We start from the raw sequence: 111358 nt of genomic DNA on the forward strand, positions 1-111358 counted from the left end.
AGAGGCTGGCACAGACGCCACAGCCCTCGGGGACAGCACGAGCCACCGTTGACCTGCCTGCGGGCTCCTTCCCATCAGCGGCAGAACCCCGCTCCTCCCAGGTGCGAGATCCCCGCTGCGACCCTACAAAGCCCGTAATCACGAGCGCTCGGATAACCCCAGCCAGCTGAGAAAAAAAAAAAAAAAAAACAACCAAAAAAACGACTTAATGTGCACTGAAGTGCTTTGCTGGAGGATCAGCCCCGGGGTCTGCTCCTCGCGGGTCCCCTCTGCCCTGCCAGAGCTGCCTGCACCGAAGGAGAAGGGATTTAATCTTTCTTTAATGAAGGCGACAGGGTTACGATGAGACGCCGTAAGCCATTCTCCTCCTCGCTGTGCATTTATTTACGAGGCAGCCTGGGAACACACAGGAAGGGTCCTGTACGTGTCCAGAGTCTTTGTTGTTAGGTGGATTACAGGGGAAACTGGCAGGAAAGGGTGCCTGGGTGCCGGTCCTGTTGGGAAAGAGGTCTCAGGCTGCTTGGGGCAGACAATTATTTTCCCAGAAAAGGGTTAAACGGTGAGGTTTGGGGAACTCTTTTGCATTTTGGATGTTTTCATTGCTATTGCTGCTCGCTTTCACCTAAACCCATTTGTGTTCAGGTTAAAAACTCAGACGTGCGGGGGGGACACGATGCTGCGAGGAGCACCGCACACATGCAGCCTCTCCTCTGGCCTCCAGCTCTAGGACTGCACCCCAAAACAGTGGCCGTGAGCACTTAATGACACGGCTGAGGCCACTGCTCTCCCCACCGCTGTACCAGAGCCGGGGGCCGGGGGGACGAGGACCGGGAAAGGCAGTGAAAGGAGCGAGTGTTGGGAAGCACGGCAAGAGCCAGCGCGGCCCAGAAGCAGCGACAAAGGGGCTGTGAAAGGAAGGCAGAGCGAAAGGGAAATGCCTGGAATAATAAGTGACGGACGGATGCCTTTGAAGGGGACTCGGATATCTTGGGTCTCCCGCCTGACCTACTTAAAACTGGCGTAATCTGATGAAGGAGCATCCTCCGGCTCTAAATATAAACTTTGCTCCTCTTTATTTAAATTCCTTCCCTTTGCCACCCAGGGGTAGGACCGTGGTCGACAGCTGGGTGCAAGGAACCGTATGTATCCCGTAGGTCCCAAAGTCCTGCAGAAGGATCCCCTCACCCACCCGGGGTGGCCTGGGGACCCCAGGGAGGCTGCTGGGATCTTTTCCCATGAGAACGGGCCCATTCCCATAGGAACAGCAGCAGGGACACTAGCACAGAGCCCAGAGGGACAGTGCTGGCATCACACGGTTTTTCTAGCAGCCTATTTATGACCAGGAGCAAAAACTGCAGCCGGCGGGGCATCGCCTACAGGGGAATCGCGGGATGCACTGCTGTTCCCAGAGCAAGCTGCGGAAAACCGCACCTCAGGAGCCAAAAGCCAGGGGTCTCCCATTAACTCCTCGCACCTGCGCGATTTGGAGTCAGAGATTTTCAACGGACCGCAAACCTGGTGCGCAACAGAGTCCTGAGGCATCTGGACAATTGGCAAATTTAGGCACAATTTGGCAATTAGTTTAAGCAAGAAGGAAAAAACAAACAAAACCACAATCCAAGCAAAAACAGCTGCAATCAAAGCGCTTTTTTTTTTTTTTCCAACCTCTTTTGAAATGAAATGTTTTGCTTAAGAATGCCAAAACGTTTCATCGATCTATTTTCTAAATTAAATGCTTCAAGTTTTTCCACTTCAGCACACCATTGTTCATTTAAAACTCGACCCTCTTTAAATAAAAAGGGGTAGAAAAAGAACCCACTGTTTTGGTTTGAACAACACAGTGAGATGACAAGATGAATTTTTTTCATTTTTCCTGTTTCGCTGGAAAGGCATATTAAAAAAAAAAAAAGAAAAGATGTTTAGATTCAATCTCAACCAAATTTAATCCATTCCTCACTCTGCTCCGGAGCAATTTCCATATCTGCAGTTTGTATTCTCCGGAGAGCCGCTCTCGCTGCGGCCCCAGCCCCGCCGGCACGAAGGGGATGTTCAAGCATCGCTCGACCACTTTTGCTCAAGCATCTCAGCAGGGATCAGGTATCCGGCCCAGGGCCGGCTTTGCGAGAGAAATAGTGACTGCCGGTGGTAAAAACCCAGCAAAAATTAAGTGGGATAGCCAAGGGTAGAGCGGGGGGAGCAGAGAGCCTGCCCCTATTCTTGCGGGAAGCCCAGCAGCGGCACATCCCTGGCTGAGATGGGGACACCGCACTGTCCCCCAGCCTAAGCAGCTGCCACCACCTCAGACAACTGGGCTATAACCAGGGACGCCACATCTCTGCTCTCATCCTTCCTGCAAGAACTACAAAGCCAGGACCTTCCAGGGGCTTCTGGAGCTCCGGGTCTTCCCATTGCCACGTGGGTTTAGTGAGAATTCCCAGCAGATCAGAGTAAGACTCATAATATTGTTTTATCAAAGGCTTTCGTCAAGCCCTTACAGCTCCCAGCTCCCTAAAGGATAAAAAATTTCCAGCTCATAGACTCCGGGACTGTATGAGCTATTTAGGAACCTTCGTACGCTTTATTCAACTTCCTTGCTTTGGCGGCAAAAACGTACGTGGAATTAGAAAGACAATTAAATTAAAAAAACAAGCCATTACAGAAAGCGAGCAAGCTGCACGTCTCTCAGTGCCACCATCGGAATTAGATGAGTTCGTTCCCTTTGTGGAGATAGGCCCCGTTAATTTTCTTGGCAGGATCTCCCACGTTAAAGCAACAAGGCAAATGCTTGCTTTGCCCTTTCCACAGCGTTTGTGAACCCTGGGAAGCTTGGGGAAATAATAAAATGAAATAAATAATTTAAAAGAAAAAAAAAAAAGAGACATAAATTCCCTCAATCTGAAATGCTGTACACGTTAATTTTTGCAAAGCTCAAATTTAGGGTCAAACCGGAACTGACAGAGTCTCCTTGAAGGAGGAGGAGGGGCAGAAGATAATATTTGGTAAGAAGAAGAGAAAGATGAGACAGGCAAAGTGGATTTTTTAATATTTTTTTTTTTTAAGCTCGCGGGGAGATACTAAGCTCAATAATCAGACAAGAAAGGCAACGAGCAGCTATCAAAGCAGCAGCCGTTTTAAGAGCTGTACTCCTCTGAAAGCGACTTCTCGTTCTTGTGAAAACTGCCGCCTTAACAGCTGTCCCAATTAGAGCCAGCCGGAAATTTCCCAATAAACGAAGGTTGGGGTTTTTTTGTGGTTTTTTTTGTTTTGTTTTTTTTTTGTCAGAAGAGAATTCGCTGAGTCTGAAATGCTCTGAGTTGGCTGAACTTCTGTTGAATGGAAAAAGCGGGGCTCCGACTGGGTCCGGCGCTCAGCTGCCGGGTTCTTGCTACTGAGCGGCAGCGCCGACGGAAAAGTCAATTTTGCTGAGCAGCTGCAGGCGCCAGGAAGCGCCTGGTTCCCCTAATTTATGTTTGGGGTTTGGTTTGAGTTGGGGGGGAGAGGGGGAATATAAAAAGGGAACGGAGTTCCTTATAAATCTGAACTTGAGCCAGCCGAATTTTGCTCGTGCCATGACCCCATATGCCTGACCCGTTTTAGGATCTGGCGGCTGGATCTGCAAAGGGGGGGCGGGGGGGAAAAACCCCAAACCAAAACCCAACCCCAAAGTGCTGCGGAGAGGCCAATGCTGGAAGTGGCTCCTGCCCGGAGGGACGGCGCATGGCCGTGCCATCGTCTGCGCGTCCCCGGGGCCAGCAGGTCTCCCAGGGTCTCTCCTTCCCCGGGGTGGCCCTAGCAGAGACATCCTCATGCCACCTTCCTTCTCTTTTATTTCAATTTTTAAGTATAGCAAAAGCAACGACTACAGTTCTTAGGCGTTTTTTTTTTTTCAGCTACTTCTTTGAAAACTGATGCGCTACCGGCAGTTCGTTCCAGCTGCCTCACCGCATCACAAACTTATCAAAAGAAGGAAAAAGTCAACAAGACTTAGTCCAGGAGACCCCCTGCAAAACTTTGCATGAGCATGGAGAGATTTTTAGCTGGCTGTATTTAAATTCTATTTTTAAAAAAAAAAAAAAAAGTCACCATGCAGGGAAACCCAGACTCCCCCCAACCACCCTCCAAGGGTCCGCCAGGCTCCGAGGCAGCTGCCGGGGCCAGAGGGATCCCTGGGCCAAACCGGAGCCGTGTTTGCAGGGGACAAAAAGCCGTTAATGCTCCGTGCAACTCTTGACCAGCAGGGAAAAACCTTTCTGTGAGCGGCGATGATTAATTACTAACGATAATTAACCTACAACAACAGTGGCACTCAGAAACTAGAGCAGGGACACATGTCCCATCGCATGCAGCTCTGAATGAAAACAGAGCCCCTGCCCCAAAGGGATTTCTGTTTAAGAACGCCTAGACGGGATGACTGATGGAACTGGAGCTTTTCCCCACGCGAGCGCTCCCCAGGGCCGGCGTGCAGAGCCCGCTTGTAGGTAGCGGTCCCCTTCCCACGCTGCCGGCTGTCGCTCATAGAAGGGCTCTGCCGCTTCTCCAGGTGGCTCCGAGGGCGTCCCTGTGGGTCTCTGGTGCACCAAGCCTCCCTGCACCCCAGGGAGAGGTGCTTCATCAAAGCCCTGCTGTCTCCCCACCACCGGTCGCACCCGGTGCCCATCACTCGCCAGCCCCGTCACCACACGGGCACGGTACCAACGCTGCCCATCCTGCTGCCGCTTACACCGACAGAAACCTAGGGGTATGGGGCTGGAGCTTGAAATCATCGCCTTTCGCTCCATTAAAACAATACTAAGGGCTTCTTGCTAAGGGCCCTCTGAAGCGAGGAGGGGAGAGAGAGGGGAAGAAGGAAAAAAAAAAAAAAAAAAAAAAAAAAGCATCTGCCACATTCTCCATTTCATTTTGCAAGCTGTGAGATCCCACCCCTCTCGCTGCCTATCCCTGCTGACAGCCGTGCTTCCTACAGAGCAAATGGGCTTGAAACTCCGCGATCAAAGTCATTTGCATTGATTTCCATGGCCTGGTTTCTCTGCCTGGATTCTTCCCGTCCCTGTAGCCTCCCTGCCCCTCCGGAGCGGGAGCACCAGTGTCTTGCCTGTTTGGGGTTTTGCTGTATCCCTGTTCCCCTCCCAGAGGAAGAAAACAAAACGTTGGTGCTGGAGGCCAGTATTTCCCTGCAGGTTTGGCAGCGCACACACTGAGCTGCTTTTGCTTGACCCGGGACCGAGGTGGATATTTCCCCCCACACCCTTTTCCCAGCGGCTTCCCCATCTCTGCTCCCTCGCGGGTCACGCCGGCAGCTCGTCTGTCCCCAGGCTCTCTGTTTCCTATCGGAGCAGCCCGCTCGGCAGCCCCCATTCGTGCCCCCCAACACCTCTCAGACAAAGCATTCAGCCCCCAATGGGCTTTGCTGTAAGGCCAGGTGCCCCACTGGGTGGCGGCTGGTGTCCCCAAGCCCAGTCACTGCGGAAAGGGCTCCTTCTGCTTTCTGTCCTGCTCCGAAAAGGACCGTTACGGCATCCCTCGCTGTGGGAGAAAAGAGGGTCTCCATGGCAGCTAGGAACATCCCTAGCACGACAGTAAGACTGTGCAAGAAACTTGGTGCTTCTTTTTTTTTTTTTTTTTCTTAGAGAAAATGCTTCTATTTTTGACAAAAGGCCTTTTTGAGGTATGAAGCCTCTTACGAAACTTCTTCCACATCAGCGCTTTACATAAACTATTTCGCTGTAGTCGTGTTATTCATTGCACACATTTTACGCCGGCGTGAACTAGTTTATCTCCAGAGAACAGAAACCGGAGCCTGGCTGTGGGGCAGAGCACCCTGCAAGCCGCATCCTCTGCGGGTCATCTCAACCAAGCCATGCCTTTCACAAACAACAGGCTCCAGCCTGGTGCGACTCCTCCGCACGGGCCAGAGCCGCACCATGGAGCGAGAAAAGGGTCTCACCAGCACGAACATCACCTTTAGAGTGTAAATGGGCCAGGAAACACCTCGTAGATGCACCCTCAGTCACAGCTTCTGCTGGTGGGAGCTGCAAAGGTGAACGGCATCACACCGACGTGCTCCTGAAGAGCCCGTGGCCCTAGAGCGTGCGGGGAAGATGCCCAGCTCCATCCTCCCATGGATCAACAGGGTGAATAGTCCACTCATTGCATTAGTATCACAGCCTTATTTATTTTTTCCTCTGAGCCCGAGATGTCAGGGCTGATAGCAGATAGTTTGTTTCACAGCGAATGTACAGCGATAGGTCAGGGGAACAAGCGAAAATGCCACCTTTGAGGGGAATTAGATCATTAAAATGTCACAGTGGTACCTTGGGAAGCCAACCAGAGATTCCAGCTGCAGTTTCCTGCTCCCTCTGCTAAGAAAAATAAATAACACCTGCCAAGCGAGACCAGGCCTTTCTTTTCTAAAGAGATTACTATTTTTTTATTATTTTTTTTTTATACCACCATTGTTTCACACCACCCTGCCAGCAAGAGAGTCGTGATCTCATTTTCCATTGCCACAAAGTCTGCTTTTGAGGGAGTGAAAGCTTTCCTCCGAGCCTGGACTAAAGGATAAAGGGAGTGCTCTGGGGACAGTAGCACAGAAGGGAAACGTATACGCCACCCAACCTCCCATCGCGTCTGACAAACATTAAACTAACGGCAGCGCTCTGCTAGGGTTATTCCCTTTTCTAATTCTTCACCCTCAGTGCATTTTTTTCCAGCAGCGATTTGGCCCTGTGGGTCTTTGTTTCTGCTCTCCCCCCCACCATCCACGCAGCTATTGCTCGCCATTTAACTGCCCTGGGGATTGCCAGACCCTCCTCCCATCCCGTGAAGAAGCATCGTCCCTTGAAAAGCATCACGGTCTAGGGCTCTCTGCAGCTCTGAAGCTGTCTTGGTTGGAGCCTGCAGGGGATCTCTCGGTGCTCAGCTCCCCAGCTGTGTAATGGAAGAAATAATCCTTATCTTTAGCACGTGCCCTTAGCACTGAGGAGCAACTGCGCCGCTATCATCGACCGCTGTCCTTCTTAGACATTTTCTGCCCAAGTACACATGGAAAGAGACCTGCACAGTAATAGCACATTTTAGCAGAGGGCACAGTAGGTAAAGCCAAGTCCTCGCTGTGCCTCTTGTCCCAGAGTGGCTGCCCGGAGGAGATGCTAAGGAAAGGGGCAGGTATACGCACGGTTCTTCCCTTTCCAGAAGGACCCTCCACTTCTCAGCACATCGTCTCTCATGGGTTGCCACTGTCCTGTTGTCTCCTTGCTTTCCCAGGCTCTCGCTTCCCCCTCTCCCTTGGCAGGGCTGGGAATCGCTTCCCACACCAGCTCAGGATGGAGAAGCGGAGCCAAAAGAGACTTTGACTGCTGTCAGGCTCCCTTATCTAGGTCACAGGACAGCTGATGGCAGCAGCTGCCACCACTCCTGGCTTTTCTCTGCATTTCTCTCTTTCTGCTTCCCCTCCAGAGGACCAGCTCCGCAGCCAGCCCAAACCTTCCCAAAACTCCAAGCGCTCAAGCCCTCGAAGTGGTGACCCCTTTGCGCTCCTCCTGCGCCGTGCCTCAGTGACTAGTTGTTCTAATAGTTTTTCAAAGACTCCATTCACCTCCTGCCATAATTCACGTCTTTGTGCCATGCCGTGGTGTGGAAGGAATAAAGCAGAGTGAGGACAATGAAAAAAAAAAAAAAAAAAAATCAGACATGGAGGGGCAGATGACTTCTTCCCTTTGACCACGCACACGAGGAAAATCAAAGCTACCTGGGTTTTTGTTTGTCAACACCAATCTGGTCCGGGCGAGATAATAACCGCAAATGCACAGGGCTGGGGTGCAGAGAATGGGGAGGGAGCGGGCGATTGTGGCTGGCTGAATGGTTCAACTGCTGGCAAAGCAAAGCCTTTTGTCCACTGATATTTTTTATTTTTTTTTCCCCTTGCAGATTACTTTATGGGTTATCTTTTGTGTTCCCCCCTCTCTCTTTCTTCCCAAGCACCTTATTACTCCCTTTGGAGGATGTTTCCAGAAGTTTAGGGGTGGCCGTGACTGTAATTCAAAGCAAGGGCTTCGCTCACCCGAAGCCCCACTTCTAAAGGGGACATTAACTCTGCACAGGACTCTGGCTGGATTCACCCTGGCAAATTTTTAGCTCTTTGCCCTCTTTGACGAGCCATTTGCAACCCGTCGGGCACAGATTAACCGTTGGGTTCATCCGTCTGCAGGGCCGGCCAACAAAGCCCCAGCTCTTCCCTTCCTGTCTTTGCTTAGATGAGGGGATGATTTTTTTTAAAAAAATCAGAATAATCACAGATGGCAAATAAATGAAAGATTTCCAAAAAAAAAACACCCCCAAATTAATATTTATTTATACTAAAATTCACTGCCCCTTTTGTTTGCAACATCGGGGGGGGGAAAAACCCCAAATTAATATTTATTTATGCTAAGATTCACGGCCCCTTTTGTCTGCGACATAGCCGTGCGTCAGGGGGATCGGGATTGTTTTGGAATTCTCTGACCAGCTCTAGCCCTGAGCACGGGAAGTAAGCTAGGGAGATTTGGAGATAAGCTAGGAAGGTTTGGAGTCGTGCCACGCAGGCAGGTTCAAGGCAGGGAGATACCCAAGAACAAGAACATATTCACAACTGAGGCTTTGATTCTCCAGTCCTCCTGGTGTTTACGAGGAGGAGGGGTGGGGGGGAGAGAGAGCAATTGTTTAAGTTCAAAACTCCAAAATGGCCTTGGTGTCCACAAAGGTTTTAAAGAGTGCTTGCAACACAGCAGGAGGGAGGGATTAAGCTCTAAATCCATGTTTTGTCCCTGAAAAGCTGCTCTGATCACTCATAAAAGTGAACCCGCGCTCTCAAGAAATATTTATCTACATCATTAAACCTCCCTGCTATTGTCGGGCACGACTGGCAGCCAGGAGCAAAACCGTAGGAGCCCTTCAGCCTGAGCTGGAAGCGCCCCTGCTGAGCAGAGCGAAGGCGGAGAGAGGGTGGGAATGGCCGGGGGGTGCCGGTGGGGACGGAGGTGCCTCCTCGGGACCGTGGCAGCACCATTAGCATCCCCCGCCAGAAGAGCGGGGAAGCCGGGGTGAGGGCAGCGGGAGGCAGCATCTCCGCTGCCCCCACGTAGCTCTCGTTTGTGCCCCCTTTACAAAAGCCTCGTTTACCTCAAGTGCTGCAAACCGAGGAAAGACCTGCAGCGTGACGGTGCTCACTCCATCTGCTCCTACAAAAACGCAGCACTCCGCGAAACAGGCTCTGCTCCTCCGCAGCTCCTTCCAGGAGGCGGGGAGCCCTCAGGTGCCACAGGTTGTGACTCCGCAGCCTGTAAGACCTCTGGGGGGTGGTCACCTCTTCCCCATGGGGAGGGCTACGGTCAAATCCCACTACTGACATTTTGGCTGGGAAGCCACTTTGCACCAGCAGCGCGAATATCGCTACCTGGGGCAAGACTGTTAGGGAGCTGCAGCCCTTTCAGGCAGTGGGAAAGCAATGGAGTAAGGGAACCGAGCCTGTGTGCCACGTGAGAAGTCCTAGCATATTGTGGGGTTTCCCAGGATGATGTGAACGCATTTTGGGGGAATTCTGTCCTAGAAGCTGTCCTCTGGTGTGTGGCTGCAGGAGCACCGCACATCCCACTGGCTGCAGGGAGATCCTGGCACAAGGGCCCAGGAACCTGGGGGCTCTGCTGGGAGGAAGCATCACCAAAGGCACTCCAAAAAAAGCCACGCACAGACCAGCAGACCCACAGCTGAGTAGCGCTGGGCTGGTACCATGTTAAACCGGCCTCTGTGGGCATTGGCCACAGGTACACCATGCTGCAGCTCCCCAGCGCTCAGCTTTTGCTCAGCGGCTGCTGTGCTGGGAGGCATAGGCAGAAAGAAACACACTGCACCTTTGCCTGCCATGGTCAGCACAGCTTGTCCCAGCCAGATCACTGGCTACGCAGACCCCTTGGCTCCCTCAGCCCCCAGGAGCCACGACTGAGATACTTAAGATGGGATGTAGTCCATAAAGTTCAAGTGTGTAATTGTGTGAGGCAGGCAGAGGATGGATGGAGATCAAGAGTTCATCTTCTCTTCTAATGGAAGCATGCAGAGACATCAAATGGAAAGGGGGAAAAAAAAAAAAATCAGTCCCCAAACCTAAATGGTTCTTTATAGCACAATTAAACCAGGAAACTCCTTTCTGCAGGATGTCGTGGAAACGGTTGATATGAGTTCAAGGAGGAGCTGGACCAGCTCACTGAACAACAACAATCCATCAGGAGTTATTAAAATAGAATATTTTCAGTTGGAAGGCACCTACAATAATTATCTAGTCCAACTGCCTGACCACTCCAGGGTTGACTGAAAGTTAAAGCAAATTAAGTGCATTGTCCGAATGCCTCTTAAGCGCTGATGGACTTGGGGCATCGACCACCTCTCCAGGAAGCCTGTGCCAGTGTTTGACCACCCTCTCAGTAAAGAAATGCTTCCTAATTTCCAGTCTGAACCTCCCTCAGCGCTGCTTATGAACCATCCCTGTTCAGCCTACGACTGGATGCCAGGGAGAAGAGCTCAGCACCTCCCTCTCCGCTTCCCCTCCTCAGGGAGCTGCAGAAAGCAATGAGGTCAGCCCTCAGTTTCCTTAACATAAGGATAACATAATTAAACATAAGGATGTGGCTTTTACAGGCAAGTCCTTGAGCCACAGATTGCTGGAGGCTGGGAGAGTACTCTGGTGAAGCTCTGCAAGATGCATGAGAGCGAAAGAGAGCCTAAGATTATAGGAAGCATCTGCTCTTTGACTGCTATCAGGAATTGGACACTGTTCAGACAGGGCTTTGGGCTCTCCCAGTATAGCAGCTCTTCCGTACCTGCAGATTGTGAGCCCCGCAAACACTTACACTATTATGGGGTTAGTTTTAGTAATAGCTGCCTTCTCCCCTGCACATAGCTGGGCAATATTTTGTTCAACAAACGACTTGTTTGCTTTAAGTAAATGCAATTTCTAAGGATCCGAAGTGATGCAAAAATTCAGGTCAAATTCCCTGAATAGCTTCCGCCACCAAAAAAAGCAACAAACGCTCTGAAGGGTTGAGCAAATCACATGGAGAAGGGTTGGAGTCCTTCAGAAACACTCCCTTTTTCACTATTTCCAAAAAGCTTCTATTTCAGGCACTTCCCATATACACCAGGGACAGGCTCCTTGCGAGCCCAAGAAGCACAGACCCAATTTGCTGCTCTCCCCTGGGGTTACATCCCACCCCCTCCCCAAGCTTCCTCCTCACCACCACGGTCCATCCTGCCATGGGAACCTGCTCCCACCCTGCCAGGGCTGGTGCCATTCACAGGAGCTGCTTTGAACACCCCTCAGGCTGGAGCAGGACCCTGAAGATGCACAAGACAGTTCCAGCTCTGCCATGATCCCTGCACCAGCCGCAGTCCTTTCCAGACACCCCTTTGCTTGAGCTGTGTCCAAAAGAGTCTCCACATGGTTCCTCTGCTTCCTGCAGCAGCTGTGGGGCTCAACAAGGGCACCTGGGCAGTTGATTCCTACAGGTCCACCTGGGTTTCATCTCATTATCCCCCTCCCTCCCCAAACCACCAGCTTCAGCTGAGCTGAACCAGTTTCCTTTCCCATGGGCCTTGCAGAAAAGGACATTTTCTATGCAAGAGTTCAAGGACCAAGGGGTTCTTTCAGCTTTGGAGGAAAGTTCCCCCAAATGGCCGCCCTATTCCAGGCAAAGCAAGAGACACAGAGTTTCAGGTGGGTGAAGTTATGCTGAAGAGGGTTTGGATAAGAGCTGCAACCCAGATCCTGGTAACAGCAACAGTCTGACCAACCAACTTCACTCACAGATCCTTGGATTTGCCCCCTTGGGAAATATTTAGGGGGCTACAGAATCAAAGACCCCCTGATCAAAGTTTTGGCTGGATCCAGATGCCAAACATTGACTTTTGGGGCACACCTTTGGGTTCAGGCCGACTTTCACTTCGAAAGGAAGTCAGCGCTACACAGCTTTTGCTGATTTTACACCGCATCTCCAAATTGGGAATCTATCTTCAGAAGCCCAGGGCTTTCCAGGTGGAAATGTCTCCCTCTACAATCCCAGTTCAGACTGACTCCTATCCAGAGGGGCTAACATCATCCTCGTTTGATTTTCAGAGGAGCCACAAGCATTCGCAATCAGGTCTCCGAATAGGCACGTAGATATCCAGCTCTGAGTGAATATCTCAGCTTCCAGAGTGTTTTGACTAATGTAGTACACATTGACCCAAATTTTGGGAACAGAGAGGCTCATTGACTCAGACTGGGTAAAACACAACACACTTGGGGGGGGGGGTGGGATGGACACATTTGAGACTAATTAAAGATTGCTCCCATCAGACCTGCTTCTGTCCCTCTTCACACCCCCCAGCACAGAAGTCTCTTTACTGGGCCAGCCCTGAGGGCCATTGGACTATCTCCCCTTGCAGGGAAAGGATCTTTTCCCTCCAGAGCTGCATTTTGGGGGGGGAAAAAAAAAAAAGCAGCATTAGCGCATCCTGATTGTGTTTAACTCCCATTATTTCATAGAGTGCTTCATGAAACCTTAGTTTTTCTAGAAGTATTTTCTCCAACTGAATTCCACTCCATTTTCTTCAGGCAATAAATGAATTCTGTTTACAAAGTACTTCAACAAGACTTGAAATTTCATTTATGGAAAATGGGCCTCAGACTTCCAAGGCGTTTGAAACCATGCTGAAATATGGCAATTTCAAGCACTTACCTGTCTCTTTCCCGCAAGTCTCCGAATCAAAGGTTACCATGACAACGAAGCCCACTCTCGGTCCAGCAAAATGAGTTGTTTTTACGTGACGTCATTATTAGCCAGGACCCAACAAAATTACGCAAATGAGATCCCCAGACAGCAGGACTGCAGAAAGCCCAAACAAGCAGCATAACAATTACACTCTAAACTTAGCAAAGGAAGGAAAATGTCACCCAACTCCCCAGCAATAATTCTTTAAAAAACATACCAAAAAGGCTAACCTCCTCCCAGTACCCCTGCGGGGCTACAGAAGTAGACCAGCTCTGCCCTCTTACAAGTTGGACTTGATTTCCACCCTGCACGGTTGCCTGCAGGTCCCAGCAGACAAGCGCTTGTGCTCCCGGTGGGGATGCTGACTCCCAGCACGCTCCCAGGAAGCCGGTTTGCATGATGCTGTCTACATGGAAACCCAGAGAGGGAGAGGAGTTGCTGCCTTGGGTGAAACACAGCTCCCCACCACCTTGAGATCCCCATGGCCATTGCATGGTGCACCATGGGCTCCTTCCCCCCAGCACATGGAGCATCCTCATCCCAAAGTAAGGAACTCCGCACATCTCTGCTCCTTACCCAGGACATCACAACACCACCACATGATGACAGACACTCCCCCCAGGGCTTCCCCTGCCCAGGACCACCTGCAGATCAACCTCCACATCTCCTCTGGGCCTAAGCCCCTCACAAGCCAGTTCCTTAGAGATGCTTCCCTTTATAACCATGACCAGGTGAACCCAGTCGTCTCCTCCCAGTGAGGGTGTGAGTGCAGTCCTCGAATCCTAGTTGATTGAGGGTTTACACTTGAAAACGAGTGTGTTCTGGCAGCAGCTGTTCTCCAGAGGAGGGGGAGGGAGTCACTCAGCAATGAGTTGCTATAGATGGTCATTCAGGCATAATAAATCCTCCTTATCAACCCTGTCTCGCTACCCCTCATAATTTAAGCTGGGTGTAATAAGGCAGTATGAAGGCAAAGGCGAGCTTTACGGTCAAACTGGGGATTACAGTCTGGCACGGATATTTAAAGATTCACAATAGCAAAGAGAAATTGTAAGAGGAGCCTAAACAGCTTCCCTCGGATGCCGGGAGATGGGCTGATGAGTTATAGGCATTTCCAGCACAGGTCTGGGCTGATGTATAGCTAAGCTGCGGTCAGACTGGAGACTTACTGCTCCCAGGCTTCTTGAGCAAGTATAAAACATGCGTGTGCTGAAAAAATAGTGCATTGGCTTTAAAGAAGGTTTCTGTCTGTACTATATGCATTTTTATCTCTCTCTCTCTTTTTCTTTTTTTTTTTTAATCCAGATCACTGCATGCTTTTCTTTCTTTCTCTGAATAAACTCAGCAATGCTATTTTGTCTCCTATTCTCGTCCGTTCTTCACAAAAGCCCGAGAACCTCTCCCCGTATAAGCACCTTGCCACTCCGCATAGGAGCCGGGAGCCTTTGCTTTCTGATTGCCTCATTAATGAATCTAGCCCAGACCGGTCCTTCCCAGCCCTAAACCTGAAGTTTACGGCACCACATCTGAAGGACAGTTTGTAGGCCTGAAAGCTTGGCTTTTTTTTCCGCAGCTGCGCTATCTGTGTAATAAAAAATATTGCTTTTTCCTACCAGCCTTGCCTCACTTATGTCCTTAGACTATCAGGGCCGCAATACCACCTTTGATGAAACCACTGCTGTCAATTCCCAGATTGCTATTTGTCGGGGATCCCAAAGTGCTTTTATGAAACGCCTAATGCCCAGCTAGCTCCTACGTCTCTCCCCTTCTGAAGAAAATCACCCGATGCTGGGTTTTGGAGACATTTTCTCTCTGCTGGCCAAAAGGGTGGCTGTGGGGAGGGGGGCGGTGCAGCCCTGTTCAGCCCAGGGTCCCTGCTGTCCCCAGGCTGGATGATTCCCCTCTCCCACCCGCGTCCTACAGCTGTGTCTTCCACACGCCCCACTGTAAAACACCCATCGGAGCCCTGGGTGTAGGGAGAGACCTGAATCCCACCTGCGGTACTCCTCCACCGGAGCAGGGACCACGGCAGTACACGGGGTAGACAACCACTGCAGGGTTGTCCGAGAATGAGACCCAAGGAGCCCCACAGTTCCCACACCAGAGATGTCCCCCCTGCCCTGGGGTCAGAGCAGGGCTGGAGCAGGCTCCTTCTCCTCGTCCCCCTGACCTGGGGGCTCAGGGAGGCGTCCCTGCTGCTGTGGGGTGGAGGAGCTTTGCTGTGGTTGACACCTACACCCACCTCTCCAGGCACATTGCCCAGTTCCCTCCACAGCCCATGGCTTGCTGCCCACTTAGGGGTGGAGGAGAGGGGGACAACTCCATCCCCATGGAGCATGCTGAGGATCCACAGAAGGAGCTGAGCGCTTCCATGCTGGGAAGCAGCCCCCCTTGCTGCTCCGGCTGCTGTTAACACATCACCCGTCCGCCAAGCGTGAAAAGGGAAGGTGGTGGGGGCAGGAGGAAAGTCACAGCCACTTTTTCCCACCTCCGATTGCAGTGAGCGTGTGCTTGTGGTGGCAAAACCTGGGATCTCCCACAGCAGCCTGCCAACGTGTGAAAGCGTATGGGAGAATGAATCCCAGCAAGCCACAAATCTGCCAAGCGAGGGTGTTCTTCATGGAGTGGGGCGACCGCAAAGTCTCAAACCATGTTCCTGCTGACAAGCCGCTGATGGATGAGTTCGTTCAGGAGGAACTGCACTTCCTTCGCAGAAGGAAGCACTGTTTGCTTGCAAGGCAACCAGCCCAGAGATGGTCCTGGGAAGAGCCCTGTGAATGGGAATCATGCAGCATTGGACCTACTCGTCTTACAGGGTGACGGAACCAGAGAAGAGAGTTTCTTCCACAGAGGAACCGTACCTTGATGCTGGGGTTTTTCATCATACCACCCAAATGCATGAAGGCTCGTTTAGAACTGGTTTTTGGGGCACTCACTCCACCTCGTGAGGAGGTGGTTTGCAGAAGAGGTTTCTGGAACAGCCACCCTTTGAAGGCAGAAGATGACCGCTGAGCCCCAGGGGACACTTTCCTTCATGGGGCTGTGGGGTTGAGCCGTCCCCACCGGCCACGTTGCAGCCTGGCATAGCGGACAGGTTTATCTGCTCCCCAACATCTGGCACCTCAGGAGTCACGCATCAGTGGTTCCCCCCGCCCCGAGCACTGCTGTGGTATAAGCATCTAATAATAAAACCCAGCTATTGCGTTCCTAAGACACCTGTCAGCCTGAGCGCTAAGTGCTGGGGTAATAAATACTTGCTCAGCTATGCCTCTTCGCCGCCAATTCTCCTGGCTCTGCCTGTTTTCATTAGTATTTCTTTTCTGTGGACACTGCAATTACACTCTGTTCCTCTTCAGGGCCCTTGTTCCAGGTTCAAATAGAGAAGTGATAATGCAGGGAAGCTTTTCACATCGCTGTTTATTTTTGTCTTCTGAGTCAGGAAGATCTTTTCAGGCTGGGACCAACCCTGCGCGGTTTTGATTGAGGAAGGACTCGGGCGGGAGGGGTGGCGGGGAAAGGGGTGAAAAACTTCGGCTTCCAGCTTTTATGGTTTAAAACAGTGGTGGGGTCCTTCCTTGCCTTCTCTTGCCGAGGTCACAAGCTCTGCTCCTTCCTCGGGAAGACGTAAGTATGCAGCCTGTACGGCTAAGACCCGTGGTAACTATCCATCTGCCACAGCAGCTGTGAGCCCTGGCCTCTTCTGTCATCCGAATCTCTGAGCAAGGAGGAGGATTCAGCTGAATGCAGCAAATTCAAATGCGTAACTTTCTCGTTCAAGGTTGCAATATGTTTGGAGATATTGTCCCGCCAGCAAGTCCCCGGTGCAGCATCCAGATGGTGCTCAGGGAACCCGGGGAAGTGGTGGGGGGAGGGCGTTTCGTTCCTTCTTCAGGCGTGGAAAACAACTGACGATGTGACTGGAGTTATTTGCTTCTCTTGCTGTTTCCCAGTGGTAATTGAGGAGGGAATTGAATATGTGGGATTCGGGTAAATCATCGATATTTTTAACTAAAAAGTAGCCAAAAATGCAGAAAAAAAAAATCACAGGGGAACAGAGGGTGTTTCAAATTTAGTGCAATAGGAAGAACTTCAGCATTTCTTGCAGGTGATTTTTCTTCTGCCTTTGCATTTGAAGATATTTACTTCATTTCGGATCTTCCTACCCAGTGAGAAAAATCCTTCTTTCGATTAGTTGCTAAATATAACTTCTCACGCATCCAAGGAGATGCAATGAAGTGTCCAAATGAAGCCCCTACACCTTAAATTTCCTTGCCAGCAGACCACACAGTCATCTGGACATATGTCATAATGTCCGAGTGATGTGGCATGGCCAAATACGTGCTATTAAATCTCCAAAACCACGGTAGCCACAATCAAGACTCCCTGCAGCAAAGGTCTCTGGGCCATGGTAAAGCCCAAGTCACGCATGGAAGCTGTTTGGGTGGACCAAAGTGACAGTGGAGGTTGTTGTAACGGCTGAACACCACAGCAGGGTGGAACTGCCCACAGCCTTTCCTTGGCACACATTTGATTTCCCACATGGCCAAAGACATTTGGGGTAAGGACCTCCATGTCCTTCTCCCCACCGGAGTCTCTTTAAGGCATGATTCAGCTGGAGAGGTGTATGTGGTGGGTTGGATAAACCAGTGTCTTGGCCACAGCCTCTTCTGGTTGCCCTTAGAGCAGCAGGAAACTCTATTCATGTTGGACATAGAGAAATGTCAAAGAGCTCTTCTGGAAAAGCAAAGTCTAAGCATGGGCCACAGATTGCGGGGAAAGAGCCCACGTTAGGGTCTCTTTCTTGCCCCTCCATCACACCACCACCATCCCGTCTTTGAGTTGGTTCCCAAACTCCCCAGCCATTCTGCCGTGAACATACCTTGTGTCCTCCACTCCCCTGCCATTGGAAGGGAAAGTATTTTAAACGTGACATGATGGGAACCACGGAATATTTTCAAGCTCTTTTATTTTCCACTGGAATATTGATTTTTTCATGGGTAGCTTGTCTGCTCGTCACTGGGACAAATTTCCCAGATGTGCAGGTAGGCTTGAAGCCCAGAGGACTGGCTCCCCGGGCTCTCCGTCCCTTTGTATGCCAACATCATCTGGTTTTGAGAAACAGACCATGGGAAAAACAATGACACAGATTTTTTTTTTAAAATATGAATTTTTATTTGTTTTGATCGGAGCTCGAGAGAGTGGGTAGAGTGGAAAAGCGGAGTGATTTAATTCAGTGAAGAGGTCTAGTCCCGCCTTGTGTGTTAGATCAGGAGGTTAGTAGGTGGTTAGAAGAGTCCTCCTCCTCCACTCAGCTTGCTGATCTTATTCATGTAGTTCTCATTTCTGATGTTTTCTAATCTCTCTTCAGAACTTCACTGCAATTTTTGGAGACATTTTTCTGTTGCTTTAACTTATTGAAAAAGCTAAAAGCTGAAAAAAATCGCAGGACTCAAAATCCTGCCAATTAGAATGGGCAATTTTTTAAATTTTTTTTTTTTTCCGGCAAAGGTTGAAAAATACGATTCAAAAATACAAACAGGCATTGAACATTGCACCAAAAAGCATTTGAAACACAAATCTTGGAAAGAGAAAGAAAGTGAGAGAGAGAGAAACAGAGAGAAGAAAGGTCACAGTTTCCGTGAGAAATCCCTTAAGAAAGTGGCTACCAGCTAGTCAATAGAGAAAATAAAGTCAACAAAAAATTTTAAAAAACGCATTTTTTTTCTAGTTGTTAATTATTTACAGCTGTAATAACAGGATTGTCATGCATTAAACTGCTGCCGGCTAGATTCTTTCTCATAGCGGAGTAAAGAGAGTCTCACAACATGGAAAACACAGCAGAAGACATACCGGGGCTCAGACTGAACCTGAGGCAGTGAAAATGGGCAGATTCTCTGGCGATTTGTTGCGGTGTGCTCCTTCCCACGATGGGCTGCCCTAGCGTGATGCGAACGCAGCCCTCCCCCACCCTGGGCACCACGGCTGCAGCTAAAGAAGCAGCAGGTGCCCTCACCTTCAGATAGGACATTCACCTGTGGCTATCCCCAAGTCCGTTGACAGTGAAAATCTAGTTGATGACGGGATACTTGTGGCCACCTGACTAGATCTGGTGGGCTGAGAAGCTCCCTCGTGACAACCAAGAGGAGCCCTTCAACTCTAAATACAGCCTGGCAAAGGCAACGTGGCAATGACTCAGGTTTCCCAACCCTGCCCCTACTTTTTTGTGGTTGCAAAAATCAAATTGTTCGATCTATGATTGACATTATGTTTGATGGGTGCCCTGCAAAAAGACGGGAGGAATCAGACTTTTCAGGAGAAAGAGAGCGCTGCTAGCAGCGCAACAGGAGCCAATGGACTTATCAAGTTGACAGGACCTTCAAGCAGGACTGAAGAGAAGAGCCAAGAGCCTTCAAAGACTGTGGGAGCATCCTGGCTCACGTAGCAAACCTGGGACCAGGCTTCCCTCTCTAGGAAGATGGGATGGCTAAAGCTGTGTACAGAAGAGATCTGCACTGGTGGGGACTGGGACAGTGGAGAACAGGAAAGGGTAACTAGAACATCATCTTCTGTCCTAGAGCTTCATGAGCTCCCACTTGTGGTGGAGGATGACAGGTCAAATATTAGGACTAATCCAAGCCCAAGGCTCTCTGCTGTTTAAAGCAGCACAGATTCCCATGGTGGGAAGCAGGAATAAAGCCAGAAAGAGAGCTGGCTTTGTTTGCTTATGGGTGGCGACGTCCTTCTTTCTCATGGCTGGGACACCACAAGACACAGGTGGTGATCGCCGCTGACCACGAGAGCCTTTCTCCAGCAGCAGAGAAGGGAATACAGGCGCTACGAGTGCAGTTGCAGGATCACCACCTAAACGTTTCTGCTAAGACAGCGAGACAAAAGGGGTGACAGTAAGGGGCTGCACATCACTCACTCGCCGTGGCCCCACTGCTCATGGGCTGCCCGGCATCTGTCTTCGGTCCTGCTTGTGCTGAGGTGAGGTCAGGTGCGGGTCCAGGACACAGCAGCAGCAAAGGCCTACGCTTTTGCTGACCCCTCCCACAAATTAGCACATGGTCACGTATCAGCACATCCCACCTGGACGAGCAGCAAGCAGTGGCCAAGCGCCAGCATTTCCCTTTCATTCGCAGAAGAACCCAAGCTGAAGTGCAGCTCCTACCTGTGGTGTTCCTCTGCCCAGGGACAGCTGGAATGGATCCCACCAGGTTTTGTGCTCCCTCCTGAAGCAGGCTCAGGTTGGAGACCTCACATCCCTTTGCAATGCTCAGCTACACGTTCCCTGGCTGTGCTACGGGGTGAGGACTAATTGCTTACGGCATTCAGCTGTTGAAAAGCCATGCTGCCTTCCTGGGAACACCCTACTGTCCGGGGCAGGAGAAGGGCTGTGTTAGAAAAGTTGTGATATTTGGAACTATGTTTTCCTGAAAGCAGTGACCTTGGTCCAGGCAGCAAGCCTGCGCCGAGACCCCGGCGCGGAGAGAGGCTCTTCTCCCCTGCTCCCTTTGTTCCCTGTGCCTCCCAAAGCCATCCGAGCACCAGCGGAGAGGGATGCACCTCCTTCCAGATGATTTAGCAAAGACAAGGAGAGGGAAGTAAAATAATTGAAAGTGGCCATTTTCTGTTTCAAAGAGAAGGAGGTTTGACTTTTAGATTGAAAGAGTTTGTGAGCATAAATATATACATGCATATATATATGTAAAAACCTTTGGCTGACTGAACAATAACAAGGTCAAACAGTAAATATTTATACCTGGAAGCCATCAATCTCATCTGTGCTGTGGCCTCTCGCCAAAAACGCCTTCAGGAGTAGTTTAGCTTGATATGGAGAGAGGATTGGTGAATTGTTTGGGGTTTTTTTCTCCCTACTTCGACATTAATAGAGCATTTATATTTTCATGAACGTGCCCCTCACCCTGGCTGAGCCCTCCCCACCCCCAACGGCCACCAAGGAGCCAGGGCAATGTTGTTTCTCTCCAGTCTGCAAAATCCACAGAGATATTTGGTGGTGTGGGTTAAAGTGTGGTCCCAGAGAGGCATACAATTTGGGGAGCAGGGCCTGGAGTGAGGAGGGCTGGCCTGATGCTGCGTGCTGTGATGGTCCAGTCCCACAGCCCCACGCTGGCTCTCCACCACCCCCAGGACCAAGCACGTGGAAGAGGGGCACTAGCACATCCCTGCCAAACCACTCCCCAGGTGAGGCCGTTGGGAGCTGCATGGTCCTCTCCTGCTCATGGCTTGCCCTGGCAACCTGGGAGAGCGCGGTACCTCTCCTCAACAGCCGCTTGCCTTTGACTGCGATCCTTCGTTTAACAGCAATGGGTGTTTAACTGCTCTGTTCCTCCAGCTACTGCACGGAGCACTGCAAAGAGGCCGTTTCTACAGCACCCTTCAGGAGAGGCAACAGCTCCAGGTTTCTGAAGGTCTGAGAGAGGTTCTTAGCAGAACACAGGGTCTTCCCATGCGAGGTGATCTGCAGCAAGAGAAACCCCTTCCTGGTATGTGATGCAGCCCTACAATCCTCCCCAAGGGACGGCTGAAAGGAAGCCTAGATATGGACAGAAGAAACCAAGGCAGCAGATGAGAAATGAATGCACCTTGTGTCCATAGGATAGGCTTGCAGAAATAGGCTGCTCGTGACCGTGTTTGCATGCGTGGCTTGTGTCTGGGAACAGCAAGCATGGGGGCTGCTTGCACAGGGGATGTCCTACAGCAAAGGAACTAGAACCCTGCCAGTGCCACCGAGCTGGCACGGACGAGGACAGGGGTGAGCTGTGTTGGCCACAGCACTTGTCTGTAAAACCTAGGGGGTGGTGAAGCCAGCTTTGCTTATGTTGAGCTCCGTGCACAGATGAGAACCAGGAAGCTCTGTCTCGGGTGTCACAGTCCTGCTCGGTGATGTCCAAGAAGCTTTCGAGACGTTGTATGGGGGTAACTCCACCAGCCCTTTAGAAGAACGGGTACCACTGAGGGACCACTTCTCCTCCACCCCTCTCACGTCACCCGGCAGAGATGGCACAGCACTAACACAGTGCTTGCAGCCACCACGGCTGCCTGCCCTGCCCGCGTGCAGGACCTCAGCCGAACCATCCCCCGTCTCCCCGGGGTGCGGAGCTCCCGAAAGCTGCGCTGCTTTTGCCCTGTGTGCGGTTTCAGAGGAGGGAAGAGACAAGCTGCCAGCGCCAAAACTTCCCTCTGACCTTTTCAGAGGGAACGCGACTGCAGGCTTGGACCGCACTCTGCGCGTCCCAGGTGGTGCAAGGTACAAAACAGGAGTGCAGTGTGAACAGGTCATTTGTATCACCCTCAAAGACTTCTCATTCCTGCCCGGGAGACTCTCATCAAGTCAAAGCCTCAAGGAGGCTTTGGGCCTTGCCAGAAGAAAAGAAATATGGGCGTACTGAGGGTCACAGCGAAATGAAGTGCCTGCTCTGTGCACAACTGTGGATGAGACTATCAATGGCCACGTACAGACACAGGACCAGTTATAAAAACGGAGCCCTTAGATACTATCACAGCAAACCCCAGAACTGACGCTAGGTTAGCTCTGGCCCAGCGCGCCCTTAGACGGAGCCCCCATCAGCAGCCTCACGTTAGCTGGGAAGGAAACGTCCCAATTTGAGCCGCTGACAGATTTTAAAAAAAAGAACATTATCTTCTCTGTGATGTCTGCTGGCAGGAGATGTTAAACCACTTATTTATAACTATCTTCCCGAAATGCTTCCTTGCTTGGAAGCCAAACTACAAATCCTGTTTGGTTTGTTGTCTTTAACCAAAGGATGCCGGTATTTCTGCTTCCAGCTGGCAAAAAGACTCGGAGCCAGTGCCAGGCTTTGGTAGGAATAGACTTGGCTTTCAAGGCGTGCGAACGCTGATCCAGGAAGGCAGCCTTTTATCAGGCAGAGAGAAAAATTTTTGGAGTCAGGAAGAGCAAAAGATGAGCCAGCAGACGGATGTCACCGGCAAGCCAGCTCGGTGGGCTGTGTCCGGGGGAGGGACGAGAGTCTCAGCGTCCCAGGGAGGGAAGGACTGGGGGAAGAGACAGGCGGGAGATTCACCCCGACAGTTCGGCGAGAGAGACGGGATCACCCGCAGGAAGGGAGGAGGCCCGGGGGCTGCCCCGATGCTGTGCCCGGCACCGCAGAGAGGTCCAGCCCCAGCACCTCGAGCATCACCCTGTCGCCCTGAGCCTGCGTGGCCCCGCGTGGGCAGCAGAGGCAGCGCCCGCGGGTGCTCGGGCTGCTGAGACGCCGACGGCAAGACCTGACAATTTACAGAGAGCTCTACGAAGCAGGCACCAACAGACACAGGAACACATAGGAAGGCGACGCGCAGTAGGACGTGGCCCTCGGGTTAGAGAAGATTTTTGGGGAATGCCCAGGCTAGCGGACACCACCCCCGTGCCAGGGCCAGCTCAAGTCAGCTAAGTCACCAGATCCCGTATTTAAACTTGCCTTTGATGTAATTCCGTTAGTAAACACAATATACTCTTTGTTACCATTTTATTGTGTTTGTTTTGCTTTTTATAGGGTTTCTGTTCCATTCACTTAGGCCTGAGTATTATAGTGACATGAATGTTTGATGAGATACACTTCATCTAGCTTATTTAAGAAAATGACATCCAAGTAGTTTCCAAAACAAACAGCCTCATGGCTGGTTAGCGTAGCACGTCCCGCTGGAAAGCCCGGGGAGCAGAAGGGTGGCAGCAATGGCACTCGCTGCTGGAGGGGACGGTGCTGGCGTGGAGGGAGCGCAGGGGGTCTCGGTGGGGAGGGGACGGTGCCGCGGTGGGGCAGCGCTGGGGCGGTATGGCTGTCGGAGCCGGGTGGCGGCAGCAGCAGTGCCAGCATGTCCCCCCCCTCCCTGTCCGGCAGAAGGGCTGGGGACGGTGCACCCTCCCTCTGCTCCTCCAACACGATGCTGGGTGCAAAGCGGGAAAGCTCCCGGGCTTTCCCCTCCTCGCCACCCAGCGGGGAGCCCTCGGGGATGAAAGGCACTGCAGAAATGTCACGGGCGGTTTGGGGTGAGGATGCCGGGGGGGTGCGGGGGGGAGGATGGGGAGAGAGCTGGTTTCCTTAGCATCAGCTCAGGGGGAGGTTGCCACCTCTTGCCCGATGCTGCCTGCTGGTGTGGATGTGCCTGTGGACCAAACGCACTCGGGGCTGAGCCAAAGATCTCCGAGCTCCTCTCCTCACCGCAGCTGTAGGCAGGGGGAGCGACTGCACCGCTGTTGAGCCAGCAAGATTGGTGAGGGACGGGCAGGACACGCACCAATGCCACCCACGCTGCAGGACTAAATGCCCCGGTCTTCACCGCTCCGTCCTGCCGTCCCCATGGATATTCCAGGTGGGGCAAATCCTGCGCCTTGTGCTCAGCCCCGTCCCTGCACAGGCAGGGGGAAGATAAGCATGGCACAGTGGCTCAAAGCGATGCTGAAGACATCACCTTGGGGGTGCTGGGGCCTCAGCCTGGCTGCATGCACCCGAAAGGTGCCAGGGGCAGCTCGGGATGGGGGCAGCCGGAGGGTCAGAGGGAGACCCAGGAAAGAGGGGGTGCCTCCTGCCCTGGGAGCAGGGCTGCTGGCAGGATCAGTGCTGCCCACAGGCTGGGGACAAGAACTCACCAGGCACAGGATGTCCTTCCTTGTAGCAGGACAGTGTGTCCATGGGCCTGGGCACCAGGGAGGTGGGGACAGATGGCTTTGGATGCCACCGTCTTGTGCTGCTGCTGGGAAGGGGATAACCACTGGTTTGGGTCCTTGACTGTGGTGGCCAGGAAGGGAGAAAGCGCCTCTCTCCAAGGCACTGGAGGGCATTCCTTGGAAGAGCATGCAGGAGTTAGAGTTGGGTCTTATCTCAATGGCTTTGTGGGATGGCAGCTGGCTTACATAGTTCTCTGGGACAGCAGTATCACCCTGCTGTTTCAAAGAGCCCTTTCTGCTGTTCTCCCATGGTGCTGAGGATGTTCAGCTGCATCTGATCACCAGGGGGAGGGAGATACTTGGGGACTGACTGTCCCCAACTCATCCCCACAGGTGGCAGAGTGTCCCCTGGTGTGTCCCACAGGAAACAGCCTGCACCAACATCCCTGCTGCTCTGGTGCACCAGCGCAGGGATGTGCCGTGAGCTGGATTTCCCCGGGCTGTGCTCCTCCCCATCAGTGTGGCTCACCTGAAAGGTAGGGGCTTCTCTGCCTAAACCCACCCACCAGCAGTGAGATAGTACTGAGGGCTGCTGAGCAGCCCAAGCAAGATGAATGGGGAGCTGGAAGAAGGTGCTGGGACAGAGAAGAGTAAGGGGATGGGGCTAAGAGAAAGTGATAAACCACCCATCTGAACACGAACTCTATGGCTTCCAGTCCTGATGCTGAATGCATGCGGCCCCACAGCTACTATTCTCCTCCAAGGCATTATAAAGCTCCTGTCTTGACTTCCTGGCTAACCCTGAGAAAAATTATTTCTCTGGTAGGAACCACCCCATCTTCTACCATTAGCTGCCCCAAGAGTGCAGGACGGCAGACAGACAAGACCTTTCTCACCTGTTATTGTCTAGGGAGAGGTGGAGGAAACCAGTAGCTGGGTTTGGTGAAGACAGAGAGGAAGAAGCCCTGTAGATACCCATAAGAAGCTGCCACCCTGTTCCACCCCTGCAATGGCTCCATTGGTCACAGCAGTGGTGGGTTTGCCCCCAGCAGGCATTGGGCTACAAGCTGGCCCATGCCACACTGCTCCCTCAATGGACCAGCTCACCTGCACCCACAGCCCGGGGAGCACCACCTCGCACAAAGCGCCAGGCACTGAAGAGCAGCCTGGCTGACTGACTGACTGACCGACTCGGGAGACCTCCACATCCTTGAGCCCAGGCCACCAGGAGCATCCACCATGCTAGGGCAGCCCATCGCAGAAGAGGAGGAGGGGGGGCGGACTGCAGCAGCAGCCCCCAGCAGAGCGGAGCGTGGAATGGCAGTAGCATGCAGACCGTGGGAACGGCAGGAGGTGGAGGAGGAGAGATGGAAGCACAGGGTGACTCGGACAGATGGTGGACATCAGACTCACGATGTTAGAGGCACAACTTGTTATGATCCTTCTTTTTTTTCTTTTCCTTTCATCATCAGAGACAAAGTAAAATAAAACTAAAGTATACGGGATTAAATTAAAATCACAGTTTTGTTTACATTATAAAATAACAATCTAATAGTAAGAATAGTAATATCAAATGAACAGTAATAATCAAACAAAACGGGAAAGAAGAAAGCCCTGGAGAATTCCTGCCTGGATGGTGCTCACTGATGGAAGGTTTGTGTGACCGGTTTTATTGTTTGGGGATCATTCCCTTGATAGCTGACTCCCGGTTTACGTATGTGGCCCAGTAGACTAAGTTGAAAATGGCAAAGAGGACTGGAAAGACGATGCGGGACATCTTGTCTACCTTGCTGACGCTGTTGTATGTCTTCTTACTCTCTGGGAGCTTCTCCTCTATGCGGGGCATCTTGGGGGGTACGTTGGTGGCAGTAGCAGTGGCAGCAGCACTCTTGGAGATGGTGGGCAGGCCAGGGTCCTTGGCAATGTTGAGGGCATATGTGGTGCCAACAATGTTGTAGGTGTTGTTGGTTTTCTTCGCTAGTGCCACTGGCTCTTTTTTCTAGGGAAGGTGGAAGAAAAAAACATAATAGAGATGAAGCGATTGTAGAATTGCATGGAGAACATTTTGCTCTCCGAGTTTACCTGCTTGCCCGGATGAGAAGATGGAAAAGGGTGTGAGGAGCAAGAGACCAAGAAGAAGACATTGTGGACGGGAAGGAAGATGTGGTGAGAAGATGGCCAGAACCCATGACATCTGCCACTTGAGGGGCTGCTGGAGCATTAAGGACGTGCTGGACTAGGGTGGATCAGCTACTTGGTGTAAGCCTGGCATGCAGCACGTGGCACAAAGAGGTCCTGGCAGCTAGGTCCTGCTGCAAGTAAAACAACTGAAGCCACATAGCTGGGTTTGTAGCCTCCTTGCAGCCCCTTAGATCACAGCAGTGGTATAAAAAGGTGTGTGCAGCTGCACTCGAGCAGTAGCTGCCCCAGACAGCCGACTCCTTGACTGGCCGAGTGCTGCCAGGTCTATCTTGCGTATTGCCAGGTCAGTATAAGTGAATGCAGGCTCAAACTATACAGACTCCTTGATTTCTCTCTCAACTGGGCAGTGTCCTCTCTTGCACGTGAGGTTCAGCCATGGAGAGATGATGCAGGAATGTAGTCTTTAGAAAAGAAGGACACCCTTTGTGGTCATCCTGGGGGAGGAACTTGATTTTCTGCTTTGCTGGCCTGCTTCCTGGGTCAGGTGAGAGGAGGAGACATCACAGAGGATTATAGTTCTTTTCTTTTTGTAGCAGAAAGCCAGTGGCTTTAAGAATGTGGGTGACAGCATCGCAATGTTTTTGCGCCATACTACGAGACCATATCACCCACTGCCTCAGTCCGCTGAATACTTCACAGGAACGCCTCGCAATTTAACATCATGATGTCCAAAATGCCTCTGGGACCCTTTCGAGCACCTCGTGACTGACCCAGGTAAGAAACAGAATAGATAGGAGGCATTTGCACTAACCCTGGATTTCAGGATTCCTCAACATGGCACTATAGGGCAGAGGGAAGCCTTTCCTCTTGCCTTCATATCTACGGGTCGCTGCAAATCAAGGGAGATAAGTGCATCTCTCCCACGAGGCTCCAGGGACAGCCACGCTGTCCTTGGTTGAAAGGAGGAGAGCTTGCATAGCAAATGGAAAAAGAGGCACTTATGTGTCAGACATGATGTACTGAAGGATGATGGAAGATGCCGAAGACACACGGTTCAGACGTTAATGAAGATGAGTGGACAGGAAAACAGAGCTAGGAAGTCATGGCAGGTGTTGGCCCCACTCTGGGGATCTTCTGTTGCTGTCAGGGACCTGAGGCCAGCTGCACTGTAGACCATATCGTATAAAGCAATCCGGGTCTACCAGGAGAAGCCAACTGAATGAAATCTATCCATATGCAGACATCAGGCACCCTACACATCCCAGCGCTCAGGTACTCCATGTGGTGTCCGCTGTAATTACACCAAGAGGCAGCACTAGACCCAGCGATGACTCATGGTGGGAATCTGATATCTAAACTCAGAACAAGTTGTGACTTTTCTATTCAAAAGCAACTGCAACACAAGGTAAGGCTCATCCAGGCATTTCCCAGGGGTTCTTGGCACAGTCTTGGACGTACGTGTGAGGGAACATGTACAAAGTGGCCGTCAGGAGAAGGGGAGAGCATGCAGCCAGCAGGACCTGTTCGTCTCCCCACACTAGCCTGGGAATGGATAGCAGACACCATCACTGGGCAGCACTGGAAGCTGGAAAGGCCAGATTCGCCCAGTCTGCTCTTCAGAGATACTCCAAGGGCTTTAGCTTTCGTGCTGTACTTCCATTTTAAATGTATCCACAATTACCATGGATATTTCTGGTTACCTTAGGAAATGAATTTTCCACAGTGATTTTTCAGAGGGACACTAAAAGCAGGCTTCTGTGCCGTCTTTAAACCCCGCTCCAATAACATCATAACCAGGCCCGCAGCTTCGTAATAATGCCAGCAATTACAGAAATTAACTTGCTATTAGAAGGAGGTTTAAATGTCTTCAGACTCCCCATCAGACCAAACCACCGATCAGACCATATTCATAGTCTTTTATGGGCGAGAGTGTTCTGTTCTTTAATGATTAACTGAGCAGCTGATTTCTGCAATCATTAGAGCCATGTTAACTTGTACCCCCTGCACAGGAGGTGAACTTTTCCTGCTAAAGAGCTGACAAGAAGCAAATAAAGGACTAAAGACGTTTCACCTTTTAAAACATTTAAATATGCTTAAGTATGATTACTTATTAACACAGCTACAGGAGGTAATACAATAATTAATAATCAGTAATGAAATGAAAAACAGATTGTTGTTCGCAGAATGTAATTTGAAGTGCCCTGTGATTATTTTAGTCTTAATCAGCCACGTGATTTGTAACAGGGATAAGATGACTACAAGTGACAGGACGCTTTCAGCCTGGCTACCTTTTCTGCCCCCAGAGCTTGGAAAGTGGACCCGAGATGATGCCTGGCCAAAGGCACCTGAAACCAGCAGGCTGAAACGGAGGAAAGTCGGGTAAATGTGGACGCTGTGGGTGGTGATAGCAAGCTGCTGCTCTTATTAGTGTGGGCCAGAGCCCCCAGGCATCAACTTGGGCTTCTCTGGACCTCAGATCAGGCTGTTCAGGTAGGGCAGAGGCTGGGGAGCCTTTTCCCAGCTGCCTATGGAGTCTTCTGCCCTGGTCACAGCTGGGAGCCTGGGTAGCCTTTGGGAAGCGCCCAGAGCACACGCTGCCTACGCCGAGGCACGTGCCCTGGGTGTGCTCTGCTCCTGAGACGTCAGAAAAAAAACGTTCAGCCTGAAGTTTACCGGGCTGTGCTTTACCCCTAAGTGTTTCAGGCGAGATTTTGACAACCAACCAAAGCAAAAACGTGCTCATTGCTGTCAGCTGCAAAGTAGCCCCCAGCCTTCCCCCTGCACCTTTATCTGCGAGGAGTCCTACTGAAACAGAAGAGAAGAGTGGAAAAACAGGAGGAAACCCCACATTCGCTTTGAAAACTTGTCCGATTTAAAACATCTACAATTATAGCCCTCTTTGGGCACAGGGAGGCTGAACCACTGCAGAAAGCTGTCTCTGTGCCGCTCTCCTGAGGGAAAAGCTGTGAAAGCTAGTCTAGAGATAAATATGTTCCCTGGATATTGCAGTCTGACAAGTTCTTCCACCACACACATACTGGAAAATAATAGCGTTTTTGTTAAATTTTCTTGTCTTCAAGCCTCTCTGTTGAGAAACTAATGGCTGAACCTCTAAATTATGGAAACTACTGGTTCTGCCTATAATCTGCTGGAAATTTAGTTCTCTGCACCTGCTCCTTGGCTAGAAATTTGGGTTGGACGCAGTATCCCTCTGAGAGGCCACTCTGAAGGTCACCATCATCAATATCTGCAGCACTTGAGAAATGCAAGGTATCTGCCACTTGCCATTCTAGAGAAAAGTCGCTTTAATGACCTCCAAGCAGCTCTAGTCCCTGACATACTTGTATCCTAGAATTCAAAGCCCAGCAACTGCAGTTCCTGTTCCAGCAAACGTCACTCCTTCCTCATGCCAGCCAAAGTTCCCCTCTGCAGTGTGCCAGAGACTTGATCCTATCAGAGAATAGAAGCAAAGTGTTTTACACTGGGACGCCTGTACCCTGAGCAGAGCCAAAGGCTCCAAACAAAGCAATCTTGCATTAACAAGCAGGCTACGGCAATGCCAGGTTCTTGTCAGCTGCTGGTGTAACCTTTGGCATCACTCATCCCTCCCATAGAATTGTAGAACTGTTAGGGTTGGAAGGGACCTTAAAGACAAAACACCTCCCACTAGAACAGGTTGCTCAGAGCCCCATCCAGCCTGGCCTTAAAAACTTCCAGGGATGGGGCTTCCACCACTTCTCCACCACAGGGCAACCTGTTCCAGTGTCTCACCACCCTCATGGTGAAGAACTTCTTCCTAACATCCAGTCTGAATCGACCCATCTCTAGTTTTAATCCATTCCCTCTAGTCCTACCATTACCCAACATCCTAAAAAGTCCCTCACCAGCTTTCTTGTAGGCCCCCTTAAGATACTGGTAGGCCACTATAAGGTCTCCTCGGAGCCTTCTTTTCTCCAGGCTGAACAACCCCAACTCTCTCACTCTGTCCTCACAGGAGAGGTGCTCCAGCCCTCTGATCATCCTCATGGCCCTTCTCTGGACACGTTCCAGCACGTCCATATCTTGCTTGTAGTATCTCTTCATTCAGATTATGTGGGACAGGGCCCAATGGTCTTATGCTCCCTGGATCACCAGGTAAAGACTCAGAAGTTGGATGGAGTCAATAATCAGCCCAACACACCACGCAGCATTGACAGAAAGAGGGTGAAATGTTGTCAAAGAATGATACATGGACTCTAGTGAAGATGCTGAGAACATAAATCACCTGCAGTGCTATGGAGAGCTACAGGGGATTGCAAGTGCTGTAGGACGGAGGACACATGGGCTGCAGAGCAAGGGAAAGTCCCAACAAAAACATATTTACAATAGTGAGGCAGAAAAAAAAAGAGATGGGTCTGAACCACGCTGTGAGTGTGTAAGACTTCAAACTGGTTGAAAATGGTGGCCTGCCAAGGTTGGTTCTAGTTCCTCTCTGTCGGCAAGGAGGGGATTGAAACAAAGATGCCACAAATGGAAAGAAACAAAGGAGAGGGAGGAATGATTCCTAAGTGACCTGGATCAAGGGGAAAACTTCAGAGTTGGTGAAGAGCAGGTCGGACAAAAAGCTGGGCTTTAGCCGGTCAGGGGAAAAGGCACCTAGTGTGAATGGTGAGCACGTCCATCACTTCCAAACTACAAGACAGAAAACCATGATGATCATATCAACAGAGGGATTGGAGGATGCTTTTTGATCCCTTTTTCTAAGTGTAAAGACATGTGAAAAGTACATAAAGAGCCTGGACCTAACCTTCTCACCACTACGGGATCCTGTCTTAAGGATGAGAAGGATAAAGATCCAGGACTCCTCCTCCATACAAAGTGTGTTCTTTGTTCTCATGTGTCTGACTGCAGCTGCTTGTTTGTGTTGCGTCTTCTTGCCACTCAGGATTGGAGGGCAATGTCATGCAAGCACAGATACGAGCTAAGTCAGATTTTATGCATAGACATTGTGTTGCAGGTGGAAGTGGGTTTAAGTAAGTGTCTTCCAAAACACCTTCCATCCTGAGGAACAGACAACACTTTTTTGCAGGTAACTCCCCAGTAAATGTCATCCTTGCAGAGTTCATGAGTTTCCCAGTGGCGAAGTCACCATTAATGGTTGTCTCTCCGTATCCTCACTGTAACAGCCGCTCAGGAAGCGACCTTGTTGGCTCCAGAGGTGGCCATCCCTATGGTTGGGATGAATGGGATGCAATGGATCTCACTTTGTTCAGACACAGCCCTTCCTGTCCTGAAGTGGATCCTTTTAACAAGATATTTTGAGTATCTTGAAGACAGGGAGCTTTGCTGGCTACCGAAACCACTCATCTTTCAATCTCTTTGGCCTCTCACTCCTCCCCAACTACAGCCATTTCCCACCTTCCTCCTGATGATGGTTTTTTTTTTTAAATCATCTTTACTAACAAGTTTTCCATATTGGATCCAGACACTTCTCTCCAATTCGATCTGCACCTCTAGGTTGGTTGCAGCCACTCTGCCATACAAAAAGAGAGGAAATCCTTCATCCACAATTAGTGATTACTGGTGGCAGGCAGGAAAGGCTTGGAAAAAATTTGGGTCCGAGGAGCATTAGTCAAATCTTACCAGAGTGCACGCTAAAGGGAGTTTTTGGTGACATCTAGGGGGATATCTGCCTGCCTTTCACTAGAGGAGAACTGCAGAGCAGCTTCCAGCTAGGACCAGAACCCAATTGTGGCTATAGCCAGAACATCATCATGATCATTTATGATGCAGACATCAGCGATTCACCAAGATCAGCCCATCAAGTTAGATTCTACCTGAAAAAATGCTCTTTTCCCGTCTAAACCGTTGGGTTGGCTGAAGGGGAGAAACAAAGAATGGAACCAGCCCTGAGAGAGTGAACACGCTGGGAGTGCCTGTCAGCAACCAGCAGCTTTCGCATGGTAGTGATTTCTTTCAAATGCGATGGGAAGCATTGCTGCTGCCTACATTTGAGGTGAGGGAAGGGCTGATGCATATTGATTTATTTTTTTTCATGTTCATGCAAGGAAACAATCAAACCTGGAGTGAGGATCCTTTCCATCACATCAATAAAGAGCATTCTTTTTGGCTGGGGGGAAGGCTCTCCAGAGAGCAGGGCTCAGCCTGGGCTTGTCACTGGTAGTTTCACTCCTGGTACAAATACTTTAAAATGCCAATAGTTATTCTTCTGCCTCCTGCTTCTTTTGTGGTTTCAACCACCTGCCTTGTCAATTGTTTCAAGAAGAGCTAATTAAAGGCTGAAACTGAGCCAACGAGGCACCTTCATTGCGTAGCAAATTCACTGCTTGGAAATATTCAATGGAATAAAGACAAAAGGCAAATATGGTGACACATCATATTCCCAAGCTCCCTGAAAGCCCATCAGTCTTCAGGGAGCTCTCTGAGCTGCAGGGACCAGGAAGGGGTTAGCCTTCTAAAATAAAGATCAGGCTTGGCTTGAAAAAACATCCACAAATTTGGAGTCTTTCCTGATTCTCCAGCCTAATACCAATTTGCAGCAAACTCACAAGGAGAGTGAAACATTCCTGGTCCTGCTTTGTTTTCTTGTTTGATTGCCACGTGCGCAAACACTCTGTGTGCTCTGACCCTATTGTTTCAGCACTGTTAGTCTTGCAGTGCTGGGTCAATGAATAAATTAAGGAGCACGCTGCTTCTACGATGAAGTGAAGCTTTTGAGCCTTTGCTGCTTTTTTCGCTGTGCCCAGTTCACATAATTGCCCAAGGCCGTGTGAATCCTGACTTTGTGCTGATTTGCCCATCCCTGAAAGGGACACGGTTGCTTTGAGGACCTGTTCTGATCCTTTGCTCAAGCCAATGACCCAGGAAAGGCTTCTCTCATCTCTGGAGGCCAGATTAGCATTATTGTTCACGATGGAAGTGGAAGACCATCAACTGGCCTCCTCGGGAGCCTTTCTGCCATGAGTCTGTTGCTCAGACCACAGCTGCAAAAGCAAACAGATAGAGAGAGTCCAAGAAACACAAGAGAGGCATTCAACGCTCAGTGACGGCTGCGATTCTCCATAAGGTCTCTGGTCTCCTGCTTTGACCTCCATACCAGAGAGATGACTGGCCGTTATCTTTCCAAAAGTTACGGCAAGTCTGCCAGGTATTTGCATATAGACCCACAACAATTTTAAACAACACATTAAAATGCAAAGGAGTAAAAAAGCTCCAGAACCAAGAACAAGGACAAAGCTGATTTTCAAATTGATTCAATAAATATAAACAAGGAGCGGCAGGCTACAGTAAGCGATTTCTCCGCGCAACCGAGATTAAATCAGTCGGGAGGGAGGGGACACGAGCAGGGGTAGCGGTGGCTGTCAGGAAGGAAGCTGCCGGAGAGGCTGATCCCAAGCGAGAAGGGAAAACGTGGGTAATGCCAGGCACTAATTTACTGCCAGTTGCCGTTTCTGATTGCTTGCTTCCCACCCACCCTCTTGGCCCGAACTCACAAAGCAGGAGCTGCCGGCAGCTGTGGACCTCCCCATCGCTGCACCATGCTTGCCCATGCCGGGGCAGACCTACAGTCAGGGATACCAGCCGCAGGGGACACAGCAGAGAGGGACCATCTGCCTTGGCCACGCTGGCATCCGTGGCATATCTGGGTTTGCGTGCCATGCTAGCAACATGGAGCGGGGCATTTACGGGTTGGAGGGAGAAGAAAGGAGAGAGGAGACCACCAGCGGAACAAGACCAAAACATGCACACATTCACGTTTCTACCGGCAAATGGTCGTGCAGAAGGACAGAGGGAAAAGTGAATGGTCATGCCTGGGTGTTTTTCTCCAGCTAAGCACAACAACCAGCCCTCCAAGCCCTTCCTCCCTCCACCCTCAAGAACTGCTCCAGTTGAGACCTGAGCTGGGGACCCCAGTAAGTAGCATCCAGCCTCCCGAAGTGCTGTGGAGCTGCATGTTACCCACTCCTGGCCCCAGCGCAGCTCTCTCGTGCAGCATTTCTTCACCGCCCCCTCCTCCCTGGCCTTGGCCACAGGGCTGACCTTCATCTCTTGGGCCTCCAGCACCTTCTTGCCATCCCAAGCCCAGCTGCGCTTGGTGAAGTAGTTGACAGTGGCAAATTCGATCAGCGCAGAAAACACAAAGGCATAACAGACGGCTATGAACCAGTCCATGGCCGTCGCGTACGCCACTTTAGGTAACGAGTTTCTTGCGCTGATGCTTAGTGTAGTCATGGTGAGGACGGTGGTGACACCTGTGGAAACACAGCAGGAGACGACGACGGTGTGAGACCATACACTCGTACCCGCCCAATTACTCCTCAAACCCCACAGCTGGCATTTCCATCGTGTAACTTTGGGAGCCATCCTCTAAGCCATGTGGCCCACATTCCCATTGGAATTAAGGAAGTCTTACCCAGCACAAATCCATGGTGCAATTCATAGAATAATGGAACAGTCCAGGTTGAAAGTGAAGTCAGCTTGTCCAACCCCTGCTTGAATCGGGGCCAACTTCAGGTTGCTCAGGGACTTCTCTGGTTCAGTTTTGAATATCTCCAATTCATATAACCAATGGCAAACATCTGCATTAGGATGAGATTAATCTTCCCCAAACTCCACCGACTAGATCTCTGCTCACTATAAAAGAGTCCTAGCTCACAGGTAGGCACCCGCATTCAATTCCTCATCTGCTCGCAGGGTAAGTTGTGTGATGATAGACCCAGCTCCCTCATGTAAAATATGCCATGGAGAAGCTTCTGGTTGCTTTTGCAATAAAGTAAAAATAATAAAACAACAGTAAAAAGGACAGCTAGAGGGTTGAGACCTTCATGGAGGACCAGAAACTGGCCACTCATCCAATGTGGTTCTGTCAACATTTTGGAAATGGTTTCTTGTGACCTGCATGGGTGGACACTTGGGATCCTGGGTCCTGCTGGCATGGCCAGGCACCCATCAGTGGCCCAGGCTGCCAGAATGAGTGTCACTGTGATTTAGTTTCAAAAAATGATCTGTTGCAAAATGCCTTTTAAAGCTTTTTTCATTAAAGCAAGCAACCATTGCTATCCATTTCCCCCAATAATGTGCTTTTCAATTAAAAATGCATTAAAAGCATTATAAAAATATTGACTAATTTTCACTTCCCTTAAGCCATACTCCTGGTAATTGAAGAGTTTTAATAATATTGTTGACAATACTTTCTGAGGGGCAAAAAAAGGGAATAAACAATTTAAACAATTGGAGTTCTCATTATTTTCTTAATAGGAAAGCAAGGCAATTTGGGAGCAAAGACATTTTTCACAAAAGTAGGTTTTAATTTTTCAGCCAGCCCTTTCCTGCTCAATCTGAGCTGCTACTCGAGGAAACTTGTCTAATTGCAAATCTCAGGATAACCATAGGAGGGAATCAAGCATCCTCAGAGAATGGCTTGTCCCCAGTGCCAGGGGCGCAGAGACACTCCAGAACGGATGCAGATGGAAGAGCCCACCTGGGCCATGGACAGATATGGGGTCCAGGTGTGCACTCTGTGGGGTTTACTTGTAAATGATTTACAGATGAGTGAGGAAAGCTCATCGATGGCTCTCTCTATGCCTGAGATGGTCCTATTTTCCACATGATTTCTGTCTGAGCTCCCCCTTTTCCATTCTGCTGGATGAAAACACCACTAAGGGGCTGTATTCCCTCTTCTTCACTGTTATCACTGTTCAACACAGCTCTTGCAGCCTGGATTGCACAAACCAGTTTGCTCATACTAACTGCCCAGTTCCCCACAGTTGCACTCGACCCTGGGGATTGCTGTGGGATCTGCATCACCGGAGAAGGGAGGGCAACATGGTGCTAAGGGGGAGAAGCTGGGGTCGACTGTAAATTTTAAAGCGTGTTCACAACCTACGTTTCACAAGCCCCAGTGAACACAAACCCCATAACGATCCCCTTCCAGTTCGTTTAGGAGGGTGCAGAACCACCCGTGACCCTCCCTGCATCCCCTTCCAGTCCACAGCACGGGAACAAGGTCCGGGCCTGTGGAAAGGGTCCAGAACGGAGGACATCAGCCTTGCTGGGTTTGTGGGAGTATTTCTATCATGATTCTTGCTAAAGGGAAAATGCTTCATGATCTTTGAAACCACACTGCGCTCTGTCTTGCTCAAAAACACGAGCAGGTGGTACCTTACATCCCCTCTCTGCGTGGTGACTTTTGTCCAATACACTCTCTGTTAAGCGGTGTCCGCTGGGCACTGTCGTTTCCAGGAAATACAATCCTGCAGCATCACACCTGGTCTGTGAGGGTGTGCGTGTAGATCCTGAATGAAAGGTCTTGGCAGGAAAGCACAAAGCCGTTCTGTTATTAAATGTTTGTAAAAGCTCTTAATACATGAGCCGTGCCAGCCTGACCCTTTGCCTTGGAGAGAGGATCTGAAACCAGGTGAAGAAAATAATAACAATATATTTACCGTGCAGTTATACTGCCTCAGCCCAGGAACTTGCTATGTGGAGCTCTAACCAGGGGGACGTTAGCAATTTCAAAGGCAGAGCTTTAAATGCTTCCCCATGTACCTATCCTCTCCTCAACTCAAAAGCCAATATAGATAAGCAGACACAGCCAAATGCATATAATTAGATGATCAATACCTTGATTACTGTTAATATTTATGGCTTGGCTTGTAGCAGAAATACGGACAGAAGAATTTTTGCAGTGATTCAGTGGAAGCAGGGGCACTGGGAAGACACTGAGAACTACTCTGGGAAACGGCCAGCAGCTTCACTGATGCCAGTCAAGGCCTGGAGAAGACCAGCTCTGATGCTCCATCTATTTCCCATCATTTACGGTGCTTTTCTCCCCCGACCTGAGAGCATTCCCTCATGCTCGCAGACTCACCAAAAACCGTTCGGGCAGGAACAGACTCCCTGTTAAGCCAGAAGGAGACCTGGGACAGGATGACCGTCATAATGCAGGGTAGGTAGGTCTGGATCACAAAGTACCCGATCTTCCTCTTGAGGTGGAAGTGTGTGGTCATGACGACATACTCTCCTGCAGAGACAGCCGGTTGGAGATGCTGAGCTGCCAGTGCTTTCCAGGATGGGGCTGGCTGACCACCAATCCATCTCTAGACCACTATAGATCTGTCCTGAACAAACTTTCAAGTTCTTAGCTGAAATTGCAGCGTATGTGTCATACTGTGGCTGGCTGGCATGCCCTGGTATCTGGCAGTAGGGCAGACCTCCCCAGCGGCCATGCGATGGAGGAATGGGTGCTGCAGTGCGCTGCCGGCACCGACTTTGCACGTCCTGCATGTGCACACACAACTGCACGCCCCAGTGTAGCCTGGGTGACCTCCACACAGCATTTGTCAAAACGCTTCTCTGGAAACTTCCTTAATTCACTACAAAATGGTTGTGGGACAAAGGCAAATCAATGCCAATAAACAACGAGGCAATAGGGCTTTCCCTGTTCCACCCCAGGCACAAGAGAGCTCTGGGGGGGGGTCTCTTCCAACCCAGCTCCCATCCCTTTTCTGCTCCAGACCAGGGAGCCATATTGTGGGTAAAATCCCTTAATCCTCACAGTAATCCTAATCCAGACCCTAACCATAGGATTTCAGGACAAAGGATTTTATTTTCTCTGACAATCCTGAAAATATCCCACCTTTCCTCACTGTAACCGTCTCAATAATCAGGGTAAATTCTGTCGTTAAAGGTCTAGGCTGTAAACCAAAGAAACAGCTGTCCCTATTTTCCCTCAATGCCCTATTCCTCCACTCAAAGCTCTGGATATTTTGTTGGATCATTGTGCCTTTTTGTTGTGAGCGTGGCTCTGCTAAATCATTATACGCAGGAGCCTTTAGCAGCTTTCTTGCCACTTCAGGTTATTCATCTGTACATTTTACTACAACTTAAGTAGAGAGATGGGCCAGATATTATGACATTTAGTTCCCTGGACTCCCCACATCTCCCCAAGGGAGGTGATATGAGTTGTTACAGACAGACACTATTAAAATCAAGTGCACCAGAGAGGAAATATCCTCAAATGAGAGAACTACTGGTGCATACAGAAGAAAAAAAGAAAAAAAAAAAAGGGAAAAGAAAAAAAGAAAGATGAGACACACATGAGATAACAGAAGCTATCAGTACCTGGATTCAGAGGGGAAGGGAGGAGCGGCAGATGGGAGAGAAAGATGATTAATATTGGTCATTAATCAGAGGAAACATTTGTTTGGGATAATCTTCTATTAGCTATGATAATATTTGTGTAAGCAGATGCAGTGAAAATCACACTAAACATTATGTTGCGTTCGCCTCCCCTGCCCGCAATGTTCTCCTGAGGGACCGGAGAGGGATCCAAGACAAATAAACCCACAGTACCAAGAACTAGCTGGGCAAGGTGGGGCAAATTTTCTACACAACAGATCATTTTTAGATGCTTAAAATCAGTTTTCTAGAGGGGGTGGGCAATTAAGGCCCTTTCGGTGGAAACCGTTAAAAGCTAAACCCCTTACTGCCTCTTGTTGACTGCTCCAGATGTCCCCAGCAGCACATGGCTTGGGAAGCACTGCGACGCTCACTGCCCACAGGTACTGCCTCTATAGTTATGCCAAATCGTGACATTCAAAGCCCATGGGTCCCTCTCGTCTGCCAGCGTGCTCAGCCCACGCATTGCACCGTGGTCCCACAAGTACCTGTGCTGGATCGAACCATCTCTGTCCCAACAACGTGGCCCAGCAGGTCATACTGGTTCAGGCGAGAACCACCCTTCGCGACTTCCACTGATTTATCCTTCCCCAGTGTCCAGGTGTAGATCACCTCCGTCTTAGTGTAGGCATCTGCAGAGGAGAAAGAAGAATGAGGTTTACGCTTCTGCCTGACCTAAAATACACCAAAATTAGCCCGTAGACAAATTAATCTCTGCTGCGCATTCCTCAGAGCCACATGGCTGAGCACAGCCAAGCATGGCCAGAGACCAAGGCAGTTCAGCAACTGTTAAATCAAATGAGCAAAAGGGAGCTGGGGAAGGAAGCTGGAAGAGGGGGCAGAGCACTGTCGTTGAGAGACACGCCGTCCCCTTGACGTGCTGACTCTGCAAGAGCTGGCTCCAAGCAGAGACGAGAGAGGAAGGCGTCCAGACCAGCAGGCTGCTGGGCCAGCAGGACGGCCACAGCCCTGCCATGCCAGGGACCAGGAGAGTCACGCTGGGAGCAGCTGGCGAGAAAGGCTGAATGCGTTGAATTTTAGGTTAAGGAGAAAAAGTTAAAAAATCTTTACCCTCACTCGGAAGCAACCCTCTGCAAGCATCTCGGCTTTGGAGGTAGTGTGCCCTCCCACCAAGGTGCTTTTTTCCCTGCGTGACCCTGTGTTTGCCAGCCTTCCAGGCCAATCCACCAGGCAGCGAGGGAGGGCAGCGCTGAGGAAAGCCCGCCCGCGCATCGCAAGAGACACAGCAGGCAAGTGCCGCTGCGTGGAAGAGCGCTGGGCTCAGGGCCGGGACATCCTTCCAGGGGCTTGCAAGTTCCCCCCTCTATCTCACCTGCCCAACTCCCCGTCCACAAACACCTCTCCCTAACACACACATCACCTTCACAAGCCTTTGTGACCAAACCCCTGCTTGTCCTCATAGCCACTCCCTTTCCCGCATGCTCTTGGCTTTGCCAGTCCTATGGTACCTACAAACTGAGTCTCTCCAGACACTGCTAGAAGCTACTCCTCCCCATAATGCCCAAGTTTCCTGTCCATACCCACTCTGCACCGGTTTGTTAGGCAAGAAGAAAGTCCACTAAACCAAGTTTTTAATTAATTTTTACCACCAGCTCCTCCTATGAAGACATTAAGGAATTCTTTGGCTGGGGTCAGGTCAAGCAAGGGGGCAGGTCTACTACAGAAATGTCTCAGCTCCCACTTTGTGGAAGATTCTGTCCTGAAACAACCAGATTTCTCTAATCTTTTTAAAACGACCGCTGTTATCCCTGCACTGTAGGTTTTGGCAAACCTGTTAAACTCTAAGCAGGTGCTGTGCAAAGTCGGGGAGCAGTTTTGATGATCAGCCAGTGTTTCTCAGCATGCAAGCGTGCTGCCTAAGCACTTCTGACGCGGGCTGGCACCTCTCATCCGATGTGCAACACTCTGCTTTTCCAACCCCTCCTTCCAGCTCTCAACATGCTTCTGAAGACCTCCATCCTCCTCCAGGCTTAGCTTCGTACAACTCTGCCAATGCTCTTCGTCCTCGATGGGCAGCACCTTCTGCTCTAGCGGGCGGTCACGGTTCACCCACAGCCACTCAGTCCACAAAGGAAACTTGCCCACAGTTTGATTGCCATCAACCCTGAAATGACGGCGGTCTATATATCCGGTTGTCTGGGACAGAAGCGCATCTGGTGTCATGTAGGCATGGCATGGATGCTCGGAACACATTAAATGCCGTGAAGGTTTTTTGGTTATGCTCAATGCCTCACTTGCAATGTGGTCTACTCCAACCCAAACAAGGTCAGCTCTTTGACATTTAGTGGAGCTGGTAACTTCAGCAATGTCTCCTGCTAGCCTAGTCTGAGACAGCTGCCGTAAGAATGCCCTATGATTGGCTTCGAAACAGTTGTCCTCTGCTGCGTACATCCATCTTCTAGGGAACATGGTGACAGGTAAAGTCATCACCTTCACTGCTCTTGGTCCAAGGAATGATGCAGGTGGGCAGCTGAAGCTACCTGAAATGCCTGAAATGCCCTTACTTCTCCTGCAAGCTCTCTGCCTTCCCTCTTTGGGTGCCTGCCATGGCGACAGAGGGACAGGAGGCCACTGATGAGCCATTCAGACTCGGGGGGGGATCACTGGGAGGTGGTCACTGAGGCAAATTTGGATGTCTTTTGGACAGCATATGTGTGGCCCTGGCATTGTCCTTCTACTTACAACTTTGACCCACTCCAAGCTTCTTGCAAATGAGCAGCTTCCAGCTGTCAATGGCTTTTTGGTGCAAACGCTAGTTTAATCCCCCTCCAACACAGGAGAGGTGAGCTCAGATGCTGCGTGGACGGCTGCTTTAGGAAGAGCTGTACTAATGTTAATCAGGGGCAGCTCTCTGAGCTGCTTGTGTCAAAACTCTCATCATTCAGAGGCCAAATCAGTAAAAACACCCAGAAGACCCCCAAAGGGTGTTCCAGCAAAAATATGCACATTTATCTCTTTTCCTCACCAAGAAACATTATAAGCAATTAGATGTGGAGTAATCTGCCTTCCTGCAAGTCTTGTAATAATCCCAGAGTTTAGGCCGGAGGTATGAGATTTTATATCCCTCCTCACAAGGTCAATTAACATTAATAATTCATCCTCCTCTAAGGCTTGCTATTTTACTTACTGGCCTTAGTGATGTCTTGTGGCAATGAGTTCTACATTTAATTAGGTGCTGCCTAAGAAATAACTTCATTTCAGTAGTTTTGAATAATCCGGTTTCATGGATGCATTTTGGCGTGAGGCAGAGGAGCAGATGCACATGATAAACATGATTTCTTCTGATGCCAGTCAAACTTTTCAGCTTGCTCCTTAGTTAACTCGAAAATGGCTACGTGAAGGAAGTATCTGTTTAGAAAGGTTGTGATTTCGCTGTTTTCTTAGGGTCCAAAAGGGAGATTACTGGTGAGGGCTCGTCCTTCAGTTGCAGGTGGGTAACTCTTCCATCGAACACAGAGACCCAGAGCGGCGCTTGGTTTGTTGGACCTGGAGGAGACGCCAGGCAGAGCGGGACTTGGAAACTTATTTCCATGTCATGGTGAACCAGTGGCTTGGAATGCGCTTCCCACTCATTTTAGGAATGAAACCAAACAAATTTAACTTGCATACAGGAGAGAAGAGGAAATTTGTTCCTAGGCAGGGACAGGGAAGCCCAGGCAGATGAGCAGCTGCAAGCCTGGGAGACTGGGAGCAGCTTTCAACTCACCAGCAGTCTGCAAATCTTCCCTAAACCTTGGGCATTGGGACTGAGATTCCCGGAATTCCCAAGCCTTTTACTTGAGAGCAGCCTGCCTGACAGACAGAAGAGGAGCAAGGGGTCTGTAAGCTCCATTGGAGCATGGAGCCAGAGCAACCAGAAACCTCAGCCTCTCCCCAGAGCGGCAGGAGTGACACGGGGAAGCTGGACAGGACACCTAGCAGCCGACACCACTGCGGTCTTCCCAAATCTGTCCCCCCAGGGTCACCTTGTGACGAAGGAAAAGCATCTCTGAGTTTTCCATCAATGCGGATCCTGCTGAGGCAGCGCTGAAGAGGCAGCACTGCCCACCGAAGGCAGGGAGGGCAACGGGAAGCTGCTCTTCTCACTTCCCTCATAAACCTACAGCAAAACCATAGGTGTCTATCCCATCCTGTGAGCCCGAATTCACCACAGATCTGTTTGCTGCCCACCTCTGATGATGGTAGGAATTGTATGTGCGACATACCAGAAGCAAAATTTGGTCACGTTATCATCAGCAATAATTAATAACGCTATTACTAAAATAGTGTAAAACAATAGCCACACAAAGGACTGTTCTTTATCTCTGTCCCCACCTCCTTGCAGAGGCTGAGCAGGGTACTTACAGCTCCCGAATTTCAGCGGGCAAGCATGCACATCCATTGGGAAGTCCTCCAGGTGCATGGGGCACTCTGCATGAATCGTTAGCCTACAAGACAAAGCACAGGGCATGATCAGAAACACACGGCTGCGGAGGCTCCCACCTGGCCCTTCTGCCACCGCGTCCTTGCCCTGCATGCATCAACCGCGACAAAGGCCACAATGTGGTCACTAACCTCTGGGTCTCTGGGCAGACGGCCATCAGCTGTGGAGAGAGCAGCAGGGACACGGATCTGGCCACCTTCCCCATTGTATAAACTCAACCCTGTTGACTGAGTTCGTCTTTATCCACTCAGTGCGATCAGAAAAATCTGCCAAAGCCCAGGACTTCTCTTTGCTTATGCACTGTGCACAAAGAGCTCATTAATGCCTGGGGCCAGGGGACATCTCATGGACCATGCCGGAAAGCAGAGGGAAGGGGCTTCCAGGCAACGCGGCCTGTTCTTCCCGGTGGTCTGGAAGGAGCCGAGGGCTGGCAGATTGTTCAGGAAGCCACAGCGCTACTGGGCTTGCCGAACAAAGCCAGTCAGAGCCATGAAGTTGCAGGTGTTGCACCAGGGAACCACAGAGCCCTGTGCATGTGGGGCACCTCAACCCACCTCCCCGGCTCTTCCCTCGCTGCTGGCGCTGCAGAGGATGCTGTGGGCAGGAGCACAACTGCGTGTCCTGGAGCTGGTTTGGGGGAGCGCAGAACAACTTGCGAGCTGTACGCATCCACCAAATCCCAGCGGGATACCTCGTCAGGAAGCGGTTTTGTGAGAGAGGCACAATCGTAGAAGCAGCGTGCTGCAGAACATGGGGCCAGGCATAAAAGGATCCCTTAAAAAAGGCTCTAAAAAAGGTAGCTCTAAGCTCGTGTTCCTTCCTGAAGTACTGCAAAGCCTGCAGCCGAGGAGGGGGAGCCAGGACAGGCGGCTTCCCAGGAGACGTCTAATACAATCTTCTCTGAAGAAACCATTTGTAGAAAAAAGGACTCGCTTCTGATGGCTTGGCAAAATAACAAATAAACCATGACAGGAGGAACAGGTGGATGCAAAGGGCAAGCGCACAGACCTAGGGCTGAAGGTGGCTTGTGGAAAACTCGGGTCAAGAAGCACAGCGGATTGCTTCTATTGAGGTATTTTCCTCCAGCTGGAAAAACACTGAGGTAAGTTACTCTTCACAGAAAATATTGAGGTTTAGTCAGATGTAAAACAAAACCTGAAAAAAATAAAGGGCTCTGATTTTGTTTGCTAAAAGGAATGAAGGAAAAAAAAAAGAAAGGAAAAAAAAAGATTATTTCTTTCAAGTGGACAAGCCATAAATGATTCTACAAAAAAAAAAAAAAGCAAACCAAAAAAACCAAACAACCACAAGGACTGGGTTTTGAACTTGGCATAAAAAAAATTTGGTGGACAAAACCAAGCACTTCACAAATTGGTCTAAAAACCCCTGTGGGGAAAACAAAGCAGAATCACGGTGGCTTGGAGGTGGCAGGGGATGCATCTCCGAGGCTGCAGCGATGGTGGCTGCAGGCGGCAGATGGTGCTGTGAACGGCGGACACCAGCGCCAGCGAGGGATGGAGCAGCAGCAAATTCCTGCACAGCTGCTCCGTGTCAGCTGCGCTGGAAACTCTCCGCCGGCTGTGAATTTTGCTCTGCCAGGTGAGGAAATGAACCTCACAGTTTCAGACCCACGTCCAGCCTCATCTGCTTCTTTTTGAGGGTTTAGGAAAGCTGGCATCCCCACGAGAGACGGGCAGAGGCATTAAATGAAGAAGCGGAGGAGCAGAGCTGGAAGATGCCGTAACTTTGATGGGGCAGGGCTGGGTGGCCAAAACCCTCCTGAGCGACCCGGAGCCCTGGCAGCACCCACAGCAGGGGTTTAAATCCCAGTGAACCCAGCGTTTGGGAATGTCCGGGAGGTGAGGCACGCGACCCCTTTGCAGTGGTCACTGGGGTCACAGCGCTGCAGAGCAGATCACACCCTGGGGGAGTCTATGCCTTATTCTCGCATGAGCTAGCAAAGGAAAGCAATGATTTTCCTGTAAACCTTCTGAACCCAGCCCCGCAGTGTTTCAGTGGTACCTCCCTGCTCCTTAATGGAACAGCGGCACATATTTATTTCTGCGGTTTTTCAGTGCCAGGTACCACTGTCCTGCCTCCACTGGGCTCATCTGCCCCACTGTGCCCCAGGACCTACTCCACAGTGGGGAAAAAACCCTATAAAAGCAATTCCCACAATCAGGACAGGCTTGATCCTGATAAAACAGCTCTTCGCTACTCAGCATCGGCAGGACATGGTCCCCAGCAGCCCCATGGGGACTGCTTGCACCGAAGCCCAGAGGGGCTGGCTGTTGAGTCACCATTCACTGTTGGGACCCAAGGGCTCACAGCCCAACCGTGGCCGATGCAACATTCCATACTCTGGCCAGGTTCATCACAGCGGGTTTATTGGGTCTATGCAGGCCGAGTCCACCTCTGGTAGAGGAGGCCAGTGGATACTTATAGAGAAGCACAAAACCTGGGTGGATTCAGTGCAAACCACCCCTTGCTCTTGTCTCCCAGTAGCCGGTGTTTTATGGCTTTGATGATTCAGAGGCTGTGTCCAGGTGACTGAGAGACCAAAGACCTTTTCTACTCTGAGTCTGCCAATCCTTTCGGAATCCATGTACATGGATAGTGACCACAATGTCCTGTAGTAATCATTCTACTGACAAAGAGGTGATGATGACTGTCCTGCTTGCATTATGCCTGGCCCCAGCTTGGCTTCCTCAGCCAACCCAAGAACCACTGTGTGGCCAATGTAACTTCCTTGGAAACAAATCACTCTTTCTGATTGGCTGATCTCTTCTTCACCTCTGGACTGAACGTACCTGTTCTACACGAGAGAGAAGATGACCTAATCTTTAGGACTTCAACCAAGAATCGTTGAAGTTAATGGAGAGACAGAAAGTGATTTTAAGACAAGCCTACAAGCACATCGTTGGAACAATTTTCTCCTGGACACTCAAAGGCCACCACGAACAAATTGCTCATTTGCTCTGACGTGTCTCCTTTGCAATCTGGATGAAGATTAGGATTTCAAGAAGCGGGTATGAAGACCCGGCAGCAAGGTGTGGACTCAACAGCCTCGCTCCTCCTGTTCTGTTCCTTATGTGCTTTCTTCTGTCAGCTCAAAATTCACTTGGGGAGCTTCATGGTTGGCAAGCTTGTCAAGCATGTCCTCATGGATCCTACCATTCAGTTCTTTCTGTGTCCTTTCCAACTGCAATGGACTTTTTGCTTCTAATATTTGTCACTGTAACTTGTGTAAAGGAAAAGTTAATGCATTTCCACTGTCTCTCTCAGCAGACCACACAAGACTTTTCCTTTTCACCTTCCTATTCCTTAGTTCGCTTCACTAATTACTTTATTTTTTCAAAAGGCTCTTCGCTGGGTGTTCCCAAAGTCGTCTTTTCCAAAAGACCTCTCCTCTGACCAGTGCTTTCCTTCTGATGTATCCAGAACTCCCCCAAAAAAACCAGAAAGGCCTTTTTCATCCACTGTACTGTTTGCAAGTCTTGGCAGTGATCAACAGCCACCACGAATAAGGCTGAACGACTCAAAGCACTGCAGACTGTGGATCTGGTGGTTGAGTGACATTTGCAGCAGCCAGAAAGAGCCTCAGAAGGGGCCAGGATGGCAGCAGAGACCAGCTGGGCACAAGCTGGCCTTGGCCATACCCTCCTGCCCTCCCCAGGCCTTGGCCAACAAAAGCGAGTGTTGTCAAGGGAAGGAGACAACTTTATATGGATGCTAGATGACTCTGTAGGTGTGTGAAAATGCGGCAATCACATTTGAAATCTAAAGCGTGTTTTATTAGCCGAGCCAGAAAACAACACCACAATAAATCCCCCAACAAACCACTGAATCACGGAATCACGGAATCTTCAGAGTTGGAAGGGACCTCTAGAGATCATCTAGTCCAACTCCCCTGCTAGAGCAGGATTGCCTAAACCACATCCCTCAGGGCTGCATCCAGGCGGGTCTTGAAAATCTCCAGAGAAGGGGACTCCACACCCTTCCTGGGCAGCCTGTTCCAGTGCTCTGTCACCCTCACTGTAAAGAAGTTTCTTCTCATATTTGATCGGAACTTCCTATGTTCTAGCTTGTGCCCATTGCCCCTTGTCCTGTCGCTGGGAACCATTGAAAAGAGCCTGGCTCCGTCCTCCTTAAACCCACCCTTTAGATACTTGTAAACATTAATCAGGTCCCCCCTCAACCTTCTCTTCTCCAGGCTAAAGAGTCCCAGCTCTTTCAGCCTTTCCTCATAAGGGAGGTGCTCCAGTCCCATAATCATCTTGGTTGCCCTACGCTGGACTCGCTCCAGTAGTTCCCTGTCCCTCTTGAACTGGGGAGCCCAAAACTGGACACAGTACTCCAGTTGTGGCCTCACCAGTGCAGAGTAGAGGGGGAGAATGACCTCCCTCGACCTACTGGCCACAGTCTTCCCTATGCAGCCCAGGATGCCATTGGCCTTCTTGGCAACAAGGGCACACTGCTGGCTCATGGATAATTTGCTGTCTACCAGGACCCCCAGGTCCTTCTCCTCAGAGCTGCTTCCCAGCATGTCCGCCCCTAACCTATACTGGTGTTTGGCATTCTTCCTTCCCAGGTGCAGGACCCTACACTTGCTTTTGTTGAACCTCATTAGGTTCTTCTCTGCCCAGCTCTCCAGCCTGTCCAGGTCACGCTGGATGGCAGCACGGCCCTCTGGAGTGTCGGCCACCCCTCCCAGCTTGGTATCATCAGCAAACTTGCTGAGGATACACTCTGTCCCCTCATCTAGGTCATTAATGAATATATTGAACAAAATTGGTCCAAGTATTGACCCCTGAGGGACACCACTCGTTACAGGCCTCCAACTGGACTCTGTGCCGCTGATCACAACCCTCTGAGTTCTGTCACTCAGCCAGCTCTCGATCCACCTCACTGTCACCTCGTCTAGCCCATACTTCCTGAGCTTCCTAATGAGGATGTTATGGGAGACAGTGTCAAAAGCCTTGCTAAGGTCAAGGTAGATGACATCTACGGCTCTCCCCTCATCCAGCCAACCCGTTATAACATCATAGAAAGCTATCAGATTGGTCAGGCATGATTTGCCCTTGGTAAATCCATGCTGACCACTTCCAATAACTTCCTGTTCCTCTATGTGTTTGGAGACGACATCCAGAATGAGTCGCTCCATTACCTTCCCAGGGACTGAAAAAGCAACCTGATCTGCCACTTTCTACCTACAACTGAAGGAGCTTTTAAGTCTCCTGAAATAAAATAAAAAAGAAAATGCCACCTCATTCCCGCGAGACGAGCCTGGTTCAGCAGCTTCAGCCAGCCAGCAGTCAGCACGTTCCCAGATAACACACGAAGGCAGCCAGCGTCCCTGCTGAAGGGGGAAGCAATACAGGCATTCCACCCCCCGGCCCCAGCTGTTCTCCCTTGCCTCAAACCTCTTCGCTTTGCCCCCCGCACATGCCGGGGTGCTCCCGAGATGCTCTCCCCACGACCAGAGCACACGCCCTGCTGCTCGTCCCCTGCCACCCCCCTCATCCCTCAGCCATCTCTCACCCCCCCCCAGCCTGCAGCCTCTCTTGCACACGCTCATCTTTCAGTGTGCTAATTAGCAGAGGTATTTAGGCGAGCTGCAGAATCAATCACCGCTCAGGAGAGTGCCCACATTCCCCTTCCGCTCTTCCCTGTCCCCCCCTGCCGCTGGCCTTCCCCGTCACCTCCTGTTGCTGGCGAAGGACTCCTCAGCACCATATGCTTTGCCTAATGAAACGTCAAGATGTCAAACTAAGAGGAATGTATCTCGCTTCCCAGACAATTACCACTGCTCCGCAGCATTTGGGTAAAAGAGCCTGTTGCAGAAATTCTCATCTTTGCCCCTTACCCTGTGCAAGGGAGCTTATGGCCGGCTCACCACAGGGGTTTGCTTCACGGCTCTGATGGCCTGTTCAGGTCCCGACATTCCAGCCCTGAAAATGTCATTATAAAGCCTAAACAGCACGTGAAAAATAGACAAGCTGCCAGCAATCACATAATCCAGCTGTTGTACCCTTCGGCTCATCTGTCCCAGGCGCTAGCAATAACTTATGCAGAACTGTCTTGGAATCAAACCCCAAACTCCTCATGTTTTCTCTTCACTTTGCTGGCACAATGGCACCAAAAGTGGAACATCCAGGAAAGAAACCATGTTTTTCTCTTTAAAGTCACGGGAAGTCCTTTGAACTGCTCAACACAATGGCAAGAAGCGTGAATCAGGCTAAACATACCTCTCCCAGGGCTGACGGTACAACAAACCACTTCAGCTTCGTTCTCATGGTTACCGGGAGCTTAGCGAAGCCTTTGATGTGTCATTAGAGCCCCTGTCGTTACCTGCATCGTGGTGCTGCAGGATGAGCGAGAGTCTCAGTCCAATTTCTGGGACGCAAATGTAATAATCCCTTGGTGTACGTGTGGTACAAAAACATGACAGCACCCTGCACAGAAGAACCGACTTTGTTTATGCCAGGGATATTGCTTGAGTTTTGTCCTGATTTCTCCTCCAGGAGATTCATTAATAACCACAGTCAGGCCGAATAAGTGTTTACGGTTCAGGCTGTGTGAGAATCTAGGTTAGGTTTAATTGCTGGGGTTTGAGCTTGAAAGCCAAATTGCTTCCAGGATCCTTGGGCTGGATCTGAAAGCGCTGAATTCACTTTGCATCCTCCCCCAGCCCCTGGATATTTCAGTCCATGGTGGCAGAAATGCAGCGAGATAAGGTGATCTCTGAAGATTTCTCCCTCCTGGGACAGCTTCCTTACAAAAGTCTGCCTGCACAAAACCAAGCCTGGAAAATAGATCATTTCTGCCTTTGGATCCACTCCGGAATCTGTAAGGCAGGGAAAAGCAGGCAGTGCAAATCTCATCTCGTCTATTCGTCTGCTTTTGTGTTTAGCAGTCTAGCTTTGGTCTGCTTGGTCCATTTACGCTGTTGTTGAGGATCAGCCCTGATGTGGGATGCAGCCAAAGAGCTGCCAGACCATACTGCCCGGAGGAGCTGGTGCTGGGATGTCCCAGCTGCTGCTCTTGCAGAAAGGAGAGCGATGGTTGCACCTCCGTCGTGTGGAAGGGTTCTGCAAGCTCCAGCCTACAGCTCTCACAAGTTGCCCAGGGGTTAAAAGCAAAAACAGGCAGCAAAGGCAACCCAAAGCCTTTGATGGGAGAGACACTGCGAAGCTCTGTGATTTCAAGAAGCAGCCTGGGAAGCTCAAGCCCCTGAACATGCTGCAGTAGGTACACAACTTGTTATTTGGGGTTCAATGGCCCCGGTAGGACTGCACGTGCCCTGGGTGCCTTTGTACTCAGCTTTCCCTCCTGTTCTGCCTCTGCCTCACCAGGCGTTCACCAATCCTCCTTCCCAAGCGCTCGTGCGCTGCCACTAAGGACTTCACCTTGTCTTTAGCAATACGGGCTCCCGAGGCAAAGTCTTTGGGCACGCAGCTGAATGCGTCAGCCTGGCAGTTAAAGAAAACATCCTTTAAGCGCATAACTTGAGCACATATTGTCTGGGAAACACTCTGACAATAACCACAAAGCCTCGACACGCCACTCTGACAGTCCCTGCGAAGAGCAGGAGGGCTCTTTAAAGCCCGGATTCACAAAGTCGAATCCCATCGGCAGAGCATTAAGCTTCCACTATTTTCATATGCTTCAAGGCCAGGAAGAACCAGAACGTTATCTATGTGCCCCACACAATTGAAGGGGGCAAGTACAACCAGAGATTGCTGCAGCAGCTGAGGTTTTTTTTTGTCCGTACCTTATGTAAATCACAATTCCCAGTTCGTTGTACTCCGCTCTGACACCAGAGCTTTGAGGCCCTAGCTGGGCTTTTGTGAACTACTTGGATCTTGTAGGAGCTTCACAAACCAGGCTGCAGAGGCAGGGCGACATAATAAAACCGTGTTCCCCGTGCCCTCTAAAGCAGCCGGAGTAGCAGGGAAGAGGCAGACGGATCAGTCATCCTGTCCCTCCCTCAGCAGCCAGAAGGAGGGGAACAGAGAAATGCAATTTTGTGCTGCGGCCGCAAAGGCCACCTTGTCACCCAGGTGCCATGGCCCGAGTCGGCGATCAGATGTTGGCACCGTGACGTTGCACCGATCTGCGTGGAGGCTGTGCCGTGACTAAAGGAAATCTCCGTACTGTTGCTGGTGCGTGACTCCTTGAAGCCCAGGTCAGTGATAAAGAGGCTCTCTCCAGGAGCTATAAATATTGTCACACAGGTGTAATTTTGCTGGATGCTTGTGTCAGAGTTGCTCTTCCACCAGAGCAACTTCATCTATAAGTGTAAGCCTTGACTAAGAGAAGTTGGCTTTCACAGCAGGATAAATAGCAAGAGACATGCCTCTAATTGCGCATCAGCAGAGCTGATCCCTCAAGGATATTGGCTGGTACGAGGATATGTAGGAGTAGGATATGTCTCAGGAGTCAAACTGCATGGCAATGTACCAGGCTAGACTGAGCCTGCGAGGGATCCTCTGGGCGGTCCTGCCAGTCCAGGAGAAATCTGGTGGAGGTCCAAACTCACTCCCTCGTCAGCAGGACAGAGCGTGCCTCTGGGATTTGCACTTTGCTGGACGTCAGCTGTGTGGGGCTGCGACTGCCTTCGTGGTCCTGCTCCTTCCGTTGAGAAGGACACATCTGCATGCCCCTGGGCATGGGGGAGAACAGCAAATGTGCCACTTGGACATAAAACATGAGTCTCTTTCCAGCCCTTTCCTGGGAGGAGGTTTCAAAGCACTTAACAGGGGATGGTGATACCATCACCATCATTTTACAGAGGAATTGAGGTGTGAGTGCCTACGAGTGGCAGAGCCAGGTAGAACTTGGTCTCTGAGCCTCTCAGCCTGATGCACAGTCTGTGCACGACCATGCAGTCTGTGCCCTTGAGTCTTCCTTTCTGAGCCCCCACTCGAAAGACCCTGTGTGGCCCTGAGCAGGCATTTCCTTCAGCGGCAGGGAGAAGGGCAATCATCAGATGCACCAGGACAGACATCCCATCCTGGATGTGTTGCAACGCAAACCCAGAGGAGCCCTGCTTTGCCCCTGACACACTGTCCCGTGCGGTGGGCAGAGCTTTCCAGATGGCCATCTGGCCACCTCTAACCACATCTCCAGCATCAGGCTGGTCCAGCGCTGCCCGGAGCCCCACCAGGATAGCTTTACACATTCTCTACAACAGCAATCTGCGCTGGGTGAGGAAGAGATCTCCATGCGCTACAGCTCCTGGTACTGTGCAATATAACACATGACAAAAGGCCTGATATCCATCCCTCAACCTTTGGGTATCTCTGAGTGGGCTCTTCACCTCTTACAAAGCCTCAGAGGTACCTTCAAGTACCTCTGAGACACAAAGGGAGGTCCAGACTCTCCTTCTTTCCCCCCTTCTTTGGGAGACAGCTAAACTGAAGGATGTGTTGAATTTATTTTAAAAATCCCATGACTCCATTTTCTTCAAGAAGCTCATTCCCAAGAGCCTCGTGATGCTGCCACCCTGGCACCTGCTCAGCCCTAAACAGAAAAGTAAATCCAATACTTTCTCAGTCACACAAAACTTGCTGAAGCTAATGGCTGTTTGCTGAATAAAGAAGATGTGAAATGACATAAAAGCCCTGAAATTGAGTCCTTTTTTTGCTGTCTTATGCCAGTAGCTCCTATAATACTTTACAGTCAGACGATGATACAAACAGGGGGAGCGTTAGTCATCCACGTGCAGGTCAGAGAGCTGGGAGCTGAACCCAGCCCTTAAGTCAAGTTGGGCTTCTGCCTTCATTTACCCCATCTGCCTCAGTAACGCGAGATCGCTGATGTGTGGAGACCCAAACCCCCAGGGCACTGGCAGGATTAGCTCGTACTGGAGAGCTGCTGCACAAAAGCAGAGCATTGTTTATCAACGTAGGCTGTGAAACTTGCTGACACCATATAGATTCACAGCCAGCTTAACTATGAAGAGATGAAATTCTGTCTGGTCCTCAAAAAACAGAGGTGAAAGGGTAGCATCTCGGCACACAGAATCCGCAATGAAGCCTGTTATTAGTTAGGCTCAGCTTGAAGGGGGAGGCAGAGAAAATAATTTTTGAAAACAAAGATTTACACCTTTCCAAAACCAGCTCAATATCATTCTTGTGCATTTATGAGTAGCTTGTTGTTTCATTTATAAGCCCATTTACCTCGGAAGGCAAATTAGTACATCAGCCCCAGGTGGCAAACATTATTTACGTGGCTGAATAGCTTACAAGCATACAGGAATATCTGAATAGTTCTGGAATGAACATAAAATGAACCCAAAGGCGTTTTTCCTCATGCTCTCCACCTGTTGCAGCTTAGCGATAAATGTATGTACCAGGGCTGTTCTTGAGAAATCCAGAGAAGATGACTGTCCGAGCGTGGTTCCCCAGCAGCGACTCGTGTTTCTGAAGGAGGCCCCAGTTGCCGGGGCTCTCAGTGGAGAGGCAGAGGCTGTATCACCGCCTGGGGTCTCATGCCGCAGGGCTACCTCACGTTCGGGGCTCCCACTGGGAGCTCAGCTGGGGACAGCATGGGCCGGGCTAAACTGACAGCTCCCAACGGCCTCTCCAAACCTGGCACCTCCAAAGCACAGTTTTTAATAAGCTGCTAATTTTTTTTTCCTAATGGTGTGCATAGATTACACAGATTTGGCTTTTTGATTCCACGATGTAGGAAAAAACCCCCATTGTTCTCCCAAGAAAGCTTGGGTTTCCTGTTAGATGTTTCAAAGAGCTCCAGCGTAACATGCCGAACAAATTTAGATCTGTCCTCAAGCTGCTGGAGAACAACAAATTCTCCCATCCTAACGTTCCCCTACCAGTCCTGACTTTATATCCCATCAGAGGTCAGGAACAAGAATAAGTCGGGTGCCCCAGTTGGTGCCCCAATTCCACAAACTATAGATCCAAACACTTCAACCTCATCGCGTGCGTCGCAAAAGAAAAAATCAACGTGAATGATGAGGAAAAAAGCTACCCCTCCAAATATGCTTAAGTTGAGAATCAGTGACCCTACACAGGTAGGATACAAGGAGCGCAGGGAAAGCAGCAGGGTAAGACTCAAGTGTGCTAACAGAGCCGGTGGAAGCCTGCACAAACCCTGCAGGTCCCACCCCTGCCTCCATGTGTATAAGGACCTGGAAGGCCTTGGCCCAGGAGACACAAACTTACCTCATGGTGTACAGGAGGGTGCCATTGTCCACCAGGCGCAGCAGCTTGTTGGGTGTTGTCATGTTATGGGCGACAGATTTCTTCCCGTTGTGGAAGAAGGTATCAGGAGTCCAGATCTTACTGGCCAGCAGGTTGTTCAGGGGAAGTATTTTCATGGGACCATCAAACTTCAGCCTTTCGTCTCTCCAAGATTGCCGGAAAAAGACGTCAATAGTGTATTCCTTTGTGGAGAAAGGAGAGAAAAATAAGCCTTGTTTTACTCAGCTCTTCATTGCAAACAAGTCGCTTCAAGAAATGGCAAATGTCTTCAGTCATCGAGCGTATACCGTGTTTTGCCGCACCTTGGTTGACATGAAGCGTGATGCGACAAGAAGTAAGGGTTAATAGCAGTGGCGAAATCTGCAGAGGATAGAGGGCATTTACCACATTTTGTAGAATGACTTAAACATGGCACCAAAATTTGTGTTGCTGACCTCTGCAGACAAGCTGCAATAGAGCCTACAGTGGCCAGTGGCCAGTCCTGGGGTAGCCCTGCTGCACCGCCGCCTTTATGCAGATGTTTCAGGGGAGAGAACCATTACGTGCAGCTACATGGGAATTTAAAAAAGCAAATAAAAGGTTCCTGGAGATGGAATTTGGCCAAGATACTAGTAAGTATACCCCTGCTCTTAAAAAAATAAAGAAATACCCTTTCACGACATTGTCTTAATGTTATTTTGTTCCCTAGGTCACCTCTAGAAAAGCACTGAATCAAGAACCTCACAAACTTGCATTACAAGATCCTGTGACTTCCTTTTCTTTTTCCTTTTTCCTATTTTTCCCTTTTTTTCTTTTCTTTTCTTTTTTTTTTTCTTTTTTTCTTCTTTCAGCTTGTGTAGAAACCCTTTTCCTAAGCCGAGGTCCGAAGTCATCTCTTTGAAACCCTGCAGCCAAGGACCAGCTCCTCGCTCGGTGCCTGCAGCTCAGAAACCATTTGACCGAGCAGCGAAGGTGCTACGGCTCCATGGCCATCCTGAGGCAAAATTAAATCAACCTGCCCGGTGCCCGGCATAAGGGACTGCTGTTCCCAGTGACCGAAGCCGCCCCGTGTCCTCTGAGTGTCCCTGTCACTCGAGCGAAAGCCTTCAGCCCGCCAGCATGAGCTGCACCACTGCTCACCTCTACGACACACGCCGCCTCTTGCTAATGAAGGATCTCATTAGCTCAGGAGGCGTTCAGAGAGAGACGGGGGCTTCGGAAAATCTGTCTGTCCCAGCTGTTCTTCCCCTGCCGTTGCAGATTCATAGTCTTTATTTACGGGTTCCTGCAGGCTGCAGGACCAACTAAACTTATCATTGTGAGTGATTTCTTTCCTGCAGCTCTTCTCAGCAGCATTTAAAAGCTGCTGCGCATCAGTTTCCTATAGGTCACAGAAATTCCTACAGGTTCTGCAGCAGATGGCAGCTGAATAAAAGCATCTCGGTAAAGAAATTCATCCCTGCTTCCTGGCCACTCCTGCTCATATGCGAAGTTTTTGGAGGCTGGCTCGGGGAAGGAAAGAGAAGATTCTGTGTTCCCTGTACGAGATATTCTGCTCCTTCATGGAAGTGATCTCCACTTTGTGTTTTTAAGCTCAGTAAAGTGATAAAACCAAAGGAATGAACCTATGTGCAGTCCCAGGAGGTAGGTTTGGGTAAAGTCCTTATCAGGAGAAGAGCTATCTTATTCAGAACGCCCCGTTCCTATTAAAAAAAAAAAAACAAACAAACAAAGAAGCAAAGCTTTTATAACAACTTCCTAGGCCCTATTTTTCTTCTTTTATATTAAGTAATCATTCCTGAAGAAAAGAGAAATCACGTTCAGATTTTTCCCTCTCTTTTCTGTACTCCTTTCCATGAGAGCATCATTCCCAAGTCACCCCTTCCAAGGAGCACACTTAGTTCTATGTTATCCTCTTCTTCGTCTTATAGAAGTGATGGAAAACATCAAGACTGAGTCTGTCTCCAGAGTCCATCCACCAAAGCATAAAGCTCCCTTGAACTTTTTTCTCCTTTTTAAATTTCCTGGGGACTTAGGCAGAGCTGAAAGAGCTCACCACCAAAGAATCAGGCTTGTGTCAGGTCCTATCAGGCTCTACTTTCCAAACCAAGATGAGAGATTAGAAGTCCCTTGGAGCATCTCAAGGAAAAGGTCTACACCTCCTCCTCCATGCTTTGTAACCAGCTGCTCTCCTCCGCAGCTTTACCTGCCTCTCCTCCATCATCATAATTACAGTCTCTGTCCGCATCAAGATGCGCAGGAGCAGCTTTCCATCGCAGTGAGTAATGGCTGTGGGAGGGCCGGGAACGAGATCACCAGGCGGATGCGAGCTGGGAAGGAGGGACTTCCCCGCTCCCGAGATGAAAGGAACCACCGCAGAAGAGCAGGCTCTCCCCACGCTTCCCGAGGAGACGGGGTTTCTCTCTCTCACGTTTCCGAGTGCATTTAGCACCAGAACGGCATGCTAAAACACATTCGCTATGCATTTGTAAAATACATGGGACTAAAGCATGCGAAGGGGAAATAATTTATTATTCCTTAAATGTCTTCCTAATTTTAAATTCATTTTGTCAAATCACATTGCGGAGAATACCTTCCTCTTTTCAATACCTCATATTTCTTCTTCACAGTTCATTATACACGCTCCCTTAATCAAATATGCTCCACCTTGGAAGTAATTATCAGATACTCCCCAAGGGCTAAGATTGCTGAATATATTATAGGTCTCCGCTGCAGTAGGAAAGCAAGCGAGATAGAGAGAGAACCCAGATGAGATTAGTATTCTTGGCTACAATGCCATCAAGTGAACCTCTAACCCTGGAAGGAGCGATCTTTCCAACGCAACACGGGGTTGCGTGATGGGGCTGGCACCTCAATGAAACACAGAGATTTGATTCTCCCCCAACTCCTCCGCTTGCTAGCACCGGCCTGTTGGTGGGGCAGCTGAAGAGACGTTCTTGGCCACGTAAGTACAGAAAACCCTCCCAGCTCCGGAGGCGCCACGAGAGCCACAGGACACTGCTCTTGCCTGACCCAGCTGGTGAGAGCAGTGCCTGCTCCCGGAGTGGGCTCACTCCAAAGCCAGGGCTGCCCACCGCCGGCCTGGGCTATGCCAGCACCAGGTCACCTCTGGGACTGGATGCGCAGGAGGGTCTCAGTCCTGAATGCGTGACTGTCCTCATGTGGCACCCTGGGGATACCGAGCAACCATCAACAGCCAACTCTTCTCTGTGCGCCTGGGCGCGTGTGGGATACGAGCTGCAAGAAACACTGTTGAGAAAGCTCACTATTAATTATGCTCCACAGTCCTGTTTTAATTAGAAGACAAACTGTTGTGGGAATACAAGCCTAAATTCAGACCTCAGGCCTTTTCATTAATAATTTTCCCTGAACATGTCAAAATATTGCAATCAGTTCACTCTTCTTTTTCGCCTCCCTTCTGGTTCAAGCACTAAGGACAGTTTGATGGCGAACCGTTCTCTTCCGTCCCTGCCACCAAAACAGGCCAGATTCTGGCATCCTCCTCTCTTCCAGGGAGCACCCTCCTTCCTCCATGCACAGTCAGGTCAAGGAAAGCTGGCTACGGTGAAGGTGTTTGTCAAGGCATGTAGGAGGTGTAGCATGCTACGTACAAGTCTTGGTCCCACGGGCAGACCTCCCCATTTCATTAGATTGCACTTGCAGGAAAGAAAAAGACACTAAAGCCTGCAGCGTGCTTGAGCAGTGCAAAGGTATTGACCCTCCAAGGTTGCATTTGCCGTTATCAATTCGTTTCTAAAAGCCCAGATGCACCTGAGAAACAACCCGTCTACCAGCCACACTGAGCTCCCCACGGCCTTTGAGAAGATGATGAGGCACACTCGTGCCCGGGCAGGCAGCTGGGATGCTTGCTCATGTTCTTGGCATTTAGCAAAATCCTGCTTTTGCCCAGATTGTCCAGGGATGAGGGTGGGAAACGTCCGCCGCGGCTGCTGGAGAAGCCATCCCTCCCCATGAGGCGACCAGCCAGTAGCACCTACCATATCCGTGTCCGAGACAGGGCCGAAACTCGTCACGTAAATGTCTGTCTTGACTTCAGTTACGCTATCTGGGACAAAAAAAAAAAAAAAAAGGAAAAAAAAGCAATTAGAGAACAAAATTTGCTTGTGCAGGGAAGGGTTGGGCTTTTGTTACGTGGTGGTTTTTCCTGCCTCCCTGGCGAGCCCTCGGCAAGCCGGCATCATGCTCACTGCTGTGCCCTGAACAATGGCCGATTTTATCACTCATAATTGGGCAAATTCATCTCTGATGTAGCTCCACTGCTTTCCATGCTTACACCAAGGATGGATATGTCCCGCGCAGCCAGACAATGCGTATTTACAAAACGTATGCGGCTACACAATACATAACGTGGTACAGATCCACATGTTTTCAATACAGAGGTAAGCCCTGATGCTTTGAAACTCCTTTTAATCTGAAATCCCTTTGTGTCTCCCAGCCTGATAAACAGCCTAGCGATGTTCCGCCAGTTTTAGGAAACCCTGGGTTTGTTACAGCTTCAGGCTTATCCGTATGTAAAAAGAATCAATATTCTGATTGCCTTTTACTGCCACGGTGTTTGCTGTTCTCTTAAGTGCCTGGCTCCTGGCGAGCGGCTGCTCTTGCAAAGGTGCTGCTCACCGGCATCACACGCTCCCCCGCATCCCGGGCTGTGCCGCCCTCATGGATGCTGAAGAGCAGCCTCCCTGCCCCGGCAAAACCACAGAGCCCCAGTTCCTGCCCCGAGCGCTAAAACCCAGGGGCAATCTTAATCACTTGCCTTCAGGTAAAGATAAACTGAAGTGCTTTGCAGAAGGCAGCCACCAGCAGGTATTATTCCTGCCGAGCAGCACATACAACTCTCACGCTTGACTTCGCTACCGTTTCGGCGTGTTTCCCAATTGAAATCTCCGCTGCTGTCTCATTTTGCAGGGAAACCAAGGCACGGCGATTTGCCAGACTGACGGTCCTACGCGCTGCCCACCGGCTCGTACTGAAAAAATGACGGATGGGGTGCCTTGAGTTTAGCACTATGTTACCATATATCCTCGCTAATTTAGGGATAGATCATGCCATTGTGCTCCTTCTGTATGGCATGGGCTGGCTCAGAGCTTCTCTTCCAACGAAAGAACCAATTTAGATCCCCAGAGTTCATTCTTTACGCTTAGTACCCCATTTTGGCCAGCGCAGCAGCTTTGCAAGTAGCCTGGATGGCTCGTTGCTCAATTCAGTTATGGAAATCCTTCTGTCCCCTGACAGTTATTTTGCAGTACTATGAGGCTTAGTTTTGTGCTTCAAAGTTTTGCATCCAAAAAATAAGGTAATTCATTCTGGCAGGGTTTTCTCCTTAATGGCTAAAATATACGTATACATGTCTTTAGTTATTATGGCTGGAAAGCTTCTGATGCAGCCTGTGGCTGATATTATTGTGCTATATAAGTAACCCTTGATCTCGCCTTGATGCGATAAAAAGAAGGTTAAAGAGAAATATGTATGTGGTACACTTTCTGAAACGCCCAGAAGCCAACAAGACAGGATCCTGAACAAAATGAGTTACTTCTGTAAGATTTAAACACTCGGGGTATTTTCTCTGTCTCCCTCCAAAGAAGCCTCCAGATGAGATGCACAGCCGAGAACACTCGGTGAAGCGAGGCGCCTTCCGCTAACACACGCGGCGAGAAACAGCTAATTATGTTTTAGAGAAAACACAAGCTCTCTCTCCCCTCCCCTCCTCGGCATTCAGTTTGCCGAAGATAAATAATTTACAGCTGTGGTTATCAAACGAGGAATCCACGGCCACCCAGGGCCAGTGAAACCAGTCCTTGTGAGGCGCAGAATGAATTGTCCCTTGCACCCGAGGCGGCAGAGGGACAGGGGTCCATGAAAGGACCCATGCCTTACAACGTGATCCTCGGGGGCCAAGCAGGAGGGAAGGGATTCGGGAACTGATGAGGAGGTAAAAAAGCAGAACTAGGTTTGGACACCGTTCGATATGATCCTGCTCTTTACATGAGCCTTTATGTCCCTGTCATGCTGCGACCTGGCTGTCACAGAGCTCCAGAGACCCCTTCCCACCCCTTCAATCTACTGGCAAATCCAATCAAAGATAATGGCATTAAGAAGTACCATTATTTTTTAATATTAATAATTAATTACAGCCCGGGTCTGAAGAGGATCCCCCATTTCCAGATGTTCCCCCAGGGCCAGGCCATGTGAACCCACCGAACTCAGTGGGTCCCCTTTGTGCCTGCAAGGCAGCACCCAGTGCAGGGACAAGGTGGGGGGGGCTGGCTCGGTCACTGGCTTATTGATGTCCCCCAGCACTCAGAAAAATGCCGTTTTCATGGCAAAAGCCAGACTGAACTTTCCCTGTTAATATGTGCTCCTAAGGGCAGGATTTGGCTGGGATCCGGAAGGATTTCTGAAATTAAATCATTGCTACGCAAGCAGGGATTTCAGCAGAGCTGGGAAATCCAGAGATAAGTGAAAGACCAGCAGAACGGAGCGAGCTCCGGCCTCGGAGATTTGCTTCCTTCGTGATCCTCCAGCCCAGGAGCACCCGCACTGCTCGCAGCCCTGCCTGAGCTCCTTTGCTCCGTGATGGTGAGACCTTCTCCTCCAGGGAAACCAGGAGCTGCTGAGGCAGCCTCCCCCCTCCTCACCCTCACACCTACCCACCCCGAGCCCAAACAAGAAGAAACCGCAGCTACTTTTGCAGCAAGAGAAAGCTGAGAGAGGAGCATCTCCTGCCTCCGCTCAGAGACACGGCAGGGAAATCCTTACCTCCTTCTCAACCCGCAGACGCGCTTCGCACCGCAGCTTGGCTGCCTTGCCCAGTTCTCATACAGATTTAATAATTAAGACTGTACTGTAGAGGGTTAGGCACTTCCCCCAGACCTGTTGCACAACATTAAATGGCATTTTTTCCTTTCCTAGCATCATCCTTCCCTGTGACTCAAAGTTGTTGTTTTTTTTTTTACGTGTACAAGTGAGTTGAGCCTTCGAGCCTGCCGGGGTGGCAGGAGGATGCTGCCAGTCCTGTTTTATGGTCGGGGAAACAAAAAAACGGAGAGACTTGGTTCAGGTAGGAAGCTGGAGCGGAGCAAGGACCAGAGCCCAGCTGGGGGAACAGCACTGGTGGCCAGCGGAGGGCTCAGGGCTCGGTACTGCTCTTGGGATGCTGCATGAGCACCTCTGTGCCCCAAGCTGCTGCCACCCAGGGACCCAGAAAGCAAAAAAAAAAGACCCCAAAGCAGTCACAAAACTAGAAGAGCAAAAGACTTTCAGGTTCAACGTTTGAACACGGGCAGAATTTTGAGACCCAAGTGGCATGCCATGTTCCCAAGCCATTTGTTTGAGGCCGATTCCCTCGTCTGGGGGCCTTTCCCGTTTATAGGCTCAGCTGATTCACAAGGTTCAGCACAACTGCGTTTCCAAAACCATCTGGAGGCAGGCGCGTGAGCAGGAACAAGGTGCTGCAGGTCGATCAGAGCTGCCCCTTCTCCCCCCAGGGTACAAAGCCCCGTCCCTGCCTGCCCACCAATGCTGCCTTGCTCCTGCCCACAGAAACCCCCCACAGCTGGGCACATCTGCAACGCAAATGTAAAACAAAAGCTGTAACATCCCTTCCCACGGCGTTACCATGGCACTCCCCACACCTGCCTGCTCTTGAAAAGCTACCCCTCTCCTTCTCCAAGAATTTGCTGCACCAGATCCAGCTGCTTGTGCAGGCAACGAACAAACGTCCCTATTAGCTCTGTGCGGAGGGGCAGATCCTGCTCCCCCCGCCCCCGAGCCCCACTCCGCCAGGGTCGGGTGCTTCCCTTGTGTGTGCAGAAGGTGTAAAGCAGCAGCGGCTGCTGCTGAGGTGCTTCAGGGTTTCCATTTCACCTGCCCTCCCTTGTCCCCCACCCTGAGTCCCCACGTCCCACCTTCCTGGCCCTGGCTCGAGGCAGACACCCCCTCCCGTCCCTTCCCGCAATCTCCCTTTTAAGTGCTCGTGACTCCCTGGGTCTGTGAGGAGATAGCTATTATTTACAAAATGACGGGGAGCTATTTTTACTTGCTTCTTGGAAGCACTAGGAGCAGTAGCAGAGCTAGAATACAAATTACGCTGCCTCGCTGCCTCCCTCCTCGCCGGCTGCAGACTGTAGGGCTGCCTCTACCAGCGATTATGGGAGGCGGGGGGCGCGGGGGGGGGGGGGGGGGGGGGGTTGAGGAGGCTCTTATTAAACATCCCACTGCACTCATCAAGCCCTGTTTATTTAAGAATCTCAGCCGTAATATAATCCACTCGGCCGGTTGTGTTTCAGCTCTTCAGGTTTTGGGGATGCGCGGAACAGAGTCACGTTTCCCAGGCAGGGGTTCCCAGGGGCTATGCTGCAAGCTACCAGAAATGATGTGCCTGGATCCGAGCGTTGGGGGCTCCCAAACGACGTGCGCTATTAAAACAGGAGCGAAGCCACTGCGGCTCCGTGCAGGGGATTCCTGGCAGCTGCGCTGACGTCAGGGAGGCTGCACAGCCTTATCTCGGAGAGGAGCCGGATGCGCGAGGGGATGGGGACCTCCGCGAGGCTGTGCTCCTCGTGGCAGTGCTCCAGCTCTGTCCCAGGGCTGTGCTGGCACCTATGGGAGCTCGGAGGCGACAAGCCTTGTCTGTACCGGTCCTTCTGTGCGTGATGGCATGGCTGAGATCAGAAAGGAGGACGCTGCAGACTCTTCTGCACCCAAGGGTACAATCCCTCGATCTGCTCCAGGCCAGCTCCTGGAGGTAGATGTTTCTGCACTGGGCTCCCTAAGAACTGCTCTGGACTCCAGGCAGCCCAATATCCCATCTCCAATCGCGGTCACAATCTAAAAAGTGCAGTAACACCCTCCTAGACTGCAACCCCATCTACCCTCAGCTCAGGGGTTTCTCAGTTTCATGAGGTCCCCTTATTCAGCGATCCTCGTCCAAGGACCTGTCCAGTGTCCTCTCAAATATACAAAATCCTTTGGGAAGGACTCCCATCAGCCTGCGGTGAGGGCAGCATCTCCGTGAAGAGAGAGGGGATGCTGCGTAGCTCTTTCCCACATCACGTAACCCGAAGCGAGCACACTGGAGAGGATGGTGCTTTCCAGCTAAGCCAGCATCCCCAGGAAGGGAAACACAAGAAGTTGGTTTGTACTAACAACCTCCATCTCATGCCTTTTCCCAAATCCTTGCCATGCTAATTAATAAGCAGCAGAAGGTAATTTTTGCAGCTGCACACAGAAGCTTTTTGTGTGCTTCGCTTCTTCGGTTTTTTCAGCCTCTCACTGGGGGGGATTTAATCTTCCTTCCAATTTTAGCGTCATGGAAAGAGGCTTCCACGACCTTTGCTACAAGCCCCATGAGCGCACCGGAGCTGAGCCGTACCACAACCCCGGGCAGCGCTTGCCTTCGGAGGTGGCACAGTGCGGCCCCTAGCCAGAAACCCCGCTGTGGGTCCCTCCTCTCCCCCCGACAGCTTCAGTCCTACCACACCAGGGCCGCTGCCTTTGCCAGTTCCTACCTTGGTTTTTCAGATGGCCTTTTAACCAGCGGTGCTGCCTTGTTTTGGGAAGCAGGGGCTGAGTTGTGTCTCCTTTCAGTAAGAAGAGAGGCACTGAGGAAGGAAGGGCACATCTCTGGATGGCGTGGCAGGGGGTACCCTCTCTGTGCCTTTGCCCTTGGGACTGCCATGCCAGTACTGGGAGAGGACAGGGAGGCACAAGCAGAGGGGTCACTGCCCGAGGGGAGAGGGTGACCTTGCATCTCCCCACAGCTGCCCTTGCAAGAGCTGCAGAAATGGAGACATGACATCTCCTACACCAGCAGCCACGCACAAGGAAGCCCTGATGTAGCCTTCGCTGCTGCTCTCCTGCTGCGGGGCCAGCAAGACTCTCCCACACACATTAGAGATGCTTTTCTTGCGTTTTTTGCTAAGGGAGCACAGAAGGAAACATTTCAGCAAACATCACTGCAGTGCTGTTAATGCCTCCTAGGCTTGTCCAGCCCAGCCAGGGGATAAAGCTGACTCCAAGGACATGGACTGACAGAGCTCCTGCCACCCAAAAGCCACAAAGAAGCATGAGCTATTGCTAGTGTCAGGACCACAAAGATCCCTACTGCACCTGGGATGCTTTCAGAGCAAGTGCCCTGGGAGCAGAGGCTGTGCATGGGTCAGGAGGGGAAGGATGGGGAACAGAGACAGCAAAAAAATGAGCAGGTACTGGCATTCCCTCCAGCGTCTGCGGAAGGGAGAGCAGAGCCGGAGCGCAGAGAGACCTGGGCAGCTCTCAGCATCACCCCTTCTCTCGCTTCAATTGGTTTTGACTCGGGGATCTTAGACAACACATAGAGAGGTCACACTCAACCTCTTCAAAATCCCAGTCCCAAAGTCAAAATACATATTTTCAGATGTTGTTTGGCTGTTTCAGTCCCTCAGCATCCTTGAATACAAAATTACTTCTTCAGAAGCAAAAGCCATGGCTCGTATCGCAGACATTCACCCAGGTTTGACAGGTTCAGCCTCGGCATCTTTCCCAAAAGTGGACGGCAGAGTATACAGAAGAAGAATAACCCAGAACATACCTAGGGTGTTTTGGTCCTGTCAGCAGCCTTCCTTACATAGGAATGAATTGTAACCACCTCCATAAATAGAATTATATAAAATTGAAACAGTTGAAATCAGTAAAAAGCAAAGGCTTTTGGTAGCACACCACCACGCAGCCTACAGAAGTCAATGCTGAATGGCGGCGATCATGGCCAAGAGTGTCACCAGGAGGGCTGGCAGCTGGCCCAATCCTTTGCACGCCAGACAGAGCTAACAGCGGCGACAGGTTTATTTCCCCAAACTACCTAAAATACCAACATGCCTCCAGGAAAACTCACTTGGGCAGAAGCATCAAGACACAAACAGAGACCCCTTAGCCCCATTTTGTCCATGGGGGGAGGGTAACCCCAGAGATAGGTCAGCCCCCCCGGACCCGACACCCTCTGATGGCATCTGCCTCTCTCTAATGAATGTAGAGATGAGGATGACCAGGGTTCCATGGATGAAGGCTGGCCTTAGCCTCATGCTCCCACCTTGGACAACATGGTTAAAGATGATGGGACGCTCATCCACTGAAAAGTGGGGTCAGCCGAGGACTGAGCACTGGGAAATTTATAGTCTGCATAACAAACCACACAGCAAGGAAAGAAACAATATAAATGTCTGAATCAAATGTCTTATCTCAGAAAAAGTCAGGGTGAGTAAACGCCTGCAGGGGATTGCCAAAGAGACCTTTGGATCAGATCCGTATCTAGCTCTGCCTACGTGCCAGGAACTATTTGTCTAACGCAGTTTTGCTCGGCTATTTGCTTGCTTACAGAAGTGGTCGCCCTGTCTCCCTGGTAAAGCTGCAGTAACTCCGTCTGTGTAACAGATCTGACCCCCTCAGTTACACTCCCCGTGAATTCTGCAGAGGTATGATCAAAAAGGCAGCGCGTTTATACAGGAAACAAGGCTATCTGCTGCTCTCCACGAAACCATCAAGCCTGTCCCTCCCATCCTGGGGTGCCGACGCATCTTTTCACAGGGATTGGCTTATCAGTCACCGCTGCTGCTTGAACGCCCTGGGACTGCCAGCGTTTACTGTACAGCCAGTTCCCAAGGAGCTGCTCTGTGAGCCGCGGTGATGAATCACTACCTTCTCTCTGGTGTGATGGCACATCAGTGTCTACAATTGCATGTCCTCCAGCCAGACCAGAGAGAAGTCATCAAATCTGTAAACACAGATAGGCGTGTGGTATCACTTCCAGCTGCGCGCTCTCTCTCTCTCTCTCTCCTTTCTCCCCCCAACTTGGATATTTCAGCATAGGGGGAAGCAAGAAGTTCAAAAGAATTTCAGGGGCTCTCTCAAGAGACAGCCAACAACAAAACCACTTGCACACGATGAGAGAGATCAGCGTGGTCTACAATTACACATGCTTAGTTTTTCAGCCCAGATGAAGTGAGACGATGCCCGTCAAATCCCTCAAAGAGGCAGCCTGCTGCCCTGGCTCTCTTTCTTAGCAGGGCCAGGGGAGAGCTGATGCAACGAAGAGATTTATTCCCTGTCTCCCACAGCATACCGCATATGCGGCTTTCTAACACGGCTGCATCCAGTGTCCTCTGCAGGAACAAGACGCAGGACCATGAAGCGACCCAGTTGCCACTTGAGCATGGCTTAGTCTAGGATTTATGGCACACCGTAATGCCTAGATGGATATCTAATTCCCAGGTGATCCCTAGCGCACAAAATCCTTGGGTTAGGTAGGGAAGATCAGCTCAGTTCTTGGAACAGAAATCCTTAAGCAGCCTCCAAATGCGCTGTGCACGGGCTCGTGGCTCTGACCCAGGTCTAAGCTCTCTCCACGCCTACATAACACCTTGGCTCCGGAGTCTGGATCAAGGCATAACTACTGCTGAAAGCAGAGGAGTCAGGCACACCTTGTCCCTCCTTGCTTCCAAGCGAGCAGGGAGCCAGCGTCCCAGCACAGCGCTGAAAGGCACACAGGGCATCTGCTTGTCCCTCTTTGGGTGAGAAACTGCACTCCCTCCTTAGCATTTCCACGTGAGTAACAGCACAGGGTAGCCCAGTTTTCTGGTCTGCACTCCCTGCGCAGAGCATGCTACGCCGTCCCTTTATCTCAACACGTAATGGAAAAGGGGTCTCTAGGCATTCCTGGCACGGTGGGTAAGTCCACGTGTTGCTGCAGAAGGTGCTATAGGGGTTTCACACCCTCCCGTGCTGGACAAAGGCGCTTTCCTCACATTTACCAAGAGTGGGGGATGCAGGTTAGAGCTCTATCCAGACAAACGGCCCAGGAGAGGTGCTGCTCTACCAGTAGCGGAGCCAACAAACCCTGCTTTCCCTGCAGATCAGCTTCTCCTGCCTGTTTCTCTGATGCCTGACACCAGTTGATCCCATCCAGTAACCTCTCTCTAGTTTGGGTCTTCTTCCACTCAGCCGCATAATTCCACAAATCTTGCAGGGACTTAAAATCTCGGAGATATCTACCTTTCTGTCAGGTTTTGTTCAGATCAGCCAACAGGCTCAAAAGCTTTTAGAAGACAAAAGGCAGAAAGAAAGATGTGATAAGCCTTACCCCGTCAGGAGCCCAGGCAAAAAGCTACCGCAAGACTCAACAGAACTATGCATTTGGCTCGTGTGGTTTAATTTAGCTTTCCCTCATGGCCCCATGCAGGCATGCGCACGCACGTATTCTTATTACTGCATTATAGACATCCAGAGGTTAGAATCAGGACAGGGTGCAAGTTACTGATAAAAATAAAGTCCAGGAATAGGAGAGAGTGTCAGAAACAGCAACTGCTGGAGGATGTGCAGTCATGGAGGCTTTACACACACCCCTCATTCTCACACATACAGACTACAAACAGAGACTACAAATTAGTTGAGCTATTTTTGCTGCAGACAGAAAAGACGGAATGAACAAAGCTACTGTAGTTACTATTTTAAGGACTCAGGACACCCTCAGATGCTACGAAGACAGAGGAGGAATATGTATGTATGAGCATGCTTGTAGAGGTTCTACAGTGCCTTGAGACCCTGTGGTAATGGAAGAGAGATGCTACATAAACATGTTTGTTATATATTATAAATACAATGAGAAAATGTGTGAATATAAATTAGCATGCATAATTTAACTTGTTCAGTATTAAAGCCTGTCCTTGATGGCTAAGCCAGAGGCACTCGGGGAAGGGAATCCCTGACGGTCCCAGTGGATGGGGCAAGAGCAGCCAGGCAACGCCGTGTTGCCGGCTGGGACACGCAGCTGTGGCCCTAATGAAACCAAAGCTAGGAGAATTTTGCCGACCGCAGTCCTGCAGGGTGCCTGCATGGCTGTAGGCACTGGAGGGAGCAATGAGATGAGGGTAAAAATGCCAGGCTGATACTTCAGCGTTAGGCAAACCTCCCCATGTTCCCCGTAAAACGCCTGTGTTCAGTTTTGGGCCTGCCTTCCTGACCTCGGCTTCGCTTAATTTCCCTCTTTAGGGGTCAGTGACAATGTTGACCACAGCAAGGGATCTTGGTGAACAGCACCCTCAGGGAATGGCTGCGGCAGGTCCCGTGCCCCAGCGCTGCGCCTGAAGTTGCACCTACACGGGGGAGACAAGGCACCAGAACAAAGCATCCACCGAGCTGCTGCCTTCGCCGTATCCCTTCACACGTGTATAACTCAGCTGGGAGAGTCGGGCATTAGACCAGGCTTATCCAGGACCTGGGTGGACGTGGTGCACCTCTGAACCTGCTCCACCAGGGAGCTTGCAGACTGCCCTGGGCAGGTTACCGCTTACGCCCTTTCCTAAAAACACCGAACCTTTTGTTAACTCATTCTCAGCAAGTCTTTCTTCAACAGAAATCATCCTTTCCCAACAGGCCACTCACATGCTCGAAGAGGAGCTGCAAAAACTTCAGATCAGTGTCAGTAAAACCCTTAGCATTTTAAAGCAATTACGGAGCTCTGTAATTCATCAGACCTCAAGGCAGATCCCCAGGAAAAAGAAGATAAGCACAAGGGTGTAATACAAAACTGCTATTTCTAACCCGATAATCATTGATACATAGAAAATGACTGGCAAGCCAGAAAGCAAGCGGGGGAATGGCAAGAAAAATCAAATGAGAGACGCCCTGGCTTTGCACCAATTTTGTGTCGTTGCAGAGGGAGAAAGAATAAACACTCTATCAAGCGTGTGGGGTTTGCAGGCAGAGCTCTGAGCTCCAGCCCCACCATTGGTGCGAATCTGCGCTACGGCACCGAGCGTGCAATGCAGTTCTGCCGTGCCTCAGTTTCCCCATCTGCCTTCCCTGCCTCTGGCTGTATCTTGTTCCAGGTTGCTCTGCGGGCTGAGGACTGCCAGATGGCGTGATGGTCTGTAATGTGCAAAAAAGGGAAAAAAAGCAAAAGGAAGAGGCTCCTGGGGCTTGCTGTATATCTGAGGGGAAGAGTCCATTTAATTCTCGAGCCTGTCCCCTGAGGCCAGCACCAGGTACTGAGACAAAGATACAAGAAAACCGTAGCGGGGAGCAACACAGTAATTTGCACTCTGGTTCCCTTATCTCGTCCATTAGCTCCTGGCTGGCATTTCCTTCCGCGGGAGGACTTAATCAGCTCCTGCGACGGTGCGCCTCCAGTGACACTTCTGGCATCCTTCACCACCCCCAGGGCAACGCAGGCAAACGCTTTCCCTTCCTTGTGCTCCCCAACCTTGTCTTTGCCCGTGTGACCCCCCTGGGCTGCCCGCGGCACCACGGACTCCACCGAGCTGCCCCTGCCCTGTCACGCAGGGGTCACCGGGCTGCCTGCTCGCCGCTCGTTTAATTTGTAGCGATGCCAATACGCGGTACAAATAAACGTATTTCATTCACAATGCCTTGCGCTGGGCAATTTAGCGTTTTCTCTGATGCCAGAGCCCTGTGTCGCAGCAGGGCAAGCTCTCCTCGCCGCCTGGGCTCACGTTCCCTCTGCCCACGCTGCTGCCAACGCACCAAGAAACGCACTGGAGAGCACGGGGCACAAGCCCACCTCTGCCAGGCGGAAATAAATCCTCCTGTGTTTGCCGTCCCAAACTTGCAAGGATAAACAGAGAGTCTCCGAAGCGCAACGCCGTGCCCCCTCCATCACATCCTCTCTCGCCCGGCTTCTCCCTGATTCCCAGGGAAAGTCCTCGGCTGGCAAATGGGGCTGGCAAACCCTGGGTGATCCACACACGGCGAGACAGGCTTATTTGTGCACTCGGGCTGTGGTTTTATCCCCAAGCGAGCAAAACCCTTTTAGAGAAAATTCCACCCTGGCTCTCCATCTTCCCCTCCCCAGCGCTGTTCAGACACCAGCATTGTCTGTCCTGTGGACAGGGAGGCTTTTTATCACACTCACTCACAAAAATTCGGCAACAAATACCGAATTTTCCGTTCTGCCCACTACATAAATTACAATATGCTGCATAATACTCCGATACTCCCATCAGAGACAAGCAGAGGGCAGATGCCTCCAGATGTAATTTTTAATTTCCTTTGCTAGGGATAATGTTTTCTTGTTTTAGCGACGTGCATTCAAAGCGTTCCAGTTCCCATGGCAACTCTCTGCTTCCACTGGGGATGCCATTTTTCATGCCATCCCTTCAGAATTAGACATCTCCTAGCAGAAGTTCTGAAGAAATGTCTCTCTTAAATATATATTTATTAGAGACAGTGCCTGCCAGCGTGCTTTATTGACACGTTTCTTAGGCGACTCACAGCCTACGGAGGAGAAAGCTGTCTCCAGAAATATGCTGGCTGCCAATCTGCCTTTTCTCAGCTTGTTTTCAACTAGAACTCTCCCCTCTTTTTCTGCCACGTACATATTAGCCAGCACCCTCTCCCTTTTTTTTTTTTTTTTCTTTTTTTATTTTATTCCTTTCTGTTCCCCCCGCTCTCCCCTATGCCCAGTCTCAGCCCAGCTCCCCAGTAATGCGAGCACAGCAGGGGAATCGGCCCGGCGTACGCTGAAAATCTCTTCACCCGCTCACTGCCTGCAGACACGGGGGCTGCCCGGGGACCCCCTCCTCTCCCGCGGGCAGAGAGCCATCACCGGCCTCATTAGACGTTTGCTTATAGAGAAAAAAACAAAGTACTGCAAAATAGAGACCGCTACAAGAGCTTCTCAGCCTCGGCGGGCACAGCATCCGGAGCATCTGCACCATCTCTGCCCCCGGCAGCTCTCCCTGTGCCATCTGGCCGCGGCCCGCTGGGCTCCACGTGCCCTCCAGGAAGGGGGGAACATATGAGAGCGCTGATCCTGCTCCCCAGTGCAGCACGGGGCTCCCGCATTGGCTGGGGAAGGATTCGTGCCCCGACGCCTTGGTTATCTGGTGCCACTTGGTCACCCCTCTCGCCGGGGTTCGCAGCGTTGAGGTACCTCTCTGGGCTCCGTGGGCGCGGAGCTGGGGGACGCCGAGATGGACCCACCGCCCTGCCTAACACACCGCCTTCCCTGCCGCGCCGAGACACGCCACCCGGCTCTGCTCCTGCGCGGTCCTCGCCTAACCATCGCACCCGAAAAACCCACGCCCCTGGCTCAGAACCCCCCTGCAGAAAACATGAGATGTGACATCCCACCCACAGCAGTTTCCAAAGATTTTTTTCGCAAGACCCACCCCCGGGAGAGTTTCTATTTCAGGCTGCGCAGGCAGCCCCCAGCCCCACTGCCCTCCAGGGATGGGGAGACCCCCCTCACCCCACAGGGATTACCAGGCTCCCTGGGGGCTCAGCAGGACCCCGGCTACCCCCACGACCCTCAACTTGCACCACGCTCAGCATCTCCCACCCCAGCTCCCGACAGCTCATCGGGAAGAGGCGGCGCCAGCCCTGGCAGGGGTCCCGACGGGGCACGGCGCTGGCGGTCTCTAATAGAGCTGTAACGTTTACAGCTTCAAATTGCCTTCCTTCAGGAGACAAATCCAAGCAGGTAAATTGGTAGGAGCTGAGCGGATCCGGAGGCTGATGGAGCTAATCCCAGGCATGTTTAAACGCAAAGGCCCAGGGAGCCTCGCTCAAACCTGACATGAGCGCTGAAGCTTACTTCTGGGCTTAATTCTCAGGTGCAGCCGGCTCGGAGGGGTGTGAGAAACAGAGGAAAAGGCAGAGCGCCGGGAGCCAAAAGCCACACGCCGGCTCCAAGGTCAGGACATCAGCCACCAGCAAAACCACGCACCAGCCAAACGGCAGCAAAACAGCGGCTCCTCTTCACCCCATTGTGGAAACCACATGGATAAACATCTCTGTTGTACCTCAGAGAAGTTTAGAAACATTTTCTTAGCCCAGCCGCCAGCAGGGACACACGGGCTCAGGGGACACTTCTTGCTGACTCCAGACTTCGCGTTAATTGTACTTGTCCCACCAGCCATTAATCAAACGTCTTCCACTGGCATTTTTATTGAAAATCAATTTAATAAAGTAGGTGGGAGTCCACATGCTTCCATAACATCAGATAAATATTCATGGGGGCTTGTGCTGCTTTAGCTAAATGAGTTTTTCAAATTTAACCAGTGCAATTTCCTCGTTCCTTAATATATAGCTTGGCTTGCCCTTGCTCGGGAGCAGAGACGAGGTGGGACTCAGCCCTGTGCTCGCTCTATGGCACCCCAAGGAACAATCCTTTGCTATCAAGCCAACACCTTTCCGCCAGGATGTTGTCATCCGTACTCGGTAACACGGGTCTGCTGGGGTCAGCGTCTCCTGCTGCGAATCCCCAGGGCCAAGGCTGAATTGGGAAGGGCCATTTGGGAGTTGAAAACTCATTTCCAAGCACTAAGAGCGTGGCCACCATTTCTCCCTCCACGGGTGTGCCATTTGATTTCCGCTTTTCCCTCCCTGTTTAAGCAGCTATTGTGCTCCAACAGCAAAAGCTAATGAAAGCCATTGGAAAACGCATTCCCCCGATGCTTATTGAAGGAGGTTAAAAGGCTTCCAGCTACCAAAATATACACCGCACCAGGGAAAGAACCGAAACACGCCCCCACGAAGCTTCAAAATTTGTGGGGCGCATGAGTCCCAGGAAAAGAGGCGAGCTTGGTGCTCACCCCAAAGCACCCTCCATCCACAGCCCCGGCTGTGAGCGTCTGCCCCGGGGAGGGCAGCTTCACCCCTCGCTTCCTGATCAGGCTGCAGAGCGGCCGAGGCTCCTGACGGCACTCCTCCTCCCCAAAGGCAGTTATTAGAGTCCAGACAGAAGAAAGAAAGAAAAAAAAAAAAATCTGACACGTTGATCAAATTTAGTAGAAAGGCAGGATTCAGACAGTCCTTATCAGTGAGAGATTTTACAGCGTCTAACAGCTTCTTTGTTAACTGGAGCAGTGAGGAGCTGCAGCTTCCAAAAAGCGGCAATGCAGGGCAATTCAACCACTGCCAGGACTCTTGTCATGTTATCCTAGTGATACCCTTCTCTTGAAAGGCAATGCTTTAGAAATCAAGCGCATCATCATTTCGCCTTTGTTATTAACGCAAACTGACTTGTTTTCATCGTTACAGCCTCGACCTAATTCCCCGCGCACACGCTCCCTACAGCGGCTCGGATCTCCGGACAGGATTTGCTTTCCCCCTGCTTTAATGACATGAAGGTTGTGACTAGCCCCGCAGACACGCACAGATAGCCCCAGCCCGGGAGCAGGGTGCAAACAGCCCTCCCTGCCCCACGCGCCTCCGCGTTTCCCATGTCCCAGCTCCAGGGTGGAGGTGGCGTGAAGACGAATGGAGTCCGTGAAGCGCCACCACAACCATTTGCCCCTCATCCCCCGCAGCCACCGATGCGGCAGAGGTGGGCAATGGCTGCTTTCTGACGCCGTGAGATAGCCTAGTCGCTCAGTGCCTCCCAAAACACAGCGTCGGCCGCGGGGACAGTTCTCCCGCCAGCCCCTGGGCCTACGGATTTCTCCAATTCCCCCCCCCTCCCTTAAAACACTAGTCCTGCTTCTGAGAGATCACCCTTGCTGGAAACAAACTGCCTGTCAGCAAACAGCATTAAATACAGGGTATCGTATTCGAGAGATAATGGCATGCTTTTAGGTTTTTTTCCTCTCTTGGATGCAGGTCACACAACTAATGTCATCTCCAAACGCTGAAATCCTAGATGTGAAAAGGTAAAGCTTAATTGCCTTGAACAGCAAGTCTTGTATTGACTCCAACATAAGGCCCATAAATATTAATACTGCTATATTTAGCCCCTTTCAATTATACATACAAAATTAAACATCTTTCTGGGAACAAATCAGTTCGGATAGGGTTGTTGTTTTGGTTTGGGTTTTTTTTATTATTATTTTCCCCTTTTTAATGCATTCTGCATCAAAATAATACTAATAATTCGAATAGAGCTAATGATTCCTAAAAAAAAAAAGAAAAAAAGAACAATGGATAGATTCTTTCACCTGCCTCAACCAACTTGCTCCGCAGGTATTCAGAGGCACTTGTATACCCCTAACCACCCCCCCCCCACCTCCAGCCCCGCTTAGTTCCCCACTTATTTGTTAGATTCGGTCCCTTTTCTGGCTGGCAGCAAACTGGGAGCCCCCACAGGTGTGTGCGCAGAGGGGGGCACACGGGGAGGGCGACGCTCCAGGAGGGACCCCTGCCCGGCTGGAGAGGAGAGGTCCCATCTGCAGTACAGCCATGGCCACACAATGCCTCCTGCAGTTAAAGACCTTCTCTTTTGTATAAAAATCACATCCACTTTCCTGATTTGCAAATTAATTATACGCTTTCCTTGCCAAAGTGGACTTAATGGTATTAATGTTACATGACAAAGAGAAGCTATCAGAAAGCTTCTCTCACAACGATGGCTAGATTGATCAGGAAAGAAGAAAGGAGATTTCATGCTTTTGTTCTTTAACCCTTCCTCACACAAGCAGACAGGGGCTTTTTCTAGGAAAAGGCTTTTTCAAATTCTCAGGCGAGACCAGGTGCATCCCTCCGAAGGGAAGAGCTCTAACCTTCCGAGCACAAAAGCCTGCGATTCAATTCCCACGTGCGCACAGACCCTTCACAGAAAACGCAACTTGTGGAAAGAAGGGTTTGCACCTTCATTTTTTGCAGGACAGTGGCCTTAACTGGCGGAAGTGACATTCACAGCTCTCCGGGAGACGGGCCTTCAGGTGAGTAAGGAGGAATGCAGGACCGCAAAAAGCCGGTCTGGCCTGTAGGGATAGAACCAGCTTCCTCGGCAAGAATTCAGATGGGTGCAGTAAGCTTTGTGCAGAGCCTCTGCCCCCTTCCCCTTTGTAAACTGCTGTCGGGTTTGTTTTGTCTGTTTGGGTTTTGGTTTTTGGGTTTGGTTTGGTTTGGTTTTTGGGTTTGGTTTGTTTTGGGTTTTTTTTTCAGTTTGGTTTGTGGTTTTTTTACGGTCATCAGATCATAGAATCACAGAATGGTTCGGGTTGGAAGGGACCTTACAGATCACCTAGTTCCAAGCCCCCTGCCGTGGGCAAGGACACCTCCCACTAGACCAGGCTGCTCAAAGGAAAAAGATCCTTTCCTTGACAAAGTTTCTTGTATCAGAAATGGTCCTTCCAAAAAAACAAAAAGAAAAAAAAAGCATCCGAGCATCCGAAATGACTTTCGCAAGGTTGCAATAGTGTCTTGAATTTTCAGACGCAATTTATTTCGCTCCGCTCATGAATCATTCCATCCACTGATTCAGTCTGAACTTGGTCATCAATATGATTTTCCAGCAGGGTTGGGGGGGGGGGAAGAAAAAAATCATATGCTTTTTCCATGCCTGTTGTTCGCCTCACTTTTGTTTGAATTATGTTCTTCCAGAAGGTAAAGGGAACGGGCTGTCCTTTTCTCACAATGCAAATTGCAGATTAAAAACTCTCTCTAGGCTATACTTTATGCTTACAATTGCCAGCACTCCACAAAGACTTTTTTTTTTTTTTTTTTTTTTAAATAAACATTAGCTGTATGTCCTTCAGAGGAAGGTTTTGGGGTTTTTGGGGTTTTTTTTTGTGTGTGGTTTTTTTGTTTGGTTTTTTTTTTTTTCGTTTTGTTTGGGTTTTTTTTGTTTTTTAAGTAAGCTACAGGTTAGTACGCATAGACGAAGAAATCATTACAGGCAATTCCTGCCCCTCCAGACTCTGTGAGAGTTTTGCTATTTACTGCAAGAGGGTGAGAATTTCACTCTGACTTTTAACGGTGTTTGGTTAAGGGACCCCGCACAGTTTTAGCCTCATAGTCTTGCAGCAGCTCACTCCCCAAAGCCTCTTCCAGAGCCTCGCGAACGCTTTTATTTTTATATTAATACTTTTATTTAATCAAAACAATAACCTTTAAATAAATGAACCGGCATTAATAAGCTAACAGGTCTGAATCAGCAGCATTAATCCCCCCACCGCAGGGGGCCCGGGTAGGTGTGATTTGATTATTTCTTCCAGATGGAACCGGGCTGAAATTCACCACCAACACGATCAATGACTTCGCCTCATCAGACATAATCAGTGCCTCTGTATAGGTACACGAACTGCTGCAAACATTTTATCCTCTAGCTCGGCAAATAAAATAACTGCTGTTTCCTCAATATTTGACCGGTTGTTTCACCACCAGCTTCCCAGAATATACCAAATAAAGTTGTTTTTAAGCTCTATAATACCTAATAAAAAAAAATAAATAAAAAAATCTTATTTCACAATCCATATCAAAGACACATTATAAATCCTTTACACGGGACTAAATGAATGGAACCTCTAATAAACGAGTAGCTGCCATAGTCCAACAGATCAATAAAGACATCCTTGCAAGCAGTTTATAGCCACCCGTAACATCATCAACTAATGTTCTTAAAGCCATCTAACGCATGTTCAACATGCTTCGACATCAGCTCCCCTCCCTTCCAAAGTCATTATAAAGAAATAGCGTCATCCCGTCTCCAGCGCGCACCCACCAGCTTCCCCTCGGGCAGGGATCTGACATTCGCGCTGGTGCACTGCAGGTCTCTCACCCAGCGCTGAGGCTCCGAGATGGGGCTCCAGTACAAATTACTGGGGTAAGAATTTCTCGCCCTTTGGGAAAAATCTTACTTCTTGCCCGCGTGCACGGTTACGCGGAGGGCTCAGCAGCTTGGGGCACCGTCCCCATTGGAACCGCGCACAGCAAATGAAGGCACCATCTAAAAAAAGGCATCCAAAGTAGCATGAGGAACACCACCTCCTCCACATCCCTGGCAGCCTGAGGGCTTGGTTGCAGCCCCTCCGGAGAGCCCAGGAAAGCCCAAGGACAGCCTTGTCGCTGATGACTGGCTTTGGCCACACGACTGCCCCATGGAGAGGGTGGCTGGGGAGGAACCCGCCGTGGTGGCCCACTCCCTCCCACGGCACCGCAGGGGGACAGGCAGCTGCGAGGAACCCCCAAAGGACACGGTGCTGACCTGAAGCCCAGGTGCCATTTCAAAAGCTCCGAATCTCTTTTCACAACGGGTTTCTGACCCCTCCGGAGTGTTTGTGATATCCCTGAAGCTTTGATATGGGCTTGTTGCCCTAAGCAAATTCATAACTTATTTAAGAGAAGACTTTCACCCTTAGGCATAGCTGTCAAGCCCGGATTGCTCACTTGCCTTCTGATGTGTGCCTGCCTTTTCACACGGAGCTCCCTTTCCATGTACGCCGGGGGTTTAAACAGCAGCACAACTGGGATTTCTGCATGAGAGAGGAGAGCATCGGGGCTCTGCAAATCCACGACAAAGCTGCCTTTGGAGAGCTGCACCCAAGGGGAAGTCAACCTTTTCATTTTTTTTATTTTTTTTAATTTGTTCATAGATCTTAACTTCAGAAGTTTGGCGAGACAGAGCAGGGTCCCCATTGCCCAGAAAGGTAAACAGAAGAAAGCACTATTCAAGCAACGCCTCAGCTTCAAATCAAAACTCATCAAGGAATCTCAGACAAAGCCAAAAATCTGAGACAAGACATGGATTTTTTTTTTTTCCTAAGAAAGGATCAAATTCCTCCCTGGTGTAATCAATACAAGGCACGAAGTCAGATCAGAGAGAAGAGATAAGAAGTTGGGAGAGGTGGAACGTTAAGACGGAAAAACAGATTAAACACAGTCCTGGAACTCTGGAAATCATAACAAACCACAAAGGGCCACTGGGTTTGTCATCTAATGTTTCTCTTGCACAAACAGTAGATCTCGATAATGTTTATGACAAACTGCTGGCAGCTTCATCACACACAGGTGAAAAAACTGCAGAAGAGCTCAAGGCCAGACCGAGCTCGGCCTCCCTGGACACCTGGGGACCAGCTCTGCAATGGACACACCGCTGCCACCACCCCTCCGGTGTCCCCGCAGCGGCGGGCAGTGCCCGATGCTTCTGGCACACGAAAGCTGGGCTGCTGCGGCTTCACACCCACCCAAAGAGCTCGCCAGGGTCCCTTCCCCGGGGCTTCGCAACCGATCCGCCAAAGAAAAGGACAATTTCAACATTTCACGCAGATTTTAGGAAATAAAAATTCTCCAAACTTCAATCTGGGCAGTTTAACGATTTCTACTACTACTAGAGGTTACTCCCACCCCAAACAGATTTCTTCACAGATCTTGCCTGGCAGATAAGCCCTCGCTGCTTCAGCTTGAAGAGCACTGTGCTTTTTGAGAGAAGGTAGTTCTATAATTTAATTATTCTGACTATTTCAGCCCCTCTGCCTTAATGCTCACATAATAACAAGACAAGCCCTTACCTGCAGGAGGTCAGGACAAAATGACAGATGCAGTGAGGTGTAACACACCAAGTATCTCACAGGAATGAGATGCTAATGAACATAAAGGGAGATGCTCTGAACCTAAGTCCAAAACCGCTTGGCCATCAGCATTTCAATCAATGAAACGCAGGTGGCGAGACAGGGATACAGGTGGTTTTTTGCTTGCTCAGAAGCCATCCTGCCAAACCCCACCATCATTAAAAACGCAAGAAGAAAAACTGCGCCGCAGAAAGAAGAGACAGGCAAAACTCCAACCGAGTTGCGCTTCGCTTACAAAAGAATAAAGGGAATACATCAGCAGGATAAATATTAACAGGTGGCTACAGATCAAAACCATTAGCAGGGCAGAGCTGACATAGTCAGGCCAGATAAAAGGCACCGTAGGCCCATGTCGGGCATCCCTGATTTGAGTCCTGTTGCGAGCAGCAGAGCCTGACAACACCAAAACCTGCTCGAGCCCAAGGGCACCTGCGCTGAGCCCAACGTGAGCAGGGAGATGCTGACACCAAGCCACAAAGAGCAGCCCAGCGGGGATGAGGAAGAGGAGGCAGCCACCAGCCTGGGTTGCCCTCACTCTCTGGACATACCCAGTTGTGAAGGTACAAACTGGGGCTTCCCCTCCACCTGGATGGGACCCACTCGCTGCCAACCCTGAGGATGAGGAATGGGTGCCATGCCCTGGCCCCGAGGAAGAAGAAACCAAAGGAGCCCTGTGCGGCCTAGGGAACTGCATTGCTTTAACCCAGCTGCCTGTGTCTGCTGGTCCCAGTAAACCCCATGCTCTGAAATGTTCAGTAGGCTTCTAACCCTCCGCTGTCCAGAAGCACGTCATGCAGACACAGACCGGCAGGATGCTACGCCAGCCACTGGTCCCTCAGCGGGGCCACGTCAGCCATTTAGGGACTCCGGAGACACGTGGTAAAAGCTTCAAGGAAATACCGCGAGCCTTGTGAGTGATGCTGCATCCAGGAAGGATAACACGGATTGATCCTAGCCTAGCTGCTTAACGTGGTACAAATCACTTTTTAATAGAAACTGGCTTATCTAGAAACTTTGCAGCCCATCTTTTAGGGCTGTTTGCCTACTCTTTTCCTTCTCTTCCTTGGGGCAAAATCTTTTCCTCCTTGGCATCCTCTGGAAAAGGCCAAAAGTCTTCTGGAGTGCAGGCTTTCTCCGACCACCCAGTACACAGACTCCCAGCGCTGCAGGGAGCCCCGGCAAAGAGAATTTGAGAGCTATAAATAAATGCCCCTCACTGCGGCCCCCGCGGGGCTGGGCAGAGGATCTGTGCGATTGCACAGCTCCAGACCAGGAGCGGAGGCCAGCGCTGGCCATAGAAACTCTCTCAGTGGGAGATTTTTCTTATCCTACAAGGTTGGCCGTGACAACAGATGTCTCCATCCCCTCGGGGTCCATTTCTGTTCCTCTTCTGACTTAATAACCAATCTGCCCTGTGTTTTCCCAGGGGAAACACGGGTTATCTGCTGACAGTTCCTTCCTCTCCTCCCCCATTCTGAGTCCTATAACATGATCTAGTCATGCAGCTACCCCTTCCCCAAGCCTAGAGTTGTATTTCAGTGGTCATGGGGCCAAACAAGACTCAGCTCTGGCCCTAAGAGCAAGCCAGCCCCAGCTCACCTGGCAGAGACAGGGAGGAACCTCCTACCAGCCGAAGAAGACTTCTCTGTGACACCACTGGGCATGTCCCTGGTGCTATGGGGCGTTCATACAGAAGGAGGGGGCTGATGGCCACCTTCCCCCCTACACCTTTCCTCTTCTAAGCTAGCCTGCAGTACACTCGCAAACCTCTACTTGCCAATAAGACTGCAAGGACTCCTCGCTGGAGAGGATGTCCTGAGCCACCTCCTGGGGGCCGGAGCAGCATCAAGGCACAGGACCACCCTCTCCTGGAGCCCAGCTCTGCATCGGGCACTCCCGAGCAGCCTCAGCACTGGTTTGCTTCAGTCTGTGTCTGCAGCATCCTGGTAGGAAGAGGAGCTCTGGCATGGGAGCTATTAGAGTGGGTGGCAGCAGATGGTGAAAACAGAGGGGATAAGAAAATAAATACAAAGAGGCTATCTTGAGGGGAGAAGTCGCCACATCAACACTCTGTTGCTTACACGGTCTCTTTTCCCAAAGCCTAAACAAACATTGCTCGGTTCCCGGTGCACAAGAAAACGGCTCTGCCAAACGTGGGGCACAGGCGCCCGGGCACACACAGCCCCGCGAGGTGCTGCAGCCCTGCACCCCGCGCAGCCCTTCGTATCCCAGCCCAGCGTTTTCAGGGGGATACAGAGCAGGGAAACCACAGCCAGGAAAGGAGCCTGCGTGTCCTGCTTGCCAGTTACCCACAATTTAGGCGAATCCATCTTTCCATTAGCTTGTGCGTGGGCACAATACCTCCAAGTCTGCCCTTTCCACGGATGCCAAAGCAAGACTGCACGGTGCTAATGGGTGCTCTCACCTGACATCTTCAGAACAGCAAGCGGAAGATATTCCTGAGGGAAACGGGAAGAGCCAGAGCTGGGTCTAGAGGGACTGCCCAGTGCTGTCTCACAGGAAAAGCAATGTACCTCGTAAGTCACCGAATCACCCGGCAGCACAGCTGCTAATTTGAAGCAAAGCAATCCCTTTTACAGGTCTCACATAGCCTTGGACAGCAGGAGCCCACCTCTCGATGACTATCACCCCAGGCTATTCGGCTAACCCCCAAGCCTGGAGTCTGCAGCAGGACCGTTTCTGCTTCTCTGCCCACCAGCCGCGGTGGGAAAGGTCTTTCCCTCTAACGCTCTCCCTGATAGTGGCCCTGACAGACCTCCAAGGAATAAAAGCCCAGACTTGGGGAAAACAGGTCCGACAGGCTGCCCCATACACACACACAGCTCATTGCCAGCCAAGAGCCCCCAAAACCTGTAGCCCTTGTCAAAACCTCCCATCTGGGTCTGTGAGAGTGCTCCACAAGGGGAAATCAGAGGTGAAGGCAGTCTTTAAACATGCAATGTCTGGTTCAGGCACAAGCAATTTATTATGTTAAGCACGTTATTAAAGGATCTAAAGCAACAGAGCAGAGATGTTCCAAGAAAGGTTTTAACTTCCCCAGCAAGGGGCTCCTGGGAGTCCTCTTGTTAATACTTTGCACGGGGTTGTCTGCAACCAAGCCTACAGTGAACATAAATGCCCCCTCAGTCCCCTTTCAGAACTCGTTTCAGTTAAATCAATACAGCCATCAGGGAGACTTGAGGAAGCAAAGCTATTAGTGGGACCGCAGTTAATTCTGGGGGAAAGAAACAAGCAACAAAAGCAATAAAGCTGATGGATGGCTTATGCAGACAGAGTAACCCTTTCCTGTCCGGGCCCTGCAGCACGGCAGCCCATCAGAGGTGAGGATGCCAAGACCAGGCTGGATGGGGCTCTGAGCAACCTGGTCTAACGGGAGGTGTCCCTGCCCAGGGCAGGGGGATGGAACTGGATGGTCTTTAAGGTCCCTTCCAACCCAAACCATTCTATGATGCTCAGTGGAGAAACCCCTCTTCCCCAGATTTTGCACAGGCTCTGCTTGAGATCAAAGTCCTCCTGGACAGGTGCAGGGCAGAAGGCCATGGCACAGAGGTGGAAGAGACAATGAAGCTACTCTGAGGAACAGACGGTGCAATTCCAGGCTAGCATTATATCACCAGAGCCCCCCATCAGCATGCAAGAGCTCAGGAAAGCTCATCCCCAACCTCCCTTGGCAGTGGGACCTTCAAGGAACCGGGCAACACATGGTGACTCCAGCTTTGGGTGGGAATCATGGTCCAGCAGCACACCTTTGCAGCTGAGCCTCCGAGCAGTGCAGGGACATCACCTTGGTAGCCCCCATAGCATGCAGCTGCCAGCACCTGAGAGGGGTCACCTTCTCTGCCAGAGCAATGCCCCTTGGCAACAACGCACCAAGAAACCACACAGGCCCATGTCTCCCTCATCTCACCAAGAAAGCGCGCGCCGGTCTTCCCCACACATCTCCCCGTTGCTTCTGCCTCCTTACATCACCATAAGCATTGGGAGGGAAGGTGACCACCATGGTTTTGCTTTCTAAAGCACCCTAAATACCTGTAGGTGCTTGGAGGGAAACTCGGCAGCAGTAGCTACAGTGGCGGTGGTATTAAAAGCAGCTCAGGAGCCAGCAGAGCCCGGCTGACCGCCCAGGGCCCAGACACAGAGAAGAGCTTGCCAGGTGACAGCTACATAGGAAATAACTGAGAAGATGTCAAAATAGAGGCTCTGCAAAGCCCACTGACTAAAAAGCAACACCAGCAGGAGCTGAAGGTCCTGCGAACTGGTAGCATCATCATTTCTGAAATGCTAACGCCTATAAAAGTAGCAGAAATAAGTTTAATCATGTTTGCTCCATCTACAGGCCTATCAATGTAATGTCATAGAAGAACACAGCAGTCAGAGACTTGCACCTCTCATCTCACCAGGTATCAAACAACAAGATAGCACAGACGCAAAAAGGGGGAAACCAGCAGCAGACTGACTCTGCGGCTGAACCAGCCCCTCCTCCCGACAGCTCCAGACTCACTAACAAGCCATCTGTGCAACCTCTCATTTCCAAAGCTACACAGCTGTGGAAAACACCATCTCTCCACCCAACTGACCTCCAAGTCCAGGTCTCAGGCGGTTATCGTATCCATCCAACAGCCTGTCCAGGATGCGGGTAAAAATGGTGATGTTATCTTTGCTGTCATCCACAACGTCTGAAACGTGCTTCTGAGAAAGCCTGGCATGCGGGAGGGAAAAAAGAGGAAAAAAACATCATCAGAAGAGAGACCTACTCTTTATGTGCTCTGAACAGTTATTAGAAATGAAGGGATGTCGGCTCACGCTCCAGCCTGTGCTGCGCTGGGCCCAGAGCTGCAGGATGGGGCACGTCTGTCGATAAGGCGATGTGCTTGCAGGACTCCCCACAGGGCATCTCGAATCAGCTCCCCTCTGGCCTCTGCCACCACGGCCCTCACTGTGGAAGCTGAAGCTTCCCCACTGCCCCCTCCTCCCCACGCTCAGCGGCACCACGGGTAGCAGTTTAGGAGCCCTGTTTTCCATGAAGCCAACATGCCCAGCATCCCTCGCCTGCCCCTAACAAAGGACATTTGATGAACAGAGGCTGTGGGAACCTCAGTTACTCAAGCTCCAGTATCTCCTTATAGACAGCATGGACGAAAGGATGCCAGTTATTTACCATATCGAGCCATTTCCAAGTCCTCTGCTTCTGGGAAGAGGGAAGGGAGGCAGAAAAGTACGAATTCAGTAAAGCAGGCTTGAAGCCTGAGTCCATCATTAAAACTCTTCGCGAACCATTTCTGCGGTTTGTTGAACTTTCCCTGTTTATAAAACCAAATGAGTTTTCACATTCCTATCTCTGCTTAACGCAAGAAGCCTGGAAGCCCCCAAATAAGATGATTTCCTCCGGTCATTTTCTGCCCCAGGTGGAATAAAAGAAGTAGTAAATTTCTCAAACAAAGTTCATCTCACCAAACAAAATCTTCAATGCAGTTTTGCAAGCCCAAGGGGCTCAAATAATACATTTGCATTTTGTGTCTCCCTTTCAGTCAACAGAAAGGGAGCCTGCGAGTCCTTCTGAAACTGGCTATCTCTAAAAGAGATTTCAGACACCACAGAGTACCGGTGCTGTGGCTCCAAGCGCAGCTTTCCCCAGCAGAAACAGCCATTAGGACCAAAACGGATGGAAAGGCAGAAGATTAAGTAACAGAAGACCAAAAGAAAAATCTATTGAGATGCAGAGATTGCAAGGAAAATGGGAGAGGAAATAAGAGACACCAATGAGGCCAAAAAAAAAAAAAAAAAAAAAAAAAAAGAGATGCAGAGGCACAGCCAGGCAGCAGGATGGCTGAGGCATCCCAGGCAGGGGGAGAAAAGGCTGCTGGAGAAGAGGGATCCTCAGCAGTAGCACAAGGAGCCCCTCGGGAGCGGGGCAGCCCCGACAGGCAAATCAGTGCCGTGCCACTAACCAGAGAGAGAAGTGACTGGGGAGCAGTGCCCAGGTAGAGACCACGAATGCAGCAAACTAGAGAGACGCTGGTGGTGCACGACCTGGGTGCAGTTACCAGGGAGGGCATTTATGAAGTAGATGTCCCACTCCAAAGTAGGGTCCCACAGCTAGTGGAACAGAAGCCCTTCAATTGCTGCTTTCTAAGACTTCTGCCCATTTCCTTCTCTTCCCCAGCCTCATTTTCTCTTGCTCCAGTTGATGTGTGCAGCCACTGGTTTAAGCACGCATCAAGAAGTAATTGGGTAAAAAAAAAAAAAAAAAAAACAACCAAAAAACCAACCCAGAAAGAGCAGCATCATTTAAGGAGTTCAAAGCTTAATCCTGCTGCATCCCATCTGGTTAGACTAGTTTCCCCTGACACTGCTGGTCCATTTGTAAATACTCTGTGAAGGGTCAGTAGGGTGACAAGTAGCGGAGCTGGCTTGGCGTTTTGTATCAAAATGTTATCCCAACAGAAAACCCAGCTTCCGTAAGATAAAAGAGCAAAAAGCATTCTCCAGCAAAAGAGAAAAAATTGAGAGCAGGGTACGGGTATTTTTAGAGTCAGGCTGAATCAATACTATTCGGCATGCTGCAGCTAATTGAAATATTCCATTTTGGGCAATTTTGACATTAATTTGCATCGGCACCAATGACCAAACACTCTGGGAAATTGCATTTCAAGTGTTTGAGGTTCGCTTCTCCAGCGATCGTCGGATCCCACCTCTCACAAGGTCGCTTGGCCTCTGGTTTTTAGCAAACCAGTACCTGCTATCATGAGAGAAGTGGTCAAGCCAGGAAGCTCAGCCTACAAGAGCCCGATGAGGGTAATAAAGTGCTTAAACTGCAGTTCCCGTGGGGCATGGGCGATGAGGCACGGCCGAGAAAACACCCGTCCCAGCCCTGATGCAACCTGTCAGATCCGAAACATCAAAACACAGCTGATATTGCAAACTGCATCACAGCTTTCAAGACTTCCCGTTCGAATCAAAACACCGGCTTTGGCTTTTCATCTGGACTTGAAAAATTTGAAATATCTGAACTCCCTGCAGGTAAGCAGAATTTTGAGGAATTTAACAAATGCCTACTGTAATTAGTGAGGTTTCAATTGCACCAGCTTTCAATAGATGTCACGGTTAAAAGCAATCTGTACCAGTGTCTGCTGATGGGTATATAACCATCTATAACTTATGAATAGCTAGCATGCTCATGAAAGCTCATTCATTAATGTTTTATAAGCTATCTTTAAAAATTACCCGTAATATAAAGAGTGAGAGGACAGATTTTTGTGAAGGAACTCCTGGCGGAGGCTCAGCGGTGATGGGGGGGGTGCGCGGGGAAGAAAAGAATTTACAAATTTCAAAGCCGTTTTACTTAGCCTGACATTTGAGGTTTCGACTTCGATGCGAGCAGCATGGGATTCACTCGGGAGGCGCCGGAGAAAGAGCGGCGCGGGCAGGGGAGAGCCAGCAGCACCTCCGCCTGGCACCCGATTTGGGCTAATTCCCCCGTCCAGCCGAGGTCCAGGCTGGCTCACCTAACCTTAACATAGAGCTAAAGCTGCCCTTTAGCCAAGCGTAAAAAAAAAAAAAAAAAAAAAAAAACAAGTCTCATTTATCTCGCTCAAAGCCCCGGTGAAGAGCTCTGAGGAACTGCAAAGAGGTATTGGGGATCATGGTTTTAAAATAATTAAAAGCCTGCAGGCAGGGAGGACAGAGGTTTGCAGCAAATTTAATTAGGATAGGCTTGAGGAAAAGTCATTACCTCGCCGCCCGTCCCTGTGCACATGCTCTCCGGAGAGCTGGCTGCCACGTCAGCGTGCTAACCTCCCAACAAGGGTCTCCTTGTACGTAATTTAGGAAACTTGTGCCGATGGATCGGCCGCTCTACATCAATCCGAGGGTCAGCATCTACCTGTCAAGGCACCCTCGGGATGCATTTGCTTATGCAAAGAGAGATCCAAGCAGGCAAAGCGGGGCAGGCAGGACGGGGTCGGAGCGTGCAGGTGGGCAAACGGCGGGGGGCAGGGGGGGTGCGTGGGTGAAGGAGGAGCAGCAGCACTGACAGTTTTTTCATGCATGAAAATCCTTCATCGTGGCTGGACTCGTAACTCAGCAGACAGCACTTCAGTGTCCGTACCTGGCACTCTAAAGGCTTTCCTAAATTTTTTATAGAAGTCATGTATTATTTGCATTTCTCTCCCTCCGCGCAGAGGTTCTCCCTCCCCGCAGCTGGCAGGCTGTGCTGGGGGGGTCTCTGCCTCCCTTCCTCGAAGGGCTCTCCGAGCTCACCAAGCCTCAGCAGAGGCTCCAGCGGGATGCAGAGGAGGGACGCAGAGCCTGTCACGGACTAACAGGCTTTCGTCTTCTCCCGACAGCTCCCAGAGGCCGGGAAGTCAAGGCTGGTGGCAGCATGCTCTGTGCCAGGACAGCCGGAGCCTGGACGCCCAGGGACGCCGACCCAGGCAGAAGGGGGACAGCAAGCCCAGGGCTGGCCAGAGCCCCCCTAGTCCTACAGCAGACCAGGGTACGCCGCTCGTGGGTCGCTATACCATAAACAGCCAAAAGCTGAAGCAGTTTAATTTTCTTTTCTTTAAAAGAGTATTAAAAAAATTAAAGGGGGAGAAAGAAGGGTAGTCTCTCTTCCAGGTTAAAATTCATCCAAGTCAAGTCCTTGCCCAGAGTGAATTGTGCAGAGGCCAAAACTGAAAATTGGTTTTGTTGCAAAAAGATGCTGACAACTGTCCTTAGTGAGAGCACCTCGAATAATGCTAATGTAATCAGTCAGCTCAGCCACGAGGGACTGAACAGTCCCCGGGTGAAAGGCATGGGGACAGGGACGAGGGGAGGGTCAAACACGGCAGAGACACTTTTTAGTGCTTTGCCCTGGACTACTTCGCACGAGTACTGGTCCCGGGACATTTAAGCACAGCAAGAGGACTGCAGCCTTGGCCAACAGCCTCAGTGCCCACCACCTTACCCAGCATCAGCAGGGAGAGCCAAAACCAGGACTAGGACTCCGAGGTTAACGAGAGAGAGTGACCCTGTTCCCGGGAGCCTCAGCGCCATGGCGTCAGCACGTGGCCACCGGCAAGCAAGCCTCCAACACCTGCCGGGGGGGGGGCACAGAGGGGAAGGAGAGAAGAGAAAAGAGATTTTATTTACTAGGAGGAAAGCGATCCGCTTAGTCCCGTTTTTCCCAGCAGTTCATCCATGTTAGCCAGCAGTGAGTACTTCTGGGGTCCTGTATTAGAAGCTCCAGAGACACCCCCAAAGGGACCAAAGGCAGCAGCATCCCCTGCAGCCCTCCTGGTCCTGGGGAAGTCACAGCATGGGGTCAGAGCCAAACACGTACATACACATACAAACCCTCACCCCACGTTCACAGCACATCCCAGCAGCTCCCCAGGTGCTTCAGAACCTTTCAGCGAGCGCATAGCTCCACTTCCAAAATGACCGCACTGGTTCTTCTTCCACCCATCGCTTCCTCCTCCTCCTCCTCACCCCGCAAGTGTCAGTCATCGCCCTCCCCCCGCAGCAGCTCCCACCTCCCCCTGTGCTGCCTGGGGGACACCCACACAGCAGAACCACTCACAAGGTCTCAAGATCCATTTTTTCCGAACATCTTTTTCTGGACAGTTAGGCCCTCATTTAATTCAGGTAATGACACTGCCAGAAATTATTATTAAGTTTGAGCACTGAGGCCCAAGGTAGTGGGAGTGTTCGACTGTACTGCACTTAGTGTGCTCAGATTTTTCATTAATGCTCAGTTTTACTTTTATTGTGATGTTATTGCACATTTAACTGCCTTCCCCTTTTATGTATCTCATTATGTTGATGCACCTTGGAACAGCACTGCCAAGCAACAGCCTGTATAAATACAGCTTGTCGTGACGTCTCCCCCGACATGACACCTCATGCCTGGCACACACGGGATTCAGCCCAGCAGAGGCTCAGAACCGCGGCCACCATGCACAACCGGCCAGTGTGAGCCCACAAAGCCATAAATGAAGGTTTGCATCAAGCACAGCCTGCAGAAACCAGGACAAGATGTTGTCGCCAGCCAGATGGGACCTCTGGATTTCCCCACTCAACAGGCACCAACACTGCAGAGCCTCAGGCGGCTCCTTCCAGCACCGAAGGAGATGCTGGGTTGAAAGCCAAACCCCACCACCTGAATGGCATTTCTCAGTGACTAGGGGGTGCCCCAGGATGAAGGGGGCACACGAACTATGCAAGTGCCACCAAGGAGCAGGGGTTTCTGCACGTGGGCATGAGAGACAGGAACGCCCAGCAGAAATCCCATGCAGAGAGAGCAGGATGGAAACACCTGGAGATGATGTGTATCGTGTATGTGCAGCGACGTGTATCTGGCTACCCCTGCCACGGATGACTGGAAGAGGAGAAGGGGCACAAGGCCAGGCTGGGTCGTGTATTACACCCCCATTCCGCATTTAGCTACCCCTGGTCGCTCTACAACACTTTGGCCCTACAGTCTTCCTAGGTGCTGTGCCTGATCCTTGCTTTTTAGCTCAGTACAGCTCCAGGAGGACATGAGCTGCCACGCAGGCAGAAGGTAAAAGCCAGACACTACAAGTCCTTATCCACCCACCTGAGCTTTTGTTCTGGCAAGATATTCGTTAATGGTAGGCACAGGAAAAAAAGAAAAAAAATATAAGCGTTGGGTCCTCGCATTGCCTTGCATAGAGCACACTTCAAATACGAATTACCTTTGTCTTCCTCCCCATCGCGCACTTAACATCCTTGCAAATATCAGTGCATGGACTGATTCTGTGCGTGTGAGCGTTTGTGGGTGTGCTCAGGCCTTATTTAAGCAGGATGCTACCTAGGGAAATGCAGCCTTCACACCAACACGCTTAACGGAGGCTGCAGGAGCCTTCTGGCATGGGCACACCAACACCTCCGGTGAGACAAGCCCGGATTCGGGATGGCTCCTCTGGCTCCTGCTCAGAAGGGACACGCAGTCTTGGAAATTCAAGCTGATGAAGCACAAATTAAGAGGCTGAACATCTGTTCTGTGGGAAATTCCAACAGTTAGGGGAGACTCGTTCCAAATCACAGCAAGGACAGCTAAAATGTTGATGTTTCTTACAAGGCAAATTCAAAACTCCTTCAATTAGCAACTCCTCAACAGATTTCCTTTCAACTTTTCCCTTTCATTTCACTTAAACTTGCATATTATACAATAGGATTTAATTTTATTTTTTTTCCTAAGGCAATTTCAAACATTAGCCAAAAGCAAGAAAAAAAAAAAAACCCCAAAACAACACATTTCTGCCTTCCCTCTCCCCTCCTCACACCACCATTGACAAATTTCATTCAAGTCAACACTTTCCCATTCAACTGCCAATTTCAATAAATGGTTTGTTTTGGCAGAATTTGCACAGCTAGCGGTTTTTGACCAGGGATATCCACACAGACTAGGACCCTTTGGTTTTGCAGCAGGTGCCTCCTGGCCCTGCAAGAACCGTTCTGTCTCCTCTAGAACATTTTTGACCATCTATGTTAGATTTGGGGACACCACGGGCTGGGGAGATCACACGCCAAAAGGTGGAATGGAGCAGCTAAAGAAAACAGGACCAGAAAATGAGGCAGCAAGGTAATTCAGAAAGAGATAGGGTCAGGAACAGTGACAAAAGCCAGAAGCCACTTACAAACCTTCCATACAGGTGTGTATAAGACATTCCTGTCTGCACCAAGAAGCTGAAAACAACCGTATTTCCACTAAACCTTGTTCATACAGTTTTCCTTCAATATTATATGAAGATTAAGAGTTAATTTTCTACTTTGGATAGTTCTGTTGAGGAAGGTGCTAGCCAAGGATAACGGGGCTGCTGGAATAAAGTTAAATACATGCTTGAATCTCGTTTTAAGCATCAGAAACAGTTCTATATACCTATACTGGGAGAACAAACAGTTTTCAATACTTGCCCAAGCGATTACTTTGCTGGCCAAAGCTCAGTTTTGTGGCACAGAGAATGCCCCAAAATGGTGTGAGAGAGTACATGGATGACGGGTTTGAGGTGGCTGCACTTACGGACTCAGGAAGGACAACACAGCATGGAAAATAGCTTGGCACTGTTATTACCTCTTTCCTTTGGTTCTTGTATCGAGTTTTTCCTGGGGAGCTGGACAGAAGAGGCTGCGCTGCATTTTCCTTGTTCTTTGGCTCCTTTACACTTAGGGATGGATTGAGGAGCAGACCCGGTTCTGAGGATTGTGGTTGACATTCCTGATTAACGCAGGGGCTTTAACTGCTGGTGATGAACCCTAGTAGCTTTGAGACATTGAGGCAGGGCTGGCCAGGCAGTGCTAGAGGAGCAGGGGAAGGAACAACCCCCTTCCAGCACTATTGCCGGGCAGGAAACACGTCTCTGGAGGATGCAAAGAGGCTTCTGCAGAGAAGGAGGTTTCACCCGTCATACAGTTTAAGGGATCTTCCCAAGCTCCCCATAGCCAGAGCCTAGTGTGGTCACCACAGCACAACAGCTTCTAGCATCACCTCTCCCCTTTCCTGGGACGCTTGGCTAGTCCAGGCCCAGCCCCGACCACAGGGGCACACAAAATCTCAGCCGGTGCAAGTCCTTTATAAGCCCAACAACTACTGGCCAGCCACGTAGCCTCTCAGCTAACAAGGTTTCTGGCCTGGCAGGTTTGTAAACACCAGTCCTGGTTTCAACAGCCCGGTAACTGAGCTCCTCAGGTTTTAGCACAAAAGAGCTCACGCACGGAGAGGACCGCCTGCCCCACAGATATCGTGCTGGCGGCAGAGCGGGTGGGAGGGGGGTCCCTCGGTGCACGGCACCGCCTCGAGCAAAGGCAAAAGGAATGGGAACACCCACGAGTGTGCCTCAGGGACAAGTAACACCGGGGCTCCCCCAGCCTGAACCGGTGCTGTCTTTGCAGAAGACGCTTAACCAAAACGCTATTCAGCTGTCACTTCCCACCCAGGAAGGCTCTGAAACAGTCAATGTCTTGTTCTGAATACCTGCAGGGATGCCATGTCCTCTGGGAAGGGGAGGGAGGATGCAGGCAACATGCATTTAACCGCATGTAACCAAGTGAGGGTTTAGGAATGTTAATTGGATGGTAACAGTCTTAAAGAAGAAAAAAAATACAAGATCTCGTACTAGGTCTCGCTGAAAGGAAACTGCATAATATCTTTGAAGAAAAATGCAGAATGCAAAGATTTCTCAGCTCAGAAAAGAGTGGTACAACTCCTTAGACTGACCATTCCTTCACATAAGTTAAAGAATGTCACCCCATAGCTTCTGGTTCTCATCTCTGCCTATGCAAGATGGAGCCTATAGGGACAGTGCGCGTTCAAAGCGGCTCTGCACTTCCTTCCTCCATCTGTCCATTGCTCATTTCTTAATGGCACAGTTAGCAAATGCATTCATCACTAATTCTGCAGTTGCTGGTAACCTCCACAGCTGAATCAAATGCAGATTTTCTAAGGAGCCCTGCTAACACTTTGCAGCTGGAATCCAGCAATACTTGAAGTTTACAATTCCGTGCACTCTGGATTTTGGCAGGTCTCTTTATAACCACATACCTAAAGGCATCATAAATATACCCACTCCTCTCCAACACACGCAGTCTGTCCAACCTCCAGAGTATCACAGCATAACAGCACTCCTGAGAAATACAGCCTTCCTGTTGGATGCGCAGTTTTGGAATGAGGAATTGGAAAAGCTTCCTTCGCCCCAAGACAGTACGTGCTCCAGCCCCTGCTCCTACCGAGGTGGGTTTGGGAAACCAAAAAAAGTGCTGGTACCTTCCAGATCAGCAAGGTACCCTAGTAACTACGTTAACATTGGGTGTCTCTTGGCTCGGCATACTAAGCCTGATCTTTTCAGAAATCCTTATTCTAGAAACCATTAAATATTCTGAAATGCCTTCCTAGGAAAGAGTGATTAGCACAGGCTTACTGCTGACAAGGGAAAGACAGATAGAGCTCCGGAGGTGGAGACTGAAAGGTAAAGCTTGCAAAAAAAATCTGGGAGAACAGCCCAGAGAGGGGGAGACTGCAAGCATCAGAAAGGGTATGAAGACAGAAGAGGCCCATAAACCCACCTGGGTACATTTGGGAGAGTCAATCAGTATCTCTCCCAAATTACTGCCTTCTTGGAACACACACAGCCAAGAGAACAATCTGATTCACTTAGCAATAGTCCCACCGTGCAGGCGGCATTCACGAGGCAGCCCAAAGGACTTATTTGCCCCATCGCTGCACCCAGAAATGCTGTGTCCCTGCAGCGTCCTTGGGTCAGCGCGCCCACGCGCCACGCACCTACACCAGTGGCATCAGCTGAAGGAGCACTGAGCACTTACAGCTCCCACTCAGCCCACAACCCCTGGGACCTGGAGCCGCTCCACATCTTTGCCAAGTCAGGTAGCTCAGGGAGGGGCGTGCAACGAGGAGCCGACGCTGGGAAGCCAGCTGGAAAACAGACTGGGGAGTAGAGGCAGCCTCTGTCCAAAAGCCCAGATACGAGCAGTTCCATGCAGGGAGAAGAGGGTCATCTAGATCTGGTGGGTGCCAAGCACGTCCACCCACCTGCACAGCACCATAGGTGACCTCACAACACCTGCATATTTACCCCCAAAGTCAAGTGCACTTGCAGAGCACAAGAAGCTCCTTAAAGCCCTTCCTCATTGCACTGGAGTCTCTGCAAAACAGGTCCCAGGCATCGGGGGAGGTCCTGCGTCACCTCTCAAGGATTCCAAAACTGTCCAAAGTGCATGGGCTGTGCTCTGCCCAACTGTCCCTGATCCTCTGTGAGCACACCAGCCTGGTGGTGATTGCTGCTATGCCTCTTCTAGCGCTCCTTTGGGTAAAGCTCCGCGCGCTCTCCACAGAGATGGGCAGCCAGCAAGCGCTCAGTGCAGCAGCGATACACGCAGGCGATGCACATGCTGCCCGGCATCCCCGCTGGGGAGGTTTTGCTTCAGTTCTCAATCACTTCAGCTAAAAAGGAGGGTCCCCTGGAATAAAACTATCTTTTTATTGGAGCGTAGGGGCAGCAATGACCAGACATGGTTCCTCTGGAAGCCTGGAAATGATGGAAAAAGACACCGTGGTGTTTCACAAGACCCCTGTCCGACTGGTTGTTTGCATCCCTTTGTTCTGAAGTGAGCTAACTGGGATGCACGCATACGTCGCACAACGCCGGCAGAGACACCCAAGCCAGCGCATACTCTGGAGGCAGCCCGGCCCCGCCAGCATCGCGCCCGACCTGCGCCAGCCAGCGCAGGGGAAGGCTTGGTTTGCCAGCCTGGATTCCATCATCTGAGATAGCCCCGATTTCTCCAACTCCCCTCACAGTTTAGCGCTTCTTTGTGCCATAGAAACGCTGCTGAAGGCCAGAAGCTGCTACAGCGTTTCATAGGAATCAGAGAAGAAACAGGCAGCAGTACTTCCACCTACCTGAACCAAACTTGCTGTTTACCATCCACTTCGAGAAACAGCACCGGCTCAAAGCGAGAGGCACATGGCAGAGGAACCACACGGTCTTCGACTCACGAGCATGAAAATGTTTGTGCTTACCTACCTGAGAGGCACACATTGGCTCGTACGCACACACACACACACTACACAAGCCATAAACAACCTTCCCGTGAATCTGCCACACACATAAGGTGCGAGGCACAGGCGATGGTTACCAAACGCGTTGTCTGCAGCTCTGCAAGAGATGCCAACAGAACAGGATACTCGGGAACCAGCGGCACAAAGCAAAGAAATTAAAGGTTCAGATCAACACGGAAATCTTGGGAGCAAGTCTTAAAGTGGATCTCTTCTGTAGAAAGCTGGTAACGGAGGAACGAACTCGGTGCCCAACCCTCAGCAGCTTTAATTTTTCAAAACGAGAAGCCGATTGACAGTTTTTCCTCATCAAAACAAAATTAATCCCAGTATTGCATCTCGCTACTCAAAAACACATCCAGAGGGACTGTAGAGTGATTCACACCCACAACCGCTACAGGAAACCGTTTGCACTCAAAAGTGTAACAAGCCAACACTGATTCACCCACATAATTACAGGCAGACACTGATTCACAGCTACTGCAACTGCAGACGGACTGACTCACAACCAAAGCAACTGCAGACAGACTCAGGCTCACAAGCACAACTGGAAATACAACTGTGCTGACAATATGCACAGTCTGCAATCATACGTACACACAAATTCTTGGAAAACTAGCTAGCACCCTAACCAATGCGAATGCGCCTAGCCAAGCCCTGCGCTTTTTGCTGGCGTTCTTGACCTTCACCCCACAGCCATCTTTCCCGCGCCGATGGAACAATATCCACACCTCAGCGACGGTTCCTTCCCTGACAGCCCTCGCACTGGCCAAGCACGACTGCCAAAGCCTGAACCCAGACGCAGAGCCGCATGATGCATATTCAGACACTTGCCACATACAGGCACGATAAGTGTATATGGTGCAGGACATCAACATACATCCACTTTGATACCACATATCCGTGCGCTGACTGCACTGACTTAGTGTTCCCAGAATATAAGTAAATGCAAGCAAATATAATACATTTAGCCCACGGGCAAAGGAGATAGCAAAGGACTCGCCACTGGGCAAAAGCTTGAAAGGCAAGATTATTTACTACACTCTCTGCCTCGGTATGTAATTATGTCAGTGTTCAGCCTGCGTATTGTGCTACTTTTTGCAAACAGTTGGCAGGAATACTCCTACTGAGATGAGGGGCTGGGCTGCTTCTCCAGCGTTGAGAGGAGCAGGCTGAAGAGGACAAGGTCTACTTGGAGAAAAAGAAACTAAGGTGAAAGAACGGATTAAGCAGGAAAAGACGAAGGAGAAGCTGAGAGTGAAGTGGGACAGGCGGCAGTCTATACAGACAAAGAAGAAAGAGGAAAGGAGAAAGAACAGGAGGAGGAAAGCTGCATGATGCAGACTGGTGATAAAAAGCTCCAGAAATGAGGAAAAGCAGCAGCCTCCCAGTGCTGAGCGTGTCTTACAGCGGCGCAGAGAATGCATCCGTGCGTACCCACGCGCCGAGCTCTGCTGCGAACCAGGAGGAGATTCCAGGGGAAAGGACGCAGCCCCCAGCCAAGCATGTGCCGTGGGGCCCAGGTGCAGCCGCAACCCTTCCAGCTGCTCAGAGCGCTCTCGGAAAAGAGCAGGAGTGTCAGGCTCGCGCCCTCCTGCCTCTGTGCATGTGTGCGAGCGCTGCAGGGCACCCAGCCACCATGGGCACGGGCTGAAGGGCAGGCTGGCAAAGTCCACCAGAACAGCATCACCTCAGAACAGCTCGAAATCCTTTCTCCGCCAGGGGAAAGTTAAGAGACAGACTACAGAAAGGAGAGGACTTGCCTGAACCACACGTAGCGTCTTCTAGTTGGAGGCTGGACCTGCCTCACCACCTGTTATTTTTCTTCTTCACATCCCCCCCGCATGGAAGCTCAGAGGACCAAGAGGTGAGGGAGCAAGCCCGCCCTGCTGCTGCCATCAGAACAACTCAGGTGAGCAGCCACTCAGAGCTGCTCTTGCCAACTAGCCCATGACAGCAGGAGTCTCACCAGAGGGTCCCGGTTCCCCGTTTTGGTCTGAGGATGCTGCTGCGTTTGCAGCCAGCCAGCAGCAGATTCAGGGGAGAGACTACGGATACAATTGGCCAGGGAAATGAACTATTTGTTCAATTATACTTCTCTTGTCCAGATGAGAATCGTTCTGGCAGAAGGTAGAGCGAGGAACAATGGATAAGTGTTGCAGTGGGGACTGTCTCTAACGCTTAATTGCATTACGCTACTCCTTTTTAATGATCCATATCTCAGTCCTAGTAACTCTGGGGGGGAGGAGGAAAGATCTGGAGCTCTTTTCCCTTTCCTCCCATGCCAGCCTTAGAGACTGCAGCCCCCAAAACTCCTTTCCCTCCCCACCCCGACACAGCATCAGTGCCCATTAGGCCTGGCTGCAGGATTCAGGGGGAAATTTGACTTTGCTTTACTACACCGTCCTCCCCGCCCAGCCCTTCCCCTGCATTTACCGTCCGAATCTGGGAACGGGGCTCACTATTGTCCTCGTCCAGACATTTTCCATCGCAGCCGATTACAACCTCTCCCCGCTCTCCAGCCGGGTGGGCTGGAGCTCGGGGGGTCCCCAGCTCGGGGGGGAGGAGGGATCCCGGCACGGCTCGGGCAGCCGCTCTGCTTCGGAGCGTGTTGCTCCGGAGCAGCTACGGGAACGGAGATGCTCCAACCCCGCGGCCGCCCTCCCGACCCCCCCACCCAGGGATGCGAGCCGGGCAGAGCCCCCCCTTCCCCCGCGGGGCGGCTGCTCCCCCTGTTGTTCCCCGGCCTGTAGACAATAGCCGGGGGGGCGGCGCAGCACCCGGGAGCCCCATCCCCGACAGGGGGGGGCCCGCACTGACCCCCACCCCCGCACCGGGGTGGTTATTCCCCTCTCGGTGCAGCCGCCGGGAGGGGGGCGCGGAGCGAAGAGAGGAGCCCCGGGGTTGGGAGGGGGGGAAGCAGGAACACGAACCGCCGCCGCGCCCCGCACACACTCACCGCCGCGCCCGCTGCCCCAGCCGCGGTGTGGGGGGGGGCGGCCGGAGCCCGCACCGCTCCGCCGGGCTGCGCGCCCCCGAGCCCGCCGGGGCTGCCAGCCGCCGCCTGCGCGCTCCTCCGGCCGCGGCGAGGGAGAGAGAGAGAGACAGAGAGAGGGAGGGAGGGAGAGAGGGAGGGAGGGAGCATCCCCCCGCCTTCCTCCTCCTCCTCCCCGCGCCCCAGAGGAGGGTTTACCCACCCGCCTTGTGCGGAGCTGCTGCCCTCCCCGCAGCGCGGGCGGCGAGGAACCGAGCGCTGCCGCCCTCCCTGCCCCGGGTTGGGGCCACCACCCCAAGAGACGCGCCCCGGCGCCCTCCGCCAAACCCCGGCCTCGCAGCCCCTCGGCAGCCCCCCGCCATCCCTTCTGCGCAGGAGGACGAGCAGAGCAAGGCTGGCTGCTCCCAACGTCTACCTGTTGCAAAGGGGGAGCTCCCCAAGGCGCCGGTGCCTCTGGAAGGAGGTGGCCAGCACCCCAAGGGGTGCGCTGCGCCCCAGCTCCCGCCAACCCACCTCCTCGCTGCAAGGCCTGGCCGAATCCCGGGTCCGCCGGCGGGGCAGGGAAGTTTAGCCCGCAACTTGGAATTGCTGAGGTTTATATCGCAATAAAACGGCACACAGAGGAAAACAGCTGCGGAGAAGAGGGGAGGAGGAAGAGAGATTAAAACGCAGCAAGGAGTAGGCAGTGAAGAGAAGGACAGATTCAGCGTGGCAGCGCGGGGATCCCAGAGGAAGGGCGCTGTGAGATGCGCTGGACGGAGCTGGCTGGGCTTTGGAGGTTTTGCGGAGCCACACGACAGCGAAGCTGGGAAGGCGAAAGCTGACAGTAAGGCGCACTCAAAATATATTGTCCCTGCAGAGCTCTCCTTGCTCAACACGCACTGCAAGACTCAGCCGCAGCTGTGACTCCAAGGTACATAACCATTCCTCCATCGCTGAGGATGCGGGATGAGATAAAGGATCATTACCACAGGCATTACTGACCACCCCAAAATTCCTCTTAAATACTCTTGGTTTTGAATACTTAAAATAACACACAAACATACTTCAGGGCAAGGGCCCTGAAGGCATGAGTGATTAAATCCAGTTTAACTGTCAGTTCTCTGCCTTTTGATATCAGAAAATGACCCAGTTCTTGCTTCCAGGAGGAAGTTAGGGGCAATGTTCTACCTTACCCCTACCACAGCTATCCTGACTTTGGTGAGATAGGACCATTCATCATGGCCTGTTTCTGGGCAGCAGGAAGAGAACACAGGCTCTCCTTCAAAGCAAAATTCCAGCTCCCTGTGATCTGAGCATGATCTTTACTAGTCCAGGTATCTAGACTTAAATATGGGTGGCAGCAGTTCAAATGCCAGCAGTTCTGCTTTCCTCTGCTGGAGAGGGGCCTTGGGCAAGACCTGATGAGCCTCACAAAGTCTGAAGACCAACATCTTCAGCAAAAGCTGAGCTTAGTCCAACACAGTGCCCCCACAATCAAACCTGACATCTCTTAGACTGGAGGAGGAAGAGTCCTCAGTGTTGCTGCAGCACTTGGGTCTCTTACAGGAACTTTGTGGCTACCACAAACGATGTGTAATCAAGATAAGTTTCTCCAGCCCTCAACACCACATCCAACCCTAGCTGATGGATATTAAATACTCACAGGACAATTTTGAAGCATCAGCAAACAGGCTATCGAGTTGTTATTTTCTGATCTCTGAAAGATATTTTGCCCGAGCTGCAGGGACCTTACTTTTGAGATCTCACGCAGACAGCAAACGTTTTAATGGTCCTTAGACTGCTCATACATGAATGACAGCAACCAGCATGTGGTGTGGGGCTGTTCCCATTTTAAAAAGTCTGTCTCTGCATTGAATTCCTCCTGCCATAATCCAAAGCATCACTCAAGAAGAGAGCTGTGTGTGCATGCCAGCAGAAGAGCATTTTGCTGGTCTCCACAACTGGGGCAAATCATAGGATCATAGGAAAATTCATACTGGAAGAGATTTCAGGACATCATCTAGTTCAACCTCCTACTCAAAGCGCGGTCAGCTAAAGAAGAGCCCTCAAGCAACATAAGTTGTCCATACTTATTCACACTGAATTTCTGCTTACATCTAAGTTTCCTCCAAGGCACATCTTCTGTTGCTGATTTATATGCTTGTGAACACAAGAGTGTTGGCAAGGGAACAAGGAAGAGCTCAGCGGGAGTCCCAAGGCACAGCCATCCACTTGGCTAAAAGCCCCAAGCATCTGGTCCACCATCTTCCCACTGGAAGGTGACACTCCATTGGAGAGTGTCACCGAAATGACCATGCCCAGAGGTGGGACCAGACACAGGACCAGGCTAACTCAAGAACATTGGTTGCCTGGAGGCTGGGAGCAGAAAAGGCCCTAATACTTGTTCTTCCTCCTTTCCAAACTGACTCAGCTGCTGGCATGAACTGCCTCGGATATGAGAACAGGCATGAAACAATCAGCGAGACAAGCATACCCGGAGACAGGAATGACTCAGGATTTTAAACGGCTCATATTGAAGAGCATTCCAAAATCTACAGGTTTAAGTAGAGCTAACAATAGTCACAGGCAATGGAAATCATGCTTCTCTTGAGGCCTGCTCATCCATGAGCAACAGTGATACGGACTTCCCCAGGAGCAACATATCTCACTCCACTCTGAGATGCCTTCACCAAAGACTGCTTCCTCTGCTCAGGTCTCCTCTGACACTGCCAGCAACCTGAAACAGACTTGGGCGTGAGGCCTTTTATTGGAAAAGTTTTTCCAATAATATAAAAAACATATTAAACTCCTTGTCGCCACACCACACGCCAAGTTCTCCTTACAAGGGTGGAGGAAGTGGCCACAATTGGGGTCAGACATGAAAGAAAGGACGAGGTAAGGAATTACAAGGGTGTAGCCACATGAACAGTGAATTGCTAAGAGCAAGAGATACAGCACCTACAAAGCACCCTAAATGAGGAGGTCAGTGGACACACACATTGCAAACCTTTCCGCCGCTCCGGATGTGCTGATCCACACCATATCAGCTCAGGTGAACCCTTGGCAGAGCAGGCACCCGCGCACCACAGCAAGGCCTGCTTCTAGCTGCCAAACAGCAATAATCAAAATCTCCACTGCAATCCTGGATTGCAGGGGCTGCACCAGATGGGCTCCAAAGCTTTGCATGCTCCGTGTCCCTTGTGGTTTGGCTGGAACAGTAAGGGCTGGCTGTGTCACCACACCAGCTAGCCCTGCAGGGACACCAAGGGAGGCCTTATTAACGATGGAGGCAGTGGAAGTCCTCCTTCATCCCAGCCAGTGCTGAAAGCCAATTGATCCGTAAGGGAAGGGAGTATTCCTACCATCTGGCTAGTGCATGATGACAGAGTTAAAGACACAAGGGCTATTCAGCAGTAGCACAGGATGGCTTTGAACAACAGGGGATGCTGTCGGGGGGCTGGGGGGAAGAGTGCATTAGCTAGCTCAAGCGGTCCATCCTTAGAGAACCTTTTCTTTGCACAGGGTAGGGGTAGTGTTATTAATAGCTGGCATTAGCTAGCTGGAATTGTCTTGATCTCTGCTCCATTCAGAAGGAAAGGTAACCCTCCACTGAGAGCATCAGTCTCTGTGGATACATCCATCAATTTAGGAGGCATAAAAACATCTTGTGAAACCTGTAAGCAATTATCTTTTAACGCATCACTCCACTATAAGAATTTTTATTTCCTTCTTAAAATACGTAAGCTCCCTCCCTCCCCACTCTGCTCTCCTTTACCTGCTGGAACACCTACCTGAACTCTGGCACACTGCAGGAGAGATGGCTTTGAGGCAAAGCCCCTCTTATGGTGATCAAGGTTAAAATATAGCTGTTACCATATTACTGAAGAGTAATCACTCAAAATGGAAGTACTGCAGCCTGGGAATATCTTTCTAATAATTAGCTAAGCCTTTCCCTCTCGTCACCCTGCTCAACTAGCCAGAATAAAAGTACGCTTAAGTTTTAGGACCATGCTACAGCACCCTTGAACTGAATGGGATTTCAGACTTAACCCCTACGACAGCAAAGCAGAAGGGTCCTTTCTGAAGGCGCAGGCTGGAGCAAGAGCTTAGGGATGTGTGGCGGAGCTCCAGCACACCCACCTCTTTGGAGGCAAGTCCATGCCACCCATCACCCATACTCGGCATCTGAGGGAGCTGGCTGCAGTTATGTTGCAATGACTGGGATGGAGGACTGAGCCAGGGAACAGTGACCTTTCCCAGTGCCAAAAGGCAGAAGGGCAGAGCGCTGCAGGAGACGTGCCCCGGTAACACGCAGCTCCCCAGGAGCACTGGTGGTGTGGACCTGCTCCGAGGCTGAAGGCTCATCAGCACAGGGAGGGAGGACACTGCAGATAGAAAGGTCCTGGCTGCCTTGTGTGCAGGCACCTGCCTTGGCATGGAGTCGGTCCTGTTTTCCCCACACATAAGCTAACCCTGAGCACAGCAGAGTCCTTTGCACCGGTTCTGCATGAGGTGGCCTCTACAAGCGGATGTCTACATTCATTTTGAGGCCCTCTCATGCTGCTGGGGGAAGCAACCAGCCTACAGTCACTAAGCAGATAGGTGGTTGATGCAGGCAGGAGACCAGCACAAAAGATACTCTGGCTGCATAGGGGTCCAACCCCTTCCCTGAAAACTGCTGGTTCCACTCACTGCCAAGGAGCACCATGCTGACACCCCCCTCCCAAAGAGCTGGGAGAAGGGGGCTCTCATCTCCCATCACCCCTTCCTCTCTCAAAGCACCCAGGGCCATCTCAACAGCCCTGCAGACCCAAGTCCTGCCCAGCTGTCCTGGTGTTACCCTGTTCTCACTCTCCATCCTCACTGGGCAGCTGCCCCTTCTCTCCACCCACCCGCTCCTTGCAACCGTAGCAGCGTCAGAGATGGCTGCTGCCTGGTGCTTTATTAGCCCATCTCCATGGCAACTCGCCTACAGCTTAACTCAGAGAGACCCCTATCTCGCCTCGGCCATAAATCTGCCACCCGCCTGCGTCCTCGGTCGGAGACGGGGGTCACCGCTCGTCCTGCATGCTGCTGGGAGCCTTGCTGCCACCACCCCAGCCTCCCTGCTGGGGCTGTCCCATGCAGGCAGCGGGGACGGCGGAGCTGCTGTTTGCCCTCTGCGGCACCGTGTCCGCACTCCTCAAGCAAAGTCTAATAGTCATCCAAAGAAACAGTACCGAAAAGCTGGTGGTTTTCCCAGTTTGCAGGCAAGCTGGGGCCACCTATACAAACCAGCAACGAGCTGGAGCTCTTCCTCCTTTGGGCAGGGAGCAGAGTCCTGCGCCAGCCCCCAAGCAAACAGGCAGAGCACCGGGCTGAGACAGAAAGGCAGCATGGCAGCACCTCCTTCTCCCCACGGTAAGGCAGCCCGCTCCCCTCCTTATCCACAGTGAAGCCCCTAAAGCCTGCCAGGAGGGAACAAAGAGCCACCTAAAATGCAGCGTTGCCCCTGGTATCCAGAAACGGGTCAAGAGCAACCTTTTTCACAGCACTGTTCAAAGGCAAGGCTCCCCTTCCAAGTGTTTCTCATCAGGACTGTCCTTTGGGCACCACCATACCAGTAAAACAGCATCACACGTGCTGGCGAGTTAAAAGGCTGGCTAGAACCTGCTGGTCCCCACAAAAGCAGACGTTCCCCCCATACTTTTTCCCTCTGGCGCTGGGAAGGGGCTGCTCTTTTCACCCTCTCAAACGGCACAGCAAAAACGTGTTCTTGCTGCTGAAACTCTCCGCCTCCAAACCTGAGACTTAGAAAATGGAGAGAGGTTTTTCTTTGTGTCCCGCGTGTTATGCGGTTTGTCGCTTGATCCGCACATTTCAAGCGCCTGATAACGTTGGGGCTAAATCTTGGCAACACAAATGCAAAGGTGATGGGCTAAGGCAGAGCCATCAAGTGGCCCACCTGAGGTCACAGACACAATCCATGACAAGACAGACGGGTCTAATGTGCACTAGTGGAAAAGACAACAATTTTTCCTCACCTTTCCACATTCCCTGAGAGGTACTGAGGGGCATATATAATCCCAAAGGATGCTTGAAGCACAATGCGATGTTTCTATGCAAGATCACATAATCCTTGCTGCTTTAGATAAGGGCTCCAGTCTACCTGGGGTTTTACCCATATCTTAGATATGCCCAAGGAAATCCAGAAGTGGGCACCGAGATAGCTTTTATCTTCATTTTACATAGATGCTCAGCATGTATATGTATGCAACAACCCAAAGGGATGAAAAACCCTTCTTGCAGGACACTGCAGAGCTGGCGGTCTGTGTCTCAGCAGATCCTGGCAAAGCAAAGAGCTGGAGCCTTGTTTCTACGACAAAACATGTCCATCCAAATCTCCATAAGCCAGGTCCAACTACATGGAGAAGTACCAGAGCTCTTCTAGCAGGGATAGCTGTCCTGAATTTCAAAAACTATATGCTGGCAGTGGAACAAATTCATAAAAGCTAATGGGCCTGAAAGAGACTGTATTTGTCCTGCAGTCCCTTGGCAAGGGCAAAAATAAACCTGGAGAGAAAGACCTGTTCACATACTCTCTTTCTTTTCTCTTCTGCAGTTAGAATAGCAGCATCAGTTCAAAAATCCCCCTGTGGAGTCATAAGGTTTTAGATGCCTCAGCATTTCTATTTCTAACATCGCGCATGCTTGTCAAGCTCAAATATGCTTAAGCAATTAAGGTACCTAACGCTCATCTAAATCAAGCGCTCAGGAAGGCTGGCTTGAAGAGTCTTGCTTGTTTGCTTTTCTGATCCAGGGTCCTTCTGGGTTTGTCTCTGCACCCACAAAGCTGTGAAGCCAGGGGTTTTTTTGTTTCGAAAGGGAGAGTGGCATGAAGCCAAACCCTGGAACTTGAAGCAGGCCCAAATATGAGGAGGTTCACACTAAAAATTGCTGGAGTTGACAACACCGGCTGAAGCGTTTGGAAAGTGTCCTATGTTCGTATTACATGGAATATGTTATTCCAGGTCTTCCCACCCCTCCAGATACCTTCCTCAGCTTTCTTTGTCAACTCAAAGGAGACGCTGGTCTCATCGTAGCTTGATAAACTGAGCTCCGTCTACAGCCACACACCAAACAGTGAGCCTCCTGGTGCAAAGATGCTGCTGAGCTTCAGGTGCAAAAGCCATTAGGAGAATAAATCCCAAGGGAAGCATGAACTCTGGTGCGCTCAGGAACCTGCCACATCTGGAAACTGACTGTACTTTCATCAAAACAGCAATTTTAGGATCCTCTCCATCAAGCAGGACAGTTAGCCATTGAAGATTGAGCCTGTCAGCAGGAGAGCAGAAGTTTCGTAAAGACTTCAGGTGAACCTGCTACTTTAACAAGAGCTGTAAATGTCACCACATTGCATGTGCCATGGCCCCTGGAAGGACTAATAGCTTGTCATGTTTGGTAAACTTTACAAGGAGCACAGGAAGCCGAGGGACAGGCAACTGCCTAACACTGAGTGGATCTCATCAGCTCTAATTAGCTGAAACAAAACAGCAGAGACTGAGGTAATAAGAGCTCTTCATGACATTAAGGTGTGCGGTGGCTGCAGGAGACAGGACACTCCCAACCACTGGCTCCTGGAGGCTGTCTCGTGGGAAGCTGAGGCTGAGCCAGAAGCTCAGTAGTTAATGAAAGGAGGAACTGCTCAGGAATGGTTCACGTGTTACCCTTGTCCTGGCGCGTGGTGAAGCACAAAAGGGGCAGTTCAGAGCGCGAGGGCTGTCTCCCTGTCACTCACACATCTTCTCATGCATACACCACCTGCACAGCTGCTGCTGGCGTGTAAGGATGCCGGAGGACTGGCTTATCCATCAGTCCAGGTCCCCTCCATCCCTTGTTTCATTAGGATTGATGACAACCCCTGTTCTCAGAAACACCTTCAGACATGTGCATTGGAAACCGCTACACCAGTTGCCTGCCAGAGTTGGGCCAACACTGAGGCAGACAGACAAGGACTAGATGACCTCCAAAGGTCCCTTCCAACCCAACACACTCTATGATTAGGTTATGGGTCCCAGGGTGAGCAGCTGGGACCCCTTCCTGACACAATGCTTTGGAGCATCCAGCTTTAGTTGTGACTACAAATGTACCACCAATAGTCAATGCTCTCCCAGGGCCTGTATGCTTCAGGAGGGCGTGGTTTGTTTGTTTTGGGGTTTTTTGTTTGTTTTTTTGGTTTTTTGGGGGTTTTTTTGTGGTTTTTTTTTTTTGGTTGGTTTTTTGGTTTTTTTGGGGGGGGGGGTTTTTTGGGTTTTTTTGGTTTTGTTTTTTTTTTAGTGTAAACAGCTCGGAGACAAGTAGCAAGAGGAGTTGTGCATTTGATGATTGGAAGGCACACGGTGGAGCAAAGCAGCTATGCATGGGACAAAGAGGCACAGGGACAGGCAGAGTTCTGCTGCTGCTATCAGCTGTCTGGCAATGGGACACGGAGCCTCTGGAAATGCAGTCAGCCTCAACCAAATAGGAAAACACAGGCCCAGGGCATCAAAGGACACTGAACATGAGAAAAGAGATGGTGTAACTGCTCCCAAACCAGCAATACTCATAACAGGCCAGGTTGCATGACCCCACACAGAGGGAAGCCCTGGGGCTGGTTGAACTGTGGTGAGCATCACTGCTTCCACTCAGCCCCATATCCCAAAACGCACCAGGAAATTTGAAACAGCAACTTTTCCCCAAGTCTTCTCCCTCCCACACCACCTGAAAACAGTCAGAACAAGACAGTCTTACAATGGCTTGGTCAAACACCTACCAAAGATTCAGGTTAGTTATTTCCTTCATATGCCTCCCTAGTGCCAGGTCCTGGGCTATCCAGGTGACTCCAAAGCAGCAGCCACCCTGAGCCAGGCTCCACGCTCTGAGCTCCCCCAGTACTGATACACTTCACATGGAGGGCTGGACACGGGCCCCAGCTGTTTGAGGGCACCAGCTGCAGCATCTGAGCAACAAACTTTGCAGGGTTTACCAGAGCAAGCTTTACTTTGTTCCAGCTGATAGGAGGGGAGAGGACAGTAATCAGCAGGGCCCATTCTGCTTTTCCCAGTCCAGCCGGCCCCACCATTAGGGAGGGCAGCTCCTCCTGTCTGGGAGCCACAGCACACACCACCCTCTTGATTGGTAATTAGTGGAATAAGAATGCTCAGTCAGCTGGGAAAACTGCCTGACTAAATGACATCCTCAAGTGCTTTTAATCCAAGTAAGGCATCCTCTCACTTCACTGCTAATGGGCTGCAGTGGGAAGCACCAAAGTTTCTGCTGCGGACCCACATGCATCCAGGAACGCTTCTTTAGCTAATTCTCTCCAGGATCCATGCCAGCAGCCCCGGCTGGTCACCTGGGAGAACCTCCTAGGTCCTGCCAAGAGTTTGTGTCAGTAATTAAACGGCCTCAGCCTCAAAGCACTTGCTCCCTCCCCAAGACATCGTGAGCATATACTGTTTAAGGAATAGCCCAGGCAGAAAGGACTCTTGCGTCAAGGAATACGGCAGCTACAGAAAGCCCAGAGCCAGGTTCAAGGACAGCCGCAGTGCTATTTTCCACATACAGGGCTTTAGAAGTGAAAGAACAGAGGTTACCAGTCGAGACAGAAGCTGCACAGCACCTGGCAAATCACACATCGGAATATTAACTAAAATAACCCTCTGCCTCATCTCTTTTAAATTCAGATGCACAGGGGAATCCATCAAGGTAATTTATGGTGTGTAGCCGCTGATATGCCAATCAAAGGAAGCCCAAAGTAACAAGTGTGTTAAAAGAGACCTCATTGATCGCTATCTGGACAAACACAGGCTTAATTCCTTCAATCCCAGTTAATCAGGCTACTTTGTTACATTTGTTATACAAAAGGGTAAATGATCGGTGTGAAGCATTAGGCATTAGATATGCAACCCCCAGATAGCTTCCCTTCTCTGGAGGAGGGCTGTGGAGGTGGTGTTTAGTAGGGCACATGTTCTGGAGAAAATCTGAAAGGTCACCAGCCACAGGTTTTCAATAGGACATTTTTTTTTTTCTTCTTCTTTCATAAATGGAAATTTCTCCACGCACAAAGCCCCAAGATTTTGATGAAAACCTGTCAATTTGCAGATGCCGAGATGATAATTAGGAAAGCAGAAAGAAAAGAGCTGTGCTGAATTCCAGGAGCCCACGATCAGCTTTCGCAGAGGGCGCGGGCTCACACGCTGTGCCAGGAGCAGCGGAGCGGACCTTGCTCCACGGATTGCAGATCTGGAGCCATCTGAGGTGCCAGGAGCTGCAGCAGGAAAAGTACCACTACAGCAGCTTCTCTTTCCGCCTCCTGTTTAACAGCACAAGCAGAGGTCTCTTTTCCTACGTCTAAAATATTTTTTTACTTGACAAGAAAGCCATTGTGCCCAGGTCGGTAGGGACACTTTCACGTGGACTGACGTGCTATTGCATTACCGTAAGCTGTAACATCACGGCAAGCGGAAAAGTCTTGAGAGCGCAAGAGGTAATGCACAGATCAGGACTAGATCTGGTCTTATTAACTTCAATAATTACCGATCTGGAAGAGGAAATAAGCAGCACGTTAATTAAGTTTGAAGAGTATCTGAAACAGAGGAGCTGCCAATAACAAAATGGAAAGCAGCATATAAAGAGGCGGGGGGGGCGTGTGTGGAGAAAATCAAGTAAGAAGAAAGCAGAACCCATCAGCAAAGGGAGAGGCAGTGAAGAGAGGCTGGAGGGGGGGCGGGGGGGGAGGACGAGGTTCAAACCTACCTCACCCCAGTAGCCCCAGAAGTCTCTTGCTTATCTCTACCTTTTTCCATGAAGCTAAAGCAGCCCCCAGGAAGGAAGGGCTTTCCTACATGTCCTTCCGAGTTTTTATTACTTCAGCACTATTAGGAGGAAACAACGGAAGTTTCATCCCCAGATAAGATGGGAAATTTTGCCCACTGTTAGTGAAGGTCCATCTTGGGAACCTCCAGGGATTCATCCAAATTAGAGTCTCTTGCTGCAGACTGAGGCAATAAAGCACAGCGTCGCAGCCTCGCGTGCAAACCAACACAAGGTACCTGCAAAACCTCACCCCTTCCTAAGGATGAAAGTGAGGGGCCTTGGGTTTTTTTTTGTTTGTTTGTTTTGTTGGGGTTTTTTTGTTGTTTTTTTTTGTTTGTTTGTTTTTTTGGGGGGGGTTGAGAAGTTCAAAAGCTACAAAAAGCTTTTGGCGAAGCAGCCTTCAGATGCCAAGGGAACCAGGCAGCGGCGTGCTGCAGAAAAGCTTCTGCTGAGCAGCAGGACGACTGGATGGAGCTGCATCCTCTCCAGGACAGAGATACGCTCCGAGAGCACAAGCGACCACCCTCGGAGAGGCGCAGACACACACCCTTCTATCGGGTTGCAAAGCAAAAGGGTAAATTCCCTTTCCCTGCCCTGACAGTGGCAGCATTTCCAGCTTTGCTATGGCTGTCTTAAAGTTGCTACGCATTATAAGCTTCTTTAATGCAGACTATTTTGTTGAAGATTATATCTACATCCAAAGGTGATGTTTCAGCTGGCCTGCCTTGGAATTGCTAACAGAATGACATCACCACTAATTAATCAGCCTCTGTCCTGGGCATTTCTCAAATCCCCTGAATTCAAAGCATAGCAATTAGTCACACATTCCAGCAGAAATTGCCACCTTCCTTTTGTCTTGCTTTGGTCTCCCACTTCTTGCTCACACACATGCTCTGTAGCTCTGCTGCTGAGCCAGCCCGAGCATCTATCCACAAAGAAGACGATGACATGGTGTTGCTTAAAGTCCACATTTGTCTTGCTCATCATCATCCTCATCCCTGATGGAGTGTTGGCCAACATCAGTATTAACAGAAGCAGAAATGCAAAAAGGACAAAGAAACAAATATTTTCCATACTGCTGCAGAGAGCTGGACTCCACTCAGCTCCCAAGCAACCTTTCTGAATGCCCTTCAAAATGCAAGGGCATAAACACATTCTGAACGCGCGCAGCAGGAATTCCAGATTAAAAGGGACAAGAGGGAGTTCAGTGGCTGACAGCTCTCCCTGTCAAGTCAGGGGTGTTGGGACCGGCTGGGGAGGTAGGGACGACTGAGACAAGGCCACACTGGTCAAACGCTGGGCTGCAGACAGGACCCTGGAACATAAAGAGCAGCCAAAGCATGTGGGGAGGGGACTAAAGTCCATAAACACTGCTATGGCCTCAACCCTCTGCTGCCAACAGCCTGTGAAGCCTCTCCAGAAGCGATACCCACAAGGCTGTAGAGTCAAGCACTCAAATCAGGAGTGCCAGAACTCAGAGCAGCCCTGATGCCCTTACACACAGATATAAAAGCGGCAAATTGTGATACCGTTTAATTATATAATCCCATTACTTCCCTACAGGACCCGCAGCTCTTCCAGCCAGCCAGATGCATCTATTCCAGACTGAATTAGAACAACAAAGTAGCAGCAGTTCCTGTTTACAGGGAACTGCTATTTGTTGCAGATAATGAGGGACAAATAGCAGATAGCCATAAAGCTGCAGAAAGACAGAGGATGCTCATCTTGTGAAGGCACATTGTGGGAGCAGATTCTGGCTCTTACACAGTACCAACAGAAGCATTAAAACCCAAGTGTCCATAGGAGACACTTACTTTTGTCCCCAGAGGTACAGGAGATCTCCTGGGTCTGCCTTACAGATGTGCCAGGCACCCACTGCTGTTCCTCAGGAGCAGCTGCACCGCAGAGAGCCCTCTGGGGTGAACTATTCCAAAATCACAACCCTAGATGTCTCCAGCTTGACAGCCAAAAGCATTCACTGCTTTTCTGCTTTAAGCTCTGCATGTCAATTCTCACAAATTTAAAGAGAGGATAAAAATAACCTGTCTTCCAGTAGTGCTGGTGTGAAATTAAATTCATTACCATGTGTGAAGCAGCCTGATACAATAGTGATGAGTACTACTGCGCAGCAAAGAAGCGGATCCTACAATAGGCAAAAGAAAAAAGAAAAAAAAAAGGAACTAAGAGCCACATTGAATGCAAGCACTGGGCATCCTGTGCGCTCAATGAGACAGAGGTGCTTCAGAGAAGCTCCGTGGGGGTCAGGTAATTGGGCTGTATTGATGCATATGCACAGCATGGGGTGGGATAAGGTACAAGAGACAGATTCCATTTTCATCTCCCAACTCCTGAACATCAGGGCTTCACTTGCCTGAACATTTTGGTAACAACAGCATACATAGTACAGAGAAGCTTGGTAAAGAGGAGAAGGTTAAAAATGAAGTTGGGGCGGGGGGGGAAATGAAGAGAAAAAGTCGGGACTAATGATATCAAGGTAAAGAATACCAGGTTTGCAAAAAAGTTCGGCTACTTACAAGGAAGCACAACCTGAAAAAGGCTAATCCAAGAGCCACTACTTCCTTTACTCTAAAAACCATAGCTATAAAAGAGAAAGATATAAAGAGTGTAAAGGTCAGGAGAAAGGGACGATGGGCGAGTCGAAAGGTTTGCCTCTCTTGGTGGGAGGGCACACATGTGAAAGCAGGGCTGTCAGAGTGACTCCCGGCAGCCTAAAAGCCGGGCAAAGCACACTCAGCAAGCACTGCTAACCCCTCCTACGACTGCAACACCCGTGAGGTCTCACCACGGCCTCTGGGCAGTCGTTTTCAGCTGTCGGATGCCTTTGCCTGGCTTGCGTTTTGCTACTGTGGCCTGAGCCTCACAGATCAGCAGCCAGCTGTCCTTGGCCTCCAGCCCACAGCAAACACATCTGGAAGAGTCGTGGATGGCAAACTGCTGTCGGCCCAAGAAGGATTGATCACGTGGATTCATTTTACTGCCTTTGAAGGAGACAGAGGGGAATTAGGAGGAAAAGACACCGCATAAAGGTGCGATGGAGCCGTTGCCAAGAACTGGACAGACCTCACTGCGCATCGGCCGCACCAGGTTTCAGCCCTGCCCTGTTCGTAAGAACCAGAGTTACAAGGATGTGATGCTGGCAGCTTTTTCATTTTAAAGTAGTTTCTGATGGATTTTCTACTTCTTTGAAACGTCAACTTTGACTTTAAA

General features: G+C 50.6%; 1 protein-coding gene across 2 annotated transcripts; it reads right to left on the reverse strand.

Moving 5' to 3' along the window:
• Nucleotides 1–17955: 17955 nt before the first annotated feature.
• GABRA3 (gamma-aminobutyric acid type A receptor subunit alpha3) lies at nt 17956–97891 on the reverse strand. Of its 2 annotated transcripts, none has more exons than XM_063345884.1 (10): nt 97826–97891; nt 87691–87819; nt 83321–83442; nt 58422–58489; nt 54385–54605; nt 43114–43196; nt 39237–39380; nt 37439–37591; nt 34609–34820; nt 17956–26425 (listed from the first exon to the last, which is right to left on the reverse strand). In XM_063345884.1, exons 2-10 carry the CDS (start codon nt 87777–87779, stop codon nt 26096–26098), a joined length of 1422 nt encoding a protein of 473 aa, XP_063201954.1. In that variant the 5' UTR covers nt 87780–87819; nt 97826–97891; the 3' UTR covers nt 17956–26095. The 2 variants fall into 2 exon arrangements, with proteins under 2 accessions (XP_063201954.1, XP_063201953.1); XM_063345883.1 differs by lacking the exon at nt 97826–97891 and adding an exon at nt 97277–97407.
• Between the last annotated feature and the right edge of the window lie 13467 nt (nt 97892–111358).

The sequence above is a fragment of the Chroicocephalus ridibundus genome, chromosome 9, assembly GCF_963924245.1.
Source record: "Chroicocephalus ridibundus chromosome 9, bChrRid1.1, whole genome shotgun sequence".
Lineage (NCBI taxonomy): Eukaryota > Metazoa > Chordata > Aves > Charadriiformes > Laridae > Chroicocephalus > Chroicocephalus ridibundus.

Excerpts from the sequence above, each read along its gene's own strand:
- GABRA3 (XM_063345884.1), bottom strand. The coding sequence starts at position 87,779 with ATGGCGCTGAGGCTCCCGGGAACAGGGTCACTCTCTCTCGTTAACCTC. Across the intron at positions 43,197-54,384 it reads ACCCTCCTGTACACCATGAG|GCTAACGATTCATGCAGAGT; the intron begins GTAAGTTTGTGT and ends TTTGTCTTGTAG. Across the intron at positions 34,821-37,438 it reads TCCTGCCCGAACGGTTTTTG|GTGTCACCACCGTCCTCACC; the intron begins GTGAGTCTGCGA and ends GTGTTTCCACAG.